The sequence below is a fragment of the Dermacentor albipictus genome, chromosome 2 (genome assembly GCF_038994185.2).
Source record: "Dermacentor albipictus isolate Rhodes 1998 colony chromosome 2, USDA_Dalb.pri_finalv2, whole genome shotgun sequence".
Classification (NCBI taxonomy): domain Eukaryota; kingdom Metazoa; phylum Arthropoda; class Arachnida; order Ixodida; family Ixodidae; genus Dermacentor; species Dermacentor albipictus.
In genome coordinates this window covers 88,923,596-89,067,774 of record NC_091822.1, presented here as the reverse complement: position 1 = coordinate 89,067,774, position 144,179 = coordinate 88,923,596, and the positions used below count along the sequence as shown (strand labels likewise).

At 44.8% G+C, this 144,179-nt stretch overlaps 2 protein-coding genes across 3 annotated transcripts; one reads left to right on the top strand and one right to left on the bottom strand.

Annotated features, from left to right (window-relative positions):
• Nucleotides 1-43,089: 43,089 nt before the first annotated feature.
• On the bottom strand, nucleotides 43,090-62,145 carry LOC135900955 (glutathione S-transferase 1-1-like). The gene is made up of 6 exons (XM_065430583.1): nucleotides 62,007-62,145; nucleotides 52,475-52,714; nucleotides 50,866-50,924; nucleotides 50,023-50,164; nucleotides 47,200-47,367; nucleotides 43,090-43,375 (listed from the first exon to the last, which is right to left on the bottom strand). The coding sequence occupies exons 2-6, from the start codon at nucleotides 52,613-52,615 to the stop codon at nucleotides 43,217-43,219; spliced, it is 669 nt and encodes a 222-aa protein (XP_065286655.1). The 5' UTR covers nucleotides 52,616-52,714; nucleotides 62,007-62,145; the 3' UTR covers nucleotides 43,090-43,216.
• Nucleotides 62,146-62,291: 146 nt separating this feature from the next.
• LOC139055993 (uncharacterized) lies at nucleotides 62,292-130,272 on the top strand. Of its 2 annotated transcripts, XM_070533725.1 has the most exons (5): nucleotides 62,292-62,479; nucleotides 103,006-103,084; nucleotides 109,924-110,048; nucleotides 115,433-115,532; nucleotides 130,044-130,272. In XM_070533725.1, the coding sequence occupies exons 1-5, from the start codon at nucleotides 62,464-62,466 to the stop codon at nucleotides 130,168-130,170; spliced, it is 447 nt and encodes a 148-aa protein (XP_070389826.1). In that variant the 5' UTR covers nucleotides 62,292-62,463; the 3' UTR covers nucleotides 130,171-130,272. The 2 variants fall into 2 exon arrangements, with proteins under 2 accessions (XP_070389826.1, XP_070389827.1); XM_070533726.1 differs by lacking the exon at nucleotides 109,924-110,048.
• Nucleotides 130,273-144,179: the final 13,907 nt, after the last annotated feature.

The following is a 144,179-nucleotide window of genomic DNA, read 5'->3' as shown; positions in this document are numbered from 1 at the left end:
CACGGCAACGAATTCTATCGCGACAAAGTCAAGATGCTCGTCAATACAACATACGCTATCGAGACGTCACATACAACCCGGGAGATCTCGTATGGGTTTGGACCCCTATACGTCAACGAGGCCGCTAAAAAAAAAATATTATTGCGCCGATCTTTGGCCTCTACATAGTTTCGCATCGTCCAAGTCCTGTCAACTACGAAGTTATGCCAGCCGAATCTTCGCTCCACTCCCGTAGACCATGTTCCTCTGACATTGTTCACGTTATCCGGATGAAGTCCACCCACTCGCGCTGAATCTCATCTCTCATCCACAAACTTTGTGGTGCGGCACCTGTCGTCATATCGGTTGTCTTTCTCATTTCTTTTATTTTCTCCTTGTGGCATTTAACATCTCCCCGACTATTTTCTTCTTATTTTTTTTTTTTGGGGGGGGGGGGTGCTAACTTTCATCTAGTCGCATGGAGTAGTACCTCCTCTTTTTTTCTTTTTTTTTGGACGGAAGTGTAATGGCACGCACTGGTTACCCTAGGAGCCGAGGATGAAGAAGTGTGCGCGGTAGCTGCTGCAGAAAACGAACAGTAAATGGCCGTTCGCTTGGAACTGACTGCTTGCCTTTTCCTCTCGCGACAATGTGTAGCGATGACATTACACGCGCTTCCTGTCTACATAGTTAAGTTCGCAAAAAAGAAAAATGTGCGAAATAAGTTTTGAGCATGGCCTTTTTCTTCAACGCGGTTGTTTATTCAGGCAACCTATTCAACAAAACTAGCAAGGGCAGTAATTTAATAAATTGAAATTTTCAATCTACAGTCGGATATATCGATCGCCGTTTGCAGGGTGTCCCAAGGAATTGTACGAACATTTTAAAGGTGCCGCGTAGCTGGATGGAACAATGGTAATGTTGTTTGCCGCCACTTGGTGCAAATCGGACATTTTTTGTATTTAGTCTAATTACATCGTTAATTATTGTTAAATAATTCCAATATCAAAGTTACAAGAATAGTGCATTATCTGTCATTTCCAGAAAAAAATTTCGGCTAACTGCTCCGAGTTGGCTTATACAAATGACAAATGATCCACTCGTCTACCTGTAACTTCTGGTGTCGCTGTCCGTCCGCTTCTTTTCAATTTATATTAACGATTTACCCCTAAACGTATATTGCATGATCCGGATATTCGCCGATCAATCCGTGATTTACCGTGAACTTACTGATGCTAAAGACGAAAGCACCTTAAAACACAATCTTAACAAGCGCAGTCGTGGTGTTAACATTGGCGGATGACTCTTAATAAGAACAAATGTAAACTTATATCTTTTACCCACCGCAGTACAGAAGCAAACCTTCCCATAGAATCTGTAGAATAATAGAAGTACTTAGGCGTCACACTTTCTCAGGATCTCTCTAGTGGCACGCATATTCCCAACATACTTTCATCAGCTAACAAAACTTTCGCTTCATAATACGACACTCGCGTGACGGCCCACAGAAGGTACCGTCTACCTTTCAAATTCCTAATCACACCGAAAGTTGAATACGCATCACCCATCTGAATCCCAGATCAAATCTGTCTGGTTAACGCAACTCGAGTCATTTCAAAACCGTGGGGTTGCATACATCCATTCATGCTAGTCATATGACGCAAGCGTAACACCTTAAAGAGCGCAGTCTGCTCTACACTCCCTTGTACGCAGCCGCGCTACAGCCAGTATTTGCCTCTTTCAAGAGCTTTTGTACAGTTCCTTAAATGTGGAGTCATATATCACACCACCAGCACGCACATCGCTACGAACTGGGCACCCACTACAAGACTTATGGCCACGCTCCTATAGAACTACTCTTTCTTGGTCTTTTTCTCGCACAGAATCAGAACGATAAGCCCTTCCCCACGATGTTTCTGCAATTATTGCCCGGCGTCGTTCTTGGAATATATGTCTTTATTGGCTAAAAAATGATCTGTTCGTTCACGCGTCATGTGTATTTGTACATCAGCTCTTAATAGGCACTGTATATATATATATATATATATATATATATATATATATATATATATATATATATATATATATATATAATGTAAGGATAGCTGATTCGATTGCCTCAAGTACTTGCGTAGTCGGATAAGATGCCCGGAAAATCTGTCTGGAGAAAAATTAGTGCCCGTCCACTCTGTGAAGACGGATAACCAGCGAAGCTGTAGTGGATGGCTATACGGACACTTATATTCATTTAGAAGGTCATTGCTAATTGATGGAACTCGTCTTTATTTTGTCCTACATATATATATATATATAGATATATATATATATATTTCGGTGACGCGTTGAATATCCGGACCCGGCAGTGAAACATGTCAAAGAATAGAAGTTACGTAGAAGAAATATACCACGATTTTACTGACATAGCGGCCGGGAACCGGCTTTCATTCAGACCACATCAATCGATTAAGCACAATTAAATCATTAATTCAGCAATTGAAGAGAAAGAATGGCCCCGCACAAGGCACTACTGCTAATCAAGTCAATCATGTCACCTCCACCGCATGTCACATGGGTGCCGCAGTGCTACAGTTTACTTGCCGAGCCACGAGTCCCTCGTTAAAAAATCGAGGGGGGGCCAGGCCCCAACCGGGCCTCTGACTTTAGGCACCGATAACGAGCCGTCGCACACTTCTCTTATGAAAAGAGAGTGCCCCGCAGGGAGCTTATACATGGAAACTATCAAGAGATAGCGAGCCTACATAGGCATTCACGCATATATGCAGGCATCCTAGCAAGAGCGGCTAGCTCGCGCCACCTGCTGTTACCCAGTAAAACTACGACGGCTGAAATTCAGTGAGACGTCGATGTGTGGCGAGCGTGTCGCTGGCTAGAGGCGGGCAAAATTGCGCACTCAGCTGCTGTGAACCGGCTCAGCTCACTGAAATGAACCGGTTCATTTGAATGGCTTACCATGTCACTTAAATCTGTAAACTGTGTGATGCTTAGCCTGGTTATCTGGCTTTGAAAAAAATAATATCTCACTGAAGTATTCTCACCCAACGTGAGCGAAGCATGGCTTCCTGCCTAAACAAACCGCCGTTAGCGTTGGCGGAACCATGACTGTCTTGTTCTGTAATAAGAGCGACTCAAATGATCCGGCTCGCGACTGAGTGACCAATCTCTACCACTTGCTGGTTAGAGTGGCGCGGCGCCGTCAAGTTCAAAGCTATGTCGCCACTACAATTTGTTGCAGGCCGAGCGAAGAATACTGAAACTATGTTTTTGGGTCGGGATTATGTAAACATAGAGTAATTTGATTTTTTTTTTGCTTTTCTATTTCGTGTTCATCAGTTGTCTGTGCTCCGCTCTGCCTATACGTTATCACCACGACTGGCCGGTCGGGAGTGGCGGATGATGCGAGAAAGACATAGAATAGAGAACACGCAATTCTATAACACTGCATCTGTACCAATTAGCGTTTGTTTTATGATGTGACGTGGTTGGAATGCGTGCGGGGTGAGCCCTTACGCTAAGCGCGAAGTAGTCAGTCGGTAGGTAAATGTTTAAACACAAAAGGGACGAGTTGAGCCCTTAGACTTGTGCTTAGTTCGTAGAAGGGGATGCGGAGATACGATCGAATATTGAAAAACTTCACAGCAGTGAAATCGCTGAAAAATTTTGTTGTGCGTCTCATTCCTTTCTTTCGTGGAAGGAATAATAGGGACGTGTCTTATTCGCTATGCACATGACGTTATCATCGTATACCTTTCAAGTGCTTTCATAATAAACTAATGTGCTTGATTTTGCATGCTTATCTCACTGAAATCGACATAAAAAGATGAATTAGGCCAGGCAAGACGCGGTAGAGAAAGTTTAACGGTGTCTGCCCAATTTTTAGTTCTATCCCTCTACTCTCTCGTTTTAGGTCAATCGCCGGTGGCGGCTTCCACTTGGTCCACAAAGAAGCGACAGCACCCATACCGACTACACCGGAAGACCAATTTTGTGGGAATGCGAGTGCGAGTGGTAGCGAGGAGTTCGCGAGGAAAGCGGGTGACGTAAGTTGACGGGACTCGCATAGTGTTGAGTGCGTGGTCTCATTAGGAGAGCTTATCTTTATGCTTTTGAAAATCATTATAAAACTGTTACAGCGCAACAAGGAAAAGAAGAAACAAGCCCAGCTGGCTAGAAGAAGAAACAGAGGGCTGACTTGCAACTGTCTTTATTGTCAAAGTGCACGAAATATATGGCCACAAGAAACCATCAAGCAATGTCGTTACAATACGTCACGAAACGTAAAGGCGAAAGAAGGCTGCACCATCCCAAGTCACAGAACATACGCATTTCTCTCATGCACAGTTAAACTGATCAATAATTCTTACTTCCTGTGAAGACAGGCACAAATGTGGTGCGCCAACACAGGTGCAGCTATCCCTTGCTATGAACACGGCTTCAAAAATCTCCCTCGTAAGTTGAAATCGCTAATCTTTGAGAGCTTCACACCGATAAAAATTCGGCTTATATGCACAATCGTGACAGTGAATTCCTTTATGTCCCTGAATAGATAGAAAGAAAGAAAGAAAGAAAGAAAGAAAGAAAGAAAGAAAGAAAGAAAGAAAGAAAGAAAGAGAGATGTTTATTTTTTTTTCAGATTATTATACACAAGTAACAACCACTTGTGGGACTTGTATCCGAAGGTTCATTGAAGGTTCGACAAAAGATGGGAAAGGAAATCCTGGCACAGCAGGAATAAAAATAGAGCAAGAGTAATTGTATACACAAAGTTGTTGATTGTCAATTCACAAGTCAACTAAAACTAAGTGAATACATCAGAGTAACAAAGAACAGTGTAACGGGCACAGTCCAAATACAGGAGAATACATATCTCAATGTAAGGCCGTGTACTATGATGTCCATTTCTTTTACGCATCCCACAAAAAGTTGCAAGCAATATGGATTAGTATAGAACTGGTTGATAAAGTATACAATTTTTGAAATTTGATGCGTACATAATGAGTAAAACGAGATCAATATGACATTTCAGTGCATAACAAGACAACACAGTCGCGTCATACTAATCACATAGAATAGGCAGAAAATAGTCTAAAAAATATAATTTTTCTTGCTTTGTACAGATCTATAAAGAAATTTGTGATTTACTCTGTCTTTAACAAAGAAAGAAAATATTGGTTCAGTGCATTCGGGAAGTTCGAGGAATTAATGACTCCCGCTGGGAGTCCGTTCCAGGTTTCAATGCCTGTGAACTGTAGCATACGCTCTCCGTATATATTGCTACACGGTGCGAGACGGGCGGATGGAATGCACCTTTCTGCGAAAGCGCCGCTGATCTCGCCTACGTCTATCGTCGATCAAGGCCTTCTCCGCAATGCAAGTGCCGTTTTTGGCAAGCCATCGTTCCATCTACACGTGGACACTGTCTACCGCGCACCCACCTGGAGCACCCTGACGTCACTAAGATATCGGCATGACGGATTCTTGGGTATAAAAGAAGCTGCATCAGTGACGGCCTTCAGTGGACTCGGCGACTCGGTGGCACGGCCGTGACAATGTTGGCTCACGTACCTTTGTACATGCAGGTTAGTGATAAGAAATATGTATTTCGTAGCGATTACCTTTGTCTGGTCGTGCTGCCGTGTCCACATACTATTGTCAGTTGTATCGGCGAATGTTTCTCTTTGGCAGGGATGTTGTTGTCGTTATCAGGGGATGTTGAAAAAAATCGTGAGCCTACTAACACTGAAATGATCAAGGAACTTCTTCATACGCAGAAAGGGATTTTGGGTCAACTTTCTGAAATCCAGGAAAAACAGGCCTCTTCTGAAGCAAAGTTGCTTCAAATGAATACCAGGCTTTCTTCCATAGAAGAAAGTTTGAAGGAATTCGACGTTGTTAATAAGAGACTATCTAAAGTTGAGGATTATCTGCATGTACATGACCGGAATTTAGATGCTCTCAACCGAAAGGTTGATCAACTTGAAAACAGGTCCAGGCGAAATAACTTGATAATAAGAGGAATTAGTGAGGGCGCACGGGAAACTGATATTTTGTTGAAAAAAGTGAACGGTGATGTGTTTAGCGGCATTTTGAAGCTGAACATCAATTCAGTTGAAAGAATCCATCGCCTAGGTAAAAAGATTGGAGGTAGAGACCGTCCCATAATCATGAGGGTGGCTGATTTCAGAGACAAATCTAAAATTTTGCGTCATTTCTCTATGCTTAAGGGTACGAATATAAGCATCAGTGAGGATTATTTGAAAAGGATTGTTGAAGTACGGAAATGTCTATGGGTTTCTACACAGGAGGAAAGGTCAAAGGGAGCAAAAGTTCTACTATATGACAAAATAAAAGTCAATAATGTCCTTTATGCGTGGAATGAAATCACTAAAGAGCGCTATGAGTGTCAAGCACGCCCTCAGGATGACCCTGCTTGAATTTTGGAAAGCGATTCTTTCAGGATACTGAATGTGAATGCAAGAAGCATACTAAATAAGGACAAGGATATCGAAGCTATGATTTTAGTGCATGATCCGGATATTACAATGATTACTGAGACATGGCATCATAAAGGTATATTAGATGGCGAGGTAACTCCGAAGTCTTATGTAATGGTAAGGAAGGACCGGGATGGTAGAGGTGGTGGAGTTGCGTTAATGATTCGCGATAACATTGACTTTATTATACTTCCTATCCCTGCTGATATTGAGGCAGTTTGGATTAAGATAATTTGTAAGAATCGTTCAGTCCACATAGGCGGTATATATAGGCCACCAAATTCACCAGTCCAGGTTCTTTCTTCTCTCCGGCACTTTATGGAGTGCAATATGCAACAAGGAGACAATATTATACTTTTGGGTGATTTCCACCTACCTGCAATAAACTGGAATGCTTACTCTCCTGGAGCTACAGAAATTTTGAATTACAATGAGCTTCTTGGTCTTGTTTTTTGTTTTGGTTTAAACCAAGTTTGGCCGACTATGCTAGAATCAGTGCTCGTTCTTCGTCTATCCTTGATCTTGTTTTCGTGTCTAATCACCTGTTGTCTTTACTAATAGACTCTGAGACCAGTGATGGCATCTCTGACCATAAACTTGTAGTACTGCCTTTGAGCCTTTCCGCCAATACTGTAAAACATCCCCGCAAAAATGTCGTGTTAAACTTTGCTAGAGCTGATGATGTTGGGGTTCTAGAATTACTAGAGGACTCTTATGAGAGATTGTCTGAACTGTATATGCGTAATCAGGGTCCTGATTGTCTGTCGGAGTACTTTGCTAATTTGGTCATGTCTCCTATAAAACTGTATATACTTAAGCGTTTAAAGAAAACTATCAATAGAAGCCCTTGGATAACTAGAGAAATAATACACTTAAAGAGGCTAATAAAACGAAAACGTAAGAATTGTAAAAAGAATCCTAGCTCTCAGACTCGTTCCACAATTCAATGTCTTGGAAGGAATCTTAATATACTTGTGAAAGAATCCAAACAAAGGTTCATTGGCATCCCAATCCCAAAATTTCTAAAAGAAGCACCGGGTAAATTTTGGAGATATATGAATCCGCCATCGAATGTTCGCTCAACGACACAATCTAATGAGCATCCTTCTTCCGAGAGTTTCAATGATTATTTTGCATCTGTGTTCACTGAAGACAACGGGATTATGCCGAGTATTGAAACTCCATCTGACAGGCCGCCTATTGCTGACGTTGAAATTTCTGAACAAGGTGTGCTCAACCTTTTGTTTCATTTGAACATAAAGAAAAACCCGGGACCCGATGGCATACCTAACGAGTTTCTTTATCGCTATGCCGAATGGAATTCTAAATATCTTGCATTAATTTTTCGATCTTCACTTCACAGTGGTTTTTTACCAAAGGTATGGAAGCAAGCTAATGTGATTCCTGTCCTCAAAAGCAGCGGCGCTGATAATTTAGCAAATTATCGCCCTATATCAATCACTAGTACTTGTTCAAAGATGCTTGATAATAATAATAATATTTGGGGTTTTACGTGCCAAAACCACTTTCTGATTATGAGGCACGCCGTAGTGGAGGACTCCGGAAATTTTGACCACCTGGGGTTCTTTAACGTGCACCTAAATATAAGCACACGGGTGTTTTCGCATTTCGCCCCCATCGAAATGCGGCCGCCGTGGCCGGGATTCGATCCCGCGACCTCGTGCTCAGCAGCCCAACACCATAGCCACTGAGCAACCACGGCGGGTAAGATGCTTGAACATATCGCCTCGAAACATCTGTTAACTTATATTAATGAATATAATTTGTTATCTATCCACCAACATGGCTTTCGTCAAGGCCTATCCACAACATCTCAGCTCATAGAATTAGCTCATGATCTTTCAGAAACTATTAACTCTCGGGGACAGACGGATATGATCTTCATGGAATTTGCGAAGGCATTTGATGAAGTGTCTCACCATAAACTACTAAGGAAAATTGATGTTATGTTCAAAAATGCTGCTATTACTCAATGGTTTTCATCCTATTTTCTTTCTCGTGAGCAATATGTCGAAATTAGTAATACAAGGTCTCAGATTTCATGCGTTAAGTCGGGAGTTCCCCAAGGCAGTGTTTTGGGCCCCCTTTTATTCCTCTTATTTGTATATGACCTCCCGAATGAAATAGACGTTTCCATCAGGCTCTTTGCAGATGACTGCATTATATACAATAAAATTGATGCGGTAGGAGAACAGGCTAAATTACAAGCAAATTTACAGAAAATAATGAAATGGCGTGATGAATGGCTAAGGGTGCTAAATCCGTTAAAAACTGTAGTTATGACAGTCTCTAGAAAGTTAAATTTCTTAAACTACTCTTATTTTATTAATAATCATGAACTGATAAGAGTTGATCAGCATAAGAATCTTAGCATGATTTTCACAAGTGATCTTCGCTGGAACCACCGTATAGATTATGTGTGTGCCAAGGCCAACAAGTCACTAGGGTGTCTGAGGCGCAATTTGCCATTCGTAACTCAAGAAACAAAACTTCTTGCCTATAAAACATTAATTAGACCTATAATTGAATATGCTAAGGTGGTCTGGGACCCTTACACTGCTATAAATATATCAAAAATTGAACGAATACAGCGTCTGGCAGTCAGATTTATATTCAATAAATATCGGCGGACGGACTCCCCTTCTCAACTTTGTGTACAGGCAGACCTACCGACATTGCAGGCTAGATCTAAATATGAAAGACTTAAATATATTTACCTAATCATTCATCATCATGTTCATATAAGGCATACAAACTTTTTTGAAATTCTATCTGGTGAAACCACTAGACATCGTCATTCAATGTTTATTCGTCCCTCTGTTATACACACCGATTGTTTCATGTACAGCTTTTTTAGGCATTTGTTAAGTAGTTTGTTTTAAGTAGTTCCAAAATTTGTGTAGTCATCCGTGGACAGATAGGCTGATTATAAGAACTTCGAGTATATGTAATGCTACACTCATTTATCAAATGGCTAATTAGGTTGGAAAACTGTATGTGTACATTGTCATTGCACACTGGTTCAAGGTCGGCCTCAAGGATTTTATCCCTAAACTTCCTATAATCTAATACAGTTATGAGCATCCCGTCATCCTTGTTATTTAGACTTTGGCTGTTAAATTCCGTGAAGATAGGCAAATGGTCTGAAAGAGGTAGACTGTACACACCGTTATCAATTCCAGACTCGATGTTTGTCAATGCATGATCTATTAAAGTAGCCGTAGTGCTTGTTACACGCGTCGGTTGACATATTAAATTTCGGAAATTGAATGATTTAAAGAGGTAAGAATAATCCTTGTGTATTGGATTAAGTGCATCAATGTTCACGTCACCAACGGATACAACCTGCGTAGCTTGGCAGTTTCGTATGCAAAATAAAATTGATCCCATTTTATCGAGAAAACTGTCAAGGCTCGCGTTGGGAGGTCGATAGAATACGCCTACAGTATAACCGTTTTGTATTTTCACAAACAGTACTTCAATGTCACAATATGGCTAGCTGCACAGTGCAGTCATGTTTTTTTAGACTTTCATTAACGCAGGGACCAGTTTGGGCTTTTTATTTCATCCCATATGACATTAGAATTGAAAAAGAACCCAGTTGCTATGAATTCACTCGCCTTAGCCAAGGATTTGTTATGTGTGCAGGTGGCTGGCTTACTAGTGAAGCCATTTATTGCAGTGTCATACATACGAAATTTTGGCAAAGTCAGAAATTCACCTCTAGAATACACAGCAGAACAATTAACAGAATATTTAGGAGAGGCAGGAGTGACGTCAGAAAAAGGTGATGTTATATACCCGTTACATACGCCAAGAAGATGGCACCGTGGCATGGCGCCCCGTGAGAAGTCTAATTTTGCAATTCCGCTATGACCGACCAATTCCAGAGCCGAGTGCTTCTTAGCTTCGCTACTCATCCAGTCGAGGAATATCTGGGGCCAGCCACACGCTGCTACAACCGCCAGATATTTGGTCAATTAGGGAAAAACTGCCGAGGAAGAAGGCGCTGCAAAATACGTGCACAAGACGACCCTCACAAATACTGCAAGTTTATAGGACAACCTAAGTACGCTAATTACAATGGGCCCCACACTGCATCATTTTCTGGATGCCCCGGAACAAAGCGGACACTCTTCAATATCAGCAAGACATTATCAATGGTCGCACACAACAGCGCGTTGCACCGGAACCAAACATGAATGTGATGAACCCAGCGCAACCACCTCGGTCACAAGTGCCTAAGGATCATGACATTCCTGTGCTATATGTAAAGGTCGCAAGGGGACCACAACACCGAAAGCAATGTTTTGGGATATCGCCAAGCCAGCATCATGCTCGACAAGAAGCGCAGGAGTGATCTCGTTAGAAGAGCAACCAGATGACGAACATACCACAGAATACAAGCCCATCGAAACCAGTAGGTGTGACGAAACAGAAGAACTTCGCTGCGTCTATTGCTGAACTAGCCATAACAATGGTCTTATGTGCTTTAAAAGTCCTACTAGCCGCGATTGTACAGGCTAGTAACCTCTCGCAGGTCAAGGCCGTATTGCCTATGGAACAAGCGATAATGCAAAACGCTACTTCAGACACTGAGCAGGCGGGACATGAATAATTGTTATGAAAATGTTGCCATATATTAGTGAGCCTATTTTAGAAAACTGGTGGCTAGGTTCTCCTTTCCAGTGCAATGTATTGCAGAGGCCGGCGTAGGCAACGCTGTTAGACTAGCTAACTACGTTGTTTATACGTCATCTCGATCTTCAGGACTCAGCAGAGCGATGATGTGTGTTCAGAGATACCAGCCGTCAGCATTATTAAGTGCCGCGGTGTCAGACATCCCAGAACACGCAGCATGTGAAGTTTGGTTTGGGCGAGCAAATATCCTTTTAGTCAGTGTTTATCTACAACCTTCTAGAAATATTCCACTTTCCGCATTGGCGGTACTCTTTCAGACATACATAAAAAATGTAAGCTATGCAGAGATTTGAATGCACAGCATGTCATGTGGGGAAGCGCCTGTGCTAGGACCGCCGTGGAAATGAACTACAAAATGCGATTCAGAAGAGTGGTCTGTGTTTGTTGAATCACGGCTCAGTGACGTTCCTACGAGGTTTTAATCACTCCACCTCCCTGGACCTGACGCTTTGCATCAAAAATGTTGTATGTGGAGCAACATGGAGAATAGGTATTGAAAGAAAGTGTAGTGATCATTTCCCAGTTGTAATAAACATCCTGGAGTATTATCTTGTACTTATTGGTGCTCTGCAAAGCTAGCAAATGGGCAAGCATTTCGATATCACATTACAATTCCAGCTGATGTGGTCAGTGATACAGAGTCTCTTATCGCTTAGAAAAAGCAAATTAAGCCTTTGTTCGAAGATTTTTAAGGTTCCTGAAGATTACGCTGGTATAGAATGAATACGAAAGGCTCATAGCTATACGCCTCAGAGGTGAAAGAAAGTACTGACGCACAGGCCTTACTGAACATTACCGAGAATGTCGAAAGATGTATGATCGTATGGGACGGCAGTTGGAGCGCCTAGATACAAATCGCTGGCAGGAATTTCGTACTTCACTGACTCCTTTTACAAATGAATCAATATTGTGGAATGTTCTTCGCTTTTTCAATGTGCCAGTGACGCACCAACAACCATCTGGAGCTGAAGCTTTTGGCTGCAAAGTACCGGAAACGACTGTTGCAAAGGGCTTCTGTCAGATTATTAAACGCCCAAGTGCAGCAGTAAACACACCTGAACACAATAACTCTGTCGAAGAAGTGAAAGCATAGATAAAATTTTGTCTAAATTGCCGTCATCGTAACCTAGATGAGGCGTTTTCATTAGAAGAATTAAAGAACGCACTTGTATTGTGCCTCCAGAGGACAGCAGCTGGACCTGGCGAGGTCACATATGCTGCCCTCAAAAACCTGGGTTCTGTGGCCTCACAAACTTTGGCAAAATAACTGAGTAATGCGGGGATACCGAAATGTCTTCCTCCTTTCTGGAAAATTGCACGAGTGGTTCCGATAATAAAGCCGGGTAAACACCTTTATCGCTAGATTGTTTCCACGCTGTCATTCGGACAAGTGGCCCATGTAAACTTGTGGAAAAGATAATAAACACTAGGATTCATCGTACTACCCTAAAATATGGTGGTCTTCCGAAAGCACCGAGTACGATGGCTGCTATTTTAGATCGTACCAGATACGTAGATGATCAGAGAAGCGGTGGAAAATTCAACATCGCAGGGCTTCAGACATCAACAGGGCATTCGACACAGTCAAACACACTCACCTACTACAAGGGTTAATTCAGTAGGGCATAGTTGACCGAAGACTGAGATGGATAGCACATTTCTTAAGAGACAGAAAAATCTTTATTGAAACTGCTGATGGCAAAATCACAGAGCAAAAAGTGAATCAAGGCGTTCGGTAAGGTAGTGTGTTTAACCCATTTCTACTTGCCTTTGTTATGGCTTAATTATCCGATAACCTGCCTGATATCTTGAATTATTCACCAGATGTAGACTGCTTCTGCATATGGGCATCTGAATCGAGTAATCTAACCATGCAGCAAGAACTACAAGCTGGCCTAACAATAATGATTTTTTTTAAAGCAGAGGTCTGATCATTTCACATGAGAAAACTGCTTTACTTTGAATGAATGAATATTTGATGTTTAATGGCGCAAGAGCTAGGGTGATGCTGTACTTTCATTTACAAGGAAATGCCGCGAAATATTCCAGCTTATGCTAGACTCTCGGCGTCTGCAACTTGTGCGACAACACAAGTTCTTCTGTAATATCACAGACAGGTGGCTTTTATGGCATCCCCAAATAGAAGCATTAGAGGAGTAAGCCAACCCCTAATCAACATTATTCGTTGATTTGCTGGAGTGAGGTTCGGTAGTTCAGCCTCTTTATAATTAAGCATTCACTCGGTGATCATTAGGTAAAGAATAGCTCATCTGTTGCTGTGCTATGTGGAATATCCTGCAATCTAGAGGAAACAATACAGATCACCGGCCAGAGGTTTTCGCATATGTCTGGGTGTTCTGACTCCATATGCCAGTACTTTGGTAATTGCAGAGCCCTCGCAAACCAACTTCTCCTGGACTAACATTTGCGGAAACGTGCCACTTTTTTCATTTCGGAACACAACACGCTAATATTCCACTACGCCAAAAACCTTTAGGATATAACCGCTGCACGCGTGCATGAAGATATACTGCGGTGCAAAGCTTACGGCCTCCTTACGAATACTGGCCTTCTTGCGCAACTCATCCCGAATGACGATTTGCAATACAAGAAACAGTAACTTCAATTCCTAGAGTAGGTAGTGATATGCGATATGCCAGTAGTTGCGATAAAGCAATTAAATTTACCACATCTTCACATTAAGTACGTAGGTCGCATTCACGTGTATACCAGTAGATCATGCTGGAAACCAAGCTCTACATCTAGGTTTTATATATCTACGAAGCAAGAGAAAAGAGCTTATAAGTTTTGCCAAATTACGATGTCCACACCAGCAGAACCTGAAGCAGTAATTTCTGCTTTACGTTATATATCTCAGGAGTCAGAACCTTGTAGCATACTACTACGAGCCACAATAGCCCGGCCACAAAAGACTTCGAGGACACGCCAAGCAAGCTGACGGTGCGCGAGCAGTGGAATCGGCGAAAGCGCACTCGGTGTATAAATGGTGGACACCAGGCACTAGCGTCTGTCTGGCTTTTCTTCAGCCACAAATACGTAACCCTGACGTCGCGTCATCGCTCTCAGCTCCAGGGGCCTCAGCTGCTTCACTGGGCCTACCGCAGCAAGAAGCTGGAGCTCCGCTGTCTTTGCAGTCAGCCTCCTCTCCAGTCTTTCATGGCCTCAGATTCGGCAGATCAAGTACTGCCGTCAACGTTACTGTCGTGCGATCCCAAGGTCTCCGCTCTCAAGCTTGCACAATTCTGGTCGCCGGACTCGGAAGTTTGGTTCCTCAGGACCGAATCTTTGTTCCGTCGACACCACCTAGTTCGCAGTTGACTATCTTCGACCATGTTGTTAGAGCGCTTCCGGCTTGTACTGCTGCGATTGTTCGCGATGTTCTGCGCTCCCTGCCCATCGACCACCCCTGTGACATCGTTAAGGTGATGCTCATCCAGCGTATCACTAAAACGGAGTGGCAATGATTTCAGCAACTTCTTATATTGGAGAGAGGGAGAAAAAAAAACTTTATTTTCATGTTGGGTTCAACCCAGAGCCTCGCTTGCGGCATTCTTCAGTGCAGCACTGATAAACGCCGCAAGGTACCGTCGTTCGTCCGCGCTGGCTGCTTCTGTGGGCCACTCGGCATGGGGTTTAGGGGAAAGATTTGTAGGGGCAGGAAGGGGAGATGGGGGTGTCTTGTGGGATCTCGGTGACCGCAAAACTAACGACGTATTGCGTCGCATGCGAGTCTTGACTGTAGACGTGGCTCTTTCAAACGACAGCACCCTTCTCTGGGAACTTTTCCTGCAGCACCTTCCACCGCAGGTGCGTATGATCCTAACCACGTCTTCAACCTCGACGCTTGAATATCTGACTCAGTTGCCCCACAAGATTATGGATATCGGTTTCCCCTCCGTGGCCACAGTTCATCGCCTTCCTGACCCTGCTCCCCACTGTGAAGCCGCTGGCGACAGCTATGCACGTCTCCTAGAAGCTAATGAGGAGCTTACAGGGCAAGTAGCCCGATTGACAGCTGAGATCGCTGCCATCCAAACACGCCGATCGCGTTCACGTCACGACCTGGCCGCCTCAGCCACGGTCACTCTGGAAGCCGTTCTGCTCCTCGCGTTACGCTTTTCTGGTACCACCGTCACTATGGCTCTTGCGCAAAGCAGTGCCGCCAGTCCTGCTTCTCGGCGGGAAAGGGATGGGCCGAACACTGGCGGGGATGACTGTTCCAGGCCCTAGATACACTAACCTTTTTTACATCCACAACGGCGTCACCAAAGTCCGCTATCTCGTCGAAGCTGGAGCCCAGACTGGCGTCATTACTACTGCGTTGGCTGAGCGCCGCCACTCTCCCCACTTGCCTCTTCCCACCGCGGTCAACGGATCGACCATCCGGGACTATGGAGGTCCGGGTGGTCCTGCATGGTAGGTGGTTCTGATGGTAGAGACGGTCCTGGGTCAGTACCGATGTTCATAGAAACTGTTGGTCACTGAACATGAGGGAGTAGGTAGCTATTTTTTGCTGGGTGAATTTCTTTGCTGAATGACTTACAAGCCTCATTGCTGTGCCTAAATGAACTCAGCTTAAGAAAAGCAAACAGCACATTGACCTGCGAAGTCAGGCACGTACCCAGGATTTTTTTTCGGGGGGGCCCACCACCTCCATCATCATCATCATCATCATCATCATCATCATCATCATCATCATCATCATCATCATCATCATCATCCTGTTTTATGTCCACTGCAGTACGAAGGCCTCTCCCTGCGATCTCCATTTACCCCTGTTCTGCGCCAACCGATTCCAACTAGCGCCCGCGAATTTCCTAATTTCATCGCTCCACTTAGTGTTTTGTCGTCCTCGATTGCGTTTTCCTTCTCTTGGTACCCATTCTGTAACCCTAATGGTCCAACCATTATCTAACCGGCGCACTTCATGACCTGCCCAGCTACATTTTGTCCTCTTGATGTCAATTAGAATATCGTGTATACCCGTTCGCTCTCTGATCCAAACCGCTCTCTTTCTCTCTCTTAACGTTATGCCTAGCAATCTTCGTTCGATCGCTCTTTGCGCGGTCCTTAACTCATTCTCAAGTCTCTGCCCCATATGTCAGCACTGGCAAAATGCACTGATTGCACACCTTACTTTTCAATAATAATGGTAAGCTTCCAGTCAGGAGCTGGCAATGTCGGACGTATGCGATCCAACCTATTTTTATTCTTTTGTGGATTTCGTTCTCATGATCAGGCTTCCCTGTGATTAATTGACCTAGGTAAACGTACTCCTTCACAGTCTCTAGTGGCTGACTGGCGATCCTGATCTCTTGTTCCTTTGCCCGGCTATTTATCATTATCGTCATCTTCTGCATAATAATATTCAACCCCACTCTTACACTCTCTCTGTTAAGGTTTCCAATCATTTGTTGTAACTCGTCTGCATTGTTGTTGAATAGAACAATGTCATCAGCAAACCGAAGGTTGCTGAGATATTTGCCGTCGATCTTTACTCCTAAGCCTTCCCTGTTTATAGCTTGACTTCTTCTAAGCACGCAGTGAATAGCTTTGGAGAAATTGTGTCTCCCTGTCTGACCCATTTCCCTGCAGGTATCTCCCTGCTTTTCTTGTGTAGAATTAAGGTAGCTGTAGAACCTCTGTATATATTTTTACGCGAAGGACGAGCCAGTAAGACGAGAAACTATTTACAGATTATATTTACAACAATGGTTGCAGCGCTGACCGGTTAGATTCACAGCGCGAGCCCAGTTCGTTCTTCCTCCTCTTTTCTGGAGTGATGGCGCCCTAGCACCTCGTTCAAACAAACAAATACCAAACGCATGTAGCAATATTTTTCAAGCTTTTTACGTAAGCGTTCTGTAGTCCTTGATTACATAGTGCCTCTAGACTGCTGGTATCTCTACTGAATCATATGCATTTTCGTAATCTATATAAGCCACATAGAGAGGCTTATTGTACTCTGCAGATTTCGCGATAACCTAATCGATGACATGGATGTGATCCATTGTAAGGCATCTCTTCCTGAAGCCAGCCTGTTCCCTCGGTTGACAAAATCCAGTGTTGCCCTTATTCCATTGGACATTATTTTGGTAAATATCTTATATAACACTGGGAGCAAGCTAATGGTGTTATAATTTTTGAATTCTTTAACGTCTCCTTTTTTGTGGATTAGTATAATGTCTGCATTCTTCCAGTTTTCTGGGACCCTTGCAGTCGATATACACTTCGTATAAAGAGCCGCCAGTTTTCTAAGCAATATGTCTCCTCCAGGTTTGATTAAACGGACTGTTATTCCACCTTCTCCTCCCGCTCTTCATCGTTCCATGTCTTGCAGGGCCCTTCTGACTTCACCGCTAGTTATAGGAGAGTTTCCGTATCCTGTTCATTACTGTTTCTAAGTGAGGTATCGGGACTCCTCTGGGTACTGTATACAGGTCAGCTTAGAATTTTTCCGCTGCTTTTACTGTATCTTCGATATTATCCGTCTTATCCGATATGATATTATCCGTCTTATCTTTTAGTGCATACATCATGGTTTGTCCTATGCCAGGTTTCTTTTTTACTGATGTCAGGCCACGTTCATTTTTTTACGGCGTCTTCAGTCTTTCACATGTTATAGTTTCGAATATCAGTTATTTTCGCCTTGTGGATCAGTTTGACAGTTCCGCGAATTGCGTAACGCTCTGCGGCCGCCAGTCCCATAAAAACGCGTAGAGCGCAGGACTCTGCGATTCTAGACGTACTGCGCTCACCGAGAAAGGTTAGAAAAACACCCACATAAGCACAGCAGAGAAGTGGCTACGTGAGGCGGTTCGACCGATAACTGTAGAAGCGTCATTCAAAGCAAGTAATTATTCTCCACTTCCGGTGGCGTTTTCTCTACTTCCTTTTTAAACAAAAAGATGTTGATCCATAAATATTCTCATAAGCAACGGTTAACATTTTTATTATTCGCTTTTGCTTGCAGTTTGGTTGTTGCGCGTTGGCTCTCTGCCTTAGTAGTTCGCTTGATTTCTCAACTCCTTGCGATTTTTGTTTCCGGTTTCCAATGTTGCACGAAAAGTGCGATACAATTAAGGAAAAACAGACGAGGTAACTGGCGACAGTCATCTTGCTTATGGGTTTAAGGGTTATTGCAGGGTTTCATGATGGACGCTCTTTCACATCGTTTTATTTCCCACCTTATTTAACCCATATCACGTGTATATGGTTCCGGGCATCGGCCAGTCGCGGCGAGCCGTAACTCAAGGAAATAATGAAGCAAAGGGAAAAGTTAAACGCAATTGGTGTTTTCTCCGGCCGCATCTCGTTCCATGAGAGTACATACCAGCTGAGTAACAGCCGCATCCCTCTCCTGGTCCCAGGATCAGCCTAAACAAAGAAGGTTGAACTAACAAAAGCAACAGCTATGCGCGTGACGGTTGAATAGATGGTGACAACTGAGCGCATCTCGAGTTAATCGCGCGGGTGCGGGATCTATGAGAAAACTGTCCTTCACATTACAAGAAATGCCGATAACTACCGCCATCTAAAAGGAGTGAAAAAGGCAGCATAAGGCTGACCGATGAACAGCTGCCAAGTCTCAACATTAATCTGGCGGCGCTTTAGGAATGTGTGAGGAGTGGTGGCGTGGGTGGGGAGGGGGGGGGGTATGCCACTTGATTTCGGGGGGGGGGGAGGGGCCCGGGCCCCCCCGGCACTCCCCCCTGGGTACGTGCCTGCCTCACGCATGTAGCAATATTTTCCTAGCTTTTTACTTAAGCGTTCTGTACTAATTGATTACGTAGTGCCTCTACGATTGCTGGTATCTCTACTAAATCAAATGCCTTTTCGTAATCTATATAAGCCACATAGAGAGGCTTATTGTACTCTGCAGATTTCGCGATATTTATTTATTTATTTATTTATTTATTTATTTATTTATTTATTTATTTATTTATTTATTATACCCTCAGGGCCAAAGGCATTACAGAGGGGAGTTGGTAATACAGGTTACAAAGACAATAAATACAATACAGTGAATTTTGTTAGGACATAATTTCAACATTCTCCAAAACAAACAAAGGTTGTTAGTGCATCACGAAATCGTTGATTATCCTCAATGGCTGCAATATCGGGAGGGAGGCGGTTCCATTCGACAGATGTCTGGGGAAGGTATGATTGAAAACAAGCTTTAGTTTTGCATTTTTGGATGCCAACCTTGTGCCGATGATCAGTGCGATTGGAGATGTATTCCGGTGGTGTAATAAGATCGTCATGTAGCGTGACGTGATGATATACCTTGTGAAATAGAGTGAGGCGACTGATTTTCCGACGGGATTTTAAAGATGGGAGAGAAAGGTTAGTTTTCATGGCTGTGATCCTATAACCTGGTTGATGACACGGATGTGATCCATTGTAACGTATCTCTTCCTGAAGCCAGCCTGTTCCCTTGGTTGACAAAATCCAGTGTTAACCTTATTCTATTGGAGATTATTTTGGTAAATATTTTATATAATACTGGGAGCAAGGGAATGGTCCCATAATTGTTCAATTCTTTAACATCTCCTTTTTTTGTGGATTAGCATAATGTCTGCATTCTTCCAGTTTTCTGGGACCCTTGCAGTCGATAGACACTTCGTATAAAGAGCCGCCAGTTTTCCAAGCATTATGTCTCCTCCATCTTTGATTAAATCGACTGTTATTGAGGCTGCACTTCGCAGCCCGGACATGGATGGACAATTCTGGGTGGTCCAGCAGGCTCACGATGTGGCCGTGAGGCTTGGCCTTCCGGTCCCGACGTGGGAGCGGCCCGCTTAGTGATTAATTATCACTACTTGCAGGACCAAATAAAGTTTTCCTTCCTTCCTTCCTTCCACCTTATCCTGCCGCTCTTCATCGTTTCATGTCTTGCAGGGCCCTTCTGACCTCATCGCTAGTTATAGGAGAGTTTCTGTATCCTATTCATTACTGTTTCTAAGTGAACTATCGTGACTCCTCTGGCTACTGTATACATGTCAGCTTAGAATTTTTCCGCCGCTTTTACTATATCTTCGAGATAGCTGATGACATTATCCTTCTTATCTTTTAGTGCAAACATCATGGTTTGCCCTATTCCAGGTTTCTTTTTTACTGATTTCAGGCTGCGGTCATTTTTTACGGCTTCTTCAGTCTTTCTCATGTTATAGTTTCGAATATCAGTTATTTTCGCCTTGTTGATCAGTTTTGACAGTTCCGCGAATTGCGTAACGCTGTGCGGCCGCCAGTCCCATACTACCGCGTAGAGCGCAGGACTCTGCTATTCTAGACGTACTGCGCTCACTGCGAAAGGTTAGAAAAACACCCACATAAGCACAGCAGAGAAGTGGCTACGTGAGGTGGTTCGACCGATAACTGTAGAAGCGTATTCAAAACAAGTAATCGTTCTCCACTTCCGGCGGCCTTTTCTCTACTTCCTTTTTAAATAAAAAGATGTTGACCCATAAATATTCTCATAAACAACGGTTAACTTTTTTATTATTCGCTTTTGCTTGCAGTTTGGTTGTTGCCTTGGCTCTCCCTTAGTAGATCGCTTAATTTCTCAACTCCTTGCGATATTTGTTTCCAGTTGCCAATTTTGCACGAAAAGTGCTATACAGTTAGGGAAAAACAGACGAGGTAACGGGCGACAGTCATCTTGCTTATGGGTTTAAGGGTTATTGCAGGGTTTGATGATGCACGCTCTTTCACTATATTTTATTTCCCACCTTATCTAACCCATATCACGTGTATATGGTTCCGGGCATCTGCCAGCGTCGGGGTGAGCCGTAACTCAAGAAAACAATGAAGCAAAGGGATAAGTTAAATGCAATTGACGTTTTCTCCGGCCGCAAGTCGTTCCATGAGAGTACAGACCAGCTGAGTAACAGCCGCATCCTTCTCATGGTCCCAGGATCAGCCTAAACAAAGAAGGTTGAACTAACAAAAACAACAGCTATGCGCGTGATAGTTGAATAGATGGTGACAACTGAACGCATCTCGAGTTAATCGCGCGGGTGCGGAATCTACGAGAAAACTGTCCTTCACATTACAAGAGATGCCGATAACTACCATCATCTAAAAGGAGTGAAAAAGGCAGCTGACCGATGAACAGCTGCGAAGCCTCAACATTGATCTGGCGGCGCTTTAGGAATGTGTGAGGAGTGGTGGCATGGGTGGGGGGGGGGGGGGGGGGTATGCCACTTGATTTCGGGGTGGGCCCGGGCCCCCCCGGGCCGCCCCCTGGGTACGTGCCTGTGCGAAGTACAGAAGACATAAGTCATAGCGAAATACCTAGAGCACGACATAAGTTTCCAATGGATTTCAAGTCACGGTGAATTGATAACAAATTTAATAACTGATCACATGGCACGTTCCGCACATCAGGAGAATCAATTATCTCTACTTCCTCTAGCTGCTAGTGATGCGGATGCCTATTGGACAAGCTATGTAGTACATCGTCCATATTAACTTGGTTCATAAATGATGCGCAGAACTCTCAATTATATGTTGTTGACCCTGAAATAATATTCAATATACCATTTAAAATTAGCCGATATGTTGAAACAACAGTTCATAGGCTTCGGCTGGGCATTGCTTATGCTAAAAGTTTCCTATTTAGGGTAAGAAAACTAACAGTGCAACAAGCTGATCTGAAGAGGCTGAAGGGGACATATACCACCTTCTTCTACATTTTAAAAATATTATAGTTCCCCCTGAGAATGTTTTAGAAAAACGAAATAGCTTGGATAGATGGCCACTATCCTTAGGAAAAAATTTAGGTACATGCCCAACAGAAAAACATCAATTCACTGATGCGCGTGCCTTAGTACACTTTTTGAATGAATGAACATTATCACAAAAGTACGAAATCGTAATAGTTATTGCTCGCATTGTTATTAGTAACAGGAACCTTTAGATACATGTATATTTTGTCTTCGTGTTTATGTAGCATTTGTATTTGTTGTATTTAGAGTGCAGCATTTAAGAGGGACCTAATTCGCAAATTCCGAACATTTTCTGGGTGAACATTTTGCTTTTGCGAACACTTACGCTGTTTGAACTCATGTGTTGCGTGTGAGCGCTTCGGTTTCCTTAGTACTTATGCCATGTGAACTCTTCTGCTGGAGCGAGCATTTATTTATATCGCAGGGCTAACCCTTAGTAGGTAAAAGTTCGTTGACATGCTTGTTAGTCCTATTTTGTGATTGTTCACGCCTTTCCGACGATAACTATCATGTAAAAAAATAGGAGTGGCCGGCGCCACACCTAGGCACCAAGCTCCCCTTAAATACATTTAGGGAAAAAAAAAGTAACAAGTCTTCATCAGTTTAGCCGTGCTTGACCGAAGTGTGCATGCTCGATGACTTATGATGCTTTAGTGATGTTTTAGTTGTACCGTTTTCTGACGTATGGTGACCACATTGCTTGATGCTTTTTTGGGGCTATATATGTCGTGCAATCTGCTAATAAAGACAGTTGGAAATCAGCGCTTTTTTCCTCCTTCTAGCCATCTCGGCTTGTTTCTTTCTTTCCTTGTGGCACTGTACCAATTCTATAACACAATACCAACTCTCCTAGTCCTCAACACTAGTGGTTTCAAAACAAATGCCTGGTTTGTTCATCGGTGGCGCCGGCTATATTTCTATTTACTGGCTTCGTCTGTATGTTCACAGTAGGTTCGAAGAAGCAAAAGTAAATGTGAGAACTGTGAGATTGCAATGCCAGCTTAGCCAGAAAGCAAGAAAAAAGTGTTTATTACGCAAAAATGAACATAAATAAAGAGAAATAAGTGGAATTGTGTCGACCCTCCCATGACCCGGGACCAGTTCGGGGCATTGGAAAGGTGCGTGCCCTGACCAGCTCAAGAAGTTGCACTTAGTTCAATGTTCAGGCCTATCGGAGTAGTCCGCTCTGTAAGAAGTGGTAAGGAGTACCACGCATTTAGGAGGAGCGCTGCTGATTTGTAGCACCAAGCAGTGATTCGCATGGTGCGAGAACCTCCAACAGATTCTTTCTCGAAGAGTTATAGAGAGGTTTGGTATAAAGCATGAGACGCGCGACGCTTTGTCCACGTTCGCGAAAGTCGCGGTTCACACTCGTCCTCTACAATCCTTCCTTCGTTCCTTCTACGAAGGCAGGAAGGCGCGCAACAGGCTGTGCCACTTGATTACCAGGAATGGTTTTCAATCTGGCCAACTCGGGCCAAAACACCACCGACGGTTCTCTACCGTCTTCCGTCATCAAGCTTTGTAGCGCAATACCCAGTTTTTTTTTCTGAATCTGGAAACATGCGACGCGGTCATGACTCCGATGATGAAGGCTGGTGCATTAGGGTCTTAAATATCGTCCGCACGATGCGTATTGTGGTCGTTCACAATCACAGACATTCTCTAAAACTTGCGCTAGACCTATTCAAAGGCAGGCGTATCAAAGGTGTGTGGAAGGCTAGTGCCCACTAACTCAGGTAGGTCCCCTCAATACCTTTATTTGTGAAATTATTGAAATATAATTTAGATACGAAATCAATGAAAGGAACGTTTGATTAAGCAACTTTGCTCGCCTCCACGTGGGTTCACTGTGGCGTCGTGGAGCTCATCCAAATTTCAACCACTCGTCGGTACGTACCGTTCGAGTCCGCTTATGCAAGTGCGACTTTTACCTTCGAAACGACAAGCTTAAGTAACGCTTCCGGGCTCGTATTAACGGGCAGCGTGAACGACGATAACAAACAAGGAACCATACATGACAGACGCTGAACTTCAACTGCATTCTGTACACATAAAACACCTTACACAGACATAGAAGCAACTTCTTGGCTGTCTGTTGATCAACATGGTCTTCACGAACACATATTGTTCCTTAGGACATAGAGATGAAGATGGCATAGGGGTAACCAATGATACCGCAACTAGGCTTGCTTCATAAGCGTCAATTGAAGTAGGAGGTAAGGCGCCAAGGCAACCAGTACGTAAGCTCACCCAAGTAACAAAGGACCTAATACAGATACGAGAAAGCATGAAAGTAGCTCAAGAGGTCGCATACATTTTGTGGAATGGTTAAATATTATCAGCAAGGGCAAAGTAAGGGATATTGGAAATTATTACGTGGGAAAGACCGAGGAAGCAATGAAAAATGCACGCAGGGTAATATCATAAGCTTTTTTCAACACATAGCAAAACAAGCGGAACAATTATACACTGACCAGTGTAGTACCCAGCAGACCAGCCATGGTGCTTCCACTCGAAGTAGTAATGAACAGGTTGCAGAGGCTCCTTCTATAACATGAACTTATAAAGGGCCTTGCTTGCCATGAAATGGGGAAAAGCGGCAGCAGAAGATGAAATAACAGATGATTTAATCGAAGTTCGAACAGACAATATGGTTGAAAAGCTTTCGGCCCTTTATACAAAAAATTCACGTCTTCAAGGATTTCAGAGACCTGGAAGAATTCCAACATTATACTTATCAATAAAAAAAGATAGGTTAAGAATTGACAACTATTAGGCCCATTACCTTACTTGCTATATTGTGCGATATATTCTTCGACATATTTTACATTAGAATAACGTTAGCACTTCAGCCAATGAAGATAGCAGGCTGGCTTCAGGAAGGGATACTCTACAATTGATAACTTCCATGTCATCAATCAGGGAATCGATAAATCTGCAGAGCACAATCAAGCTCTATATATTGCCGTCATAGATTATGAAAAGGCATTCTATTTAGTAGGATACGAGCAGTCATAGAGGCACTATGTAATCTGGGACTGCAGGAGGCTTGCGTAAATATCTTGCAAAATGTCTACAAAAATTCCTCACCTACATTGGTTCTCCATCAGAAAAGAAAATCCCTCCAATGCTATTCACTGCATGCTTGGATAAAGTATTCAAGCTATTAAACTGGAGAAGGTTTGGGAGTGAGGATCAACGTTGAATATATCGGCAACTTTAGGTTTGCAGATAACGTTGTCTTTTTCAGCAACACTGGGGATGAGTTACAACAAATGATTGAGGACGTTAACAGGGAGATTATAAGAGCGGGGTTCAAGAATAATATGCAGGGGACAAAGATAATGATCAATAGGCTAGCAAGGGAACAAGACTTCAGGCAAGCCAGTCAGCCTCTAGAGTCGGGATGTGCGCCCAAGGACGACAGAATACTACATAAGCTGACGAAATTGGGAAATTCCCAGGCGTCAGTTGGAACACGTTTGCGGAGGACAGGGGTAATTGGAGAGCGTAGGTAGAAGCCTTCGTCCTGAAGTGGACATAAAAGCAGGCTGACGATGATTGCTTTCAACGCCGCAATCGCAAAGAGCTCGCCACGTGACAAATATGGCGATAAGCAGACCGTGAGACTATTGTTTTTTGACTGCCCGTGCTTCAGCCTGCCTAAGAAAAAGCCCTGAACCACGCTAGAGTGACCGGGCAATGACCACAGCGTGTGAAAAGTAATCCTAGAACAGTGCTCCTGATGATGATAGCTTAAAAGATTTTAAACTCCTGGCTCCACATTCTGAGGAAAAGGGGACTGACTGAAACACTTATTTGCCGCACTCTGCACCGCGTTTATGTAAGCTTGTTTTCATTATTATATGTTGGGCCCAACGTTACTAGACTAGCTTCAGTTGTAAAACTCTCCGTCCGCGCGCTTACACCCGCTATCGCCACTTCTGTGACAGCCGCCAGATGGGAGCGCCGTTCCATCGAGCTCCACTGCAGACGCCTCGCCGCAGCCTTGCGCTCGTGCGGACGGGCAGTTTGCACGTGTTTCACGCTCGCTGGCGTCATCCTTTGTGCGAATTAGTGATGCCATGAGAAAGCAGTATCCACCTACAGCAATAAGATTTATCGGGCCAGTTGGTTCCCACTGAAAGAAGGGTAAACTGCACGAAAGGAAGAAACGCATATAGCGAAGCGCAGGAGCTGCGTTTCTTAATGTGTGTTTCTTCCTGTCGTCTTAACGTTTCGCGCTGTCCAGGCTCAGGAGCCTGAAGATCTGACCAAAGTGCGTGATGTGGGCTGCTCTTCATCCCCGCCAAAGCTTCTCACCACGCCAAAGAAGCGATACAAAAAGAAAGATGAGGTCAGTCTTTGAACACACAAGCCACAAAAAAAAATAAAGAAATCGTCGGCTCTTCCACTCCGTGAAGGCGGTTAACCAGCGAAGCTGAAACGTGCGGCCCCTGTGTTTATCACTGAGTTAATCCCGAGGGCTCATTAAGGTATTTCTCAATTATAAGGTTACACACACGATCGGCTGTGACGGAGAGAACGACGTCACTTACGGTATGCCCGCAGTCCGCCGTTGTCGCTTGCGTTCGATGTCTCGAGTTTGCTTGGCGGCGTGGTTGCGCACCTTCGCCCGCTATTTGGCGCTTATGATTCTTCGAAATTGAAGTTCTTCAAATTAAACCTGCCCGTTACGTAAGACAATGAGTGGCTCATACTTCCTCAAGCAATGGCTCATACCCCCGTAAACATGGCCTCCCCATTACGACGACAGAAGTGAAATTCTGCGCTGGGGTGATGAACGGCAACGCAGCCAGCTGTGGAAGACGACGATGAACGCGGGCGCAGTGGCACGAGCGCGTGCCGTGGATTTCGCAGAGAGTTCCCGCTCGGCACGAGGAATCGCTTTGTTCCACGCCGAGCGAAGCGTCGCATTGCTGGGAGCACAGAAAAAGTGGCGCGCCGAACGGTCGACATCGTTCCGATAGCCACCTATGCAGCCAGGTACGCAGAATGCCGGCATCGTCTGCTGATATTCTTAACAAACTCGGCGAAGGCTACAGTTTCGCGGATGACATGCTTGCTGAAATTCGCCGATCAATAACGAACCACAGTATACGCCAACGCTGCACCACGTGCTTAGTCCGGCCCGCCTGCGTAGCCGGCTAATGGTGCGGTCGGCATAATGTCTGCGGTCGTTACACGCGTGGTAGCGCAGCGAACTGGGATGAGGTGACGTCATCAGCCTCTTGTATGACTTCAGTAGTAATACAGAAGATGGTATATTATTGCAACGTTAATTAGTATACATGTAATGTGAACTAAAGTCAATTGAGGTGAATTATAGCGAGGTAAAGTGAAATAAAGTTAGCACAAGTTAGATTAAGGTTACTTAAAGGGCCACTAAAGGCAAACAATAAGTCTATGCTGACTGTTTAAATAATACTCGAGAAACATCTAAGCGTTTCTTTCGTGTTGAGAAAAGACTTAGTTTACGTAAAAATTACATCTGATCGGCCCGAAAGCCTTTACCGCAATTCAAATCTCCCGCCACCAAACCGGAAAGGGGTGGCGATGCATACGCCAACCCCGCTCTTTGCTGCCGTCGGTGAGGAAAATGAAGCCCGACAGATGGCGGTAGGTTTTTCGCACAAAGTGCAAACGCGCGGCTATGGAGAACGCAAGCCAAGACAGACCGGTGGATTTGCCGCGACAGCTGCTTTTGGTCAGGGGGCGCGCTTCATTCGGGCACAGCACGACATCACATAGAAGTGGAATCCCCTGCTAGTTACAGTTTGTGCGAGTTTCGCAAGCCAGCAAAACCAGCGCTGCACTACGCGATAGCGAAACTAAAGAAGCGAGAAAGCGCATGGGGCGCACATTCCGGCGAACACGAAACCTATCGGCTGCCCGCGTCGTTGTCAAAGATGTCAGGTTCTTTTTTTTTTTCTTTTAATGAAGTAGAACTGGACAAGTAGCGTTTCTTTCGTCTTGTAATGCAATTATGTTTTTATAACGAATGGTTCAGCACTAGTGACACTTTTAAAAGAGTCCCTTCATCATTCGGCATGTACTTGAATGTCCCGTGTGAATGTCTATTCGTGTTCGGCATTTCCTTTAAGAGCAGGATTACTAAGGCTCTGTTCGCGATAACATGGAAACCTCAGAGCCTCTGGAGCAGCCAGCTGTGACTTCAGTTTTACATAAATATTAATATTTGCCTTTAATGTCCCTCTAACGAGGAGTAACGTGAATTAAGGTAGAGTGAATGAAGGTGAATTAAAGTGCATTAGGGGGAAATAAATGGACTCAGTTCTATTATGGTGGAATAAATTTGCACTAATTAGAGCAAAGTGAGTTAAGGTAGAGTTGTGAAATGAGAGCAAGATGAAATAAAGTGATGTGAAGTGAATTAATGTGAAAAAACGTGCATAAAGGTAACCTAAAGTGCATTCAAGGGGATTAAAGTGGATTAAGTGCAAGAAACCAAATCACCTAGGGATACTTATGCAAATCTCAAGTTTTCACTTTGCTACGGCGCAACGATATTATCGTTGGAATTTTTTTAATATTGTCCATATAATCACAATACAGTTATAACCCACTAACGAAGTTGATGTTTTGCTTAAGTCTAACGCAGGATCATATCAAAATTTTACTCAGCGACGCTCGCACTCGCGGTCCAATCGGAGTGAGTGTGAGTGAGTCGGCTCATAAGTTTTCTTAGCGACCTGCGTCATACCTGCTCCCAATTACCCTTAGCCCTTAGCACTTTCGTTTGCAAGGTCGTGGTGGAAAGAACTACAAGTGCATATATAAGTACATGCGTATATACCAAAATAAATGCACCAACAAAAACTTACCTTTATTGCATCTGAAAGATCTGGACGCTGCTCCTTCCCCGTGGCTGTGACAATGCTCCGCAAGAAGTGAATAAAAGAGGCAATGCGCACATTGAGACCTCCATCAGTCTGCCTTCAAACTTCACTTCCACTGGCACAGTATCCCTAGTTAACCCTCGGCTACAGCGCCCTCCCGGTTTAGCCGGGCGCCCGCACTGCATTGCAGTTTTTTTCAGCTGCGAGGTGCGGTGATTGGGACGGCCAGAGAAAAACCAGCCGGTGCACGCAAATCCAGGATACCATGACGCTACGCCCACGTGGACTTCCCGGCAGTGCCACTACATAGCGCACTCCGTCCAAAAAGAAGCGCTGGAAAGGAGTCTGGCCGCCAGATGACGCATTGCTCACCGTTCGCACGCACCCGCTCGCAATGCATTTTGAGGCGACCCGCATGCCTCGCGGCGCCGGTGCTAGATGACACAGAGCTAAACGCCAAAGAGCCTCATACATAGCTAGTTCCGACGCACTTGCTGCGGTATCTTATCGGCTATAGTGTTGCAGTGTTAAGCAAGAGGTTGCGGTATCGAATCGTGGCCACGGCGGCCGTACTTTGATGGGGCGAAATGCAAAACGTCGGTGTGTCGTATATTGGGGGCAGGTTAAATATCCCCACGTAGTTAGTCGCAATTAGTCGGCAGTCCCCCGTTACGCCGTGCCTCATAACCAAATCGTGATTGTCGCATGTAAACCGACAGAATTCTTGCATTATAATCTGTAGTAATTTGTAATTTTTTTTCTTCAGAGGCGTCTATATCTATATCTATATATATATATATATATATATATATATATATATATATATATATATATATATATATATATATAGTAAGGAAGATAACGAACGTGCGCACTGGGTCAGCAGCACCGGCAGCATCAAGCGCGCAGCAGAAGCTCGAGCTCGGGAACAGCTCGGTGCATCGTAGAACCGGTGGTCGCTACGAACCCTAATAAATCTCCCTTACAAGTGGTGGAGCCGTGCTGGGTAACGTTCCACTCTACCATCCTGGAACTCCGTTCTCGGACGCTACCCTCTGCCATGCCGGACGCCGATCAGCAGACTCTTCCACCGCCACCCGTCCCTTGCCCTGGCACCGTTCGCCAACGGGAGCCTCCCATCTTCAGCGGAACCGACGACAACGACGTTGAGGCGTGGCTGTCATTCTACGAGTGGGTGAGCGTTCATGACAAATGGAATGACTCAGATAAACTGGCTTACGTGTCATTCTATCTCGCGGGCGTGGCCAGTCTCTGGTTCAGAAATCATGAGAGGGATATCCGAACGTGGTCGGCGTTCAGGACTTCGATTACAGAAGTATTTGACCGACCCGCCGTCAGGAAACTCCGAGCCGAGCAGCGTTTGCGTACACGCGCACAGGACACGGGTGAGACATTCACCAGCTATATAGAAGACATTCTAGATTTGTGCAGGCGCGCGAACGGTGCCATGACGGAAGCGGAAAAGATTAAGCACGTCATGAAGGGAATCGATGATGACGCGTTCCAGATGTTTCTGGCCAAGGACCCACGCACTGTTGGCGACGTCATCAGCTTGTGCCAGAGCTATGATGAGTTGCGTAAGCAGCGAGCTCTGACAAGGCGACATCACACACCTAATGCGACGTCACTCTGCAGTCTGACCACCGGCCCAGAACAAGCCTCCCTGATAACCCAAATCAAGGATTTCGTCCGCGAAGAAGTAGCACGACAGCCATCTCTGGTGTCCGTTACTCAGGAGTCTGCCAGCACTTTGCCGTCTCACCTCCGTAACGTGATCCATGAAGAGGTCGCGGAAGCGCTGCCGGCTGTTCACCAGCAAGATGTCGTGACTACGCCACTCACTTACGCTACGGTTGCTGCAATGGCCCCTAGAACTGTGCCCGTGCGTCGCTTCCAGCAGCCGGTTCACCGCCCTTCCCCTACCGTCCCCTAGACCACCACTGCCGTCACTAACCCGTGGCGTACACCTGACAAGCGCCCTATGTGCTTCGCCTGTAGGTATCCAGGTCATGTCGCCAGGTTCTGCCGCCGCCGATCGCAGGCGTTCGATGGCAATCGCCGCGCGCCCTATGTGCTGCCTGATTCAAATGCGCCTTACCATTCGACCCATCACCAGCTTGCTCCCAGACTGATCGCCGTCCTCGCTTCGAACGCGTCCGGTCACCCTCCCCACGTCGCCGATCGCTTTCCCCCATGCGTCGACGGCCCGTCTCTAACGAAGAGGGAGACTAGACGACGCAGTTCCTGAGGCAAGAACTGCGCAAGTGTCGACATGCCGAAGTCCTCCTCCTTTACCTGCAAATGTCATTGATGTGTTTATCGGAGATGTCACTACAGTCGCCCTCATCGATACCGGTGCCGCTATTTCAGTTATGGATGCAAGATTTTGCCGTTCGCTTCGTAAAGTGACGACGTCTCTGTCTGGATTGTCGCTCCGAACGGCGAGTGCTCAGCCCATTCGCCCTGCCGCTGCTTGTACTGCCCGTGTGACCATACAGGACGTTTTGTACGCGATTGAATTCATAGTTCTTTCATCGTGCTCCCACGCCGTTATACTAGGATGGGATTTTCTCTCACGCCACAATTCCATCATCAATTGCGCTCGGGCTGAGATTGAACTGTTCCACCTTGGTGACCTGGCCTCCGTCGATGCTCATCTTGCCGCTAAAATTGTCGTGAAAGAAGACACCTGCATTCCTCCGTGCTCTTCAGCTTTCGTACCAGTCTTCTGTAGTATCATATCCGACGGGACGGTCTTCTTTATGCCCTCTCATCACTTTGTTACGCGAAAAGCGCTTCCTTTGCCCTTTGCAGCTCTTGACCTTGCCGCCGGTGTCAGCACGATGCCCATTTACAATCATCTTTCATCGCCACTATCACTGCTCCGCCGCGAATGCCTTGGTTACGTCGAGTCGGTCGATTCAACACGAATTGTCTCCGTCCTCGACGAAGTGCCTTCTGCTGCCGTCCATGAACTGAGAGTGCCCTCTCCGTACCCGACATAACATGGACTGGTGTGTTCAGCCCATTCATCGCCGAAGACCTGACTCATTCGCAACGATCTCAACTTCTCGCACTCCTTCAGCACTTCCGCCGTTCTTTCGACGTTGCGCAACCATCTCTTGGCCGTGCATCGACGGTCGAGCATTACATCGACACTGGCTCTCACTCACCGCTGCGACAAAGACCATATCGCGTGTCTGCTACGGAACGTCGCGTCATTGCAGACCAGGTCGATGACATGCTCCGGCGAGGTGTCATTCGACCTTCCCAAAACCCATGGGCCTCTCCCGTGGTCCTCGTCACAAAAAAAAAGACGGTTCCATCCACTTCTGTGTTGATTTTCGACGATTGAATAACATCACGCTGAAGGACGTCTACTCATTACCACGCATCGATGATGCTCTGGACTGTTTACAGGGAGCCGAGTTCTTTTCTTCGCTGGATTTGCGGTCAGGCTACTGGCAGGTTCCGATGGCAGAGGCCGATCGCCCGAAAACTGCCTTTGTTACACCAGACGACTTGTATGAATTCACCGTCATGCCTTTCGGACTTTGCAACGCCCCTGCTATGTTCGAAAGAATGATGGATAATGTTCTACGTGGCCTCAAATGGAAAATCTGTCTTTGCTATATTGACGACATTGTGGTGTTCACCCCTGAATTCGCAACGCACCTGCTCCGCCTCCAGCACGTACTCACTTGCTTGACCAACGCCGGGTTGCAACTTAACCTGAAGAAGTGTAGATTTGCTCTTCGTCAGCTCACAATTTTAGGCCATGTCGTGTCAAAGGAGGGCATTCGCCCCGATCCCGAGAAGCTAAGTGCTGTTACTGCGTTCCCAAAACCTACCACTATGAAACAGCTACACAGTTTTATCCGCCTCTGCTCTTACTTCCGACGATTCGTTCGAAACTTTGCGTCAATTATATCGCCTCTCACGCAGATTCTTGGTGGCGCTAGAGATCTCTCATCATGGTCTCCAGCGTGTGACAACGCCTTCGCAACCTTGCGCCGTCTTCTCACGACGCCACCCATTCTTCGCCATTTTGACCCTCAAGCGCCAACCGAAATCCATACCGATGCAAGGGGTGTAGACTTTAGTGCTGTGTTGGCATAGGGTCAACCTGGCCACACAGAATACCTCATCGCATACGCGAGTCGCACGTTAACCAATGCGGAAACAAATTACAGCCTTACAGAAAAGGAGTGTTTGGCTATTGTGTGGGTGCTTGGCAAGTTTCGCCCATATTTAAACGGCCGATCGCTTGACTTAGTGACCGACCACCACGCACTATGTTGGCTGTCGACGCTCAAAAATCCATCCGGCCACCTTGCCCGCTGGGCATTGCGAATCCGAGAATATGACATCCGCGTGGTTTACCGTTCCGGGCGAAAGCACTCCGACCCTGACGCGCTATCCCGATCACCGCTTCCCCCGATGGCCAGTCACGACTCTTCCGGCGAGAGCACATTATCCTCTCTGGACGTTGACACTATCGCTGCTGCACAGCGTAATGATCCCTGGACTGCATCTCTGCTCGACCTTCTCTCGGATACGTCGAAAGTTCCAGCGTCACGTACGCTTCGGCGCCAAGTGCCTCATTTTGCGATTCGCGACCAGCTACTATATCGACGCAACTATGCCCCAGAGGGACGCACCTGGTTACTCGTCATTCCGAGAACCTTGCGATCAGAGCTCTGCTCCTCGTTCCACGTCAACCCTCAGTGTGGCCACGCGGGACTCTTCAAAACCTACGAAAGACTTCGACACCGCTATTACTGGCGGGGAATGTACAATTTGTTCGAACATTCGTCCGCTCTTGTCGTGAGTGCTAACGCCGTAAAGCGCCACCGCACAACTCCGCCGGTGAACTCCAGCCTTTGCAATGCCCATCCGGATCCTTTGATCGCGTGGGCATAGACCTCTACGGGCCACTTCCGTTGACTCTTACCAGCAACAGGTGGATAATCGTGGCGGTAGACCACTTATCCCGTTATGCGGAGACCGCTGCTCTACCAAATGCTACAGCGCAGGAAGTCGCCAATTTCATACTTCACCGTTTTCTCTTTCGTCATGGCGGTCCACGTCAACTTTTAATCGACAGAGGCCGCGCCTTCCTATCTGAAGTCATCGAACAACTGCTTGCTGAATGCGCTATTGTGCATCGTAAATCCACTGCTTATCACCCACAGACAAACGGTATCACGGAACGCTTTAATCGAACTCTTGGTGAACCCGCCGTGGTTGCTCAGTGGCTATGGTGTTGGGCTGCTGAGCACGAGGTCGCGGGATCGAATCCCGGCCACGGCGGCCGCATTTCGATGGGGGTGAAATGCGAAAACACCCGTGTGCTTAGATTTAGGTGCACGTTAAAGAACCCCAGGTGGTCAAAATTTCCGGAGTCCTCCACTACGGCGTGCCTCATAATCAGAAAGTGGTTTTGGCACGTAAAACCCCAAATATTATTATATAACTCTTGGTGACATGCTCGCCATGTATGTTTTACCTGATCACTCTAATTGGGACCTCGCTATTCCGTTTGTCACCTATGCATACAACACCGCGACTCAGGCCACTACCGGATTCTCATCCTTTTACCTGCTTTACGGCCGTCATCCTTCGCACACAATCGACACCATTCTGCCCTACCTGCCAGACCCATCCGAATGCCTGCCGATCTCGGAAGCCGCCAGACACGCCGAGGAATGTCGCCAGCTGGCCCGTCGATTCACCTCCGACGACCAGAACCGTCAAAAAGCCGTTCACGATGCCCAGAACTCGACTCCCACTTTTCTCCCGGGCGCTCTCATCTGGTTGTTAGTACCACACCGCACGCCTGGGCTAGCTTCCAAACCTCTTCCGAAGTACGATGGGCCATACCGCGTTCTCGAGAGAATATCACCCGTGAATTACCTGATTGAGCCGCTAACGCCGCCGTCCGACATGCGACGTCGTAGCCGCGAAGTCGTTCATATTCAGCGTCTCAAGCCGTATCACCATTCTACCGCGCTTCCAGAAAACTAAGTCGCCAGGATGGCTCCTTTATTTCCGCGGGGCCATTGTAAGGAAGATAACGAACGTGCGCACTGGGTCAGCAGCAGCACCGAGCAGTTCCCGTGCTCAAGCACGGGAACTGCTCGGTGCATCGTAGAACCGGCGGTCGCTACGAACCCTAATAAATCTCCTTTACAATGCATATAGTTGTAGGCGATAAAGACTGTATTTTCGACAAAGCAACTTCTGGTTCCCGTGAAGCGAGCTTGCTTTCACAATGGTGGCTTTGGCTTTTCCTGGGCGATGCCATTATATTGTGCACCATTACCCACTCCGTTAAGTCTGTTTTTTTTCGGTTTCCATACAAATGTAGGGCCCCATAGGTTGTTCCACAATGCTGTCTTATGAGCCCGCATTGCATGTGCCGGAGCAAGGTCAGCGCATGACAACGCTCCGCTATGATGCCCACGAGGATCGCGATGATGACACTTAAGATGCACACTAAAACATCCCATGCTGAACCTCACGCTAAGTTGTAAGTTTGTACATTATGCGCAAGTAAATGAGGCATGTATCACGTTTCAAGCACCACGTGACCGAAAATAATTGTGACGTTCCTTCATGTAAGCGCAACAAGAATGCGTGCCATATTTCGCTCTTCTGCGGGTGTGAACGAGCCGCGCCCGCGTATGAAACGCAAATCACATGCTTAACATTCCGCCGAGCACGCCCGCGGAACTTTTCCATCACGCATGTACAAATTCTAACAGGAAAGCCGTCATACCGTGTGTTTCAGCGAACACTTTCATAAATTATTAAAGATTTCCTGTGGCAGATGGCACAATTCTACTTCATGGGCTCGTCGACTCGAAGAGGCGGACATTGCTTGCACAAAAAATTTAAATTCATAGTCACCTAATGGCATTATTCCTAATGGGCAGCTTTGAAACCTAAAAACAAGAGTGTTTAAAAAAAATGAGTGCGTTATTTTGCCGTATAAGTAACTGCGATTATTGATTTATTGTACAGACACAGGCTCCATAGATGTTATTCAAGGCTGGGCTGATAAGGACCCTCAACCAGTAGCCATGGCATGAAAAGCCAAAATCGCAACAGAGGTGCACATTGTACGGATTCCCGTGAAGAAAACGCAATCACAGCCTCGTGTGAAACCAACCGGTCAGTCACTTAAGTTGCGTTTCATGTCACGTTATACCTAAGAAGGCAACTTCTGGAAGTACTTAAGCAAACGTTGTGACTGAAGGTTCTCTTCGCTCTGTTGCCATGATCTATATTTATCGATATGTTCATAATTATTTTATAGATTTTATTATTCTTTTTTTTTAATTATGAATCAGTTATAAGTTATCAAGCCAAGGACAGATAACCAGATATCGTGGGTGCAAAGAAGATTAAAGAATTAAGCCGCAGCGGCTTAAAATATTTTATCTCTGTAAGTTTTGTTTTTCGTCATCAACGTGTCATTGTATACTGTTCTCGGGGAATGACTACTATGAATAAAAAGGTTTATCTAAGGAAGAAATATTTTTTGTAATATTTGTGCGGCTGCTTATAGTATTCACCTGCCTTAGGATAAGCCGTGCATGAAAACTAATTTGATCAGGCATCTTTGGTCAACAATCAGAAAAATAGTGCAACAACGTGAGGATTCGAATGAGGAAAATGCTCTCTTACGTCCATAACCTGCGCACAGCGCCGCAGACTAGGCTTGAGATGGTATTCATTCTTTTGCGCAAGGAAATACCGATGGGCTTGTTTACGTTTTACATTCCTTGGCGTCGTTGAAGTATGCTACGGCTTAGCAAAGTCACTTCTTACTAGATTAGTTTCCCTGTCACCGGCAGGAGTGTCGTGCGCAGTCTATTTGCTTCATATTCAGCTTCTACTTCGCCGGCCCGCTGCTGTCATTGCGACCTGGTCTGTCGCAATCTTCGGTGAAGCAAAAGTTAAAGAAGAGACTGCGAATAGCTTGGTGAGCGAATATCGCTTTGGAGAAGCGACCCAAGCCGACAAGGGCCGCTGTACCCTTCCGCGCATGCAGAGAAGGGGGAGGGGGAAAGTAGGAGTCGGATTAGATCTGGTCAGCTCACACTAGGCACCCACCTCAATTACAAAAGGACACAACGGGCATCCTCTTGTAGAATGTCCGCGACACAACGCACACACACAACGCTTAGCATGTAGTTTAGTGGCATTTGACTGCATGCCCTTCAGCCTCAAGAAGTTCAAAGGTCCTTGGCCAACATACTTGTTTGAAAGACGAGCGTTACTGACCCTTCAAAGCTTTCTGGAAGCGAGCAGTATTTTTGGAAACTATCGAGTAGAGTGTTTGAATGTCATATTCGAATTCCATGGGGTTTTTTTTCTGGACCCGATTTTGGCCAATTGAGTACCTGGTTTTATGTACCTTCCAATAAACCTAATCCGTGCTTTCGTAAGTGCCCTGATTTCAGTCTCTAGTTATGTGAGCGGACTTTACGTTCACTTTAGTGCACATATGTCGATGGACTTTGTGTTGCTGTTTCTGAGTTTACTTTCAGTTTCATCGTGGAAGTAGTGGACTTATGTGGCTGGACTTTGTGTTTTTATAATTTGGAGTTGACTTTCAGTTTTAGTGTGGTACTAGCGTGCTTATGTGACTGGAATTCGTGTAATTATGATTTGAATCTTTTTTACTGTGATTTTAACACCTATGTGAAAAGGAGTAGCGGGTGCCAATTGAAGGCGGCATAATCTCTTAAATACCATATAGTAATAATAATGGCAACTATGGGCCACATTTGTGTAAAAAGCTATTAAAATGTTAAGAGCGGTGTAGGTACGTATCATACGTTTAACTACACAATCCTTTGTCGCGAATTCCACGCCATGTTTGATTTACGAGTAGTTCAAGTAATTTCAAAGTTCGCCACGATGGTCAGAAAAAACTGGCTGCTTTGTTTCTAGACACTAGTCCATGATAGTAGATCAACAAAGCGCAGACTGTGAGAAACAGTGCAGTAATGCGCTTGAAATGTGACACCAAAATTTCTTCACCTGTGCTGCTTCCGCCACAAGGCCACAAACTTCACTACCACTCCCATCATTCAAAGAATGAAATTCCCGCGACGACGAATGCAGGGACAGAGATCCCTGTACTGTGTGAATCATCGAAGTTGCAAATCAAACTCATGAGCTACCCCCCCCCCCTTCTCTCTCTCTTAATGTATTTGTTATTACATAACTTCACATAGAGCCGCGAATGGACTGGGCTGCCCTGCTGCAAGACGCTTTTTTGAATGTTTGTTGAGTTACCTCCAGCTGAAGTTTACATTGTGCTTTGAATACTGTTACTCCGCAGCAAAACTGTTCCCTTCAGCTGCCACATTTTCCACGAAACTGGAAGTCGGTTTCCTAAAGCACTTATAGCAAATCCTCCCACCCCTATATTTAACTTCTCGTGGTAACTTCTTGTCAACTGATTCTTTTTCTAATTTCCTACTGTTGAAAGATTCTTGCTATTTTGACAGCATACTCGACTACAAAGCGCTGTCCATCTTACTTTATGCAGGAAGGGCGCGTGGACATTATTTATGTTCCCACTTAAGTTTCCCTTCATCGAACGCATGATGATTGGCGAATTCTGACGTGACCATGATCATTTGGGAGTCGTTGCCACTTTAGGTGCGAAATGTTCACGTCCAAGATTCCTCTCACGGTTCGTCTTCCTTTTTTTCTCCAAATGTATGTTTAATATTCTTAAACTGAAATACGTCGTGAGTATTCCAGTCGTTAAACACTTCAGCCTCCGCACAGCATTAACGTAGTTGATTTACCCGCAAAGCCTTTTATGTATTGTGGATGAGAGTCCCATCCTATCGAATCGCGACCAATGGCGGCACTATTGTGCACCCTCGTCCCTACCGCTTCTCCTTAGCCGAGCACCAAATCGTGGAGGAGAACGTCACCGACATGCTCTAAAGGTACATCATACGCTACTCCCCAAGTTCTTGATAATCATCCGTCGTTTTAGTAGAAAAAGAAAGATCGATCGGCAGGCTTTTGTGTTGACTACCACGCGCTAAATAGGATCACGCGCAAGTATGTCTATCCGATGCCGCGTATCGATGACACGCTGGATTCTTTGCAAGGGGCGCAGTGTTTCTCCAGCCTAGGTCTTCGTTCCGGCTATTGGCACAATCCATTGCACGAGGCTGGCCAAAAAAAAAAGACCGCGTTTTCTTCTTCTGATGGCCTTTAGAGTTGAACGTAATGCCTTTAGACTTATGCAATGCTCCCGCCACAATTGAAGCAATGATTGATACTGTCCTTCGCGGCTTAAAGTGGGAAACTTGGATGTGCTATCACGACGACATTGTCGCCTTTTCGTCGACTTTCCCTGAGCATTTACAGCGCCTCGACAAGGTGCTCACGTGCCTTGGAAATGTTGGTGTTCGATTAAACACCAAAAAATGCCGCTGCGCCAGCATAACGATTACAGTTCTTTGTCATCCTGTTAACAAATGCGGCATTCAACTTGGTCCAGATAAGACTCCCGCACTGCTCAACTTTTCACCTACTTCGTACAAAAGAACTTCGTAACTTCCTCGGTCTTGCCTCATACTTCCGACACTTAATCCAGAAATTTACTACTATTGCGGCGCCTCTCGATGGTGTTCTTTCCAGTGCCAGTTCCTTCCGGTGCCGCGATCACCGCGAAACCCCTTTTCAGGAACTTTTTCTGGGCTACGGTCAACATCCAGCCTCAGCCTGCTATGTTTCTTCTCTGGTCCTGTCAACACTTCGCCATTCATAGGGGACCAGTTTGTGTGCTGTCTTTAACAACATTGCCACCATGCGAGCGAAAGAGTCCGTAAGAGTCGGCATAATGCCACTCACCCTGTCGTTTTCTACCGCTCTAGCGACAATGTAGCGCTTTCGACCCCTGTGCGAATGCTTGCATGGTTTATTTGACAAGCTCCAGCTTCGGTACATTGGCCCCTACAAAAACAAAGGCCTCCCCAGTGAACTACTGCGTTACACCTGTTGATACACCGAGTGACCGGCCTTGTCACGGGGCAGCAATCGTGCATGTTTGCCGCCTCAAGCCCTTCCATTGGCGTTCAACGCTAGCTTAACTTGCGGCCAGGCCGCCCGCATCTGTCTAGGGGCGCAATTGGCGTGAGCAATTTATTATGAACGGTACCTACCTGTGCGCTAGCACGTGCGCATATATATATATATATATATATATATATATATATATATATATATATATTAGGGTTGTGAGAATATTCGAAATTTCGAATACGAATTGAATATTTTCCTTATTCGAAGCGTATTCGATTCGAGAAATGCATATTCGGAAATTTCCGTATATTCGAAGAGGGCCGAATAACGATAGAAACGACGAATATTCTGACAGACGGAATAATTGAGCAAGTAACGAATTATATGCTTGCTCCGCATTCTCCTCAGAACATGTTTATTCACAGAGAACTTCACATGACCGTCTCTTTATTTGTATGCTCTGTTTCAGTCTATCTGCATGACGCACGTGAGACACGATCAGCTTCAGTTTCTTTTTACGAAGCTGTATTCCATGGCTCTTTCATAACAATATATGACGTCCTTTAAGGCTCTGTAAATATATGTAATAAAATATGTATCCCAAAAGTCTTACCTGGACAATCTTTAGATGTTTGGAAATTACAAAGAAAAAATATGACCGAGGAGAACGTTGCATCGCCATCGACGACTCCCGTCTAGCGTTCCCGCTTTTCTCACGTAAGCGCCGGCTCTTTGCTACCTGCTATGCTGCGTCTCCGTGAGACAAACGCAAAACACGCTAACTTGGCCACTGCGCTGTTTGCAACTATCTCAGTGCTGATACAGCCCTCGATCAGGTGTGTTCTCCAAGAATGGCATCAACTGCACATGAGGAGCCACCGAGCAAGCAAGAAAAGAAAGCCGGAAGAAGTCTCCTTTGGCGGCACTACAGAAAGCTCTCACCGCCGACAGCTCGGTGCAAGTCGTGTGATCATGCTCTTAAAATGCCAACGGGAATGACCACTACCGTTCAAAATCACATGAAACAGCACCCTTTGTTGATGGAAGAGTACAAAAAAGAGGCTGTCGCAAACGCTTCGTTGAAGAATCAACCGACACTGGACGATATACTTCAGCAGAGACAGCATTCATTGTCTCAGAAGAAAGAAAACACACTTCACCAGAACGTGGCAGCCATTCATTTCTTCACCATTTCTGCCACATCAGTTCAAAGCACTGGTCGAAGCAGCTGTACAGTCGTGCTGCAGTCAGCCATCGGAAACAAAATTGTCACGTGTGCTCATCACGCGCATTACAATGACACAAGAGCAAAGGTACGGCACGAGCCTCGAAAAGCACGGAACAAACACTCTCGCTATTCTTAGTGATATCTGGACGTCGCGTGCCAACGAGGGTTTTGTAAGCCTCTCGCGTCATTTTCCTGCGGTTAAGTTCGACTTGAAAAGTTCACTTTGAACACGCGACATATGCCGGAGTCGCGCGGCTGTGAACATAGCTGTGTCATTGGAGCAGCTATTCACCGACTGGGAGATACCAATCGACTGCGTTAAGCACATCGGGACGAACAGCGGCCGATATATCCGAGCGTCTGCCAGGAGACCGCCTTGGCTCCAGCGAGCCTGCTTTGCGCACACTCTGCACCTAGTGATCAGCAATGAAATGTCGTGTACTCCGGCACTCAACAGACTCTGCAAGAAGGCGAAAGCGATCGCAGTGCATTACAAGCATAGCCACAGTGCACAGAAAAGACTGAACGATCTGCAGAGGTAGCTTAACAAAGATGTGCTCTATGTTGTGCAGGATGTTCACACAAGATGGAACAGTCAAGACCCTGTGCTGTCAAGGCTCCTTGAGCTCTAGGAGTCCATCAGACTTGAGCTCACCCTTTCGGACACGAGCTTAGATAACTTTAACTCTGCAAAGTGAAGAGATGCAGTGGAGTTTTTGGAGGCAATGAAGACCTTATTTGACTCAACTGTGATCTTAGGTGCTCGTAAGTACCCCTCATTGTCCTGTCAAATTCCAATGATTTTTGGGACGCTGCAGTGCCTCGAAGATTGTAAAGGCAACTCAGCGTTCGCTAACAATCTCGCAAAATGTGTCAAGACTTGTTTTGCTGAGTGCGAATTTGATGAAGTGGCGAATCTGGCCATGTTTCTTCATCCACGCTTTAAGGACACAGTTTATCAGGCATCTGGCTTGATGATCTGGCTGAAAGACATCGTAACAAGGGAGCCCCACGCAGCTGGCGTAGAGCCCAGCGAGGACACTGCCATGCCAGCGTTGAGTTCGTGTCCGCTGGTGGTATCCGCTGTATGGAAAGCTTTCGACGGTCTAATGATGAACAAGAACAACGCACATTTGGTATCTGCCTCTGAAAGAGAAGTTACAGACTAAGCGGAAAAGCATCTTCTCGAAAGGGGCAAGGATCCTTTGAGTGGTGGCAGTCCATTGGTCGCTTCACGTACCCGCTTTTAAGTACACTCGCCCAGAAGTACTTCGCTATCGCTGCCACTTCAATTCCAAGTGAAAGTCTTTTCTACCGTTTGAAATGTTGTCACAGTGCATATAGAGCGTTTACTTTATGAACATGTTGAGCAGTTAGTTTTCCTTCATGATAATCACTAAAACGTGCGTTACTTAATTGGGAGCTTTACCTGTCATTACCTGAGCGCATTAACTGTAATGAGTGTCTTTTTAACCAGCAGTTGAACTAAGCCTGGTAATATGCAATATTATTTTTAACAAGGGTTATAAAGCTATTGTTACCACATTTTGCAACTTTTTAATGCTACATACATATTCGATATTCGATTCGATATTCGATGACAGTTTTTTGCTTTATTCGTATTCGATTCGTATTCGAAAATTTATATATTCGCGCGCCCCTAATATATATATGTGTGCGCGTGTGTGCGTGCGTGTGCGCGTGTGTGCGCGCGTGTGCGCGTGTGTGTGTGTTCGCATTTGTTTATTTGAGAGTAAACAATAGTTGGGAAACAGCACTCTGTCTGCAGCGCTCATCTACTCTTTCTGATTGGGAATTTCCGCACTGGCTCATTGTCACTCATTGCAACCTTCGTATTTCTCTTTCTGCAAGAATGAGCAAATGCTTCTTATTCAATCCGACATCCGACGGTCATTGTTCGCAAATATTCTTGAAACACACCTATTTATTATGCTTCATATGTGCACGTTCGGTTTGCAATCATGTACAGGTAATAAAGGCGAAATCATCTTGTGGAAACACTGCCATTCACTTCCAGGCGCTTTGGGGCTGTCAGTGGGGGCTCTTGCCGCTCTTAGCCCGCGCCACCATGTCTCGGATGCGTTGTAGGGCTTCGGAAGCCACCTCCTCGTACTCGGGCAAGGCCTTCTTGAAACGCTGGTAGTACTCCTTGAGCTGGGGGAACTTGTCCAGGCCCTCGTACTCTGAGCCCTGTGGAGGAACGCAAATCGTTGTCGTGAGTTTTAAACGTAGACTGCGACGGCTGTTTGGGGATAACCATTCTCAGCACTTTGCAAAAATAAGCCAGTTCTCTGGTTACCACAGCGACCATGAAAAACAAAACAGAAACCGTATGCGTTCAACACCATTAGCAAGAGCCCTGTGTGTACGAGCGCTGTATACCATCGAACAGAGGCGAATTAGTGAGTCGCACGCAATTTTAGTCCTCAGTTTTTTTGCGTAAGGAAACTCAATGCGGTCCACTTGTGTGGAATTGGTAGTGGCGGATGCCCATCATTCATTAAGCTGAATACTTATTGCCTGGATTAGGTCTCCATGCACTTTGAATGAGGTCACAATGGCCATGTCTCCAATGAGGTGCTCCTCTAGAGGTGATGTCACGCACAAGTGGAGACGTTCTGTTGATTGACCAATTGAAATTGCGGCCTCAGCTTTGGTTTGTTATTGAAAGTTCAGTCAGATGATCGTGATTATATAGTCCGGACATATGATGCATCTTCCTTTGCATTGTAGACGAAATCTACGCTTAATTGTATCACCGATAGAAAAGAAGGGTGTTTCCGGTACGACAAAATGATTTCAAGTGGTTGTTATATCAGCTATACCTTTCTTGACGTGTAGCGACAAGGGTAAATATTGCATGCGTATTGAATGCATATTATCCATATTGCATATGAAATTAATGTAATGTGAACGAACACTTGAATAAATCACCACAAGTATCTATATTTTAAATCTAGGACAAACACACAGAACACCGACAGTATTTGAAAGTGGCACTGGCTTCGCATAAGAAAGTTCTTTTCCTGAAAAAGGAAAGGTACAATCACTTCCGTTTAGAAGCATTACACTGCTCCTGATCAAAACGTCCACACGCGGAAATGCAGCGAATAATTCAGCGCCACCGCATACGACGCTCCAGGGTACTGGGCTGATTTCTCCATATTCGGCGGACAGACACGGTTTTCTAGAAGCCCCGCGGGTAGCAGCGGCTTTGTCACGCAAAGAAATCAACGATGATGACAAAAGTAAATAAGGCCTCCGCTCGCGATTGGACGGCATGCAGTTTTTTTTGTATTTTTTTGCCTTCCTCCTTGATCATAACTTGACGACGGGTCCACGGCATTGTGTTTTTGCCTGGTAGTTTAGTGCCGGCTTTTCTCTGCCACTGGAGCCGGGCACAGAACAAGAAAAAAAAAGAAACTGTGCTGTTGAGTTTATATTTTCAGTGCGTCCAGATTCCTGTATTAACGAATATTGTGCCAAACAGAGACGCAAACATTGCCCCCGTATAACAGATCAGGCAGCCGATGCTTATGAAACGCGGGTGATCTTGCTTGGATTCCGCTTGAAGAAATGATATAGCTTAGGCCATGCAAGGGTCGTTTTGGTTTAGTGCAGTTTCGCTGCTTGCCGTCTAACATACAGTGACACGAGATAATTCTAACAAAGTTGACCCTTTATGGAAGTTGTGATTATTTATCTTTTATTCCTAGCTGAAGACAAACATTTCGATCGTCCTTAACAACCTATTTGCAGACAAATAGCCTGACCGGAAATATTACGGGAGAAAACGCTTTGCGTCGCACCAAAAAAATAATTACAAAAATATGTATATATTTTCAGGTTTAACGAACCCAAATATAACGCGAAGCGCATTTTGAGACTAAAAATTTAAAAACAGAGAACTCGTGTTGCATCTTCTGAAATACGGGCGTTTTTGTGGACTTAGAAAGTTCGGAATAATTTTACGCCAAGCGATACCTAAGGCTGAAATACGCATGAAGGTTAGGACCAAGACTAACAATTGGGGGGGGGGGGGGAAGCAAGGTATCCGGTGTTCAAATACCTGGATAAGATGTGCGACCGCCATCTGCAGTAATACACCGATAGCTGTGTTGACAACGATAATGAAGCTAATGGAGTGCGTTACGCGATCCCGGTGCTCAATGTCACACTGGCTGCGAAATTTGATCATGTCACGGCTTCTATAGCATGGGAAAGTGTCACCATTCAATGAGCCTTGCGGAAACTGTAGCTCGACCAGCCACAGAATGCTGTTCTGTTTAAAAAGAGCAAGGCTGCGCTGCTACTAATACAGCTTGGGTTTCCCTTTACAACTATAGCCATTGTAGGTTGCATGCTATAAATAATTGCAAAACATTGGTTTTACCATTCTTTTCCAGAGGCTTTTAGGTGTTGGCATAGCACGTAGCTACCCGGCTGAAAGTATTGCAATTCAGGCCAACGAAAAAGGCTCCTCAGGAAACAGAGTCATGAAGCGGGTAAATTAAGTTGCTGCTGTCTAGGGCCGTCTCCGCCGGAGGGACTTCAGAGATCGGAAGTAGCTTTCATTTATGGCACCCGCACAGCGTAAGCGCGAACTCCAGCTTGGCGCTGCGTGCATTGTCAAGCTCTTGGTGATATTGTCCAGTGCAAACTGGAGTGCCCGGAATTTGACGCAGAATGATAGAATGTTGTTAGATGGATTGAAGCGGGGCAAGAGGAGTCCGTATACAAGCGAAATTAAGTCACATTTTGTTGTAATAAGGACACTGGATATTCAAGAGAGACAGGTGCTTTGACTGCTTCTATGTTCTTTGGAGATAGAGGGCTTGAGTGTCAGCGGCGACGCGTTGCTTCACGTGGAGCGGATGACGCGCAATTCGTTCCGCTACCTGGCAAGTTATTTGTGCTACCAAGTGCTACTATGTTACTTAGTTGTGAAGTGATCGCCTTGCGACGATACCATGCTTGATCAGTGGCACTCAGGGCAGAGTACTTGCAGCCAACTTCTGCGAAGGGAAGTCGTCTGCAGCAAGCAACAGTCTCTCTCCTACAGTGCCGGAACGTTGGATACTGCGCATGCAGAGCATTGTTTTTTCGAGTCACACAAGGTGACACTAAAACGTGCGTCCTTTTGTCATTTTTTTCTTGCAGCACCCATCACGTGACATAAAATCCGGCTTTCTTGCGCTTGAGTTACAGAGCACTCTGATCCGCTATGTTGCGCAATCGAGGAAGGGTTGGTCGTATCGTTGGTTTCTGGTTCCTCAAATTATGAGGGAAAGATGCGTTTTTATTTTTGTTTTGCGCCACAAGGTCATGCTTGAAGCATTTGATTTCTACTTTTTACAGGATGTGTAGTTAAGAAAATATCTCGTTATCACAGAAGCAAGCTGCTACGGTGACGTCGACTCTTGTCTCCTTTTTCGGCAACTAGAAGTACTGATAAAGATTATTTGACTGTTACCAAGTGTGTCATTGAAATAGAGGAAAAAGAAACGCAGCCTTGATGCAAAATTGAAAATAAATTGCTCTAAGCGGTAGTATTATATGCTCACAATACTCGCAAGCCAGCTAAAGTAAGCATAGCAGGATATTGCACGTGCTACAAAAATTACGAACAGGTGTTCCTCACTAGAAATCGTTTGTTACGAAGCCGCTTTAAAACGCGAGCTGGGCTGCACTACTGAGCGCGAACAAAAAGGTAATCCAAAGGGTCTGGGATGACGTTATTCACGAGGTTTCATCTGTTCTACTTATTCTCTATGCAACACTATTAGCAGCACTCCTATAGAGAAAGTGGGAAGCCAACTAGCAATAGTATTCTGAAGAGTACATTACACCCATGAGATTAAAGTAAAGAAGGAAAAAATAAGAAATGGAAGCCGCGATGCATCACATCACATACGGAAATTCAAGACCTGTAGTTGACAATGACTCCAGGTCTACTTTTCAAACCTGTTAAACTTTTCTGAACGAATTGCAAGAAAGCGCAACGCCCCACCCACCTCAATCGCTACTCCCAGAGTGCAGGCAAGTCCGATGTCCGGCAGGGTCACGTGGTCGCCGCAGAGGAACTTTTTGTCTCCCAGCAGCGTGACGGTGGTGGCCAGGGCCTTATCGTACGCCTCCTTCAGGTCGGCGGTCGGTTCCTGACCCTTGAACCACTTTGGCCGCTGCGGCGATCAGACAAGGAGGAAACCGACAGTGAGTGAAAGAAAACCAAAACCAGAGAAATCAGATAACGGGCCTTCTTGCAGTTCTCGTTGCTGGTGTAGCCGTTTGGAACGTCGTCGAGGTACTAAACGCGCTTTATTTAGACACGACCGGCGCACGCTTCTACCTTATCTCTGGGCCCTCTCCTGCGGAGCCAACGTCCGACACAGATGTTGAAAACGCGTCTATGGCTAGCGAACAAATATTTTCTTTAGGCTTTTGTTGAACCTGCTGGATTGAAGCTATCGCGGGATTTCTTTGTACCACTCGTACACTAGAGATTTATAGCTCAGTGAGCCAGCATGCCCAGTGGGTCAGCGTACGCGCCACTGCGAATGTATGTGAAAGTGGATGGGGAAATGGCGCCGCAGTAAACGAATTGGTAGAGCATCGCACGCAAAATGCGAAGGTTGTTGGATCGTTCACCACCTGCACCAAGTTGTTTTCTCAGCCACTTTCATTTCCGCTCATATCGCGTTTCTTTATTTCATTTATTAAGCAAGAGTAATTTCCCCTATGTTGTGCTTGGTGTGTTTGTTGGCTTCGTATGATATGACGAGCATGATTATATATATATATATATATATATATATATATATATATATATATTTAAGTGGTCCACTCTGCCACTCTACTTCTGTAGGAAGTGGATGTCTAACCATGGCATGTTCTTCATTCATTCGATGTTCGAACATATTCAAAGGTGAAGTGACGCTTCTGTTCGCGGAATGCAATGGTACCCGCTTCAATCAACCATTGTGCCCTCAGGAGAATTTTTGGTATTCACAATCATTCGCAAAGAACAGTTGCAGGTTGCAATGCTTGACTACCAAGTCGTTGCGCAAAGACTCTCGGTCTACGCGGAAAGGGCCACAGCGCACACACAAATAGATTAAACCGGCGTCTTTTACATATAGGATGCAGCAGTCAAGCGCTTGCATTTTCCACTACAGTTGCCCGGTACCGCCAGTTCCCTTTACTTACACAGTCAATGAGCTGGCAATCATTGCGACTCAAAAGCACAGTGCAAGAACCGCGCTCGTGTTTTTTAATGTTCTCAACATGACTTCTGTTCACGCGCCCATTGTAATTCCGGCTCTTCAAAAACGCTCGCACTGTTCTAGCAACAAAAACATTAAAAAACGGGACTCTGAATGAGTTTCTTGACCTTTAACGGTTCTGAGAAAATGTGCTCGAGTCGGTCGACCTCAGCGCGCTTGTTTCTATACGCGTCGCAAGGAAAAGGAGACTGCATCCAGCTGTGTGCGCCATTTCTCATACGCTTCACTCTGCACCCCCCTCTCCTGTCTCCGCAAGAACATAATAAAAAGAAAGAAAGGGAAGGCAGTGATATTGAGGAGCTGGCGGACAAAATTCTACCGCTGCTCGCTAAGATTTTATTGACGTCGACGTGGTTTTTCTACAGAAGAAATAACTTTGACGACACGCTTTACCTGTTTCTCGCCCAAAACACTTCCCCAATCAGAGCTCAAGGCAAGGCTTAAAAGAAGGCAATCGCGTACACACCATCAACTCCACGCAAAAGTGATAGGCAAGTGGTTCTTTATGAACAAATTAAACTTTTGCAATGTGTTCTGGAAGGACGACCAGCAACTTGTTAATGTTAGTTCATTCCCACGCTTTGCCCCCGTCTACCTTCGCATTCGCAGAAATAGTGTCTACACCGCCAAATAAAGAAAAATCTAGGAGTGTTAGCGCTTTTTCGTTACATGTAATAAATGATGAGAAATTACCATTGCAGTTCTGTTCGAACGGGGACCTTTTCTGCGTTACACGAATACTTAAATAACCATTCCTTAAGCACATGCCAACCGGGTCACTAAAAGCATGTGGGAGGCTGAACGAACGCGGGAGTTGGAATTCGCGCGGCTCTGTTGCAAGCAGCTGTCCGCAGTGCAGCGAATTCCTGTATGTCCGATGACCCGGCCGTAACTTCATCAAGAGCTTTCTTTAAAAGAGCTAGAACTTGAAGGCTAAAACTATAGGGCCAGAATATAAGTTATGCATACTGATGAAAGGAAAATAGTGAGAAAGACAGAACTGGTTCGATAAAGAATAAATGTAGTTATTTGGGCGTGGTGCTGGGGAGGATGTATCACAGCGTTCCTGCGACTGATGATTATGAAACATCGTGGATGTCTTTAAAGGCTAGCACGTTGAGCGTTAATCAGGTCCGGGTACGCAAAAAAAAAAATAAAAAAGAAACGAGACCGTACCAGAGTTCTTCGTTTTTCGCACTGTTGCTCATACAAATTATCCTCCAATATATATGCTCCTTTTTGAAGGCCAAGCTTCCCGCCTATTCGAACGGTAAAGTACAGGACACAAAACGTGTCACTAGAAATAAGGAGCACCGACTCTTATAATATGTTCTACAGCGAAATAAGGCACCAACACACTGACCAACGATATCTCTGAGCGCCAGTTTTTTGGAGATATTCGTGTTTGTCTCCGGAGCCGTGTTCAGTCCCTTCTTTTGAAGGTTCGCACCGTATGAAAGGCAGTTCTTTTCCGCAAAAAGTTAGCTTCTTAAGACCCCAATGGTGTCTCTGCCAAACCTTCTATCAAGCCGAAAGAGCCAACCGAGCACTCACGAAATAGGCCATCTGCGCTGGCAACATTGTGCCGGACTCGAAGAACAGCATCCTGTTGACGGTCGCTCGCTTCTGCACGTCCTTCGGGTACAGCGAGGATTCCGGTGCGTACTTCTCCACCAAATACATGCCAATGGCACGGCTGAAAAAGTCAAACATCGGAAACTATATTATAGGTTGAAGATATCTCATATGTTGTCATTAAAAAAATAGTTTTGTGTTTTTATACAAGCAAGTTGATAGGAAAAGTAAAAATGCTGACTAAATTGTCATCGCAGGCCACCTGGGTCAAGGGGAATGCGCACAACTGTTATGACCCAACTGCCCCGTGAGTCGAGAAAAAGCGGTATTAACGCCAAAGTTGTCCATCATTAAACATCTGTGTGGTCGAACCAGTTTCTTTTCTCCATGTTAGGAATAATGTTCGGCTACATAATCTACGTTACACGGAGTCCCCGTTCACTAAGCGCTCGGCCTCGTCTCTTCTGTGTCCGCTCTGCCCGGCTTCGCGCTCCAACACTTTACGTTATAGAAAAGCAACTAGGCCTAACCCCCCCCCCCTTTCTATAAAATGGAATCTCTAGGACACTCGCTCAGCCTCCCCAACCCAGATTACCGCTCTCTCTCAACCCTACATATATATATATATATATATATATATATATATATATATATATATATATATATATATATATATATATATATATATAGTCTGATGAACAATGATGGTATTAATGTGTTGCTTCGTAACAAAGAGGATGTGTTACGCACAGCTTCTGTGCGTAACAGTTGGCGAAATTTGCAATCGTCCGAAATGCGAAAAGTAGCGACTTCACAGCTTACCTTTCCCACAGAATAAAACCATTGTCGTTGAGTGTGGGGACGGTGTGCTGGGGGTTCAACTGAAACAGAACGAAAGTATTTTGTTAATAAAGGTTTGCTATGTGGCCGATGTTAATCGCTCGAAGCCTCCTGCTAATATTATGAGGCTTCAATGAGAGCAAACGCCAATTTAATTTCGATTTCAAAATGCAGTGTAGAGAAAATTTGTCGGCTAGCCATAACGATTGAGATTATCAAGAATGAAGCCTAGCAAACTAGCTTTGAAAAATATTCTTAAGCTTTCGTTGTGACTTGGGTACTATAACTCTATTACTGAATAAAGCCCACTGTACGCATCACTTGCGACGGGTTCAAGCGGAGAAGGAAGAGAAAGAATCAACGCGAGCATGCCTATTTTTTATGTGGCAAATGTAAATTTTTACAAACCAGTAAGTGCACCCCAAGTTTCAAAGGCTAAATTTCCCGGCGAGGGGATTATACACCATCTTATTTAGTAGGAATGGATGCGCGCTTGAAGAAAGTGAGGCCAGACAACGCCTACAAATTGTTATTGGGGCAAACACGCAGCAATATCGACTCCGATATAATCGCTGCCAAACGCGAACAGCGATGTATGCAAGTTACGCAATGATTGATACGCAAACGAATGCTGCCCGAAATGTTTCGAGAGATTTCTTTTCAGTACTTGTATTTGTGAGTACATGCGCAAAACATCGATCGTTGCAAAATATGCAAAGCATTGATGTCCAACATAAAATGGGCCCAAAACAGAGCAGTTGTGTTGGCACCGAAAAGACGAAGAGCCTTCGCGGCTTTGCTTAAGCTCAGTGTAGTCGAGAGTGCGCAACAGCTAAATTTTCTGAAAGCGATAAAGACATCGAGGAACTTGCTTAAAATGCAATATTATTTGCACAAATTGTTTGGTGTGTTTCCCCCACTTCTTTCTGCAATGCCTCCGGGGCCTGAAAGTAAATAAATAAATAAATAAATAAATAAATAAATAAATAAATAAATAAATAAACCGTTGGTCGAATCGGACATACTCGACTTTTGTTCTCGAAGCACCAACGATAGTAAATAATGTGGCGTATATAGCTGCCCGTTGGAAGCAGTCTAATAACAGCCCGAGGCTTTTATTTGTTGAAAATAATATATTTCCTGACATACTGTTTACTGGTTCTAGAGAAGATTGCAATATATTTTCAGTCGAACTATGTCTTTGCAGATTGTACAACTTGTTCTAACTAAAGTTCAGAAAATGCGGTTATTTGCATTTCTGTTATTTGGTCGCACGCTATACCACACGTTGCTGTTATCGATGGTACCGGCCAATCCGCACGAAGGTCACAAATCTTCATCGGCCCATCGTATCCCATATTATAGTGGCTATAGTTTGATCTTGTCACTATTTGTCTCTCTTGTCGCTCGCAGTAATCGGCAAATAGCGCCACGCAAGCGCCATAACAATGGTTTGATTATTTGACGAACACTTCGCATTATCATGGCGAAAATTCGCTAGCATCTCCCCCATATTCATTTTTCCTCGAAGGCTACACCACACGCCGACTGCATATCACAGGCTGCAGCATACCGATTTGAATTGGCTTACCTTGACAAATTCAGGGTTCAGCTGCTCCTTGGCCATGAGGTTAATGTCGTGCAACGTGAGCTCGACGCCCACCTTCTTGGCCACGACCCTGACGAACGTGCAGGGCGGGCTCCCCGTGGTGTTGTACAGTTCCACAGCCATCGTTTTCTTCGCTACGGTTCTTCGCTGTCGCGCTCTGTGTGCTTGCCTCGTACAGTCTCCCCGCGGTTTCCTTTCTAATGCCGGCGGCCCGTGGAGCCGCTGCAATATATAGTAACTTCCTTATCACCACGTTCGTTCTTGCTTGCGTGTTGGCTTTGGTTCGCGATAGGAGGAACTGCACTTTGTTCAGGTTGTACTTTTTTTTCTCGCCGTCCGATAAAGGGCGACGCCTACCTCGTCTGTTAGGTTTGCGTGTAAGTGCGAGTGTGAGTAACGTTTCCGCCGCCCAGTAACGCTCCCCTTCTATCTTGAGCGTTGAAGAGCCGATAAAGCCAAGAAGAATGAGAAATGAACGTGGCACGGCGTCAATAGTCACGAGTGCATAGAGTCACATTGGGGTAGGTTCTGGAAGTTTCCTTTGTTTCAGTCAAGCGCAGACAACGTCAATGAGATAACAACGTTATGATAGTGAGCCACCGGTCGCGTGATCGGTAACTAACAACTGCAATAACCCAGAGCCCGTAGCAGAGCATACCGTGGCTCAGCTATTGTTGGACTTGTAGAGTAGTTTGACAAAACAAGTCTAGAGTTTCGCCCTAAGAATGCAAGAGGCAGATATGGGGACAGTGTCCGCATGCACTGGCAGTCGTATGATTTTATAAAGACAGCCATAACTACACATATGCAATAAGTTTGTCATGGTGGCATACGCATATCATTGAGCTTCTCCGTTGCACAGTCTGTTTATTTTATTTATTTATTTATTTTACCTTCAAGGCCCGAAGGCGTTACAGAAGGGAGTGGAACCGAATGCAGCGCATGTGCAGATAACAGAGTATAATAATAAAAAAATTAAAAAGCGCGGATTAACAAAAGTATTCTTCAATAGTAGTTCTCAAAGCAGATGTATCTGTTACGTTAAAAATTGAGGCCCGCAGACGATTCCATTCAGTGGTAGTTTTAGGAATAAATGAACAAGAAGATAGGTTTGGTGCGACAGTGTGGAACTCTCAAATTATGGCGATGGTCAGTATTAGATTATATATATGCAGGTTCGGACAAAAGCTCACTTTTTTATTCCAGATTGCAGTGATAAATTTTGTGCATCCGTGATAAGCATACTAGCTTCCTACGGGATGAGAGGAGAGGGAGGTTTAAAGTAGCCTTCATAGAAGTTACGCTTCATGTCCGAGAATAGTAGGCAAGAATGAAACGTGCGCTACCATTTTGTATAGATTTTATTGCATTTGTTAAGTAATCTAAGTCAGGGGGTCAGACAGAAGAGGCATATTCAAGCTTAGGACGTATTAATGTTTTGTACAGGAGTAGCTTTACGTTACATTTAGAGTTCAGAGCACATTTGTTGCTTTCGATTTGTTGAACTAAATTTATTACCAGTCTCTAGTCTGGAGGCAGCGACAACCAAGAATGCTAAAAAAAAAACGAGCAGACCTACCTTGATTACGGAACGACTATAAAGGAAACGTGCTCAGACAATCCGGCCAGTTTCAACTTTTTTTTTACCAGCTCTATACTAGAACCCCTGAAACAGCAACGTATTCAACGTTGCGCGAGGAACACCTGACTAGGCATATCCTGAGCTGAATTGCGAACGTACTATCTTGCAGTGAGCACTTCTATTCCATCAGTGTCCGAACCACTGAATTCATTTACCGATACTTCGACATCAACAGCGCCCCTTTCTTCTTTTATCTTAGGCACACTTGTACTTGCAAGGTTGGCTTAGTATTGATAAGTTTTCCTGGAAGGATGCAAGTGTAGGCATTGCTTCTTCTTTTCTCTAGAACATTTTGCTGCGTCCACTGGCACGGGAGTGGCGTGTTATCTACTACAGGGGTGAATCTGAAATCTTGGAACAGCATCGACTCCCGTGAGAACCGACACCCTCTCTGTAATCACTGTAAGAGATGATGTTATTTCCTTTTTGCACCAGAATATCGTACAACACTGCGTACGATGAGTGCGATCGTGAGGAGATCCTTTAACAGGTTCAGTGTGACTGCCCCTGCTACAGCGTACATGGGCATATACCGCATGCGGCTGCGCTGCATAACATTTATCACATACCACTGCTGGAACAAACCATTTTGCAATGGAGGCCTCACGAGCCATTTCAGCAAAGGACGTCGAAGTCACTGCTACAATTCCAAAAGAAAGCCAGCCTGCGCGGACGACTTTAACATTAAGCGAAAATTCATTGATCTGCACTCGATGCTGGGCTAGGGTAGCGTGCAGTGTTCGCGATCGGCTCTGATCGTTTGTATGTACTGTGTCTCTCTTCACTTTGTCATTTCTATTTCCCGCTCTTTCATCGCGAACTGTAAAGTTAATTATTCTGTGGGGTATTTCATGCCATAGCCACGATCGTATCATGAAGCACGCCGTAATGGGGGGCTGCAGACTAATTTTGACCGGCTACGGTACTGTAACGTGCCCCTAACTCAGGGTAAACGAGAGTTCGTTCTTGCATTCCGCGCGCACCGGTAGAAAGGGGCCGCAGTGGCCAGGAATGAACCCGTGACCGCAATCAATAGCATCGCAACGTCAAAGCCACTGTAGCAAACCGGATTTTCGGTACGGGATACTTCCCTGCTTTTATCTTTTCTTCCGTCTCTGTGTCTTATCATCGCTACTTTCTGATAGTATAAAAAAGTAGCGTAAATTTGGTTACTGGAGTACTTTGGAAACTGGCCAGGTATAGGCGACAGGTTGAGTAGCGTCAAGTAACACCTCTAGCCGCCAGACAATAGTGTCAGCGACAAAACAGTTTGACCACTCGGATTCATCAAGTAATGTTGAAAAGCTAATCATGAAGCAGATACTTAGTACAAGAGCCTGCAGTGTAGTATGCTTAATTTTATAGTTCTGTCACATGGCAGCACCTAAGGCGACGCGAGCGCACGAAGAAAAATTTCTGCAGAGGCTGAATACTGTTACAAGTGCCTGAGGGAAATGCGTCCTCTTGATGGAGTGCGGCGGGAGAAAAAGATTTGTTCAGATCAGTGGCTTGGTGCAAAATTTTTGCACAACTCACCAGAGATTTTTCAAGGCTTTCCAAACGCAATAAGCGTCTCTTGAACCTGGTGGGAACAGCACACGACAGCAGTGCACTTTTGAGTGAATTGTTTTAAAGCACTCATGACCTTCTCCGTAAATTAAGTTTGCAGTGGAGTAAAACATGCTTCTACAGACTTGTAAAGTGGTGCTTCGCAGTTCTGAATAATGACAGCGTACTAACAGAGCTGGTAGGTTAGACAAAGAGCCATTCTTCAAGTTAAGGGTTGATCACTATGTCTTTATCACCATTCTTTAGGTAATGTGTAAACACGTTCTGACTTCTATTCATAGTTGTCTGCTGCTAATTATATCTTCTTTCTCTACCTTCTTTTTAGACATTCTGTGTTTGGTGTGTATTGTTTGCCTAAACTGAAAGGTGCAGTGGCCGTCAAACATGATGCCTACCTTTCCTAAGGGTGTGTCTAACAAGAAAAAAATTGTTGTCCGAAAATCTGTGGAGCTATTGCCTCTACGTTTATGGCGTTCAATGTATAGGACAGTTGCACAAGCTTGAGCGAGGGATGACAGAAAATGCACTTTTTGGGAATCATTAATTATATGTAAGGACAAGCGCTTCCGGCAGTGGCCAACATCTCCTTCGCTTCAACATATGATGAAAAGAAAAGAAACTCCGAAAAATGTAAAGCCGTAACTGCAAAAGAATATCGCTTAAGGCGCATACCTTCTTCACAATTGTCCATTAATCGCGAAATTTATTTTACCTATCTTTATTATACGAAGACCCCAGCCACTGTACCAGGCCACCCACCAAGCTTTCGTTGTGTTAAGTAGAGCAATACATGGATGGTGACTACATTCACACTCTGTGAAAGAAAAGCAATGATGGGGGTCGAGGGCGAAATGGTTCTCAGGCTCGGGCGAGTCGAATATTCAGCACATTGTGCCGCATTGACGCAGGTGCACGGTTAAAGCGTTAGGGGGCCGGTTTTATGGCACCTAATGACACCTGGAAAAGTGGCAAGCGGATATGTTTTCTGCCGCCAGTTAAAACACACAAGAAAGGAAGACACGTAGAAGACAACACGTGCCGCTTGTATGTTTCTTCCTTTTGCGTGTGTTTTAACTTGCGGCAGAAATCATGTCCTTTAGCAAGCACCAACTACGCCAACAAGCAGTTCCACTGGCCAGACAAGATGCAGGCAATATTTTCGTGAAGCCAGAATCCCGTATATGCCAAGTACCTATACAACGCAATACGTAAAGACATAAAAACTTGCAGTAGAAAAAAAGAACGCGTAATTATATGTTACAATATGTATTCATTATACCTAGCCGCACATACCGGTATTTGCACGATTCCTCCACCCCTCTTATTGTAACGCGCAGTTAAATTATCCCCAACATATCCAGGCAAATACCTTCGTGGCTATTCTACCGCGTACATCAAGTAACGAAACCTGAGTCGACGCGTACCGTGATGAAACAATTTTGTGGAACATATAAAGGCACACAGACAGGCACACAGCTCAATAGTAGCGACTAGTCGCTATAGGAGTCCGGCAACAGTTACCAACCACAGAAAGTTCCATCAATATTAAAAAACTGGAACGTGTACAGCATAAGGTAATTAGGTTTTTTTTTTTTCAATTCATATTCATACGGCCGTGCGTCTCTTGGCGAGCTCGTAAGGCGCAGTGCATTACCCCCCGTGACTGTGCGCAATCGTATCTGCCGACTGAAGTTCCCCTTTCAACTTGTAAATGGCCATTATAAGGTTAACACTTCCAAGTTCTTCACTTATTCGTCAGGTTATAACACGAGACGAAGGCATGCTCTATCAATAGCCCCCTTGAACACACGAAATTTCATTTCATTTCATTTATTTGTTGTTTGAAACATACAGCTGTCTCAGGCACTGCCGCAAAAGGCAGTATTTTTGCCTGACAAAGGCTGCAGCACCCAAAGCATGTTGACACTCTGCAGCAAACAACAGCACAACAAGTGTTACAATTTTCAATATATGATAACATGTCAAAACAATAAAGAATTGGAATCTTAATCAGAACATGTTAAAAAAAGGAAAACAAAACAATAACATTGAGGTGTATAAGGAAGTTATACAATAAAGCAGCGAAGAAAATACGTTTTAACAGATTTCTTGAACTTCAATCTTGACTTCGAGGTTTGTAATTGTTCCAGGATTGTGGGATTATTGTTTAGTAACGTCAAAATTTGAATATGTAATGCCTGTTTCCCGTAGTTCGTACAAGTAAGCGGTATAGAGATTGGGTCATGTCTCAGATCATACGGAGTTTCTTTGGTGGCGAAGGTCTGATTAAACTGTATGTGATCAGCTCGACGGAGACGGAACGCCTCGAGCGATAGTTTATGCAAGAACAGGTGGTCTATATGGAGTATGCCAAGCTTATCAAAAAACGGTTTAGTATGAACAAGAACAGGTAGGTTACAAACTGCCCTTACGGCTCTTTTTTTGCAGCCTATATAGTGACATAAGGTTAGTTTTGGTAGCAGTTCCCCGGACCAGAAGGGAATAGTGTAGACGAGAGTGTATTAATGTGTTATACAGCTGTTTCTTTCAATTCATTGGAATAAGATGCTCTAACATGTTAATCATTCCCGTCGATGTAGGAATGTCGGCTCTGACGGTCTCTACATGAACGGACCAATACAGGTTTTCGTTAACCATACGCCATAATATTTTACGCACTTCGTATTTTTTATAATGCGCCCCCCAAACTTTAACTCGCAGTGGCCCATCAGCTGCTTTCCTTTAGGTCTAAATATGACATACTTTGTTTTTTCGCAGTTCAGTTCAATTTTATTTGAATTTAGCCAGCAGTTCCGGTCCCTCATCCATCTATTGGCAGCGTCAAATGCTTCTTGAATGTTATGATCAGAAAATAAAACGGTGGTGTCATCTGCATACAAAGCTATGCACGGTGTGTTTGGGATGTTAACAATATCATTAATATTGAGAAGAAACAGAGTTGGGGTTAGGATTGAGCCCTGAGGAACTCCGCAGTTTAAATGAAGAAGTAGGGACTTACAATCTTTTAGGCAAACAAACTGCTTATGGGAGCTGAAATAGTTCTTAATTAAAGCATAGGCTACACCTGTTATGCCCTACCAGGGTAACGTTCGAAGCAAAATATCGTGAATAATATAGTCAAAAGCCTTATGGAAATCCAAAAACACTCCAATAGTGTAAGTTTGCTTTTTCAAATTTCTTAATTAAGCGGTCTTTCGGATCCAAAAGCGCTTGCTCAATATATTTTTGTTTCTGAAACCCGAATTGTGCTGGTACTATTGCTTTGTTTTTTGTCAAGTGCCCAACTATTCTTCTGTTTAAAATGCGTTCAGGGATTTCAGAAAAGATAGAAAGGACAAAGATGGGTCTGAAATTATTGAGGTTATCTAACGCACACCCCTTATGCAGTGCCACTGCTCTCGCAATTTTCATGAGCACGGAAAATTCACCAGTCGATAAGACGAGGTTGCAGATATGCGAAAGCGGGTGACATATTACTTGCGCTACATTCTTTATAGGCTTTGTACCCGCCACGGTTGCTCAGTGGCTATGGTGCTGGGCTGCTGAGCACAAGGTCGCGGGACGCATTCCGGCCACGGTGGCCGCATTTTGATGGGCGCTAAATGCGAGAACACCCGTGTGCTTAGATTTAGGTGCACATCAAAGAACCCCAGGTGATCGAAATTTCCGGGGTCCTCCACTACGGCGTTCCTCGTAATCAGAAAGTGGTTTTGGCACGTAAAACCCCATAATTTATTTTTTTTGTGGGCTTTGTACTTATTTCGTCCGCTCCGCATGCGCAGTTATTCTTTAGTGTAGATATGACGTCTGTTATCTCGGCTGGGCTTGTTGGGTACAAGAATATAGTGGGCATATCAGAACATATTTTGTATGCTTCACATCTGCCTACAGGAGCATCGCTACACTGCGCAGCAGAAACCTGGAAATGCGACTTAAATTTGTTGGCTAGGTATTCCCCTGATAATGTTATCCCGTCGATAACTATTGACTGTGGACAGTTCGCTTTCTTGTCCGTCATTGATTCTTGAAATCTTCTGCAAGCAGTGAAGGATTGTTTGCAGCCCCAGTAAACTTATTCTGATAGCACTCGCGTTTACCCTTCTTCATTTTGGAGTTTGTTTTATTTCGAAGCTGCTTGTAGGCTTGCAGGACGTGTGGATCTTTCGATTTAATGAATGTTTCAAATGACTTTTTACGGCGTTCAATTTCTTTATATAGTTCGTAGGAGACCCAAGGCTTTCTCATCTTCCGGGGCGTTTTGCGCGTTTCTAGTGGGAAACAAGTGTCGTAAATTTCTTACTAATACTAAAGACTACTTACTAAAAACTTACTGTAAGCCTGGTCAACATTTTGTTCTCTCTCTATTACACTCCAATCGGTGTTAGTTACAAGCTCCTGGAACATCGTGATGTTATTGTCACTTATTTTTCTAATTGCTCTAGTTTCTTTACCATTCTGCGAAACACTACGATGGTTATAGCGCGGTATAATGCAAAAGATTGGTAAGTGGTCACTGATGCCGCTAGATAATATACCTGAGACCATTTCATCACTTAAGTGGTTCGTTATACACTAGTCTAACAGTGTACTTGTTTCGACATTAATTCTTCTTGGCGCCTCGATTAAATTCCGACACCCATAAGAGTGAATAAAATCTAGTAGATCATATTTGTGAGAGTTCTTATGAAGGTGGTCAATAGTAAAGTCACCAATGAGTAACACTGGCACTTTCAACAAGCTGTGCTCCAGGATGATTTCAACAGTTTGCAAAAAATATTCACACTACCCGCAGGTGGACGGTACAGGACAGGAAGAAGCAGGCCGCCACATCCAACCACAAGTGATTCGCAATCATCGTTAACCATACTGTACTCTTTAAACTCGTACAATACGTCATTGCGAAAATAGAGTGCAACGCCACCACCTCTTCATTTACATCACAAAATAGACACACAGCTGTAACCTTCAAGTTCGGGAATAAAATTATTAGAACTCAACCGGGTTTCTGTAAAGGCCAAGACAGATACTATAGTGTAGAGGGTCAAGAAGCATGTTATCCTCGACAAAGTTGTTCCTGAGGCTTCTAGCATTCATGTGAAAAACTGAGAAGCATTGCTTGTTATAAGCATAGCTGCCCACATCTACTCGTAACGTTGCTTGACTATAGTATTGGTTCTCTCTTTGGCGAAGTAGTTCAGCCATATTACATCAGCGTTAGTGACATTGTCAGCTTCTATTCTATCTTGGACAAGTCATCCTCTGATTGAATTCTAATTGCGCGATCCCCATGACGTTTCCTGACCAACAGCTTTCCTTCCTTTGTCCATGTAAACATGTAATACTTCTCGATGGCCTTTGCTTTCATTAGCCAAAATAGTCTCTTGTTCGTAGCTGTAAGCTTCTCAAGCAAACCCACAGTTGATTTCTTCTCCCTCAAGACAGCTCCCTTTTTGAGCCATTCTTCCTTAGTAATTCGAGACGGAAACCTCACTAGTATCGGCTGTATCTTTCCTTGTTTCGCTGGAAGTCTATGATCAGCATCGAGTTCCCTTGTAGTGACAGGCTGCAGACCGAGTTCACTAGCAAGGATGTTAACCTTGCTGAGCAAGTCCCCATTCTCGGTGAATCTTATGCCATGTATTTCCATATTGTGTCGTCGTTCATACTGCTCAAGTTGATTAAGGTCTTTTCTGAGTTTTTTTTTTTTTTTTGCTTCTACAATGTCTCCTGACGCTTCAATGGCGGCTACTCTTTTCTCTAACGTGCCAATTTTGTTTTCCTGAGCTGTCATCTTATCCAGTAGCGTATCATACTTCTTGGAAACAAGTGTCTCCAAGGACTCGATGCCATCCACAGTGGCCTTCAGATTAAGTAACAACTCTAGAGTTTTCTTTATTGCATTTACTTCAAGCAGCTTTTGATTTATGGCAGCTAGCTCATTGAATACATCAGTGATAGTGCGTGCATCTGCTGAGCTGTCAGGATCAATCGTTGCTTTAGGTTTGCAGGCTTTACAGTTCCTTTATTTCCCTTTTTCGAGTCATGGTTATTTCGTCCTCCCCCGAACAACTTCCTAAGTCATATTTGCAAACAGAACTCACGCATAAAATTCAAGGCGCATCGTCGGGAAATGATAGGCTACATGAAGCACACAGAGCAGTATCGGCTATTGCAGAAAAGTTCTACATATGCAGCAAGGACAGTCGCGGCAGCAGCAGCAGCAGCAGCAGGAGGTGATATCAAGTAGCGGTAGAGGAAGCTCAAGTTGTGGTGCATACTGACCTGCGTTTACAGGAAGAATTGCCCGGTTAGGAATGTAGCCACAGGACTAGCGCCACGCCACTGCTGCCACAGAGTGCAAACGCAGTCGGTCTTCAGTTGACGTGGCTTCATGCACTGGTTCCCGAGTGGCAGCTGCTCCGCAGACAGGCGATGCACTTCACAGCAGGTACGTACGGCGCACCAGTAGATAGTGCCGCCCAACCGCAGGCACCGCGTAGGCAATCAAGGCACGTGGCAGTGATGCGATTCAGCTTGCAGAAGGCCAAAAAAAACTGTATGCCTGGCAGAGAAGCGCAAACGTAGGGACCTGCGTTACCAGGAAGAATTTGCCGATGAGGAATGTAGCCACAGGACTGGCGCCACGCCGCTGTTGACGCCGAATTCAAACGCAGTCGCTCTTCGGTTGACGTGGCTTCATACACTGGTTTCCGGGCGGCAGCTGCTCCACAGACTGGCGATGCACTTCACAGCAGGTGCGTACGGCGCACTAGTAGATAGTGCCGCCCAACCACAGGCACCGCGTAGGCAGTCAATGCACGTGGCAGTGATCCGATTCAGCTTGCAAAAGGCAAAAAAAGAAAAACTTGTTCAATTATTATTTTCTCCTAGGACAATAACAGAGTGGAATAAACTTAATTCTGAGATTGTTACCCAGAATTTCTTATCAATATTTCAAAAATGCTTGCAAATGTTATGGATTTGTGTGCGTTATTTGCTTGTATGTTTTTATGTATTGTTCACCAATGTCCAGAAAATGCCTACATATCTGATGAATTTTGTATGAGTTTACATGCCCCCGTACATATTTGTATGTATACCCACCCGGCTCGCAGTATCGCAGTATCTATAGATCGCAGTGTCAAAATAAATTTTAAAAAAATCTAATGCATGATAAATGCCATAAGTGATGCATGAGAAATGCCACAAACCAAGGCAGAAAAAAATTCGTTCGATGACAGTGGGGCTAGCTGCCTTGCATTGAGCTTTTATTAGTAAGAATTGGTCTGGTTTTTTATTTTGAGTAGAAGTAGAATTTATTATGATTGTAAAGCGCAGGCACATTTGAACGCACCTTTCATTCAAAAAAGGATGCGTTAGGATAGTGCAAGTACGCTACTAACAGCGCTCAATCTGGCGTTTCGTGCTCTTCCTTCCCAAGTCTTTATTTCCCTATTTTGGCGCAACAATGTATTCTTTAGATCCCAACCAACTCACCCAGCAACATGTTCTACTCTACTAAGAGTGGCTTAACCAATGTAAGATAATATGTTTTAAAATGAATCTGTTCCTACTAGGCAGACTCGCAGTTATGGAAGAGCTAGTAATTAGTCAGAAAAAATAAACGAATTCAACATACATATGTTAATGGAAGATGGAACAATTGAGGGATGAGTAAATAAACACGAGAACACAACATCCCGAGTAGGAAAATAAAACTTTGAGTGCATTGACATAGAGAGCGGGTACTGCTATAATGTCCAAAGACATTAGAAATGGCCAAGAAATAGACGGAAAAAAGGGGCATAGGCAGCCCGCAGGCGCTGTTTATTTCTCGGGTCTTCTTTTAACTCGTCTTTTGCAGCTTCACCCTTCCTAATACCGAACCAACTAGCCCAAGATATCATCCTGCTTAAAATACATACAACGGAGCGTCAGTACGGACACAGGATGCTATGCACACACACTCCTGTTGCAAGGAAAGTTGAAAGGGCTATGAGAAAATATTGTTCCACAATGAAATAAATCATTTTTTTTAAGAAAGAGGGAGGGGGGAAGTGCGGGGGGGGGGGGGGCGTCGCACGCACCTAATATTTTGTTACGGAGCTCTCGAAAAGGCGACGATGCGCGAGTCAGTGAGGAGCAATTTAGAGGTGGGGTGGAACGTTGTGTGGAAGAAGCTAGTTTTAGCACATATGTAAGCAGCGTGTCGGTACATTTATGGGATACGCTTCCTAAGGACATCGTGGCAGTCAGTAGAGGACCGGGGTCTGGACGACGATTGTCCCTGAACGGTATTGAGTACCACCAACTGCAAATGCGACTACTGCGGCGACAATTCAAGCATAATGGCTGGTAATCGGGGGTCCATCGCTGTACCATGCTGCGAGAACGTGGCCGGAACCAGGGGTACTGGAGGTGGGAGCGTTCAACGGGTGTGAAACTGGCGACGTCCTCCACACACTCGCCGGCTTGCTGACAGCGCTACTAATATTAGGGCATTTTGATTCATCTCCACTAACACAATCGCGAGGACGCTAGCGGCCACGTCCTGGTACTTTCCTCGCCCAGCAGAAGCAAAACACGAGCGTGTCACCGCTCACGCCCGCCGCCCTTTCGACCAGCGAATGCGAACGCCTCGGTCTGGCTTGACCAGTGGCTGACCTTACGTATTTGGCGGCCAGACTTGTACACGTTACAAAAATAATATAGCCGATTACAATTACAAGTACTTCACTTAAGTGTTGTAATTGATTACAATAAACCATTACAACCCCACAAATACAAATGAGCAAGTACGGAACCGTAATCGATTACTTTTACGTTGATTTGCTTAGAACGTTTTTAAATATGCCACAAACACAGAAAATCCCGCCTCTTTGAGTGCACCTTCTGCAGCCGTTGTTTATCTTCCGTTACATTTGCTTATAAAACATTCCTCACTCACCTTCCCCCGTTTAGTGATGAGAACGTCGGCAGTGACAATGAAAACTCGCTCAATGTGTTCGCTGAAGAGAAGCGTTGTAATGAAGAAGCACCTTGCGCAAATTCACTGCGCATTTTGGGTGCTGCAGGGCTGCGCTGCCGCCGTATGAGGCCTCTGTGAAGCGCAGCCCTCCATTGTTCTAGAGAAGGCCCTCCCATAGATCCAATGAAAAGCAGCAAACATATATCGTATGTAATTTCCGTGGAAAAGGCGTCCAATGTGGCCATTCCTATTGCGCTGTAGCAGTGCCGGTTCAATTTGTCGGCCAAGATCTGGTGAAGCGTTATGATCACGAATCACATGCATAGCGACCACTCTTTTTGAGCATGCCCATCCGTGAGGCTGCTGCATGGACGTAGTTATGCTGCGGTTTATTCAAGTTATATGTTCTCATTGAGCAGCTTCGCCTACTATAGTCCGTCTCAGCAGTAAAGTAACTGGTTAGAGGCAATTGATTGCTGATAAGAATAACGGAATTTCTGTGAGGGTTAATGAGTAAAAACCGTATTTGATCAAACAAAAACTAAAATATTTTTACTGATTACCCGTAATAATTACATGTATTTTATAAAGTACAAGTCTGTTGGACGCCCATTTTTTATCGTTACCATACACTACCCTCTTCCTGCTATCGTTAATTAGAGACGCGACTGGCCATCTTGATCGCTGGGCACTAAGACTCCAGGAGTATTCTTTTGTTGGGATGTACAAGTCCAGCAGCTTACATCGGGAACACGACTGCCAGTCGCGGGACCCCGTCGATAATAAATAGGTATAAATAATTAATGATACATAAACGCATAAGTAAATACCATACTAAATTTTATGTGCCGGATGTCGACGCACATAGTTAACGTGCAGTGAAAGGACTACTCTTTGCGGTCGACCATCAGGAGCTTGATTACTGGCAACTAGACTCCTTGTCTTCAAATTTAGTGCTGCAAGACGACATTTTTTTATCTACGCAACGTCAGCTCAGATAAGCTGAATTTCCTGCTCGTTATCTCTCGTAATCTTCGTTCTGCTGTTCACCCGGAGCCCCACGACGCAACCACTGCCGGACATGGTTGTACAAACCTGACCTCCGACATAGCGCGACATTGCTTCTTCTAGCCTGGTCAGAAGAAAATACGTGCGATGTTCTGTCGCGGTTGTGACCTCTGGCAGCGGAACCTTTCTTGTGCGTTCGCGGGAAACAAGCGGATAGCTGAAACTACAGACTATGGAACGCGCCTCGTTATCACACTTGCCCTTCGAACAACCTGGGCTACACTTGCCGTAGATTTCTAACCTCCGGTCTTGATTCTACACTATGGCACCCTCCGGCAGCTGCTGACCGATCATGGCCGCTACTACCTCTCACAAGTTGTCGAAGAGATCCTTCGTTAATTCTCTACCAATCGCAAGGTGACAAGAACCTGTCACCCACAATCTAACGAACTGACCGAGCGCCTGCGTGGCATTCTTACAAAAAGGTTTTCGATATTTGTTTGGTTCGACCATTGTGGTTCGGACAACCAATTACTTTACGTCACATTTGCGTACAATTCTTCACGTCATCAGAGTGCCATTTTGTTCTACTTCTACCTTTTGTTTGGTGGACACCCTTATCTGCCTTTTGAAGCCCTACGTCTTTCAGTGTCGCCATATACGACGGATTACGCCACGAGTCCACAGTTCAGGCTCCTCTAGCGCGTCAAGTCGCTTACGATGGATCTAAAGCGCCTCAATACACCTTCTACGACGGCCGCCACCAGAACCTTGAATTCACTGCGGAACTCTTGTTCTTCTGTGGTCTCCAAGTCACCGTGCTTGCCAGTCCATAAAAACTGCTGTCAGCTTACGGCGAACCTTGCCACATCTGGCAAAGGCTATAAGGCGTAGACTATGAAATTGCCCCTTTTTCAAGATTCCCTGTAGCCTGCACAGCTGCAACCTGATTTTCTACATGCGTACCATTTGAAACTATGCTATTGGGTTTCTTCACTAAAACTCTTGCAAGCGCCGAGATGGCCCTTTAGCTGCCCGACGGTTATGTCGCGGATCTCCTTTGGAAGAACGAACATGCACGAGACAAACAGAAAGAAGATGCGGGACAGATAACATTGCTGAAGCTGTTAGTCCTCCAATTCGCCTGTCTGGCCCTGCGCATTTATATGTAAATATAATGCATATACCTTTGTGGCCGTAACAATATTTTAACGCTTATACCCTTGCCTGGACGTCATTTTTTACCAGCTTGTTTTTCATGACTGGTTTTCTGATGCTAACAGCGCGATGTCATTTTGAAGTACGACGTGGAGATCGAGTCAACGGAAGTTTTTGCCACCTCTGGTGCTTTAATTTGTACCTGTGCACTATGTACGCTATATGTGGGAGTTTTTGCAGTGCACTTGCATAGAAATGCGACTGCAGCAGCTATAATTTGATCCCATGCTGTCGGGCTTAGCAGCGCCAAGCCGAAGTCTATGCGCCACCATGGCGGGCTCATTTTGATGTGCTGACAGTGTTGTTATATATATATATATATATATGTCACAACACTTATACGCATTCCGATCTGGATTCCAATTTCCTGTAATTTGTACTTTAAGTGACTGCAGATTGTGGTACTCACAGAGCCTATGGGGTTGTTCGTTTTCACCTGTCTACTTCTTGATCGTTTTTTCCGGTGACCTCTTATCGCCTGTTAACAAAAGTTCAACGTTGCCTCTGGGCGCAAGGCGCGCCTGCATGTATCAGAACAATCACGATTCTTGTTGTCGATTATTGTTGTCTCTGCTCTCACTTAACATTTCGTGAGACGAGAGTATTGTCGGACATTCTAGAACTTTTGCAAGCACCAGCGATTGCTTTAGAACATCCGATGAGCCAAATATTATTAGCCGACGTGTCTGTCGGGTCTGACCCGAAAATCAGATTTCGACATTCGACAAGTGGGCTCGGCGCTATCATCATGCTCTCTGTTGCGGTGTTTCCTTGACACAGGCTCGCCCAACAAACAGTTAGTTTCATGAGAGGCATTATGCCACTGTGTTTGTTCACTCTCACTGCAACGTTACAGTATTCACTAGACGTATGTCTGTGAAACTGGGAATATCAATTTAAATATGATTGGGACGAAACGTGACGTTACCTGCATTCTTTGTGCCCAAAACTCAGGTTTTGCCTCGCAATACTTCCTTGGTCGGCAATGACCTTATTAGAGATATAGACAACATTCACGCATGATGAGCAAAAAACGCATTAGTATCAGTGCCGGGAAGGCAACAAATATAACATTTAATTCGCCTGTATTATGAATTAACATTTCTTCCTGGAAAATGGCCAATAAAGGATGCCTAGTTCGTACTTCTTTAGACAAAAGTGCTTCGTGTTATTTATAAAATAAAAGTTCCTGACATGGAGATATCAAATTGCATCAGCACACTCATTCGCCCTTTTATGTTCATTCATTTTTCATGCGTATAAAACGAACATGATCTGACTTTTAAACTTAAATCATTCTTTTTTTATCGTTTTCTACAATGCGCTGCACTTCGACATTATTCTCTCGTTATTTGGACACAGAACACTCGCCGCCTTCAATGTGCACGTACCTGTTTGTGAACCTTCCAAGAGGACAACGACGCGCAGGTGAAATGAGGCAAAAGAAATGCAGAAAAAGTTCACCGCGCGAGGTGGCTACGTGCGGCTGGCGTAAGAGAAGAACAGGAAATGACGAGAAGCGACGTTACAGTTAAAACAGCGGTCCCTCATTATTCAAGACAAAAACGCGATCTTAGCTTCTCATTCCTCGGGCACAAGTTCGCCTAAGTTACCATAATTTTTTTTCAAAGTAGATACCTTTATACACAACTGTATATCTTACTTGAAATACTCGTTGGATAATATAATTATTTTTGCCATCTAGCACATCTTGCACAGCTACAAGAAGGAGTTTTAAGGCTGATGACCTTTTAGCAATATTCATCACATTCGACAGCCATTTCTCGTAAGGTAAGCCTTCTACGACTGCGGCAATCTTTTTAGGCATAAACTGTTACTCATCATGTTTCGGCTCAATCATATTTAAATTCTTATTCACAGTTTCACTGACATTAGCCTAGTGACTACCGTAACGCTGAGGTGAAGGTAAACAACCGCAGTGGCACAACGCATGTCATAAAACTAACTTGTTATTGGGCGAACCTGTGTGAAGCGAAGAAAGCAACAGTCAGCACATTGATAGCGGCAAGCCCACTCGTCGATTGTCGAAATCTGATTTTCAGGTCAGACTCGTCAGACTCGCCGGCTATTAATACTTGGCTCATCAGATGTTCTAAAATAATCGCTGGTGCTCGCAAATGTTCAGTATAACAATATTGATGTTACGCATGCTATCTGATTTCATAAGGTTCGGTGAGAACATAGACAACAGACAGAATCGTCTACAAGAATCGAGAATCTTCTGATACATACAAGCGCGTGTTGCGCCCGTGGACAAAATTCAACATCCGTTAGCCGATGATAAGCGGTCGCAGGAAAAAGATAAACAAGCAGATGTGTCAAAACAAACAACCATATAGGTTCTCTAAGTACCACAATCTACTCTCGCTTCCAGGACCAATAGCTGGAAATTTGGAGCCAGATCGCAATGCATATAGGTTGCGAACTCGCCATCTTCTGATTTTTCATCATTTAGCATGGCGCATAATCTCAGCTAAAACACGGCAGCTTGCGGTCTACAGGGCTCGGAGACTGCACGGAAGTGCCGAAATAAGGAAAATGTGAGAGCTGAACGACGTTCCAGTTATTGAGTCCATGGGGCACGGCGTCCTGTGGTGTACCTAATATGGAGCGCGTTAGAACATTGAACTCAATTCCCGAAGACGTCTTTTTGTTGTTTCATAATATGGGTCGTACGAACGAAGTGAATTGGTCACACTGGAGGCAATGCAAAGTACACTAAACAAAAAACCAAAGAGGGCTAAGAGGCAAGAAATATAAACATAAGAGCATTATGCAACTAAACCGAACAAAATTCTGAGAAGGCGTAATCATAAAAAATTGGAAAAGAGTAAAGAAGCGCATGGTCGCTGCTCCAGCAGCGTAATCTACCGTATGCGTCCATAAATTATTAAATAGCGTTTATAATCAACCAGTGGATCGTTCATACTTGATGGTCACCAAAGGAAAATTAGATTAATGTGGTTATTGTTAAGCGCAGATTAACAGTCGGAAATACGAGAAACATTTTACGGAGAGAACTGGTGCCAGCAGAGGAAGAAAGAGTCAGTGGTTTCTGGTTCATTGCAAAAACAGTAAATGTTAGTTATAGATAAACGAGACATATGCAGATAAAACTTTAGGCAGGGAACTCTACAACCAAAATTTGATATCCTCTCCTAGCTTTATCATGGAAGGCATTTGGCCGTGCTGCACGGGAATTCCTGGTGGTGAAAATACTCACAGGAAATTATGGATTATTCTTCATAATTTTGGGATAAAACGTATTTAAATCGGACTCATATTATAAAAGCAAAGTTAGGAAGAACACTTAAACTCGACCATTTTGTGACCACAACGTGACCTTGTGAGCAGACTCAATTAGGATGATTCCACTCTTTCCGGGGACCCAGAAAAAGCGGACTTCGCATAGATTAGACAGCCCAGCTGTTGAAGGTATGCTGGTAGGTGTGATCTCTTATTAGAAGAGTAGTGCGTATACACCGAACGCCCATCACTAAAATTAGTACTTTATATTGCTGAGGACCCATTTCTGTAATACGTCTGAATGTTCTGTATAGTTCGGGAGTTAATTTTTATACATATAAAAAGATAGTTATTAGTCATATAAGTTACACGATTGAAACAGATTATGTTTAATGAATAGGGGACCAGAGGGTAATAGGCTGGGGTGTTCATTAAAGATCCCAAAGAGTCTTAGTTCCTTTTTTTGGAGCGGCTCCAGTTTGTTATAGTTGGTGGCGTTGTAGTACCCCATACATAAGTGCAATATGAAAGCCGCGAGTAAAAATTAGCATAATATATTGCATTCTTTAGACTAATTGGAAATGATATCCAAAGTCTGTAGAGGCAACCAACTGCCTTGCCTAATTCAATCGTGCGCTTATTAACGTACATGTTCCAAGACATTATTTCTTCGAACCGAACCCCAAAATGTTTTTGAGATGCAATGCACTGCAGGGCCATGCCTTGAAAGTTCAGGGTGACTTCGAAGTCACTTTGTTTGTTGAGAGGTTTCAAAATAATATAATTAATTTTTTTCATAATTAAGGTTAATATGTTTGAGTTCAACCACTGTTCAAGGTTAATTAGGTAATTGTTTATCGTTGTGTTTAGGTGGGGTGAAGCTGGTGCGGAAGAGAAAATATTAGTATCATCAGCATACATGACCAGTTTGGGAGAATTAGGCGCTTCACATAAGTCATTGATGTAAAGTATAAACAATCAGGGCTCTAGAATTGACCGCTGAGGTACTCCGTGTTTTACCACAGTAGTCGGAGATGAGAAGCCTTCGACTTTCACATACTGTTTACTATTGTAGAGATAGTTCTTTATGTGATCATGGGCGACACCACGTATACCGTAGCCATGCAGTTTTGACAGCAGAATAGTAGGATTTACACAATCAAATGCTTTCCTTCAATCAATGAACAGTCCCACAGTAAAAAGTCTGTTTTCAATGTTGCTAAGAATTTCATTCTTGATTAGTAGTAACGCCATTTCAGTGGATTTACCTTTCTGGAAGCCGTATTTGGAATCAATCACAACGCAGTATTTAGTGAAAAAGCTTTTGAGCCGTCTATTAATGTAATTCTCAAAAACTTTGGACAATGTGGGCAGAACAGATACCGGTCGCTACTTTGCTATATCACTGATTGTTCCACCTTTGCGAACAGGAATTATACGTGCCAGTTTAAGGTCAGAGGAAAAGATGCCAGTCTCTAACCCTTGAATAATTATGAATGTCAATGGTAAGGCTATAATAGATGCCCCATGCTTAATATTAGCAGTGTTCAGGCCATCCAACCCGGCGGCGATGTTGTTTGTAATTCTGGAAATGAAATTTGTGACTTCTTGTGCAGTAACTAGAGAAAGAATAATTGAATTGGCCAGTTTTGTACGTTTAAGCAGTGGCGTTTTAGTGCAATCACTATGGCTATGCGGAGACACGTTGTCGCCAAAACTGGGAAAAAATTCATTCATTTCTGTTAGTGCGTCTTCATCCGTCTTGCCTGCAATATTATTGCAATATAATATTGCAAAGCTGCAATATTATTTGAGCAGTGAACCTTAGAGATATTAGACAAATGATTGATTTCCTGCCTTACTTTTATTGGACTGTTGTATATTTTTGCAGACAGGGACGGATAGAAGATCTTTGGCTTTTTTAAATCAGCGTTTAATTTATTGCGATATGATTTGAATTCTGTGAGCAAGGCAGCATCACTTAATTCAACGAAGTTATGGTACATTTTGTTTCTGGCTTTTATTCTCTTAGGCAAGTTATTTGTAATCCAATGCTTGCGTATTCGTTTGCTTCGTTTGGTGTTATGTGTCATAGGAAAATGTATTTCGTAACAGGCTATGACTTCGCTGAGAAAGATACGGTAGGCCTGATCGGGATCACTTTCGGTGTAAACATTGTTGCATGCTATCAGTTCAGTATCCGAATAAAAATTATTGAGCGAAGCGGAGCTCATGTCGCGATAACTTAGGTTGTTACTTATGTGATTTTTGGGAGCTACTGGTATAAACGTGAAAATCTGGAGATGATCACTGATATCAAGGGAGAAAACACCTAAGTACTGGTCGCAAGGAAGGCTGGCGATACAGATATCAACAAGTGTGGCGTTAGTTCCAGTAATACGAGTAGGTAACGTAATCAGATTTGCGCAGGCAAAAATACGAAGGATGTTTTGAAAATGTTCACTGGATGCGTCACCACTGAGCGTATTGATGTTCCCATCACCCATTACTAAAAAAAAGATGTGCGCATTGAGTGTAGACTAGGAAGCAAAGTTTCCAATACTGAATGAATTCGGACTTAAGTCCTAATTGTGGCCTTTAAACTGCTGCAATAACATCATTCGTAATTCTTACTAATAGACACCCTACTTTAGCTCTAATACAAGTTAATTCATCAACATCACCAGCAATACAATTTTTGATGTACAGAAATATACCTCCACCATGGTTAGCGGACCGTCTAATTCCGTGATAATTATATCCTGGCATTTTTGGCGGGTTATCGATTGCAGAAAGCCAGGATTCTGGGAACAATATGCCATTGAATTTTATCGATAGGCTATCGAAATACAGGCGTAGGCTGTTCATGTTAATTTTAATGCTACGATTGTTTAAATGGAATGCACTGAAATAAGTAGACGCAATCAACTGTGTTGATGTTTTCAATGTTAAAATATTTACATCCTGCCATGGCAGCCATAACCCTGTTCGGGTTTACACTAAAAACAAAAGGTATATCAACGCCAACCTTAACGTTGCATTTTATCCAGATCTTCTCAGCAGATAATCTTTAGCGTGTCTGATAATTCTGATTTCCTTGCAGAACTTTTTCCGCCATGCGTCCAAAACTTCCATCCTACTTCTCGTTTTTTTTTGTTTGTTTTGCAGTTGTGACTCCCAGTAGCTGCTTGCCCTGCCTTGTTAGGTGCTCGTTGACATATGTAGGACCAGTTGTCCTAAAGGCTATTACTGTCGTACACAGGCATGCCTTCTTTGCCTTGGCCAGCATGGCATGTCGCCTGTTCCGCCGCACAAAACGTACCACAATCTACTTTACGCAAGTCTTATTTGTTCCAACTCTGTGGCAAATGCCAATGTCATCACGCGCCAATGGCTCTCCCACGGCTACACGAATCTTTTAGATAGTGCCAAAAGGCTCTCTCTCATCAGGCACACCTTTAATTTCAAGGTTATTCGCCCAAGAGTCCTGCTCCAATTCTTCAATTTTCTTCTGTAGTTGTTTATTTTGCGCAGCTAGTCTTTCGTTGCTGTTCCGCGTTGCGGCAGGCCCTTCACGCAAGTATTCACTTCCAAGGTGAACGCATTGACAGTGTCACAGCTTTCACTGCAACGTTCCACACTCTGTTTGAAGGAGCTAAGCCCAGCACGGATTTCACGTTTGAAATTCTCGAATGCCTTACCCAGATTCCTCCCGCTTGCCATGACAAAATATTCAAGGGAAACACTATCACTCCTGTTTGGCATCAGTGCATGCAGCAACAATGGCAGAACTTAAAAATGTAATCCGAATCTTACCTATACAGAAAAAGGACTGATGAGAGTTGTAGAAACCGTACGCACTGCTGCCAAATTGAAGGAAATATGGAGGGCAGTCAGTATATATAGGCAGCGTCCAGTAGCTTGGTGGGTCACAGCGCAGGCGCGGGGACGTCGACGTACACCAGCTGATCCTAGGGAATAGCAGTGCAGAGACAGCCAACGAAAACAGCGTCTGTCCTCGTCAGCTAACTGCCTTCCTTGCGCAGTTTCACTCACGCAAAAGCCGATGCATTGCGCCGAGCAAGAGTGCATCTGTGCAGAAAAATGACTGATGAGTGTTGTAGAAACCGTACGCACTGCTGCCAAAAGTGTTTGTAACGTCCCGTTTTGAGGAATCGCATTGTCCTCGGCAGTGCTAAGCGCGTGTACTTATGACCGAGAATGCCACATTACTCCTAAGTGCGGGTAAGCAGCGCCTGATCCGCTTGTGGGTCGTGTCTTGCCGTTTCCCGAATGTCTCATGAAGTTTTGGTGTCTGCGCACTCACGTTTAGTTTTACCTCGCGATGCCACTGAATTTGCCTTGCAACCTTCAAATTCACACATACTCAAATCTTCCGCAACTCGCTTTTTAGCGCAGTTTCCACCAGCGCATGTAATATCTTGAGCTAGCAAATGAACTTCGCGTACGGTAAAGCCAAGAAAAACTTGAAAAAATATTCTTCCAAAATATTTTTAACTGAGGAATGAAATATAAATGAGGGTTAACCTTAAAGTGCACTTCATCACTCTACATATTAGAAAAAGAATAAATGTTGAAGAAAATACAACTTGCCGCGATTAGAAGGCAGTCTCACAACGTGCGCTTGACGCACACGGTGCTCTTCCAATTAGGCTATCCCAGCATGTGCATCTTTTCATATGCACAATGTATGCACAGGATGCATCGCGTGAAATCTGTGCGCTCGGCAGCGATTTGCGGCAATCGGTCCTCTCCTCCAGATTCACACGTTTTCCCTATATTTGAAATGAACACGCTATTAGGAATTGTCCGTGTACGTAATAATTCTTAGTAAAAAAAAACACACCCATCCATTTCATGTTGTCGGCTCCTTCACTTGCTACGTTACACTTTCGCTCAGTCTCATTGGAAATCTAGTGAGAATTCCATGGACAGTCGACTGCAGTTGCCGAGTACACTGGATGTGCTGTGAGAGCGTGCAAATTTCACAGGCATCCGTAAATTGCGAACCATCTCTCAACGCTCTTCGCACGCACTGCTGTAATGCTAAAAGTCGTGCACTCACATCTACTGCGCTAATTTGATTACACTGATGGTTGTGGTTGAGTGGGTATAGCGATCACTGGCTTGATTCTCGGCCAAGACCTTTCCCCTCTAATGGTGGGGCAATGAGGAGGTCTTGCACCTTCACTTAAATTTAGGTGAGGGTTCAAAAAATCTTTGTTGTCGAAATTGGTCCATCGCCATGCACTATCAAACCCGATCTCTCCACCTCCTCGTTCCTTGTATTGTTTTAGGACATTAAAGCCGGTCAGCCCGTCACTAAACCGGTGCGCAAAGAAATGAACAGCAGGTACTTTCTTGTTGCAAATTGTTCGTCTTGGAGAGACTGATGTAAAAAAATATATCGGTCGCTGCACTTAAATTTAGCAGCAAAGATTGGTACATAAAGGTAAAACATAGAGGTTTACTACATAGAGCTAATAATAAAGTTAATGATAGTAAAGACGGACTAAAGACATTCATTAAAAAATTCACAACATATGCTTTACGGCATTCAAGCTTTGGTGAAGGAATGCACCTGTGGCTAGCATGCATTAAAAGTCCTAGCGTGATTTATATTGAACTTAGTTCAGAAATCACAGGAATGTATATACAACAGCACACGTAACAGATAATTATCTAGCCCTGTGCAGGCTTAGAAATCCTTTAACTACAACTGCTTCAACTACAACTACGAGTACAGCCTGACTGTGTCCCTACCGATGTTCAGATTGAGTTATCTCGCTATTACCCCAGGTACATGTCTCGCCAGTCTGAGAAAAAAAAGAACGTTATCTTTCAATTCTGTGTGTGCTGACACAGGCAATGAGTCTCTCCGAAGATAACACTCGCGTGCTGCTTCACACAATAGAATGGCCGGGGTGTACGAACTTGTGTTATCAGCAGCGTTGAATGTAAGCCTGCGAGCCAGACGACAAATATTGAAGCACGTCTTGCCACGTGGAACGTTGTTGGCGTAGAAACAAAATACAATTCCTTCGTATATTAAAATACATAGCCTGCCTAATTTCTCAGCCTACGTGTAACCACAAATATAGGGATATACACATGGTCATCAAACAATATCGTTATTGTGAAAGTCCAAATTTTCTACCAGGACGTTTTAATCCCATTGCTGCGTTTTCCACAAGATGTTCCCCTTCTCGCCCATTTTACTGCACAAAGACTGCAAGATCAGGGCTCTACAACACCATCGAATGACTTTGTCAGCTTAAGAAAGGCCTCTGTTCACTTAAGCAGGCGCAGCAGACACCAATTATATTTGCATTTCCTCGCGTGCTTTAGAATCAATGCGAGAACAAAGTACTCGTTCGCCGATAACAGACAAAGTAGATAACTAAAGTAATCCACGGAACGAAATTCGGCAGAACCCGTCTCACGATGACTGTCGACGCTAATGCATCTCGTTTTGAATCAATTTAGGGACGCAACATATTGTCGCCATCGAAACGAAGTATCTATGAGGCGTGTACTGCAGCGGGACTCCTCTTTCGTGCTTGCCTAAAAACACTTCGTGACGCATAGCAGCGACGCCATGAAGCCTGGGCATGGCCTCCGAAATGCATTACGCGCCGGTGAGTGTGAACTATGACAAAAGCTTCATAGGGCAACTGGGATCCTTTCTTGCGCTTCTTTTTGGACAGGCTGTGCCATCTAGGGGTGATACGAAGAAGTTCGCGCTTGGCCTCCGAGATGAGAAGCGTGACGTGCCGGTGCATGCGAGCGCTAAAAGTCGTTCGCTCAATTGCCGCATACCACGTGGCCCTTACTCAGTGACCCACGTTGCAGCTGGTTTCCTTGAAGAACAGTACACGCCAATTACACTCGTGGAGCAACCTGCTCAAGCGTAGGGTTGCGGTCCTTGAGGAACCTTTTCCGACCTGGCCTTGATTTCGCTCAGCGTTAAAGAAATTTAGGAATATTTTTGTCACTGTCGAGCGGCACGTTTCTCCCACTGGCACGTGCTTACTTACGTGAAGTGGCATCACAGACGTTCATTAAAGAGCGGCACACACATACTGGTACATACGCAGGAACCCAAACTGGCATCAAAGAGGTTCGTTGAATAGGAGCACATATGCAAACATTCCCACATACACCACTTGGTCTGATTGTTAACTGAGAATCCTGTTCCCTCAGCGTAGCAGCCCTATGCGCCACCCATTCGACCATGGATTACCCAGTCACCCAGATAGGCGCGAGAACAATTAGATACAAAAACACGTACGCATGAACATACAAAAATAGATAGCTAGCGCGCCCCCGGACAGTCTGTGAAGTACCCTAAGGAAGCTAATGCATTAAAACATCAACGTCAAACTAAAAAAAAATATATGGATGCATCAGCCAAATAATTTGCTCAGTTCTGCGATGCGACTGCAGAGACAAATTTCAGGGAAGCGCAGGCCTTTGCGCATTCATGAAGTTGCTTACTGTTTGATATGGAGGTGGAAACACGACACTAACGTATCTACAAATTGCTCTTGGCATTATGTTTCGCAAGTGGAAACCACGAAGGATAGATTTTTATTCAGCATTATAGTGCCAATTATATACATATATAGTCTGCATAAACCATGTGGCTTGTGCGGACTTGTGGTTTCTATATCATTGTTTCTGGTTGTGGTTTCTATACATTCATAATATTTCCTTTTCAGCCACGGCTAGACATTTTGCCGTTTCCGTTATTGTGTTACCAGCAGAATTAAGAAGGTGATGAAACCACCGACGAACTGTAAGGCCGCGTTATAGCGATCACGCAAAACACCAAACTTAAGCTAGAAAATGTGTCAAGTCTGAAACATCGACAAAGAGAATTTTTCCCACGTACTCTTTAGTTTTCTTTCATTTGCGTCTTGCATTAGGCATCAATCAGTTTCGGCATGCTAAAAAAAAAGACGACAGCTGAATGCAGTAGGCCTCTTAATCCGTCGTGACATTACCAAGGACTCGGCGAAGTACAGAAACGAATGCCGAAAGTGGTTCGCGGTCGTCTGTCGGTGAATAAATTTTTGTTACAGTATAACCAGGGCCGTGTACCCGCCAGCACACAAACTGCATAACAAGCGACAAGAAGTAGCTTGGAGACGACTTCAGACGAACACCTGCCCCAACCCCGTAGCCTATCACTACTACTACCCGGACCAATACCCTAATACATGTAAGCATTGTAAGCAAAAAGCGGATCTATTCCATATTATGTGGTCGTGCCCAGCCGAAAATGACACAAATCACGAAGTAAGTAATACTGAGCAGTGGCAGGCCGTGTTGCTCAGCTCCGACCCTGACCTGCAGGCCGTCATCGAGAGAGCTGAAGAAGCCGCCCGGGCCCAGGGGCTCGTGGCTACCTAGCAAGGTCATCCGTCAATGCCTTGTTTTCAAATATAGTCTTTACTCACTCACTCACTCACTGTTACAATTTATTCCTTTTTTTTAATCCCTATGTGAAAAGGAGTAGCCGGTGCCAATTAAAGGCTAGACCATTTAAATATCCTAGAATAATAAAAAGATACGACGAGTTCTTGCATGAGTGCTTCGTCGCTGGAATAAATGATAACCTCGCCGCAAAAAAAAAAGAAAGGAAATTCTAGATCATCACAAGCAGGGCAGGCAGGTTGATCGGCTTTCGCATAGGGCAGAGAGATCGGAACAAAGAGATACTTGTGAAACTGATCCGAAGTTGTAAACCTCTGCCCTAATAGAAATCGCGCGCTGATGGCTCCTCCATCGGGGGCAGCACTGTCTGCTCTAATAAAAAAACTTTTTTTTTCTTCATCTCATTTGTGCATGTCTATGCATACTGAACTAAAGGAAGCCTCGTAAAATGAAAGTGCTATGTCCTTACAGGGAATTTAAAGCGTCGTGACCGTTTGGTTGGCTCATTGCAAAAGTGGTGCATGAAGCAATTCGGGCTGCTGAGAAACACTGCGACATTTCCCCTTGTTGCCCGCGAAATCAAACTCAGGGCTACACTATATAGCCTAAGAGAGTTTCACTTTTTAAAAGCATGGACAATCTTAATTAAGTGCCAATTTAATGAGATGGCGCACTGTGCATGGGAACATATTGCGTGCATAATTCTGGTTCACGCTCTTATCCTTGCTTGAAAATCATTTGTCTCTGTTTCTTACCAGTCATAAACAAGCCAAACATTTTACACCTTTGTGGGTATATGAAAGGCATTTGGTTGTCTCACGCCCTACACCTTCACGTTTAAGTGATAAGAAAAAATTGATGGTCGGAACCAATTATTGTATCCTCTTTACTGGCATTTTCTGGATGTAAACATGATTACAGATGGGACAGAGAGCTCGAAAAGTGCAATAAATTGTTCTATGCGATCGCTGTAAAATTCTGCTCCCAGATATTTCTATGCATCCAAGGCTGTCACAATTTATAACACAGTTTTGAAACACGCCCTTTTTTCAGAAGCTTGTTGTTGTTCGCTATCAAAATTTTTAAGCCGTTATGGTAGGGCTGTTACCCATAGGAGAAGGCCACGCTCCTAGAGGAGCAAAATTAGTCGGGTGTAATTGTGCTTCGGAAATACACGGGGTCATTTAAAAGATGGCGCATATGTTATCTTGGAAAATCGTATCATATGCTTAGATTTACGCGTAATCAGGCAATGTCGCTAGCCATAGTCAGGGCACCATTCAGAGAAAAGTTCCTTTTGTGCCGGATAACTTGGAACTACACCTACACCAAACGCTGCACACTCAGAAAAACACACCCACTAGGGTAGTTTTGATAGCAAAGTACCCTTTCTGCACCCTTAGTTCTACTGAAAAGTTTGAAAATCTGTGTGCTCGTTAGCGGAACACCTTTAGAGCACCCTCTCATTAGTTTCAGGGTGTGGAAATAGTGTTGTATGCGAAAGACCTTAGAGAATTCAAGAGACTTCTGGCACTTCCACATTTCAAGCAACCAAAAAGCCGTGCACGTTTCTTTCCCAGCACTCTTCCCCAAGCCGTCCTCGGAGCACAGAGCACGTAATATGACCACAGTGCAGTGCACAGGCCTGCCTTCCTGCTACTTCGTGCATATGGCGTCCAGTGCACAGAAATGGAGAGACAGGGCCCGCGAACGGCGATTTCTTTTATTTGCTTTCGTATCTTTTGCTTTTCGCCAAAAATCCTCTTTAAATTGTTTCACCACGGTGTTGTTGCAGGCAGGGTGTCCCAGCTAATTTTAGCCAGAGTTTGAAAATATGCAGATGGCGCGAAATTGGAGAGAACAAAAATAATGTTGCTTGCCGTCACTTGGAGATACTCGAACTATTCTTTCATTATGCCTAAATATATAATTAGTCCTATTTTATTAATCAACTTCTCAAATATTATAGTTAGATGAAAAGTGTCAATGAGAAAATTGTAGAGCGTTATGAAAAGCTCCCAATAAGCTTTCTGTTTCTCAAAACGTGCTACATAAAAGTGTTTTCCGAGAGTGAAAGAAGCCCACGAATGCACGCAAAATTGTGGCGCGACTGGAAGCTTGAAGCACTCCATATTATTTAGACCGCCTCTCCCCAATCCTGTCTTTCAAATTTTACGGACAGTTTTGCCTAAATTGTTTCACCTTCATGCTAGATTATATAAACTGGAGAGCGTGATGGCTGTCTATCATACCAGCTAGAGGAGCCACTGCTTAATCTTTCTCTACGGACGTGTCGGCGGAGTGGTCTAGAAGTAACACTTCCAACTGGCAAAGTGTAGGTCTTGCAGTTTGGATTTGGTTTGTGTTCGTGTTTATTCAATCGACCAGTAAAAAGTTACCTAGGGGACTAGCGTAAAGGATTAGAAAGGCTAACTTAGTGCTTGTCCCCTAACCCCTTTCCCCCCGATTACACATATCTCTTCATAGAATAAACGAAAACAAAATTTGTACTAAGGTCAGAAAAGAAGTGACACATGACGTCTAGATGCAAGAAGCAAACCAATTAGGTCTGAAATATATACAAATCGTTTACATATGAAAACCCCATAGAAATGAGAATAGCAGCATACACAACTTTGGACTGGAAAGAAAGCTCAAAATGGGAAAGCGAACGCCACCTATGCATGACAGAAGAAGCAGTGAACATGGTGTGATGATATCTTTGGGTAGTTTGTACATACGTGCGCATTTTCTTTAGATAAACATCACTAGAAGCACTTACATCAAATACTATGATTATCGAAGGATGTTGCTTTAGGAAGTGTGTAGTATGATATGTAAATTGGTTGTGTGCCTTAGTTAGCACGAAGCGTATCCTTTTCGCATATGTGTTGCTAATACTCGCTTCGATTCTTGAACCGGACTAGCTGAAAAAAATTGCTCAACTTTAACTTGGCAGTATACAACCCATGCGAATTTTTCGTACCTGATATTATTAATTAGCAGTAGTTCATGTGTCGTAAAATGTGTCTGTGTACGTCAGCGAAGCGACACTGCAGGTATCAAAAGGCAAGCTATTACTTTATTAGTCGTATTTATATAATGTTTGTGTGTGTCATGGTCGTCCATTAAAGATGGCAATAATGAAGGTGTGAAGGTATTGTTGTGCAGCAAGTTTGTGTTTTAACCACACCGCCCATAAGCTTGAGAGAAGATCCTCCGTTGGTAATACGTACATGTGGACAGATCAGTGTAAGTATTCGTGAAAGAAAACCCGCAGAAATCTATGCGAGGTAACACGGTCATTAGGTTGTCCCTCGAAACTAGTTTGGTTTTTTTTCAAGCTGTCTTATTGAGGAGGCGAAATATACTATAATTTGTTTTCTTAGAGTTTATCTGTAACCTATTTGCCCTGAGCTACGTACATAAATTTTCGTACCATCGATAAGGCGGCGACAGAAAACATCAAAACCTAGTCCATGAAGAAGTACATTGGTATCGTGAGCATAGAAAATAATGTCATGTGTTTGTAATGTGTTAGATACGCTGTTAATATACAGAATGAATAGTAGAGGGCCAAGGATGAAACCTTGTGTAGCTACACGTGTAAATCCACCCATGGTGTACTTGGCATTGTCGATGTTAATGTGCTGTAAACTATTTTCCAAGTAGTTCTTCACGGTGTCTATAGCTGTTTTACTAACCCCGTACCTGGATATCTTGAGCAATGAATGTCATGTCTTACACAATCGGATATCTCTAATGTGTAAAATGAAGAGATAACCCTATTATAATTAACTTCTGTTCGAAGTTGTCCATCATGTCAAGTACGGCCATTTCTGTAGATTTGAAAATTGTATCGACTTTTTTCGACAATGTGCTCTTGATGAAAAAATCGTAAGTCGGAAATTATTTGCTACCTCCATAAATTTGGTAAATATCGCTAATACAGAGATTGTTCTGTATTTACCATGCTCGTTTGATCAGTTCCTTTGAATATGGCTGACTCTATTGCGAGCTTAATCAAGTTGAACAGGGAACGTTCCACAGCGTTCCACACAGGGGGGGGGGGGGCAGGGGAGGGGATGCAGCGTCATGATACACTGTGATACTGTTGCCAAGTCATTGTAGCATCCGTCGACCTCTGTCAAGCCTTTCTTCTGGCTTTTTGTCTACGCACCCAACAAATGTGAGAAATCGGTAGACAAATTATATGGGCGATTGCTTTGCGAACTTATGGCTCTAGTTCGCCTGCACCGCAAGCACTATTAAATTTTGCTTTTCCTGTAGACTATGTATGCCGGGCGGCCACATAAATATTTGCGAATCTTTAATATGACAAGTCTAAGACGTACAGCTGACACTGCTGATCAATGAAGAAGCGCAAACACCAGCGTTCAGAATGTGATCATTCAAGGTACCTAGAGCAAGTGCCTATGTGGGGTGCACCATAAATTACTTCTCAAAAGTAAAACTGCTTTCTCGTTCTTCTGTCGTAGTTCATTTACGGAGTTACAAAATTTCTTATAATCATGAGAAACACTATAGTCGGATAGAACTCAAGTCTGCAGTGAAGCCCCGCCCGCGCCCTCATAACCACCAACCACTGTTCCTCCGCGAGGCTGGAAATAGTTCGCGCTTCAAACTTTCCCAGTTACCTAAATAAAGCGTCAACACAAAAATAAAGTGATAAGCGCGTAATTTTGTGCGTTTTCACTCGTTTATTATAGTTGAACGGATAGAGCCTAATTCTTTATTAAACTGAAATAAAACGCTCGCTTCGCTGCAACTATTTATTGTCGAGTATCACTTCAGTTAGCACTGAAGTTCCGTGAGTAAAACAGGGTCAGCAGTGAAATCAAATGTACGGCGGACTTTTGAAGTGTCAAACACTCAGACTCCATACACGTTTTCATGTCTGCTGCACACCTCATCACTTTCGCCGGTGAAAAGATTCTTCAAGAACAGCAGACGCTCCGGAGGTATCAAGTACAACGTCATATTTAGATGGTCGCATGACGATGATCTTGTTTGCTTCTATGATTGGCTGGCGGAGTTAAAATTCCGCTCGGTCCTTGTGCCTTGGTAGCCAACTGGTGTTTTTTTTTAAGTTCTATCCTACTATAGTAGGCTTTTTTCCACAAAACAAATTGAGTGTGCTTTTAATATTGGATGCTAGTTTGTCTCTCTTTTTATTACTCGGCTAGCTGGACTGGGTTCTTAGTTTTCGAAAATAATTGAAGTAATTCATTCCGGTTTCTTTATTCTCTGCAACATGCAGGGATCTATTCATGGCTTTATAGATTTGTTTATGCCTTTTCAGCCCTTCTGGGGGGAATGCAGTGCCATATAGTTCTTTGAAAATTTATCAGAATTTAGTATTGGGAAGTAGCAGGATTCATTATCTGGAGAAGGGGGACATTACGGAAATATTGTAAGTGTCCTCACCGACTACCTCAACAAGGCGATGTTTTGTGCATTTATTTTCTTTTAATGGAACCAGTGATTGTTGTGATGCCCTGGTGATGTAGGGTGTAAAACAACAAATAAAGGCAACCGATCACTCAGTTCAGATGTTAACACTCCTGCGTGAGATTTGTCAATTTGGTATATTGGAAAACATAAATACCGCAAACTTTCACATATGATCGTTACGCTTCTCGGCACGTCAATTATACTTTGATAACCAAGAGGAAGAAAACAAAACAAATTTCAAGTTGCTTTTGTACACGGGATTTCTTTGGTAGCCGGGTAAGGTTAACATCGCCAATAACTATGACGGGCGGGAGAACACGTAAGCAGTATTCCAAAACGCGTTCCAAGAATTCAAAAAAATTGTTACAGCACTAAACAGAGGTCTCTAAAAAACTGCCATCATGGCGGTGAGACACATCACCACTAGACGCTCGTGGACAGCACCAATTATTGAGTATTCTTGGATAATTTCTTAGGTAAATTAATTTTTGCCGTGCATAGCTACGCCTCCTACAGTTGTAGAGATGTACAAAGAAAACCGCACGGCAGGGCAGTCATTCGAAAGGGATGTCTCAATGAACTGTCAATTGATGCTCATTCAATGAATGAATGAACGAAGTGGCAGTCCAACGTGTCTAGAAAAAAATTAACGCGGTCTGTTTCTCAATGTTCGAACCTCAGAACGAAGCAAACTGCTTACCGCCGCGCATGGCTCTTAGAAACCTAAAAGAAGCAGAATTATGAGAGGTATTTGAACAGAAGCAGAGATGTGCCAATTAGGCACAAGGATGTATATAGCAGTGAAGTTCGTGAAACTATTTTACGTGCTGTCTTTATTCTGAGGACTCGGTCAGGTTGGCTGCACTGCACAAGAAAGCTGCCTTGTTCGGCCCAAGAAAACTGGTATTTCATTTCCCTAGCATTTATTTTCATAGGCCAGAACAACCTTTCCTGGTAGCAGTCAAGTTTTTGTGGATGAAAACCTTTGATTATAATATTATTCGTGCTACTATCAGTGCAGGCCTGGCCTCGCGAGTCAAGTGGGCTGAAAAGCCCACTATGCTAGTCGCTGGCTTATCGGTCTGGTCGCTGCCTGTTGATATTGAAGCCTGTGGGCGGTTTCAATATCTGTTTCAGATAGGCGCGGTAGCACGAGGTCGTCAGCGAAAAGATTCAGCTTTTCTATCACTTTTTGATTAGTTTGGCTAAATCGTGGATTCTCAGAATAGGACCTTTGTAATTTTGATTGAAGTGGCTGGCTTCTTGCTTAAGAATTTGTGCTTGTTGTTTATTTGTGTGTGCCTCGTGGTTTTCCACCCGCTTCGTTGAACTGTTCATGCCAGCACTCAGTCGCTTCATTTCGGCAAGCGCTCTATCATACTTGCTTGAAATTTCCTGCGCTGAGTTGTCTATGCCGCCCAATTTGGCAGAACTGCCTTCTACGGCGTCAACTTGGGCATTCATTGCAAGTATCAGGGACAGCGTCCTTTATTTCAGCTATTTAGTTTGCAAGGTGTGATTCCGTGTTTCATAATTTTCGTTTCAGTGCTTTCGCCGCTTCAAGTTTTGGACGTTTTACAAGTGGCAGCCTTTCATGAGCATATGGCCACTACAGATTTTTTAAAATATATTTTCAGTCCCTGCCTAATATGCACCTACATGTACCCGTACGAGCTTTCTCAGCAAGAAAAAATGTTGTGTCCCCCCAGACTCGTGACAATAAATACCAGGGTGAGCACTGACAACCATAAAATCAATTAACATATTTTCAGCACCACACATAGGTAATCATAAACCTGAAAAATGGAAGACGGTTTTTTAGCAGCAGATTGCGTGCTACGCGGTTTTATATTTGGCGTTAAGATATCAGGTTTTAACGTAATAAATAAGAAGAGTGATCCGACAATGTTTATACAAGGCCAGAAACTACCTCGAGTAATAGAATACAAATGCCTTGGTGTATGGATAAAGGAAGGAAATATGTATTTTGAAACATAAAAAAATGGTAACGGGGAAGACACACGTTTTCATAATGAAAAACAGGGCGCTAAGGGGATACAATAGGTACGAGGTGCTCCGGGGTATGTAGAAAGGTGTAATGGTTCCAAGACTTTAATTTTGAAATGAAGCTGTTTGCTTGAAGTCAGAGGCAGATGAGAACTCGATAGCAACCGAAGGTCAGTGGGACGCCTTGTATATGGTGCTCACGTGAAGGCTACAAATGAAGCTGTACACGGTGATATGGGTTGGATGAGCGAGGAAGTGAGGTAAGCTCAGTGCAAAAATTAATTTCGAAGAGGGACCCAGGATATGAATAATAGTAAATGAGCTGCCACAGTGTTCAGGTACTTTCACAGAAACACATGGTTTCACAGTTGAGGAAAAGGACTAGGAAGCTTGCCAGCAAGCATACGATCCGTATACTAAGCAACATGGCAATAAAGAACGTCAAAGCGAAAGTCAGAGATGTCGACACAATATCCTGGGTGGCGGCAATGGAAAAGAAACGGGCTATTAGCAACTACCTAAGTGGTAAGAACGCAATCAGTAAAGAAACAATTCATGATAGCTTAAAGACAAGCCCTTTTCTTTCCGACTCCAGGTCAGGGTGGCTTATGACACGTAGTTATAAAGTGAGGTACACCAAGGTAGAAGCATTTACTTTGTGGGGAAAAGCTACGGAAACAATGGAACATGTTTTCTTAGAATGTGAAGATGCCTACGCAGCTGTCGGTTTAGGCTCCTCTGGCCTCCTTGAAGTCACTGGGTTCAGGAATAACCGGGGAAGGTAAACAGCTCCGCAATAGAGAATAGTAAAATGAGATTGGAGGCTTGGTGGTAGAAAAGTAGGGAGATTATAAATGAAGGCGCGAAAAAACAAACTTTCCAATATTGATACAAAAAGTTTCATGCTTGGAATTCTTTATGCTGTTTCTTTTTTTAAATATAGGTCGGGCATTAGGCGAAATAAGAAAACGAGCTTGGTGGCGCAACCCACAACCTCATTTCAAATGCGATGCTAACAGCATCCCTCCTTACATGCATCCTTCTTCGCTATATTATTACGTCCGTAAACAATTGAAACACTAGGGCAATAGAATAAAATATATCGCCATAAAAAAAGAAAATGTAGCCAGAGTTTTTGCAGCGCACTTATTGGGGTAAATTGGAGAAAATACTAGTTCACTCAAACACCCATTTCAAAGGTGTAAAGATGGTAGCCACAGACACAAGAAAACACACTTAAGGGGGAATTTTCTCTAGTGTGTTGTGCGACCTGATACAACAATACACTGCAGTGATCTAGGGTCCAAGGGCGCATACATTTAGCCTTCCAGTTACTTGAAGAAGTGTTTTGGCATTGCAAACATGAGCCAGATGAGTGGAAATTGTAAACTGCCTTACAGTTTTGTTACTCTAAAATTTTCGAGCCTTTGACTGTTCCATTAAGTTTTTCATTTTATCTGGGGTGCACGTTTCCGGCAAACAAATACCTTGCTGCACTTTACCGTGTTTCTCCTCGTACATATACATGGCGTTTGGACAGCAACAACTGCACGGGCAAGTTATTTATTATCATTCTGTGTAGTTTATTCTCATTCTGTGTAGTTTATTCCCAGCTGTGCAGCACACTACACAGCTCCACTGCGCTGTGTACTGCAGCGAAACTCCTCTCTGTGGCTTCCCCATGAATGTTCTGCGCGATCTAGAGGCACCGCAGCGAATCCTTGCCTGTCGAGTCCAAGATGCATTGGACGTAGGTAGATAAATAGATATAGATACATGTGGCGGCATGAAATACGAATGGTATGGCTGTAAAAATGGGAAGATCGAACATTAAATAGAAAGTCTAGCCCTATATAAATAATTTTCGTACAAGGAAGTGTTTCTTCGACAGCCCAACGTTCCGAGTCCCTGCTACTCGCGCTAGCGGTCGGCGTGATCAAAGCAAAAAAAAAATAAAAAATCTGAATTTTATGTGCCGACACCACGATCACATTATGAAACACGCTCTAGTGGGTTACGCCCAATTCATTTCGACCACCTGGGGTTCTTTAGCGTGCACGCAATGCATGGTCCACGGGCCTTCGTGCATTTCGGCCCCATAAAAATGTAGCCGCCGCGGCCGAGATTTTATTGCACGACCTCGTCTTCGCTGCGCAACGCGAAAATCAATATGGAACCACGGTGCGTTGTCGGCGTGAAAAGGACACGGTTACAGTGGTGATGGTCATCCGTGGACGAAACGTAAGCGAGTAACGTTTTCTGAATACCCGCCCTGGATGCTGCGAAAGTAAGTTTTGCAGTAGCTTCCACGTCGATCGTGTCTGGCGGAAAGTACTTTCTATGCACTTAAAGCTCTCCTCTTCTCCCTATGGAAACCACGGTAAATGTGGTAACTTACGAGCAATTGCTTACAGGGGATCACGTGGAACTTTAAGAGGAAGAGGAATAGGTTCTTTAATGAAAACTGAACAAGTTTTCGCAGCGGCACGTTAAGCATATGTGACTCCCGGTGAAAGATGTCAAATACTAATGTACGCACAGAACATATGGCAGACGCGTAGCATACTCGCAACTCGGAACACGCGGAAATAATCTATCGCGTTCAGGGTAACAAAAATGGAGCCCATTGTATTATCTTAACGAAAAAAAAATTGGCGTTTTAGGTGCCAAAGCCACGACATGATAGTGAGGCACGCTATAGTGGGGGACTGGGGATTAATTGGGACAGCGTGGGTTTCTTTAACGTGCACCTATGTCTAAGAACACGAGCATTCTTCTATTTCTTCCCCATTAAAATGCGGCCTCCTCGGCCGGAAGCGAACGAGCGACCTCGAGGTTGCAGCGTGATACCGCATCCACCGAGCTAAGCGGTTGCTTTGTATGCCTCTTGTCGCTCGTTGAGGTCAGTGTCTCAGGAAATTAAAAAGTGGCTTCGTAGTGAGGGACACATCCTCCAGGAAGACGTCGTAAATCAAGGTGCGATCCCTCATTGGAAACTCAGAGCAAACATTGTAGAACGGTCCTTAGGAATATCGACACCTTCAGTAACACATTAGGTGGTCTATGTCCTTTCGCTCCTTGCACTCGGGGCACACAGACTTGTCGAGGCATACCTTCAGAAGTACCGTCTGAACTACAGCTCTTCGTTGAGCTTCATGCCAGATAATGGACACATCAAACAGATCGTAAATTACGTTGGTCGTCCGCCTTCTGTTCAGTATTTGTTTCGCCTGTTCAGTTTTTTTACTGATTCGCTAACCTGACCCTTGGCCCACTCGCCGGGTAGCTTATTCCGCCCGTATGGCACGTGCATCAAGAATACGCATGCGAGAGACATTGACGTCACGACCAACTACGCCTCGTCGATTCGGACGCAAGAGGATGTGATTGTTCCGCAATGCGTAGAGACACATAAAGGCAACAAGTTACATCGAGCAAAGAACGAAAACATCGATAACAACCGCCTCGCCCCTTGTCGTTTTCTTTTCTCTCATTTGAATAGCGCCCGCGCCACGCCCCCATTCGCGAACAGAGCGGGGGCCCTGAGCCGTAGGGCGCCTGGAGAAAAAATCATTAGCGCTCTCGCAAGTTATCACAGAGCGCCCTCGACTTCCAGGTCGAGCTATGTCGCTCGCCTCAGTCGCGTACGGCGTGGGATTTCGAATGCCTCAAGAGGACTGCACGCGAGCGCTCTAGATATCGCGGCGCTGCGAAAGGCGCGCAGCGTATGCACACCGACTCTCGTTTCGAGCAAACACGATGGTCCCCTTGTGCTCCCTTAGGTTCTTATGGCAGCCTTGACAGACTGCACACACTCGTGCCGTCTGTAGGCTGTATGTCTTTCGAGAACTCCGTTCACTTCGTTCTGGAGGCGACTCTTACGTGCTACTGCAGCGTTACAGAATATTTGTGCGTCTACCATGGTAATGAAATCGGCTTGAAGCAGACGGGAATGAGAATGATCGACGATGGAATTCTAAGCACGGCGGTGGAGTTCGTTCCGTTAAAAATAAGGCTCGTTGTAGTTCATTCTGTTGACTGCAAAGAACGCACCAAGAGGCCTTGACACAAGAAAGGCCTGCGATTGGTTCTTACCCTAAACACTTAAAATGCACCGTGTTTAAGCGTATGGCACCAAACGCTGCTTTTGTTTTGTACATGAGGTAATTTATTTATTTATTTATTTATTTATTTATCTATTTATTTATCTATTTATTTATTTAGTTAGTTAGTTAGTTAGTTAGTTATTCCAAATAGCTGCAGTGCCCGAAGGAACTATTGCAAAGGAGGGAGGCGGAGGATAGATAACTTAGCCAAAATCTAGTAAAAAAAACTGCATCGTATGACAAGCAAGTAGTAAATGAAGGCAACTGCACTCAATTATACATCTGATAACAAGGCCCGAAACATTGGTTCACATCGGCACTCGAGAATTTGTTTGGACAACCGGTTGCATTCAGGAATTGTAAGTCGAAAAGATGTGCGTTGATAAGTGTTGGTTTTATAGGTAATTTTTCCTATTTTGCATCCGTGATCAAGTCTATTCAACATGAAATACGGTGGAAGCAAATAAATATCTTTGTGAATTTTTATTTTACCGTGATAAATTTTATACAGCATTTCTAAATGAAAGTTCCTTCGGCAAGTACATTAAAGCTCCCATCTCAAAGTAAGTTTAATGTTTCAGTAACATTACTGCGGAAGTTATAATCTCTTGATACGAATCACGTGGCACAGTTTTGTAGACGTTCAAGCAGGTCGGTTAAATATAAAGTTCCCGGGCTCCAAACAACCTAAGCCTACTCCAATATAGGCTGAACATAAGTTAAATATAGAAGCTTTTCAACTTTTAGTGGTGCCGTTTTAAAATTTCGTCTTAAGTTATCCAGCATTCCACAAGCTCTAGAGAAACATGCTCAACGTGCTTATACCATGTGAGGGTGGAAGAAAAGTAAACTCCAGGGCATTTGTAATCAGATACTCTAGATAGTTGGACATAATTTAATGCATATTCGGCGAGGAAAGAATGATGCCTGCGCGTGAAAGAGATAATCTGACACTTTATTGAATTTAAGTACATCTTTCACTTGAAACACTATTGTTCGATGTGGTCCAAGTTTCTCTGCAAATGAAACGAATCTGAACAATTGTTTACATCGCGGTAGACAACAAAATCATCTGCATACAAACGTATTTCGGAAGTCACATCATTCACAACGTCATTAATATACACTAGAAAGAGCAGGGGCCCTAGAACTGACCGCTGAGGCACTCCCGAAGATACATCAGCGAGATTTCTGGCGAGTTTTCCACAAAGGTCATTATCTCTTTTACATCAAATACATAAGCACTTTCTTTGGAAAAAATGTTGCCTTAGACAAGTCAATTACTTCTTGGTATTTCACCTACTCATTGGTGAGCGAATTCAGTTAGACACGCTGACATTTCATAAAGGCTGAGTTTTAATAATTAAGTAGGATTCAACGACAAAATGTTCAATAAATTGTGTTTTCTTCATCGAAACATGATATATGCAGTGGCATAGCGGCCATATTGCGTAACAATATTTTTCGATGTAATTATTGATTGTGTATTTCCTCGTTTGCTCACAGAAAGTTGCGGGTTATCTTTCTTTAGAATGAAATATTTTTTCGTCGGTGAGGCGAAATTAAAAAATGAATATGATCAAAGGAACAGCTGCTTATCAAATACAGCCGTAGAATATTGGCTTTCAGCAAGTTGGTGGAAAATGGGGGGTAATAAGAAACTCAAGAAATAAGGTCAGGAAACCAAATTTCAGATTCAGACGAGAGCCATACGCGGAACTAATAATTAATCATGGTAATATCACTGTACAATGATCGACTTTATGCAACAAATACATGTAGCGTGAGAGCATTAGTGAGCACTGTCAAAAGGCACTCTTTGCGCTGTGGAATAGTAAAGATACAATCTTAGACATCCTTGTTCTGGGAAGGGAAAAGTTGATGAAGTGCAGTACATTATAACTCTCACTAAAAAGAGGACACCTACAGCGTACTGCACCAGATAAAACAACACAACAAGGGAATCAAGTTCAGGAGTAGAAAACCACAAAAAAGGAGTAATAAATGGTTTTAAAATATTAGGGTTGTTAGGCTGGTTGACCGAAAAGCAGACTCCATTTTATACCAACACATTAAAGCAACTTGCCAAGCTCTCATCAATTTTGAACATTCCTGGTGCGGTCCGAGCAAAGAAAAATCGAACACCTCCTTTCCCCTTCGTCTCGTTAGTGTGTACTGAATCATTACAAGGCTTCGGGGGGGACTGTTAAGCTTGTTTTACATGTTTCGATTCTCGTCGCCCGTATTCATTTAAAACATGCCTTGAGCACACACCTTTTCTTAGATTCGCATGCAATTTATTACCGATGGTTTACTTTTAGACACAGCACACAAGCAGTCAACCAGTTGGAACAGCCGACAACGACAAACAACGTAACCTGTTATTTATATAATAGTAAGTCTCATCGACTTTGCTGTTGTAGATTTCACTTGATCAACAACCTGTCTTTGTATGAACGTGCTCGAAGCAAGCACACCTCCTGCACTGTTTTACCATGAACAAAATTCCAATGGAAGGTGAAACATTTCGCCAACAGAATTTTTTCGGAAGACTTCTTGCAAAATTGCAAAACAGTCCCACATTCGTAAAGTTTACGAGAATTGCATGAGAGTTGGAAGGTGCACTTCATTGTATGTGCGCGCAGGCGGTGTTTCTGTTTGAATAACGATCTTAATTAATATCGCTTGTTGGGCTGCACTTGTCGGGTGCTCATCTTGTTGACTATGTTCTTCTGCGCTGAGTTCATGCATGGATGCATTCCATGTAGCAGAACTTTCTACCTTACTGCAGTTCTGTATAGCGTGCCTAGTTATATTTGCCTAGTTCTAAAAAATTCACCCATGCCCAAGACTGAGGTGCCGCAGAGACTAAGCAACAACAACACACTGTAGTCGCACGCTACACCAACCAACGACTAAAATCAACGCAGCACAGACTGCGCTACACAGGAGGTGGAACTAATCCTGTACAGAGACCGGAAGTGTATGCATATCACAAAAACCATCGCAACGCAGAACAGATTACAGAACATCACCAGAACAAGGTGAACGGCTGACATGAGGAGCAACGAGGAGAATTATTGTTCGTATTCACAAAAAATTATTACGCTGGAATTGTTCGTAAGTGGGCATTCCAGCCAATGCCGATGCTGGGCCTATTATAAGCGAAGTTTGAGGTTCGACGATGGAACGCAAACGTGGCCCCCACCCACATTTGCGTAATACAGATACAGTAAGCCGGCCTATAAAAATTAAGTAGAAGCTTAGGGTTATGAATTCTTAAACGAACTAAACATAGTGCACACACATCAACGAGGACTGAGACGACACCACCATACAGAACATACAACTTCATTGGAAAGAAACGGAATATAACTACCCATGTTTATGACAAGGGTGTGAATAGTGCATGTAAAGAAATTGTAATCAGTGTTCAAAATCTGATGCAAGGAAATTCAGCTTTGTAGATTCGTCTAATACCATCTGATAATGGAATTATTTCCAGCAATAGGAAATGTATCTGAACTTGAAGCCTATTCTAGAATTGATATAAATTACGCCTCTCGTAAACACGCCGAGGGACACGCAATGAGTGTGTTAGCCACGTTCGCGCCAGGCGTATATTAGATCAAGCATGGACTTCAAGTGAAGATGCATTGCTGAATGCGGGTACACGTTTCTTAGGTGAAGCTTAGAACTCTGATAGCAAATTGTCAGGCTGTTAAAGTGTGCAACGTACATTCTTTTCATAAACCCGCGTGCATGAGATTTCACTGTTCTCAAAAAGTTGCCCTAAATTCAGCAGTGTGGTTTCGTTTCTGCCTCGGCCTCTATTGTTGCGTCTGTCGTTTGTCGTTTGGCGAAAATTACTACCACTGTATGTCGACAGACGCAGATGTGCCAGGGATCGCACTTCGTGTTCTGCGTAATAAAACATCAATCCCTTCATAAAGCTTGTAAATATTATGTCATTTCACAGGTATCTCTTAATCGAATAGTGCCTGGTTTTCAATTGTTCCTTTGAATTTAAGTTTCGCCTACTCCAAGCTTGCTGCCCGAGTTATGTAACACAAGGGAACATAGACGCATAGAATGCATTAAAACATGTGCCCTACTTTTCTCTGCACAACGCTCTTCTCGTAATCTCTCCCTCCACAAGCAATATTTCATCCTTGTATGAGTGGCGTATTGCACAAACATTCATATGTCGGCAAACTTAACACAACTCGCTTAAACTAACAAAACATATTTCGTGCTAAAGGCTCACTTGGACTGAGACGCATTCAATTATACCCGGCAAAGCTCACGCAGGCTGACTCTGCCAAAATTCTGTTCAGCCGAGCTCATTCGCATTCAGACTCGCCGAAATTCTACTCGGTCAAGATAGGTTTGAACATGAATCACCAAAATACTACTTTTACTCAACCGAGCTCATTCGAACCGTTCCTAAGCAAAATTTGGCTCAGCCAGGCTCACATGAACTCAACCTCACGGATCGGTCCGAGGGAGCTGACTCATGGTGAGTTCGCCATCATATCATACAATGCATGCTATTGCATTTGTGACCTCTGCTGTGCAAAAAGCAAAATTGCTTGAGAGTGCGTGTTGCAGGGAACAAATGCAAGGACGCTCATATACATCGGAGTTAGTTTTACAACATTTAATTCACGGTTGCATGAAATCTTCACCTCATGTCGGTCCCAAAAACTGCACTTGATCTGCAATATATTTTTTTCCCTTTTTTTGCTGTGATATTGCTGGCGATTGTGGTTAGTTACTTTGTCGCAAGATTTTGGGAATTTCAACGCGAAGTTGACTAAATGACTTTGTTGAAGCGTATTAAAGAATGCGCAGGTCTCTGCAACTACAAAGACCAGACAATGATACAAATACATGCACCCAACTGGACGGAAACGAATGCTGGATGCGCGTACTTGTATTCAGGCACACATTTATTGACTGCTTGTCCCCTGGCACTCTTTGGCACCATAAAACACCACATATTTATTTTTACATATTTATCAACCCGGCAAAGCCTCATAGGTAGTCATACCAGAGAGGGCAATTTAATTATATGCACCAAATATGCACAATCCGCGTAGAGATGCTTAACACTTGTCACTTCACAGTGAAATTAGGTATTCACTTAAAAATTCAGCGCAATACTTACAATGAACATCAAATCACACATATCACTTCGCACTTTAAAATTAAATTGATAACACCTCTAAATACGCCACAGCAGCATTTCCAAAGTCGGTGACATCTTTTAAGACAAGAATGACGTTTGGCAGTTTGCTGCACATTTTTATCACATTCTAGAAGAGTGAATATCTAAATTTATCATTATTAGCTCGGTGCGGTTGCTCGACGTAGTCGTGGTTAGTGTGCGGGTTTCTTTTGCGTGGATCGTGTAGATATTTGAGCTTATCACTCTTAATTTGATCCTATGATATCGACATCATGACATATCATGATCATCATCATAGTATTGCGCACTCCAAAGCATACTTGAACTGCAAAGGGTGTTTTAATTACAAAATCCGCATATTATTTGCTCCAATTAAAGACAGTTGAACGCTGTCATAAAGCACTGCTTGTTTTAATTATATCTGAAAATTATGCGACCTGTGCCACAAATTCTGGCAGCAAGCAACCCTGGGCATAACGCCAGCTCCTACTTTGAAATCACAATCGTGTGAACTGAGCCCCCTAAATATCGCATTGTGATGCCTACGACCGCACAGAAATTTTTCTTTTCTTGTTTGCTGCAGTCGTAGCGTCTGAATCAGGCTTTACGCTTCGAAAGATAATGACAATAAGCATGCTTCTCTTTAACTGTTTTCACTTGTCTTTACAGACATTCGTAGTTATGTGCCACTCGATAACTGAAATTTATAAAGGCGCGCTGACTAAACGCAACCGGCTTGTTGCATTTTCAGTCGGTATAAAGTTTGTATAATATTTAGTCCTATGACAGCTCACACGTGAAGGTTCGCAAAGAAGCGGCCGGAAGGTATCACTTAGTAAACGTTAGTGGAGAGTAGTGTTCTGTGTAGCCGTTTTCTCGGCGGCTATGTCCGAGGAGCCACATGCTATCCGTAAGGGCGAATAGACGTGGCGTTTGATGGCCTTCGGTTCTATGCTTATTAATTGGAGTCACAGTTATTAAAGAACAATGTGAGTTTTTAAAATGTTGTTGAATGAATTCTATGTACCATATTAAACGTACGATTGTTGAACAATCGTACGTTTAAAATTGTACGCAAAATTCAGTGAACAACATCAATATGTTTATATTTATGCATATATCTTGAACAGGCTCAGCCCGCGTCTGTTCAATATGACCCTTATTGGCGCTTTGCCGACATAATCCCTGAAAAAGCACGCATCAGTATCAGCACGCCTCAGACATCTAACACGAATATATGGCCAAAGAGAATGGCTCCTCTGTTACTGTGTACACAAACAAATTCGTGTCGTCGCATGCCGCAGCTGCGGCATGTGAGGATACCAACTGCACATCGTGCTTGCACGATGCTTGCTTGCTCGTGCTTGCACATCGTGTCATTAGAAGGCTTCGTCTGCATTACAATACTACACCAGTATCCACTGAGCTAGTTGCAATCAGAGAGGCTGTCCTATATATTTCGCGGCAGACTCCTCAAGTATGGATAGTATTCAGCCATGCCAACTCGGCTCTGCTGCTACTTAGAGCTGTTGTGAAAAAAATTTCTTACTGACTGTTGGCTCTTGAAACTGCTGAGCTGTACCCTCTAGCGGAAACCAACGACCATCGCATTGAATTGCAATGGATTCCCAGTCAATCTGGCGTACATGGGAATGAACTCACCAATGCTGAAGGAATGCGCGCATTGGAAGAATGGAAGCCACCGCTTGCCATTCCTTTTTCAAGATTGTACGACAGCTGCCTTAGCTCAAGCATATACTAAAAGCGAAACGAAACCACCGGCACAAACTTGTAAATCGTCACCAACGCCTGCAGGGACTGGACCCTAACATAGAGATTAGGCTAGAACCGAACATTGAGCGCAGCTGTTCGAGTATTCTGCATGGATTTAGTTTGAGGGTTTTCCGTTTAGGTGCGGGTGCGTTCACCTAATGCGACGCACCGAGTCTCCCGACTAGGATTCATGCCATGCGCATGAGGCTATGCGGGGGAATCATTTTAGGGTTTTGCAGAATTTTTAAACATCACCTGCAACGGATAGCACAATTATTGTCGTTGTACTGGATTGTTCGAAGCGGTAGACATTACTAGCACGAGAAATCAAAACATACGTGTTCAATTATAAAGAAAAATTCACTAAATAATGCCTAATATATTCATTACTGCACATATTACAATTTACGAATTGTAGCCGGTGAGCTTGCAAGACGTATCTACTTGAAAAGTATCTCAAGGATGACAGCAGTTCCTACATCTTACCAGAAGTTTGGGACAGAAAGCACGGGCATTCATTTTACTTTTGTGTTTCTATACATAAAAGCGAGTTTTGTGAAATAGAATAGGGGGAAGAACAATTAATTGTACGGGAAGTTTCAGGGCACATACCTGGAAACTGGTGTCGTTCTGGAAACTAATCCTATGCCGATACGCCTTACAAACTCGCCAGCTACCATTTGTAAATTGCAAATCATGCATTAGAGTTGTTAATTTAGGAACTTAATTGGTGATTTTTCAATTTATTGAGTATGCGTTTCGATTTCTCCTGCATGCAATGTCCGGCTTTCTGAATAATCCTACTCATTGGCTAGAATTATGTTTTTTGCAAGCGGCGATTTTTAATATTACGGTAAACATGAAAATGAACCCCCCGTAGGTCATGTGCTGTATGACTGCTGTCAGTACGAGGAAGACTGGCAAAAGGGACTAATGATCTAAGGTGCTTCGGCAGGCCATTGTTGCAGGAGGACGTCATTTTATGCTTTTGGCGTGACGTTAATTCTGGTTTTTACGTCATTTAGGCCTCACTTCCCTTTTTAAGCAGTACGGGTCAGGTCTCTAGACTTTCAGTAGACCTAATTGTTGGTTATAGGTTTGCATATTAGTTCTGTCATCATCATCACCCATCATACTTTCCTGCTTCTACTATCCCTCTGTACCTTAGCGCAGTGCCGAGTAGCTGACAAGAGGATTGTGCCTCAGGTTGAGCTCTGCATTTTGTATAATTACCGTTTCTCTCTGTCTGCCTCTCTGTTTTACTCCTCACTATGCCGTTTCTAGTCTCTCGAAGAATTTCGCGGTTTTCTAAAGTACATCTTAGTGAAAAGGCTTGTTTCTCTTGTTATCATCGAACAACCGGTAATACAATATTCATGTAAAGACGGAGCGTATCGCTCTTCAAGCGCATATAATGGTACCTGTGTCATTTGCTTTTGTATTGCCCTGCTTTTGGTACAATGAAACTACCTGCATCCACTGCTCGCCTTCGGTGTTGCGGTGAACGATCGTCCGTTTCCTCCCCACGTGGGCGGTCCTTCGCGATTACGGCCTACTTCTCCCGTCTTAATTACACTGATGGCGCTGGCTTTTGGATAGCTTGTCACTGCGTTTTCATCGCATCACAGCGGTCGTCAATTTCCCGGGAGGTGTCCCCCCATAAAATAATGCTGTACGATACGCCCTAACGATCCTCGTTTTGAGTGCTACGCGGAACTACCCGGAAAGTTGATCAACAACATGATTACACGTCTGTAGCTTTCGATATCGACCTATTTGCATTTATTATCACTCTGGCTTGGTTTCTGATCGATGATGACAGCATAATTTTTGTCTTTCTAGCCCCATCATAATGAGTCCCCCTCCCCCCCCCCCCAAAAAAAAACAGAAAGAAGTATACAGCTGCCTTCAGTAAAACTTTACGAAGATCGTAGCTGGCCCTCTCCATTCTGTGCACTACCACACCGCCTACTCACGTGACTGACGTGTCACGCCGCATATCAGCATTTAGGCACGTGTTGAAGCTGGTAAAAACTACCTGCTCTTAACATACAGTTACTGCGCTCGGTCTTGCCGCCGTCTTAATTTTAAACTAAAGTTAGTCTTTTGCAGTACTCCTACGGTTTGTACACCCACCCTGGTACGTCAGTGGCTATGGCGAAGCGCTGCTGAGCACTTGGTCCTGGGTTCATTCGCGGCCCTGGCGGCGGCGTTCTGGAGGGGGTGGCATGCAAAAACATTCGTGTACCTTGGTTTCAGTGGGCGTTAAAAGAACCCAGGTGGTGACACTTAATCTGGAGGTACTCTCTACTTGGTGATCCTCATAACCCAATAGGCAGGTTTGAGAGGTTAAAGCACACTATTATTTAAAATTACGCGTCGACTATGCAATCCCGAGTGCATTCCAGAGAACCGCAGGTTGTTCACCTTCGTTGCTTTTATCTCTTATCTCTTCCACATAGCGCCCTTTGACTTCTTCATCTTGGTTGCTTATTTAAAACTGGCCTGTATTTCAGAGCACAGCTCGCCACGCAGCTGCGATAAAAAGACGTTAGGTCTATGTTACAAATAAGCTCATTCAGAATAGTGACAACATGCTGCTGCCGTCGCTTGGAGCGCCAGTCTCGAACTCGGGGAGGTCTATGCTGGAGTCAAGCTGACGTTATTGTGTATTCTGATTTGTCATTGTATTGCGTTTCTTCATTACAGCTTCGTTTAGTATTACCAATACAGAAATTTAATGACAATAATGTTGTGCTTATATAAGCACTGCACTATTAAAGAGACTGTCGCATTCGGTACTATACCTAGTGTCACGCCATTGGCTACGTTAGTATAACTCTAGTTCGCAATGACAGAGTTATTAATATTACTGACTAGATATGGTTGTCGCTCTTAGTAATGCGTCACAGGCTACCAATTCCTAACTCAGCTCCACGGGATTGAAATTTTCTAGTTTATGCCACGTGTATCAGACCCACTCTGGATTACATTTACGATATGTGCAGCAGAGGCAAGGATCTTTGTACCAAGTGGTGCGAACTGCATTTGGAATTGGTAACCTGTGTCCCGTTACTAACAGTCGATACCTTGTTTAGTTAGTACTGGTATTAACTTTATTGTTACCAACTGCAATTATGATCAGATCACAAATGGCGTGACCCCAGGTATAAAGTACTACGATAACTTTTTAAGGGTGTATCGCACGAATCAAGCCACGGACTACCTGAAACACGCAACACTGCATCAATGAGCACGTAGTGAGCTTTCTGAGCAGCTACAATGCATCAGAAAATGAAACAAAGTTGTCGAGAGACAAAAAAGAAAATTAAGATGGCGTGTGCCTCAGCTGACGAGTTTCGTGTAAGAGAATCGCGCATCCGCTTGAGGTCAGCTCTGTGCACCGCCACGTACCTGGTAGCTGGACCATTTCACTCAGACACGTATGGTTGTGTACCCAATGCGTTGATGATATTTCGTTTAATCACGTGTCTGAGCGGAGGAGTAGCCAGTGACTCTAAACGGTTCCAAGATGTCCTTACACAAATTATTCAGCAAAAAATCAAAGACCACAGACATATTGCAGCCGTACTTGGCCACATGACAAAGAGCTTTGACGAAAAATGACCGAACTGTAAAAATAGTCGTCGCACATATTATTCTCCACACAACCGCCGTGCTCGCTTAGCGGCTGTGGTGTTGCGCTGCTAAGCACGATGTCGCGGGATAAACGTCCGGCCGTGGCGACCGCATTTCGATGGGGCCGAAGTGAAAAATAACTTGAGGCGCCCGTGTACTGTGCATTGCGGGCACGTTAAAGATCCTCAGATGGTCAAACTTAATCCGGAGTCCCGCACTACGGTGTGGTTGTGGCACGTAAAACCCCAGAACTCATTAATTCACTCATTCTTATACAACGCAGTGCTCATGGTGGATGAATAGCGCAGAAATTGAGACCTGCACTGGGAAAAGAACTAACTCACGCGATGTTCCGACGTACGCGGTTTGGGCCGTTCAGTTTTTCTTTTTTTTTTGTCGGCGTCCTAATTTGAGCGCATTTTTTTTTTCTGCTGCGAATTCATGCGGTGTCTTTCAGCTTTAAGCATTATTGAAAGAAGTCCTATCACTGTAGACGTTACTGTCACATAATAGGATGCTCAGGCTGTGTTTGCGACGCTTTGATATGTCCATTAAATCCCTTCGATTCATATTCATAAAATCAGTGAGAATGTCGGTGCAGCCTTCAGTATAGCCAAGATTGGCATTCTGTTGTAGAGTTCGTAAAAATTCTTTTTTCTGCACGCTCCGATGCTACCACTGAATAATAAATATCATTAAAACTTGTCCTCACCTGTTGAGACTGCACGATTTTTTCCAGGATTTTGTTAGGATGTACTTAAAGGTCTGATCGAGTAGCCTAATTTCCAGTGACATTTATATGTCTGCCCTAAGTAAATTAAGCCACGATGTCGCGTTCAAGTAAATGGAGAAATTTGTGCAGTCACTGCATCTTTCAGGTAAGCATATTTTCTATTTTCGTTTTGATGAGGGAAGTAAATTGGATCCATTGAATACATGCAGAAAATTACCTCTTGTGGCTTCTCGCTATAGCTGCATATAATAGAAAACCACGCATAAGACGACGAAAACCGCAGTACACTGTACGCAATCAAGTGCTACTGAAGAAGATTACCAGCGCAAAAACAACATTTCAATGTGCAAAGCATTTTACCTAAGGAACAACTCGTGAGTACACAATGGATATAACGTTTTTGTTATTTCTAACATTTCCTCAAGGTCGGCAAGTTTTGTCAACAAATCGCGCATGGCCGGACCTAGCGGGGATATGATAATTCATGGCCTTACTTTTACTCGCTGTAGACCTCCTCGTTCCATTTTCCAGGAATGCTGTAAAATGTATCAGGTAATTCCCGAATTCATCTCATGACATAGCGTCGAGGTCTTGTTTTAATCTCAGTAGGAGGCCATGGCTGCTTATGGCTTTAAGCTTCCATTGCGATTCGTTACACTTAAGGAACCTTAAGTACTGTTGTACCTAAGGTTCTTTCAGTGTAAGTAATCGTGATTCAAGTAGCCACAATATGTTGCGGTTACCTGAATCGATGAAGCCTCGATCACACCTATTCTCATGTGCAGGCCTAGACACGATTCAAGACGGTTTCAATGGAGGCAAGACAATATGCAATGAAACAACTTTGTCGGCAAAAGAGGCTGCTGCGAGCTGCTTCAGCGCATTTCAGATCATAGTTTTGGACGAAGGTAACATGCAAATGTGGAGGACCTCGTAATTCCCTAACAAAGCACTGAAGTGGTGAGTCACGCTATATTAAAGAGTCGTATAACGACATCTTAGGGCAGCGTAACCACCCGAACATTGTGTTACTGCAATTTGCATTTATCACCCGCTCACGCGCGGAAGGACTATCACAAGTGCGAGAGCAGTTGACACTTGGCAGGCCTCGTAACGGGAAAGCTGAAGAACGCTTATCCGACGAAGTCCCGTTTAAATATGTGGTGCCGGACGGCTCAAGCTGCAAGTTGCCCTGCTATCCGACATCGTGGTCTCTGCGGCAATCATCCTTCCATTGTGTAGGCGCGAGGTTTGCATGCATAATGCGGCGTTGAGCGAAACGTGGACTCCATATTTCTCTTCTGAAATCAACTGCATATGGAGTAATCATATCTCGTCGGCAAATGCAACTCGACTGTCATTTATATCCTGAATGGAAAACTTTATCAAGTGCTTTTCTCGGTAACCAAGGTTTCTTTTTCTTTTTTTATTTGCAGATGATGGAAGCACCCGAACGAGTTCGATGATTCAGGAAAGAAGAAAAGAAAGTCGCGACTGCCAGGAAACCGGGAAACGGTGAGCGGATGTTTCCGTCTTTGTATTCGTTACAACGAGTACCGACAATCTCGGAAATGATAGGAAACGTTCCAAAGACGGCGACTGCAACCGCGCTGAAGGCCTTGCGTGGCTCTTTACGCAGTCGACGCGACTGATTTCAGCGCATACCAGAGCCCGCTCGAAGATCCTCGAAGTCTGCTATCGCGTTTCCCGGCAGCTCGAAGGCCTCGCGAATCGCTTACTATTGGTAGGTGACTATCGTGATACCCCACATTGAAAAGACGACGACGACGGCGAAAAAGACAAGAGTCAGGCAAGGGCGTTTGAGAGGGGAGTCGGCGAGGCATTTTATCGCGGCTGTTAGCTTTGTCAGCTCTCCCTGCTGCACACTCTCCTTTGCGTTTGTTCGAACGAGGCCGATTTCCACACTTGCGTCTCACTTAACGAGATGGGATGCGTTGTCTCAACAGCCTTCCCGGTAGCGACAGCCGTCTCGGCTCTTTTGTCTATGCATAGTCGCGATTGTATCAGTCTTCTAGAGCTACTCGGGAATCTGTTATTCTTTTTTTTTCTTCCCCACTCTGGCCTTTACCTCACATTTCTATCTCTTGGCCATGTTTCGAGTGGTTTCCTTGAAGTAAAAAAAAGCAATTTGAATGGCAAATGTAGCCGGAACCAGGCACTAACTGCACGCTCCTTAAATGCGGTCAGATAACAGTTCTCCTACTTCTCTGCGTCTAAGAGTTTAAGCAAGCACGTGCAAGTCTCGTCGAAGTTTTTTTAGTCCCACCCATATCAGTTGCCGACAGCATTTCGGAAAGGATAACAGGCTAAATAATGCATCCAAACGCTCGCCGATAATATAAATATCTAGGATACGTATTACTGAGCCTTCGAAAAGTTTTAACTGGGATTAACAACCGTTCCTTGATTCTAGATAGCCCACAGCGGCAGACAAAGTGCTCCACCATGGTGCTCGACAAAATGATGAGCTAAAAAAGAAGAGAACGGTAAGATGGTTAAGGAGTCGCGGCTCCGGTTTGCTGTGTTGCGTGGTGAGATGCGGGCTTTGTGCGTTTCTCGTAAGCTACAATCTCTGTCGAGAAACACAAAGAGGAGTCAGTGCCACATTTAAAGTTGCTCAGTCAGGAGGAGGAGGAGGAGGAAAAACTTTATTCTGGTCCTGTACAAGGTGTTGCCACCTGCCTGGCTAGTTCCATGTTGGGACCGGGAGGTCAAGCCTCCTAGCCCTATCACGGGCGTACTGGACAGCCAGGACTTGAGGGATATGATCAGGAGATCTGATCATTCCTAAAAACCGATTCCGGGAAATGCCAGGGCCGAGCGACCCACACTCCCAGAGCAAATGTTCAAGCGTGCATATCTCCTTTTTGCATGCTTTGCATATAATATTCATGTCTGCAATGTTATACCATGTCTTTATTTGTGCAGGTGAATAATAAGACTGTCTGTAATTGTCTAAGTGTAACTGCTTGTGCTCTGTTTAGCCTATAGTGAGGGGGTGGAAACTCCCTCCTTCCCATGTAGTAATGTTTTGTAATTTCATTGTATGTAATGAGCGTATCTCTATGTAAGTTCTCCAATCCAGCAGAATCAAAACCATATGTAAAAGCGGCCCGGTCTGTAAGGTCGCGGGCGACGCTGTTGGCCGATTCATTTGGATTGACGGGAATGCCATCAAGTGAACCAAGGTGCGCCGGGAACCAATAAATGTAACGTGTAACATTTGTTTGCCTTTTGTTAATTATTCTCGCAGCCTGCGGGGCAATCTTTCCCCTATTGAAAGCTCTAATAGCCGTTTTCGAGTCAGTCATCTTGGCTCAAATTATAGCAATGCCACGCTTATATGCAGCTTTTCCACCACCACACTGTAGTCGCATTTCTGAAAAGAGATAAGTCTAGAAAAAGCGTGCTACCTAATTCGGAAAGAAGCGTGAGGTTTTATCCGTTATCTTGCTTCTCTTTTCCTCGCGGATCCTATGCAGCGTGGGACACGGTGAATGGCAAGTCAGCCTGCAACAAAAAGAGCCCGCCCACCGCTCCTCGTATCTGCGAGGCGACGCAAACCGGGCGAGTACACACAGAAGCTGGAATGCTGTTTTCGGAGACCTTGTTTCCAAAGTGCTCCGACGCTTGCGGCCACGCTCCTTCTCGCCACTCGAGCACGAATCTCGAACTCTCTGCATGGCGACGATCTTTCGACAGTCTGCCGAGGAGAAACAATGGCACCCACTCGCGAGCCGAGATCAGAGGTGCTCGAATCGGATGGCTACGCTGAGCGTGTTTCTTCTCGGCGGCTCGAATTGTGTGGGCTGCGCTCCCCGGCTGTGATTTTCCCCCGCGTCAGTTGTCAAGTTCGGGGGTTCTGTCTTCGCCGTAAGCGTCTTTTGTTTGGCTTTCGCCTTCTTGTCTACTCGTGACCCCTCGTCACCCGGAGCAGCCTTGACCAGACATCTGGCTTGCCTTCCGTGCGTGGCGTCGAGTATCGTTCACCTGCTGTTGTTGCTCCCTGTTTTTGCACTGCCGGATGGTAGATCTTTGCTTTGTTGAAGCGCTTATGAGAAATGGGCATTCTGCTCAAGCTTTAGCGAAAGTTTGCTGCGAGGTGCCAAAAGGCCTAGACGTTTGGCCATTCATTGAGCTGTGAATAAAAACTTCATGGTTGCTTACTAATAAATATCATTATAAGTAGCGCTCTCATATTCTTCAAGTTCTTCCACTGTTTGGGGAAATCATTCAATCTTTTTCCTTGTGCGAACTAGCGTATCAGATGTCATGCGCAGCGTGGTAAAAATCACTGCCTTCAATTAAGCACAAGTAATTTCACCTATGTTGTCCTTGGTGTCAGTGTTTGTTGGCTTCTTATGATATGACTAATGAAAATCGGGCCGCTCGGTTAACCACGTTTCTTCTCGTTTATTACATAACGAGGGTATCGAATCCGGCAACATTGATGCCTTCAGGTAGCATATGTGGGTATATTCTCCAGTTGCCTTCACCCAAAAATATCACGTTCTCTTAACGCCTGCGGCAAAAAGGACGTTCCACGTCCACCGCCAAGGTCTGTGAGTTGTGACGCTGGCTAACGCTCCCAGTGTGATGCTAGGACACATAAATACCTAAGAAAGTGGATGGAAAAACGGCGCCGCGGTAGCTAAATTGGTAGAGCATCGCCCGTGAAATGCGAAGGTTGTGAGTTCTGTTCCCAACTGCGGCAAGTTGTTTTTTCATCGTCTTTAATTTCCATTCATTGATCGCTTCTTTGTTCATTTATTAAGCACAAGTAATTTCCCTTATCTTGTCCTTGGTGTCAGTGCTTGTTGTCTTCTTTTGATTCGATTCCGTTTGTGGCTCACGGCGTCGATATACTGTCAAAGTTATTGTTAAAGTAGGTAAAGTTAAAGTCAAAGTGACTAGTTATTGGACAAGAATTTTCACCACCAGCAAGCTTAGGAAACTCAGGTGGACATACGTCTCTTAGAGAAAAAAAAATCCCAGCTAATGACGCCGCTGCCTTGGCGCGAATTGTTTGAAACATACACACAATGAATTCCCATTTTCCTCCGGTAAATTGCGTAGTAGGCGCAACCAATTCTGCCGACCAATCACCTAATTATTTATTGACAATTAGCTGAACAATTTATTGGATTCGCTCGCATATTTTCTTGTGGCAGCTGCTATTTCCTCATCTACACTCATTTGTATACTCCGTCGTGCGAGTCCTTCATACGCAGTGTGTGTGAAACGGTTTTCTATCATTGCCAGAAGCATAACAAAAGGTATATCGATGTGAAAGCTAACAAAATTTGTTTAGGCTTTTCTTAAGTATGGACTCGAACCTTAAAGAGTATTTTGTAATGCCAGAAAGCCTGCAAATATTTGCAAATATCGTTGGCGGAGTGGGCAGGCGCCAAGTAAGGTTGTGTAGATTATTCTCAGGGGATATAATGGTCTCCACGTAATCTCATTCAGAGATCGTGATCGCTGCAGAGACTAGAAAGTGCGAATGAATTAATTTGCAAATTTTTGAAGGGAAGGGGGGGGGGCGGGTTAGGCGTTTGGTCTGAGCTGATACTCTTCTTAGCGAATACTCCACCCCCATGATTTCCAAGTTCCTTGCTCTCAGCAAATTATATTTTTGTTTCGTTTATGTTATTTGAGGACAATAAAATTGGACCTGACTGAACGTCAAAGCTGTGCTCCGAGGCAAATATGCATGCTGTAGCTCAGCTTTTGCCGCACTTCTGCTAACAATACGTGGAAGATAATTGTCTTGCATTCCTTTGGGGAAGAGAAGTTTCGAAGTAAGGAATTCAATGTGAGAAGCATGGCGTAGTTAAGGGACAGCACGGGGACGTTGCCATAAATGGGTGCCGAATGCGGATGGCTTCAGTGTTACGAAAATATGCGCTTTCTCGAAAAGCGCCGATTCATTTCAGAAATTCCATCAGTGCGCACCAGCGTGACCCTTGCGAAGATGTCACTCATTGAGATGTATTCCTTGTATGCAAGGGGGCGAAATATCACGCTATGTTCAGTTTTAGAGCGCACAGCTTTGCGTGCCTTTTTTGTACGCTTTCGTGTGTCTTTTGTGGTCGGACTAGGCAAGGAAACCGTACGTACGTACGCATCCTAAAAAGTGGATGGGAAAACAGACGTACGTACGGAAGTCCGTCCGTCCGTCCGTCCGTCCGTCCGTTCGTTCGTTCGTTCGTTCGTTCGTTCGTTCGTTCGTTCGTTCGTTCGTTCGTTCGTTCGTTCGTTCGTTCGTTCATTCGTTCGTTCGTTCGTTCGTTCTTTCGTCCATCCGTCCGTCCGTCCATCCGCTCGTTCGTTCGTTCGTTCGTTCGTCCGTCCGTCCGTCCGTCCGTCCGTCCGTCCATCCGTTCGTTCGTTCGTCCATCCGTCCGTCCGTCCGTCCATCCGTCCGTCCGTTCGTCCGTCCGACCGTCCGTTCGTCCGTTCGTTCGTTCGTCCGTCCGTCCGTTCGTTCGTTAGTTCGCCCGTCCGTCCGTCCGTTCGTTCGTTCGTTCGTTCGTTCGTTCGTTCGTTCGTTCGTTCGTTCGTTCGTTCGTTCGTTCGTTCGTTCGTTCGTTCGTTCGTCCGTCCGTCCGTCCGTCCATCCGTTCGTTCGTTCGTTCGTTCGTCCGTCCGTCCGTCCGTCCGTCCGTCCGTCCGTCCGTCCATTCGTTCGTTCGTTCGTCCGTCCGTCCGTCCGTCCGTCCGTCTGTCCGTCCTTTCGTCCGTACGTTCGTTCGTTCGTTCGTTCGCTCGTTCGTTCGTTCGCTCACTCACTCGTTCGTTCGTTCGTTCGTTCGTTCGTCCGTCCGTCCGTCCGTCCGTCCGTCCGTCCGTTCGTTCGTTCGTTCGTTCATTCGTTCGTTCGTTCGTTCGTTCGTTCGTTCGTTCGTTCGTTCGTTCGTTCGTTCGTTCGTTCGTTCGTTCGTTCGTTCGTTCGTTCGCTCGCTCGCTCGCTCGCTCGCTCGTTCGTTCGTTCGTTCGTTCGTTCGTTCGTTCGTTCGTTCGTTCGTTCGTTCGTTCGTTCGTTCGTTCGTTCGTTCGTTCGTTTGTCCGTCCATCCGACCGTCCGTCCGTCCATCCGTTCGTTCGTTCGTTCGTTCGTTCGTTCGTTCGTTCGCTCGCTCGCTCGTTCGTTCGTTCGTTCGTTCGTTCGTTCGCTCGCTCGTTCGTTCGTTCGTTCGTTCGTTCGTTCGTTCGTTCGTTCGTTCGTTCGTTCGTTCGTTCGTTCGTTCGTTCGTTCGTTCGTTCGTTCGTTCGTTCGTTCGTTCGTTCGTTCGTTCGTTCGTTCGTTCGTTCGTTCGTTCGTTCGTTCGTTCGTTCGTTACCATCGATGGTTTCCGCATACTTTTATTTGTCATACAGCACCAAGCCGTTATGACCTCGTCGTCTGCCTCTCTATGCATAATATCACGTAACATCACGCTAACGCTACGTTTTGATGTGAATATATTTGGAGGAGTTATTCGTGTCTCATGCATATGATACGCCGAAGATTATTTTCATGGTAGTCATCAAAGTTTTCATTTACGGCTGCGTAGAAACGGGGCAGACACCGATAGTCACCTAGCCTGCTTGAATTAATCTTGCTTTTAAATACATATACTGCAGTCTAGCATTTTGCCTAGCTCTCGTTGACCTTCCCTCTCGTCAGCAAAATCTCTTTCTCTCTATTGCACATTTACCTGTGCGTTTGATGACTCCGGTTTCATCTGCTTCTTTCATGCATTTTTCCCCACCAATGCTCTCAATATCTCTTACTTCTCTCGGACCGCTTGGGAGGTAATGCTTCCATCCGCTTTGAATCGCGGTGCTTGTGCTAGATGGACGTTACTTACAGTTCTGGTAACGGATGACTCCACTTGGATGAATGGATAGATCGATGGATATCATGAGAGACCTCGTTGAACCGGAGTAGCGGTGGATTCGAATTAGCACGTCCCTTGTACTCTTTTTGTCTACGCCTATTTTCTGTATTATGTGCAACGGTTCGTGTTCAAAAGTCGTTTATTCCGAAAGAAATCTATTGCACTAAAATCTATCTTTTAGGATCCCTGCTTACGGATAAGCGAAACCACCTATTCGTCGACGAATTTGTGCAGTCGTATTTCCTCAACAGTACAAAGGAAATTTCAAGCAAGGAGAAGTCTTCAGCATTACTTCTGTAAACACTCGGTGGGTCGTCGATCGGACTAGAATTTCTGCAACAAGCGATGCGGTAGAAGGTAGTGGACTTGCTCAGCGCTCTCATTCATTCAGGGCCGGAGACTCTGTGAGCGCAGCCAGTTGGATTTTTCTTTTTCTTTTTTCCTGGACAGATCAAATAAAATCCAATCACGGCATGACGTTATACCGTCAGGAAACCTCACGGTGGGTTGTGAGGGACGCCGTAGCGGAGGGCTCCACGTCATTTTTTACCACCTGTTGGGTTCCTTACTTGCAGGTGAATCGAACTTCACGAGCGTTTTCGCTTTCCAATTCGAATGGAATGCTGCAGCAGCAGGCGGGAGTTGAACCCACGACCTTGTGCGCAGAAGTAGGATGCCATACATTCGCAGATACAGTGACACGTATATTGCTCCTTAGAGGGTCTTGGTGAAGGACTAGTTGGTAAATACTCAGTATAGTAAGTGTAATGCGTATGCGCATACCACCTATAAACATCTTGTGGTTACTTACGAAATGAACAGTTTAGAGTAACGCCTCTCCCCGGTTCATTTCATTGCTTTCGTATCCTGCGTGTGTGTGCGCTTTTTTTTTTTGTCATGCTCGCTAACTCAGGAAAATGTTTTCAGCTTTATATTATATTTTTTTCATGGATAGCTTGTCAAATATAAGTTTCCTTCATATTTATTGGAACGAGAAATTAGCACGTCGCCTGCATCTAAAACCAGCTATATTGTCCTGTATTCATATCCCAACTGAATAAAATTTCAAGAGCGAGCACGCACTGCTCTTGTTTCCTATCCTGTGTCCTGCTCCGTCGCGCTCCTCTCACTTATACGTGCCTAACGACAGCAAACGTACGCGACACATGTAGCGACAACAAGCTTCCTTTAATTTCTCTCAAATTTTATTCATTCACTTTGTATGCTCAGAGTGCTTATCGTTTCTGTATTATTCGTAAAGAAAATACACGAGATCTATGCTGAGCCCGTTTCATCACCGTATACCGCTAATACGGAATATGCAAACGCTTGCGGCATTCCAACAGCGACTTCGAAGCAGAAATGCAAGAGGTGTCCACGTTAACGTACAAGATTCTTAAGTGGTCGTGTACGTCAGAGAGTGAGTGAGTGAGTGAATCAACTTTATTTTGTCCACTATAGACGTAAGCAAACTCCACGCCACCTGGCTAGGCCCAGAAGAAAAAAAAAGCACATGTTTTCAGCCCTTGGAAACAATATCAAATAATCACGCACGCCGTAATGTAGAGCTATATCTAGGCGCTATTACGGCTGCATGGGTTTACGGCTATTCAGTAGGATGGGGTAGAGCTAGCTGGATTATCGTTTCGCGGCAGCACACGCGGAGCGTGTTACAAAGTTACGCAGCTCCGGCTCCACCCCGTTACGAGCAGCGAGCTGATAATCTAGGAACAATGAGACCTCCGCGTGTTCCGCATGGCAAAAAGAGCTTCACGGTCAGGCGCAGACGTTCATACGACTGTATGAGCAAAATGATAAAGCTTGCGGTATAGTGGTAGGATGGTAGGCGGTGTTGCAGCCGCTTTCCTTTGTACAAGGCGCATCAATTTACCTGGGCTCCTCCAGAGAAAGGTCTCCGCGTCCCACCGTCCTGCGGTGCCCTCTAATCCGCGCGTCTTCGAGGAAAACGGAAGCTTACAGCAGTCTTGTCACGTTTACCACTACGCGTGCATAGCGTCTTCCTCGTGTGCGGTAGCGCTCCTTTAAGTTCACGCGCGTTACGAAACCGGCGAGGAAGCGCTCTTAGCTTTTCCGAGAATAATTGCAGCAGCGCTTCTGAAACAAGGCGCGCCCCATTTTCCGGCGTGCAAAGAAGAAAAAACTAATGTGCGCGCGTCCACTGCCGACGGCGCTTTAACAACATCCGGATAGTTAACTTGCAACACGTGAACGAGCGCTTCGCTACGAAGTAGTTGCTTCTCGGCAAGGGGCGCAAGCGTAAATGAGGCCCCCTGTTGAAAGCATAACGGCACCTACAGGCATCGCAGGTTCGTTTCACGTTGGGCGCGAATTGCGTGCCCCATTATCACTCCGCCGTTGTCTTCTCACGCGGATTTCAGCGTCTCGGCCTTGAGTTCGAAGCGGCACCTCCCCCCTTCGGTGTTCCGAGCCGCGATGCGTGAGCGGAAATTCTAAGCCGAGGCAACGGAGAGTCGTTCCTCTCTCGCGTCGCAGTGACACTTTTCCGTGAAAGAGGAAAGCAGGCGTGGTCCGGGACGAGCGCGAAGGGAATATTTGAGAATGGGCGAGGCCGAACGTGCGCGGTGCGTTCCTATACGGCGTACCTGTATCACCGTTTTGACTGCCGGAAGCCACAAAGAAACAAACGAGAAGCCGTGTTTCGTTGTGCTCGAGTCTCGATGGAGAGATGAGGCAAACCGGTTTGCAGTCTCGCATTTTACACGAAAGACGACCGCTGGAAGAAATATGCTTCCCGCTCGCGCGACGTTAGTGGCATGATTGGTAAGGCGTAGTTACATGCAAGAAGTACGTTGGAAAAACCTCGTGCCAAAGTTAACGCACGTGGCCGCTATAGCGCTTAACAGAGCATGAGCATCATCCTTAATGCGGACATTTACTCAAACTTTCTCCACCTTTCTTTGGCATTCGATATCTTGAAATGACCTAATACTGTCATCTGACAGTTCCTGTATGGCTACGAAAAGCCACAATTATACGTTAATTTCTACTCTGCTGTTTCCAGAGCAGTACAGTCAAAAATAGATTTCTAAAATATCGTGATTAGTTACAAACGATCAGTGTCACTGCCGCAAAGCCATTCAAATGTCGCTACGTGAATACTTACGTCTTCGTGTAGGCATCTAAGAACGGGAAGGGCCTTCCCGCTGCTGCTATACCTAAATCGTCGTTCTACCTATACGTCGTCGTTCTGCTATACCTATACCTGTCGTTCACTAGCTCATTCACGACAGCACTCACCCAACACTCATGTGAAACTCTCTCCGGGAGCTTTTGAAGTATTCGCATGTAACGATAAAATAAAATAGTACACGTGGAACTGCAGAGACTTATTTTCAATGAGCGATTACTGAATGGAATGAAGTAATTGTCAGTGTTCAACACTGCACTGCTCAAAAGAACTGCTGAGAGACCAGCGCGCAACAATGCTGAATAATGAACGACAATACAAGAAGCTGCGGTTCACTTTCCGAATGAGGCAATGGCCATATTAGAGAAAAATCTATGTGCTATCGGCATTTCAATGGTCGTTGAACGGCGCGTGGTGACAGATTTCCCTCTAATTTCAGTGGGAAGATTTATTCATATATATACTGCCACTCACCGAACACACACACAATTCCTGCTTGTCGCGTACTATGTATACAAATCCGCGCGTCGTTTTACGGTGACGCATGGTACAGCCCAGTCTTGAAATTATAATACAAGTCTTGCCAACAAGCTGACTACAGCCAGTACTGCGGTATGACTTTTTATTCTATTGAGAGCTGCCGGAGCGGCAATGAACAGCGCGTCGTTTTTGCTCCAGTAGCTTAACCGTCTAGTTTCGCCTTGTCCGAGTGGAGGCCGGAGTTGCAGGGAGGGGTTTAGTTGATGCAGTCGTGTAAGTCGTAATTTGGCGAGTTCCACTCGGTCAGTGTGAGACTGCGTGCCAAGTGTCGAAGCTGCCTAGCGGCTTCGACACTTGGTTAGGAGTTGCGTTCACAAAGGCATACTCTACATTGATTGGAGTGACTGACAGTGGAGCATGCGAGGTCTGTGGCACGGAAGAAAACATCGACCACCTGCTGTGCCACTGTCCGCGATACACCCCTGAGAGACGAGAACTTGCGAAAGCTTTTCAAAAACTGGACAGTCGGCCGCTTTCTGTGCAGGTGCTTCTGGAACACCGCCCCCATCGCCCGTCGGCCCAAAAAGCGGTGAAGGCACTTTTGTGCTTCTTAAGGACGACGGGCTTGTGCGACCATTTGTGACTCTAATCGCAATTTCTATCAGGCCACATACGTCAGCGAACTCACTGCAATTTCCTTCTTTCCTTCCCTCCGCTCTCTCCCTGTTATCTTTGTTTTCCCCCTTTCCCGTTCCCCCGGTGTAGGGTAGCCAACCGGACGTGATTCTGGTTAACCTCCCTACCTTCTTCTTATCTCTATCCCTCCCCTTCGCCTTGTCCTTTCTACTGTGTAGCCGCCTTTTCTTTCGCTCAGAGAGCCGCAACATGCACGTGTAATCGCACTTGCTATCCTTATGCGGTGCACCCACGCGAATTAAATCTACAGCGCTGCGATGCGTCGATTTCTTCTTAAGGAATTTTTACCTAACACAACATATTCCTTTAGTGATCCAATATTAGTGAATGTGGTGCAAAAGGCTGAATTCCAAAAGCGCTACAGAGAACAAAGACAAAACTGCATCTTACGGCCATATAGGCACAAGACGCACAATCGAGTTTCGCCAATCGGTCACTGACGACTGTACACTATATACCTAAAACTAGTACCATGGAACAAAAAATATAAGTGTTCTTTTGTTTTCTACCAGGCAACAAAGTTGCACCCACCTAGAAAGGCACACTGACGAGGCTGCGCGAATTAAAGCGTCGCCGCGGTCCAGTGACGTTGCTGCAGCTCGAAATTGATTTCGACTAGCGCGGGTGTGTTGTTCCTGGACGTCGGCTCGGGTACATCGACGATACGTGGACGTTCTCTGCCTTCCCCCGAGGCATCGAAACGCGGCCGGCGCGGTAAACCCGGGAAATCGAGTTCATCGCCAGGCGACATGCTTTTTGAACTCATTATAACAGCATGTCGTCGTTCGCTGAGGGCCAAACGGCGGGTTGCGAGCGAGCAAGAACGGCAAGCCAGTAATTATGGGAGAGATGTCTTCTTCTTCACCGCGCTATTACGCCCCCGGGCTGCTTAAAGCAGGGCGGCCTGCGTCCATGTGGGTTTAAGCTCGACGGGGCTTCCTCGTCATTATGAGTTGACTTAAAAACCTGGAGACGAAAACAAGGATTTGGTGGCTCGCGGCGTTTGTTTCTCTCGGCATGGAACTAACGGCTCAAGCCACGCAAGCGTTCGTAGCGTACCCGCATAGAAGGGGCCCGGCGCGCCGCGCTAGTGGCAATTGGGGCCACACCGTTTCGTCCCCTCTGCTGCTTTCTCTCAATCTCTCTTTTTATTATTTTCTTCCTTCGGAATCCCCTCAAGCGGCGCAACCAGCCTGCAGATTTCTTGAGCTGGCGAAGGGTTTTGGGAAGGGTCGGGCGAGTGCATAGTGCACTGGCTTCTGCAGGCAAGCCGCTTCTTTGTACGCGTCCACGAGGCGTACCGTGCCGCATACGACCAGACACACGAGGTGGGCTGTGTGCGTGTGTGTGTGTAGCTTCGGCCCGGCGGCGGCACGTGGTGGCGCCTTGTTAGCGGGAGCGGGCCGGTCGTCCAGTCTGCTTCTCTCCGGTAATCGCGCCTTCGCCGTGAACAAAAGAGCCGGCACGCGGTCGCCGTTTAACCGGACGACCTTGTGTGGCTCCTGCCCCGCGCTTTTGTTTTGCCGCTCCGCTTTACGTCGTTCCTGTTGTTTCCGTAGCAGCACCGGCACTGGACAGTTTATTTTTCTCTTTTTTTCCGTCTTCCGTGTGCAGGAACCACGGAGCACGAAGAAGTCGGCGTACACGGCAGCTTACTGTTGCGTACAGTATACCGTGTTGCTCTGGAAACAGCACCGTTACTGCCGACAGACATGTACGTTTCGTTCAAATATTTCACCTCTTGGCGGGATGTACCACTAGTAGTAGTAGTAATTTGTTGTTTATTTATATACATAGACAAATAAATAAAGGAAAACAATAACAAGGTAGGCACCACGTTTGTAACTGCGGATCTTGACGCTTCTGCAGAACTTACGCACAAAGTACATAACCCGAAATTGGAAGTCATAGAGCATTGTGCGATGGCTGGCTACACAAGCATTGTTCCTGAAAACCCTACTTTAGCTAGCTTGTTAATGTGGTCCTGTTACGAAGCTGTTGCGACACACGGTGCGACGAAACAAGCACACATTGAGAATTGCATGAATACACGTCGTAATTGAAGGGTTTCCGCGAGACACGCCTACACGCACGCACACACAAACACACACGCAAGTATCCAGTGTCAAAACACGCCCGCTGACATCGGGTACACGTGAAAGGATTGAGTTGGCGCGTGAGGAATCGAAGCTTATTGCGAACGCACTCCCCGACAGGTAATATTACGTTAGCCCTTACCTCTTTCACCAGAGTGTATGAACGCACGGCGTTAGGTGACATGGTCGGTTGTTCTCTTTCTCGGCTTCGTCGATACTGTACGCGGAAAATGCGTGCAAATTAGCCAACGAACACGGACGTTCAAGTTCTTCCAAAGTTAGTGTGGTGAAACCGAGAGTCATGCACTCTGCACGTGGTGCATAAAGCGGCGGCATTACCTTCATGAACTTCACGAATAAGTGAACAGGCTGACGTTTTGTCAATGGTATTTCATTATTGCATACATAAGCAAGAAATGGCGGAACCGCAACTTGGATCTTGCTGGCGGTTATTTCTTGGAGCACAGTCTCTAAAATGAGTGTGCTTAACAGTCGTGAAGGGTGTTGCTTAACTACGCTGATAAAAGAAACACAAGGAATGGCTGTTTAGACGAAGCATTGAGATGGCTCGCTGATAAGCATAACTTGTTTACAATGCACGAAAAGTTCGTTCGTCCTGTCGTGATTCGTACCTCTTGTTTTTTATAAAACCTTGGCCTGGGTGTTCTTGGTTATAGTATTATTTTTTAGAGTTAGCCTCCAACTATTCCACGAAAAATATTTTAGGCAGTACTCTGTGACTGCAAATGGTTAAATTCGACAAGGAGAATAAATGTAAAGCATCGATCTCACCGTACATTCATAATATTTTTGTCCTGTTATGGCTGCGAGTCTCTATCTCGCTTAAAGGTAAATAGTAGATTAATCACTGACGTAGATGGGTAAAGTTGGTTCCATTGAAAAATTAAGACTTTTTTTTTTTTGCTCTAAGGGGGTTCTGTACATGCATATAGCATACCCCGAAGGATATATCGTACAATCGCAGATTGCATCCCACTATAAAATGGCGTGATCGCAATGCGCCATGCAATGAAATCTTGTAAAAAGGTTTTAATCTGCATTACACGCAGCTGGCAGACACATACCGAGGGGAAATAAGTGATCGCGCAAGCGCGAACTGAAGTGAACAAACGAAGCTTATTTTCTAGTCACAAACAAGAGGCTTACGTGTAGTGTAGAGAAGCACGCTTTATTAACATGTGTCTTTGTGAAAGGGAATGCTTTGTTCGCAATACAGACTCAAGTTGTTCTTGTTTTTACACTCACCGAAATAATCATTTTATTGTTTATGCATTAAAATAAACAATCTGTATGGAGAGAGATTGCACAATAGTAGGGCTACTAACCAATATCTATGGATGAAGTCCAACGCCAGAAATCGTCAGTACTTTGACAGCGAAGCTGTTTATGGCTAGGGTTCGGTCTATTTTTCGTGTCCATGCGTCAACAATAAAAAAGATAAGTGTAGGACAATCCCGGAGATAGCGCAATACCACGCTGACTTGCAGCGGAGGGGAAACAGGTTTCGAGCACTCCTCCCTAAAAACAATACCAATAAATAATAATAAAGAATAAATAAATAACAATCGATTGTTTCAAGTCAATATCTATACCTTAAATGATATTGCACGACATAAAAACCGACACGGACGTGAGACAAGACGACACACCAAGCGCAAACTTTCAACTAAGTTTATTGTGCCACTGCGTCATTTTATACATGGCAGGCAACGTAGATCGCGCATGCGCTTACAAGGAAATGAAGTGCGAATTCATGTAACATGGTTACGTGTCATGTGATGCCGCGTCCAAGTAACTTAATTCTTTTTCTGTGAGAGCCAGAGACGGGAAGCTAACACACGCATCACCCAATTTCGCGATCATCTGCGCTTCAGATATCTCACGGATGAGCTGCGTACTGCCACGGGAAACAATCGTGCATTGATCCTCAAGAGGCTTGCAGCCATGATCGCGACAGTGGATCGCGATCAAACCACTCATGAAATGCCGGTAGATAGGTGTCTTCGTTTTCTTGATCTTCGCCTGAACTTTCAGGACAGCCACACGTGTTGGTCGTATGAGCCGCGAGCCAACAAACCTCTTCTGCCGTACACGTCCGCACATTCTAAGCTTGGTAAGCGGGCCATTATCAGTTTGTGCTTTAAGAATGCCCTTAGCAAGTCTTGCTGTCATGTTGTGTACGTGGGCTTAGAAGCGCAAACCTTACGGTTGTCCTCGGCTGGATATCCTAGGGTGTTGCTAGTGTCTGTCGCGGAACGCATCTTAAGAGAAGCGCGATCCAGTACGCAGAAGTCAGTCGCCGATGCCCCTCCTGGCATACGCCCTAAAGTAAGTGTCATACCTTACATGCACGGGATATCCCACAACTTGAAAAAGATTGCCCAAAGGGCGAATGTAAGAGTTGTTTTTTCTGCTCCCGACAAGCTCGGCAGGCTTTGCGGGCTGACGGATCCAAATGCCGTCCCTTCCGATAAGTGCAGAAAGCAACACCGAAAAATGTTTGTCGAGTGTGTACACCGGATGACGTACAACCTCCCGCTTTCATGTAGGAAGAAATATATCGGACAAACTGGGCGTTGCCTCAATGATCGGCTCCGCGAACACAACAACAATGTAAAAAAACGGCTCTGGTGGTTTCTTGGTGATCCACTGTCGCGATCATGGCTGCAAGTCTCTTGAGGATCAATGCACGATTGTATCCCGTGGCAGTACGCAGCTCATCCGTGAGATATCTGAAGCGCAGATGATCGCGAAATTGGGTGATGCGTGTGTTAGCTTCCCGTCTCTGGCTCTCACAGAAAAAGAATTAAGTTACTTGGACGCGGCATCACATGACACGTAACCATGTGACATGAATTCGCACTTCATTTTCTTGTAAACGCATGCGCGATCTACGTTGCCTGCCATGTATAAAATGACGCAGTGGCACAATAAACTTAGTTGAAAGCTTACGCTTGGTGTGTCGTCTTGTCTCACGTCCGTGTCGGTTTTTATGTCGCGCAATATCATTTAAGCAATGGATTACCAACTTGCCCGGAATGCTGCTCTCAATATCTATACCGTAATTCTTTGTTAACAGCACATGGACTCACGAGCAGGAGGCGTCGCCTTATATGCCAAGGACAAAATGCATGTACTTGCGTACACCCTTGTCTCGCAAGAAAACAATGCCATGGACTGCGGGGTGTCTGTGCCATGCAAACATGAGACCGAATTGTGATATGCAATGTGTATGGATCTCCACGCACACGCAAGTGCGATATTGAGTTGTTAATGGTCATGCACTCTGCACAGGTTAGCCGTGATGACACTACCATCGTTGGAAACTTCAATTTCGACACTTCAAAACCAGACAAAAAATGGTTCACTCAGTTTGTGCTAGAAGAGTTTGGTTGCAAGTGCCACACCAAGCCAAGTCACTCAACTACTAATCAACGGTCGTGTACAGATTTATCTTCGGTGAAACTGCGACTACGATTACCAAATGACGAAAAAAAATCACATGTCATCTTGCCTAACCCTGTGTGATGTGCTACAAATTCGCTGCTGATCCATTTTCACCGACTGCAATGGCTCCTCAATTTTTTCACTCGAGCCGCGATTCAATACACTGAGCCACACTCCCGGCTATGGCCTCATGCTCGCAGGGCGTACTATAAGTTACTATAAGTTGTTACTATACTATACGATAGTATAATACTTACTTATAATAATATAGCATATCCTTACATATATTATTTATAATAATTGCATTTGATACTTACTATACTTACGACACTATGAGGTTTTTCAGGGTTAAAACGCGTTCAGACCAAAGTGCAGTACTCCACTGGCACTTTGTATCAACCGTGCTAGAGTCAGCGTGGCCGTGACACTGTATGTAGAACTTGTAGCGCGAAAAGTAAAATCCGCAGCCCCGCCGTTGCCGGGTGTCGTGGAAGCTGGCGTGCTCAGTGTACTCGCGCTGCGGCGACGGCACGCACGCGACACGTGACGTATTAGTCCCATTCGATCTACGTCTGCACCGCCTCTATCGCTCCAATTCCACGAGGATTGTTCCTGTGTGCTGGAACGCGGAAGGGCTTCTTTCCTTCTTTCCCGTGTTTCAGACGTACCGGTGGGCTAGCGTTTTCTGTGGCGTTTTCAGCGTCGTCTTTCACCGAAGATGCCTTGCGCAAAGGGTCTTCCTCGCCGAGACGCTATCGACGCGACTCGCCTGGCCGGGCACGTACGCAACGGATAAAACAACGGGACATCGCTCCAAGGCAAAGAGAAAGAAAGCAAGAACGATGCCGAAACGAGAAAAAAAAGAAAATGCAAGGTCTCGAGATAAAGTCCGCAGGCGGCATCCGCGCCAGTTTCGTGCTCCGCGCCTTCCCCGCGGAACGGTCGAGAGCAGCCAGCTGGGGTGCGATATACAGAAGTAGAAGTAAAGAAACAAAAAGAAAGGAAGAACGAATTCGTTTAAGGCAGTAAGTGTGGCTGCGTCTGCTGCTTCCCCGTCAGAAGGCTTACGGAGGCCCTTGCGGCGGCCAGCATCGTGAAGTCCAGCTTCTTTCTTCCCGCGAATGTTCACTTTCCCTGGCACCGCCGTCTACGGGGCCTTGGCACGCAACGACAACGCGTCCGCGTAGAGGAATGCGGCTCGGTCCGATGTGGAAGGGAAATGCTAAACGGGGACCACGTGGTGCTGCTTTCAATATGCGTACGAGTTGGAGCGACGCCCACGTGTTCTGCTGAAAGGAAGTACCAGCGTGACCAGGAAGGCCAAATCTTTTTACATCAAGCCAAGCTTCCTGTTTGCTATTCATTCTTAACTATACTTAACTCTCGAAGGTGACCTTCTGCGGTATCCCAGCGGTTATGGTGTTGCACTGCGGAGCGCGAGGTCCCAGGTGCGATATCAGCCGCGGCACGTGCCGCATTTCGATGGAGGAGAAATGCGAAAGCTCTCTTTCACTTAGATATATACCTGCATTTCAATGGAGTCCGGGTGGATAAAACTAATCCGGAGTCTCCCGCTACGGCGCGCATCATAATCAGATCGTGCTTTTGGTGCGTAAAATGGTAGTGCTTATTACTCTTTTCTGGAACGCCCGCAGAAATGCGACGGACGACGTAGAGGAGCGCATAAGTGGAATCGAGGACTGCCGGCGCAGATTTACTGATGACAGCATTTGTGCGTATCGTGGGTGCGCGCTCACGCATGCAACAAAGTGTTACGTTTCCTCGAACATTGTTTAAGAATACAATCAGCAGTGTGCCGATTCGTCATCTCCCCAGATGTCCCTCCAATCTACTCTGCACACCCTCACGCGCATATTTGAGTGGGACTTTTGTCAATTCTGACCCCTCCCGCATTGCGTTGTAGTAGCGGTCGACCATTTTCTGAACACCATATTTCCCGATACTCGTGCTGGAACCGGTATGTGTCAGAGCACATTTTTCCCACTGCGGCGGGTTGAAACAAAAGCGACAATCAAGCGATGATGAGTAATTTTATCTTGAGGATCTGAGTAAAACACAAACACACGCGCACTCTGGAATTACAGAAGCGATGCGAAATGCCCGAGACTCGCCACCGGATTTGCACTGTGTTCCTCAGGATGCGTTTCAGCTTGTTCAACGCCAAAAAATGAGCACGACGAGGCCCTTACGGGCACTTATCTCTGCTCGCTTTTCGTCGCGAGTCCCTCGCTGGTCGCTCAGATGTCTTTCACGCTCTGTTTTCACTTTCTGCTGCTCCCTGTTTGGGCTACTACCTTTATAGTACACGTGATACTCTGTAACAGTACCGCTTACTGCTCTTGTTTAATATTCACAATAACAGTTGAAGAACGGTAAGGTATGCTATATCACAGCCAGCTATTCCAACACCTGATTGCATCCCGGATCTTGAAAGTTTGGATCCGGCCTCCGTACATATCGGAACCAAACCATGCACGTATATTAAGACCAGAATATGTGGGATTTCAGACCGGAGCCCTATATTTCACACAAGATTCTCCGAATATACAAGCAGTACGAGTTTGTTTCCGCCCAGCACAAAGAAGTTTTAAATGATTGTTTTTGTCATTGAAGAGGCGGACATATCCGTGCGAGTGGCCCATATCCACGTGCGAGTGGCCCAGTGGCCGGTATCCATTCACCGATGTTGACTTGAAAAAGTTTCATTGAAAATTTGGTCATGCCCAGGAACTCAAGATGGAATCAACGAAATTCAGTAAAGTGCTGCACATATGCGGTGACCCAAGCTGGGGTCAAGGAGCTTCACTGAAAGCGGCAGACACCCATTACACCCTAACATTACACATGTTAACGCCGAAGGCGTCAAACGCCATGCGGCACACACCCAGTGGCTTACACCCAGGGACCCAAGTTGGTGCACATAGTTTCATTGAAGAGCAGCACATATCTAGTGTGTCGCATATCCGGTAACCCAACTTGGCATAAACAGGTTCGTCGAAGAATGGCCCATATTCTGTGTGACATACCCAGTGACCCAGGTTGGTCCGACGGTTGCATTTGGAACACAATTACCTCAGTGATCTTCCTATTCAACAATGGACGACCGAGTGGCCTAAGTTGGCGGGAAAGAAACCGCGGACAAACATACCACAAAGTAATGAAAGTTTCCAAAAAATTCGAATCGCTATGAAAATTGCGAGGCGATAAACACTGCTTCTAGAGGGTGGAACCTGCAAAAACTCTCTATTCTGAGAAGTCATGTACAAACACTTTCAGCGCGTTTATAGCAGCCTCGAGCACTAAAGAGGTCTTAAAGCGCTGTTTTTAGAAAACAGATAGCAATACCCAGTGACAAGCCCGAATTAAGGTGGGGAAATGGACGCTCCCCGCCGAAGCCACGTGTGCGGATAATATACTATAAGAATTTTCGCAATCAATCTCGCAACGAACCTCAGCGCTTCAAACTACGAAGTGATGTCTTATAGTGACCAGTACACATGTGTCTACATGATTTTACAATTTCAACAAAAATATTGCTATCAGTATAAGCAGGGCAGCCAAAAGCTCTGTGTTAACGTTAATAAATAGCCTACGTGGTCTTCCGTTATGCTCCGATGCTTCAAACCAAATGCTTGAAATTCGCTATCTTAATAATTCTATTTATATATGAATACTGCAATCACTTTTAGAGATTTTAGTAGGATGTAATTGAGTTACAGATACGTGATCTTTAGATGAAGTTTAACTAGAAAATATATGCAACAAAAACATACTGCACATAAAATTCTTCAAATGGCAACGCAATAAGCACATTCAATGTTGGTTTGCCTTCAACTTGTATTCGCTTTCTCTGACTGGTTTCCCCATGAAAAAAATGTTTATTCAATACGCACATTCAGATGAGAATCGGCTTTTGGTTTTTTTCACGTTGTTACACCTATACATTGTCGATCTTTCGCAATATTCGTCGTATACTCAACTGCGGCCTTTGCTGTTACAGTTGCATCCGCAACTAAAATGGACAACCTTTCCAATGTGATCTTATTCACACTTCCTAACGACTGCGGAATCATTTAAGAGCGTCCACTATCGTTTTTTTTTTCCACGCGGTGGATCGTTCTTGTACTGCATGTCATGAATATATTTGTTTTGTTTGAATCTCGTGTAAACACAACGAATTCCTACGTCTAAGAAATTGCTGTTGGTACCACAGGTGTTTTTTCTGTACATTAGTCTTCGTGCTTTTCATTCCCATCCACCTATGAGCAATCAGACTTATGGCTTCTAAGGATCTTCAAGTAACTAGCTAACTAACCAAATAGATACATGGTCTTGTCGCAAACTTCAGCTTCTACAGCTGCATGCAAGAATCTCTCGTAAAATAAACGTAATTCTTTTTTTTTCAGAATTAGTATATTTGGGCGTACAAAGCATTCAGGGTAATGTTAGGAAGTAAGTACACAATTCTTCAAGGTGACTGCACAAGGCTTGTAGGCAATAGTAAATCTAATAGAGGGGAGGGCGATTATTCGAGTTTTAGCCTAGTAATCTAATAACGCTGCTTTCAAACGTAATATACACTACAAGAATTTTTGATTACAGATAAATGTGCCTGCTGGTGCCTTATTGGCTTGTTGCTGTCTATGGGAAAACTAGCAAATATGGCAGTTTCTTGTACGCTTGGCGCGCCCCAAGGAATAAATCGACTACCTTTGTAGAAATACTTGTCTGCTTCAGGCGTATGGTTTTTATCATCATTCACTTTTTTCTGTAGAGCAAACACTCGCTGAAAAACTGTTCGGCAACTAAGGAAAATGACATAAGGTGATTGTTATTCCATCGATCAATGTTGGAAAGCAATGGGCAAATTTACTGAATAACTTTTTTTTTTGTTCTATAGTGGTCGTGAAGTTTTTAACGATTCTGGGGCTGAATTCAGAAAGCTTTTAAAACCAAGGTTGCTTTGCCTAGGCATTCGAACTGCCGGCTACTGAAGATGCTGGCTGCTGTATTGTCGATTGCGTGGGTCGCCCTTAAAGTAATCTAGTCAATGCGCCGCTTTTGTCGTACCATTGTCACCCCTGCTGGCTGCTGCGTAGTCTTGAAAGATTGACTGGTGCCGGACAACGTGCAAACAAAAGGCTGACATAGTACAAATTGAGGCGGCCTATGGTGGCAGGTGATGTTTGTAAGTACTCACGGGAAATCTAACACAAACACGCCGTCGTTGTCATACCATCGTGGAGGTTCCGTTATTTTAATTTTACCGTCTCTAGGTCATAGCCATCTTTCCGCCGTCTTTACTCTGTCGCTGTAACTGCGTCGTCATATCGTCATCATCACGCCGCCATCTTACAGCCATCGTCGTCACACCGTCACTGGCATTCCGTCTTCATCAGTCCTTCGTCCTCATTCTATCGTCATCATGCTATTTCCCTCATTGCGTCCCGGACAAAGGGTTCTCTTCCTGCCGTCGTGTTCATTCCATCGTCATCATATTCTATACTACTGTAATAATTTTAGCATGGTCATCCCATTGTCGCCATGCTGTCTTCGCGATTTCAGCCCCGTCGTTTCCTTTGTCTCACCGTCGTTGCCATCCCATCAGCATCACATTGCTGTCGCGCCGCTGTGGTAACACTATCGTCGTCACTCCAGCGTGGTCATACCGTGGTCATGATGCCGTGGTTGTCATATCACCGTTGTCACCACTTTATCGCCCTCATTCCTTCATCGTCATACGTGCACGTTTAAGCACATGAACACGTTTGAGCGCGACAAGCTTATGTTGAGTGAGGTGGTTGCCAGTGAAAACGTGTCCGATCGGGTCCTCTTATGTTTGCTTGTAAATCGCTGCTAAGCAGAAACAGCGTCCTTCACAAACACCGACGAACGCTTTTGCTTAAATCGGTTCTCAAAGCGTGTTGACTCTGCAGATTTTTTTGCGCGTCTGAGCTCAATGCCATTAGCCGGCTGTTCCCACTAATGCATCCAGCATCAGAATGTTCTAAAGTTCCTTAGGGAGAATTCTAACGCTTAAGAGCTTTCGTAGGTCCTTAGTTTATAGCAGCAACTTGAGTTTTAAACTTACGTTCTGCGTAAGTTCTTTCTCTTCCTGCGACTGGCATCCCGAAGGGTGCTACAGGATTACTTCGTTACGACCACTGTTCTGCGCAATTTATGTTGGTCTGTCCCCAATTTGCCATAGCTTGAACGCTCCTCACGGGCGTGCAACGTACACTTGAATGGTGATGACTCATCGCGTCTTCCTTATTATAAAGACGCCCTGTGCAACAGATTGCAAAGACTAAGGAAGAGTAAGCCCATTTTTTAACCTTCTTCCTCTCATCTCTGTCGAAGTTGTGATTTCTCGCATTCCATACGGCTAGAAAACTATGCCGTTCGCAAACCGCTACATGGAGACGTTGCTTTCCATTCCATTTCCGTCACAGCAGCACTGTTGTTTCTTTTTTCTAAACTTCTTCACTCCCGCTTTTAATGCATGAGAATGGTAGGCCGTTGCAACCTTCGTTTTCTGTTTTTCAACGGTTTCGGCGTTCCTCCTCACGCGAAGGCACTTTTTATTGCAAGTGCGTGTCTAGCTCTATTTCGCTTGCCTCCCACGAAGCGTTGTAGACTTCATACCTGTGAATCTCGCACTTTTTGTAGCCGCTGTTCATGTACTACAATCGTCAACAGCACGAACAAAAAAAAGCACCAAAAGCGTATGGCTAAGCGACCGCACAAGCGGTCGTCTGCTGAGGAACAATGGCTGCAGGGAAGCGCAAAGTGGAACGCAATGTGAAGATGCGTTCTTTTCCAGCGCCGCAGTTTCAAAAGACTCTGCAGTCCCCCACGGTGCAGCTGAGTGGTGGTAGCCATGTGAGAAGTACACGAAATAGGCTTGGCGTACTCACTGTTGTTGCCATTATTCGGTAAAGACGTGTCTCGTAGCCACCAATGGGGAATTGGCCCAGAAATGGACAGATTATTCAAACTTGCAGCTGAAAATAAATTTTCAACACTGACATCTCGTATTCCATAAGGTAAGGTATTCATCTCGTATTCATAAGGTATTCCATCCCGCGTAATGTCTCGTCATCTCATCGTGGTCTGCCCGTGCTTCCGTGATGTGTGGAACTAGCGGAAGCTACACAGCTCTCCCATTTCGCGATTAGAGATCGCCATTTCGCCTACTAGCCATTGACATTCGAATGGTGTCTCCCCTTGCACTCCTTCTGACGCTCCACGAGGATTGACTGTGGGATACAGGCCTGAGACCACGTGGCACATAAGTTCCGTACCGTTCGCCCACTTCTACGTCTCCCACGTCTCCGTTTAAGTCGCCCCGTCATATACGTATTGGTTTCGGGGGGACACCAGGCCATCTGAGTGGCTATACACAACGAACGGCGCATGTGAGAAGTCGTGCTCGCGCGGTCCTGGAAGAGAAGTCGCGCACGCCGACCGCAAGAGTGCTTCCCGCTTCCTCGTGCAGCGTGGACGAACAAAAGCTTCGCCGGCCGCAGTGGTCGTGGGAACAACAAGCGGACGACTTCGGCGACGACCGCCCTCGCCTTATGCGCGCGCGTAGCGCCGGGCCGTTGAACGGCACTCGCCCCGCATGGAAGCCGCGCCAATTGAAAATTGCCGCCGCCTTTAGCCGGGGTGCGATAACGAGGGCGGCTGTCGGCCGCTGGTTTTCCTCTGGCTTGGACACGCTGCTCGGAATCGATCCGCGCCGACGTCCTGTCCAACCGAGAACGTCAGAAAGAAAAGAAAGAGAGAGAGAAAGAGAAGCAGGGTGAGGATAGGCGCACTGTTTTAGTTTCGCGTCATTTCAATCCGCGAACGGTTTCTCGCTGCTCCGTTTTTGTCGCCTTGAATAGGAAGCAGTATTCTTGAAGAGATATCCGAATTTAGGCATTTCAGAGCCGGAGGCGCTAATACGTTTTCACGTCAGGCATTTCGCGATTGTTCTTTATTATATTTTTTTATCAGCGTTCGAAGGGAACGAGGAAACGAAGTAATCCTAGATTTGCTTTCTTGCGTAGTGACTATAGCTAGGAGATTGAGATATTTATCCGATGCAATACGTAATTCGGTCTTTCTGTGTCGCATCTGTGGCTGATCATGAGAGTCGTTAGTAGGCCGTTGGCGCACCACCGGAAACGCTGAGCCGAGATCTGTACTAGATGACGTAGCAAGCTTCGTGGCGATGAGTCTATATTTAGATTTCTAGAGAAATAAGAAGAACAGTGTCGAGTGACTTGAGTACCGTAAGAGTCAAAGTAGATTGTTGGTCTAATTACGTGCTACGCACACTTTTCGGACCGCTTGTGCTTTGCTTCGGAAAATTGTTTTATGTGTCGGTATCATTATAAGCAACGCTTCCTGGTTGAATCGACAGGCTTTGTATTCACACATATTCAGTGGATTTATCTTCTTTGCTGAAATTGATTCCGGCTAGCTTCCTGTTTCACCACCGCTCAAGTGCCAAGCATTCAGAAGCCGCGCAGGAAATGTGATGTGGAGCGACGAGTGAAGTGGTGGTTTTAATTCGTTGCTGAATACATGGAAGCAGTGAAGCATTTGACTCAGACATATAGTTCGCTTGTCATCTTATGCCTGCTGCATGTGTCCCCATTCTGAAAATACCTCTTTATCTTTGCTTTATTGGACATCTAACTTTGTCTTACGTGATTCCTCAATTTATGAGCCATCAGCAGATGCAAATATGCATCCATGGCTTTGAGATATTAAGACTGCCATCTACTAGCTACTGAAGATAGAAGATGCGCGACTTTTCTTCTTATTTAGTCTTCTTAATTCTATTTAGCCCTATCATACCACTGTTCTTGAGGTTGCAAAAATAAACAAAAAACAAACAGACTAACTAACTAACCCTAGAAGAAATATGGGTTAGCTTTCTAAATTAGTAGAATTAGTAGAAACGGCTGGACATTTGGCCAACTTGTAGAATATTTCGTAGCTTCGTCAAGAACAATATCAGGTGCTGAAAGCTAGAAGAAATTATATCTAAATAATACCGCTTCGAACACATATATCGCAATGACACGCAATCTATTAGTAGCATAAAGATCGCACGAATTACGTATTCAAATCTCAGTTCTCATTCCATCGACACGCTTGATGCCTGAAGGATCAAGTGCGTATTTAAACGTGTAAATCTTAATTAGCTGCCGTCTATGACACCAGATTTAAATAAAACTTCGCAAAGAAAAGCTACATTCGGAAGCAGTTGCATAGCTGTTTCTCGACAATATGAATTTATTTTAACTTCTCTTAACCTGCTCATACCACCGATGGCCTTGAAAAATACGCGTCGTCTGGCCCAATGGCCCAACAGATGATTTATTTAATTTACGTTGCATATGCTGCATCAGGGGCCTTCCGATATGTTTCGCTCTAACGCTTGTGTTCATGATTTGTCGGAGTGTCAAGCACGAGATGGTAATCAGTTGTACCTACATGCACAGCTTTCAATAATAAACACTAAAGTAAAGTGTCAGATAACTTTTTTTTAACAGTTATGCTGGAGTAATCATGACTACACGCCAACAGGATAGGATAGGGCAGGGGAAGACCATATACATCAATGAAATGCAAATATCAAATGCATATTTTTACCTGATAAGTTGAAGACATTGCAAAAAATCTTGGGCTGGGGTGCGTTTGGCAGGCATTCTCAGATCATGAACAGCAGGTTGCCATTATCCCTCAAGAGAAAAGTGTATAATAGCTCTGTCTTACCAGTACTCACCTATGGGGCAGAAACCTGGAGGCTTACGAAAAGGGTTCTACTCAAATTGAGGACGACGCTACGAGCTATGGAAAGAAGATTGATAGGTGTAACGTTAAGGGATAAGAAAAGAGCAGATTGGGTGAGGGAACAAACGCGAGTTAATGACATCTTAGTTGAAATCAAGAAAAAGAAATGGGCATGGGCAGGACATGTAATGAGGAGGGAAGATAACCGATGGTCATTAAGGGTTACGGACTGGATCCCAAGGGAAGGGAAGCGCATCAGGGGGCGGCAGAAAGTTAGGTGGGCGGATGAGATTAAGAAGTTTGCAGGGGCGGCATGGCCACAATTAGCACATGACCGGGGTTGTTGGAGAAATATGGGAGAGGCCTTTGCCCTGCAGTGGGCGTGACCAGGCTGATGATGATGATGATTGCAAAAAATCAAATTGCACAATACGTAATCCTGTATTATTCACCACTGAATTCGGAGGAGTGCTAATGAAAATGATGCAGCCGAGCTTTGAATTTTGCTATTTGGTAAAAAGTTTGAATCAGCAATAACTACGAAGTACTCGAAATATTCGTAAAAAGAACTCTGCGTTCATATTAGAAGTTACTTCACGATGAAAAATAATTGTTCCCATAACTTTGTTGTGCTGAAAACGGAAAGTAATCTGGAGCAAATTTAGGCTTTTCAATCACTCAGGGGATTAGGACTTTCGAAAAGCTGTACCGAGTGCCCTTTCCTATACCTGTCCTCCCATGTTCGCTCTGAAAACCTATTGACATTTCACATTTAGGAAACATAAACAAATTTTGCTTCGTTCTTCTCTGATTGCGACCGGAATATTATTCTGTGTCTTCTTTTGCAGGTACCGTATGATTCCCACCACAATAACAGCGGCAACTACATTCCGGTCTCTGCAGAGAACTTCGCGCAATAGAGAAAGTGGTCCCACATTCACGCCTAAATCTGCCTCTCAACGCGGTGCGGCCTGACCCGAAAAATTTTGATATGGGCGTAATTATCATAAAATAATTATGTGTGGCCTTGAAGCTTAGCCTTGAGACGATTCTGTTGACTTATCTTGATAAGGCAAAAAAAAAAGAACATTATCCAAGGATAATCACTGTCGGGCATCAATGACTCAAGTTCGGTACATTTATGCATGAAGTGGCTTTACTTCTACTTTGAGGCTGAAGAGGCAAGATGGGACATCTGGAACTCAGACATAGCGCTGCAACGTAATGGGTCCTATCCTAAATCTCCACTTCAGCCTTCAGCAATTTAGCAAATTGGCGATGATTTGGCTCACGTAATCTAACGCAACTTGCAGCCGAAACAATAGGATTTAAATCACGAGTTTGTCCATGCGTGTGGCACATAATTACTCCTCGCTTATTAGGCATGCACTGCAGGGTGCAGGAAAAACGGGCTGCGGAAGCCCGCGAGCTTCAGCGACTTTAGTAATTGGCCTGTTTCTATTTTTTCAGCTCCTTGTTGCATAACAGGATATGTTTTCTAGTTCCTTGGAAAAGTGTTCCATTGTCGTCATTCCGTGGATGTTATGCAGTCAAGTCATAACGCGGGCGCCTCACCTGCCAGTAAACGCCCATACGCGCAGGTTACCATTAATTGTTCTACTATGAGAGGTGGGCCCGCGGAAAGTCCTCTAGGCACCAGGTTTGGCATGCGGATCGAGGTTTAAATGCGTTTGATATAGAACAAAGAAAAGATGAGTTCTTTCTTTTTTTATATTAGACCAGCAGCGCACCCAAAGCCTTTGTATGTTAAAACATATAAATGAAGATCCGTAGTCCCAGTAACTGTTTCAATATCTTCCACAAAATTCTTGAAGGAGGATGCTGTCGCGTACCTCCTTACAAGTACCGGCATTAATTCCAACATGCGCTGTCTGCCGAAATACAGCGACATGCCCACGATGTTCCAAACAACACGACACGGACACTTGCCATGCAACAGAGCTCAAGTGCCCTAATTGTCAAGGCCCACACGTCGCATCCTCAAAAGACTGTCCACGCCTAAAGAAAGAGCAGAAAATCTTGCGGAAAATGGCCAGAGACGGATCATCACACAGAGATGCTTCTGCGGCGATAAGGCGACACCACTCTCGGAAACGAAAGTCTACGACATCCTCTTTCGGTTCAAGGGAAAAGTCTCGTCCGGCAACGCCACCTCCTGTTCCATCTGTCTCCAGCAACAGCACGAATGTCAACGATAAAAGCGGCCCTGCTATTCCTGCTTCATCAAGTGAGGTTTGGCCAGCACTGCCGAAGACATGCCACGCGCCAGTGCCACAGCGCATGACTCGCCGCTTAACGTCAAATGTCACTTCAGTTGACCAAGTGCGAGACAAGGATTCCCAGGTGATTGCTATGCTCAAATCCCTCACGAATGTCATGCGTCTACTACTGTCAAACATGGACACTCCGGCTGCTCGTAGCGCACTGCAAGTGCTGGACGCGCTGACTCCAGTACTTGAAAGCATCGCATAGCACCATGGCCCGCCCCTCGCTGCCCTTCCACAAGGAAGCCAAGAAAGCATCTTTACTGCAGTGGAATGCCCGTGGTATCAAATCGAGAATTTCAGATTTCAGACACTACGTTTTCGAAAACCCATTTCCCATACTTGTGATTTGCGAACCGAACGTGCAGAATGTTATACGCATTTCTGGCTATGAGGCATTCATGTCCTCTACCTGTGGTGATGTAAGCAAGGTAATCGTATATATTAGATGTGATCTGACATACGTGTTGCACCCAGTCCCGCCGCACGACGACAACCAGTACGTTTGTTTAATTGTGAAAACGAACAAGTTTACGTTCACACTCGTTGCTGTTTACCTTGCTCCTTCACGCGGATTCGACTCTAAACGACTGCACGACGTGCTATCAGCGACACCCCACCCTACGATTCTCACCGGAGATTTTATTGCTCACCATCCGCTTTGGGGGAGCTTGAAGATGGACTCCAGGGGAAGGAGACTAGCATCCTTTGCCACACAGCACGACCTTCACTGCCTCAATGATGGTAGCCCAACATATTTACGCGGGCTTACATACAGCAGCTGCCTAGACTTGACCCTGGTTTCTCGGCGTCTTGAAAGAAACGTGCAATGGTTTCCAGACATCGAATCCCGTGGAAGCGACCACATTCCGACGTACCTGAAGATCAAGGGACTATTTAAATGCCCCTCCACGACACTCCGGAGAATTGACTGGTCGGCGTTTCGGTCGCACATGGAGGAAGTATGTCAGCGAGGGAACCATTCAAGTCTGGAAACCGAAATTCAAAAAGCCATGCAAGATACTACGCGTGCTTTTCAGCCTTTCCCGAAATACGAAGAATTTGAAGCCGAACTGCAGCGACTACGAGCAGTTCGCCGGCGGGCTGAAAGAAGATACAGGAGAACCAAATCCATCCATGATCTCAGAGAGGCAAGGCGGATGCAAAAGAAGATTCAACGCCGCATTGACGCACTTCAATCTCAAAGATGGAAACGTTTCTGCGAGTCGTTGGATCCACGTCAGCGATTATCTCAGATATGGAGAACTGTGCGTGGACTTCGTGTATCACCGCAACAGCGTGTTACTTTTAAGTCCCTCGCTTTACAACAAGGTCGCAGCGAATTAGACGTTGCCGAAGAATTTTGCTCAAGACTTGCCAGCTCGCAGCCTCAACGCGCCCTTACACCATGTGCCACTCCTGTGCCACGGGACTCCCGCATGGATGTAATGTTTTCGGTGGAGGAGCTTGAAGCGGCACTAGCGACTTGCAGGCGCTCTTCGTCACCTGGGCCGGACGGCGTTACCTATGCGGCGCTCGCCAATCTTGGGCAGAATGCACGCCTCATGCTGCTAAACCTTTACAATGAGTCTTGGCGCAACGGTTTGGTTCCACGTGAATGGAAATGCAGCCGCTTGGTTCCACTTCTCAAACCTGGTAAATCACCGTTAAACTTGTCATCGTACCGCCCCATCGCTCTGGCCAGCTGCATAGGGAAAATAATGGAACGAATGATTTTGACGCGCCTGGAATGGTACCTGGAAAGTTACAACGTGTACCCAGATGCTATGGCTGGCTTCCGGCGTGGGCGCTCATCCATAGATAATGTCATCGATTTGGTCGCGTATGTTCAACATCAAAAACGGATGAAACGACTCACTGCGGCATTATTCCTTGACATAAAAGGCGCCTATGACAATGTAGCACATTATGCCATTATAGAGGCTCTGATTAAAGCAGGAATCGGTGGCCGCACTTTTCAGTGGCTGTGCAGTTATTTGACTGACAGGCATTTCTTCGTGATGACCGAAGAAGGCGCCACGACTCAACACCAAACGTTCTGTGGAGTACCGCAAGGCGGAGTGTTGAGCCCGACGCTATTCAACCTAGTGCTCGTTGGCCTAGTCAGATGCTTGCCCAACACAGTTCAAGTATCAATCTATGCCGACGACATCTGCATTTGGGCGTCTGCTGTAACCCGACTGCAGGTACGAGCACGGCTACAAAAGGCAGCTACCTTAACATCACTGTACTTGCGAAAACAGAACTTAGAGCTGTCTTCAGAGAAATGCTGCCTTGTTTCTTTCACTCGGAAGGAAATGAAGCGTTATTCTGTAAGTGTCAACGGCCAAGCAGTTGCACATGCACGTAAACACCGCTTTTTAGGGGTAATTATCGACCGCGACCTATCATGGAGCCCGCACGTTTCGTACCTAAAGAAGAGGTTGCTGACAATAATACATCTCCTCAAGTTTCTCGGCGGAAAGTCATGGGGCACATCGGTGCGATCAATGCTGCAGCTTTATAACGCCTTGTTCCTCGGCTTCGCAAGATACAGCCTCCCTGTGCTTGGAAACACCTGCAAAACAAACCTGCGTGTACTCCAGGGACTACAAGCTCAAGCCCTAAGGACGTGTCTCGGCCTTCCGAGGTGTGCGTCTACAGCGGCAACGATTGTCATAGCTCGAGATCACCCAATAACAACGTACTTGGTAACCGACGCTCTCAGAGCGCATATTCGCCACGTTGCCCGACTACCTTCTCACCACCTTGCCGCTCTACCCGCAGAAAGGCCACACGCAGCTATCAGTCGTATGATTGTTGCCAATCGCACCTCATTGCCAATGAACTACATGCCTGCAGCAAGACCATCCACACCTTTATGGTGCCTGCACAGACCTGAAGTACGCCTCACCATCCCAGGAATCACTAAAAAGGCTAACATGCCGTCGTTTGCCCTGAAGCAGACCACATTACAACTTATACATGAGGTGCACAGCGGCCGCGTACACGTTTACATCGATGGCTCAGTCACATCTGCAAGTTCAGCTGCTGCTGTGGTGATACCAACAAGATCCATCGAAATACAGCTAAAAACGTCGCATGTATCATCAACGACAGCTGCTGAACTGGTAGCCTTGCGTGCGGCTCTCCATTTCATTCAGGAGGAACCACCGCATGCATGGTCAGTCTTCTGTGATTCCAAGGCAGCCCTACAGAGTGTACTCTCAGCACTGCGCCATGGATCACATGAACAGCTCGTCGCAGAGATCAGAGAAGTACACCATCGCATAGTTGACGAAGGACACGATATCATATATCAGTGGTTGCCTAGTCACTGTGGCATACACGGCAATGATCGAGCAGACGCAGCTGCCCGATCTGCCCATGACGGCGTCAGGTGCGTTGCCATTCCTCTTTCGAGAGCCGACGCAGCGAAAAAACTTGCCGTACTGGCAAACGACCTGACATTAGCTCAGTGGAATTCATCCGATTTCAGAAGTGCACGACTTCATACCCTGGACCCTACTTTACAACTCCGTATTCCGCCCGAACTTCCACGACGCGACTGTACACTTCTAGTTCGTCTATGGCTTGGAGTAGCATTTTCAAATGCGTACTCCTTTCTTATCGGAATGTCCGACAACCCACTTTGTGACTTCTGCGGGTGCAATGAAACAATCGCGCACCTTCTTTGTGAGTGCTCTCGTTTCAACCCGCAAAGAGCAGTCCTCTCAGCCACCCTAGACAAACTGGACAAGCGCCCACTGTCAGAAAACAAGGTCCTTGGACACTGGCCTACGCGAACATCAGCGCGATCGGCTATGAAGGCACTGCTGCGGTATTTAAAAGACACTGGACTTTCTGACAGATTGTGACTTCACTGTGTGACTCAGGATTGTACGGTGCACTGCATCACAGTAGGAACGCCTTGCGGGCTGCGTGACAGTGCCCACAGAAACAGTTTGTGTGTACGTGCGTGTGTGTGTAGTTTCTTTTTTTTTAATCCTTCTCCCTCTCACCTATCGCTTCCCCTTTCCCCTCCCCCAGTACAGGGTAGCCAACCGGAGATAATCTCTGGTTAACCTCCCTGTCTTTCCTTTGCCTTTCTCTCTCTCTCTCTCAATTCCAACATATTTGTGTAGCTTTCATTGACAGAATTGCTCGTGGTTAGTTGAATACTTATTTGAGGTGATAGCTTCCTTGTGCGTATTTAGAATTCCTTCCTGTACGGTGTTTGGAAGAAATTTGATTGTTCGCATTTGAATATAGCTCCAAATTTGCATTTTTATCATCGTATTTTTTTACATGCTAACGTAGACTGAAGACTTGAAAAAATATCAGCAATTTCGCGTAGCAGGAAGCAAGAACTATCTGTATGTTGTTTTTATATAGACGTAATTCAATTAACCGCTAATTGAATATGTGCAAAACATGCCGCATTAGACATGTCACAAGCCCATGTGGTAAGTATTTATCACCTTGATGAGTGCATGCATGAAATATTTTCATTGACATGAAGGACATGATCCAACTACTTGGTGCCACATGACCTCAATTTATTGTACAAAAAGGCGCAAAAGCCACGACTTCCAGCTTCCCTTTTTCATTCTGCAGCATATCTGACACTCGTCAACGAAAAAAATTGCCTAAACCAAGAAGACCTTGTACAAGCTTTTCAAAACCGAACTTCCACAGTAGCACTAAATTTTTTTACATACTGCACTTCATTTTTTTAAATATTTACTACAGGACATCTTGTTTGTTGTTACTTCCATTGTCAATAGGCAGATAGGTGCTATTTCTTTTAAAAAGAAATATTGGTAGGAAGTTTACGGCATTCACGTACTTCCCCTTGTTCCAATTCTCTTTGGTTTTCTTTTGTCTTGTTAAGTTTAGTCACTTAACAATTGCGAAGGAATTTCCCACTCCCAAATTTATGCGCAGTTTTCTGAGCGCGTTCAGCCATGCATAAAACCAAATATTTGCATGAAGATTCACTCGTACCACACGTTATATTTAGCTGTGAAATCCAGCTGTAGTTTAGCGACATACGCAGCTTCGAGTACACCAGGGCCCGGCTTCACAAAAAGATATTGCACTTGAACTGTTAGGAAGAGAAGATGCCCTACACTAACGAGGTCGTGCATATATTTATCAAAAGCGCGGCCGGCTGCTGCCAAGAAAGCATATGCTAAAGGAAATCTTTGTGAATTCTGCTTCTACTTCATTTATGGTATCCCCAAGTTCCAGGATAAACAGTGTCTTATCGGGTTCTTTCAGCTTCCCTGAATGTACAAGTCGGTCCCCTAATGATATGAATATCAAAAGCCTAATTTACGCATTGGTCAAGTGTATCGACACTCTATACCCTGGTTTCGATACTTTTCTTGAGAAAAGACGCTGCGACACACGCTTGCCGTTTCCATGCGATGCTTCTGGACTGACACAAGTCATCAGTACGGACCCCTATACCAAATTCATCCATTGTTTGAATTTACGTGCCACGAGGCTTCAATATACAAGACCTATCATGCCTGCACCGTATCAAACTCAACGTGGCTCACACGAGCTACTTCAAATGCAAGATTCAACTGACGGACTCGCCAATGTGCTGTGAATGAAACTTCGCTCAAGACCCCCTACTTGTGTGCGACTGCTGCCAATAGGCGACAGCGAGACAGTTTTTGAGGCGGCACTACACCTACAACTGAACTCGAGCTTGGAACTGCGCACATTCTCGGCTCACGGCAAAGCTCTACTTGCGCGTTACGCGCCGCGAAGGCGCTTCTGACGATCTTGGTGCCCACGAGCCGCAACGAAACTTTGTAAATATTTCTATAATATATATATATATATATATATATATATATATATATATATATATATATATATATATATATATATCTGTGTGTGTGTGTGTGTGTGTGTGTGTGTGTGTGTGTGTGTGTGTGTGTGTGCGCACGCTGTTAAGTGTTTATCATTGTATATACCATAACCATCACCCAGCACCTGGAGTAGCATGTCAAGCGAACAGCCAGACTAACATCTCCAGCATATCATCAAGTCACAGTGCAGCCCCAGCAACTTTCTTTGTCTGAGTTTTCGGACGTGACAGTGAAACTGCGCGTTTCCTAGTGCTTCACTCCTTTTATTAAGATGTCGGGGTGCATTTCTTCATTGACCGAAGACTGGGCATTCCGCCAGGGAGCAAATCTGTTTTTTTGATACATCGCAGCCAAATAAGAAAAAAAAATTTGAGGGAGAGTTTTTTTATGGTGCAGGGTCATTGATTTGCACATTGACTCTCAGTCGCGCAGCCTTTCAGCACGTTGTAATGTGATCTACCACACAAAATGAGTAAATCCGCTAGTTTTACATCACGACGTTCATCACTTTACCGGGGTCTCTAAGCAGTAGCGGTCAATGGTCCCAATTTGCACATCGGACTGGTTCTGTTCTTTTGCCTCTTCAGATACCGTCGGGCACGAAGGGGACGTACAAAGAGCAGAGATGTTGCTAAATTCTATATGGCACTCATTATCACCGCTACGACCTCACAAGTACGACTTGTCATTGAAGGGGCAATCGGTCGCGTTTGGGCGTACACGGATACTTTCAATGCCCCCATTGTTTTTAGCGTGCAACGAGAAAGAAGGTATGTCCATTGTTTCGGGCACAAAAAGTAAAAAAAAAAGAAAAAAAGACGGCGCTTTGTTTTTTTGTTTTCTTTTTACTTTAGTGGTCGTTTCGGTAGGCGCCGTCCGAAAGGCGTGGGCGGTCCCGCCCTGCGATCGACCATTGTTTTAAAGTACAGGTGGCATGCAGCGGCGTTTCGCACGCCCAGCGCAACGCGAACGCCCTTTTCTGATAAGACATTTTAGATGTACCGAAACGTCGAGGGGGCTCAAAATAGAATCTCACTATGTTGCCGCCCTCGAGCCTGCGTTAGGTGCAGCAATGGCTGGAGAAGTGAATGTGTTGTCGTCTACTAAGAGTGCCGGAATGTGTGTCCGCCGACCGTACTACTGCAACGACCCTTGAGGGTTTTCGCCCTTAAACCCCAAGTATAACGAAAGTAATTAACGCTGATGTTAGGTTACTTATTATCATATGCGGTCACACTTTACTATAGTGTCATTATCATATACAGTTCACTGCTAAAGGTAACACGGCCACTTGCTGCTCTTAATGCTTTGGCGACACTCTCGCTGCAAATACCGACTGAAGCATTGTCGATGACTTCAGGCATGAGTAGACAGGTGCCATCGCTGTAGCGATCATGAGCCGTTTACAGCGAAGCCAGGTGGTCCCATACTTGCCAGAGGAAGGGCTCACACTCCCTCTGAAATGTGCTCTGCCCTAATACATTCCCTTTAACCTTTGTTGTAGCTATGTACTGTTGAATCACTGTTGACTCCTGGTGACGCGAGAGAGATCTGCTTAACACAAGTTCTCCAAGCCCACTGAAACACTTTCATAAACCATGAAAAATCGCATATAGCCATCTTGTGCAGTGATGACCCCGTTTTCTCTTAGCTTCCAGGCTAGTTAGGATGGTCAGTTTACCTTTCATTGCACCACCGCATTAAACGTTTGACGCAATAACGTTTGACCACTCTGCATAGGCCGGAAGTAGTCGTATTACCTGCACTGCCACGATGCTGCTCTTGGAATCTATAAATTAAATTTCAGTGAAACCACTGCGGACAGAACCTAGACCGCAGCACTGTGAAAATGTTCTTCTTCAACTTCCATGATGGAGGCAGAATGCAGGAATAAAAAAAAACGAGCAAGGTATGAGAAATGTGCAGAGATGTATGCCAGTTCATAGTAAACAAGCAGATGACATGTAGTTCTTCCGCAGTAAATACTGTACAAACAAGTCAGGTTTGCCTTTTGCGGCTGATGCTTCAAGGTCTACGATTATGTTGCGAAAATTTTGAATGCACAAGGCTCGCCAAGTTAAACTATTAGTATCTTTATGGAAGAGTGTATGCTAGCTGCGCAAACGCTGTTCGTACAAGGACTGTATACGCTTTGGTGGCAACGATTTTCGCAAGCATGAAGAGTTAGATTATGCGTAATTAAGAAACATTTCTTAATCACACATTTCAAATTGACCACTATGGTATCTGTTTTTATTAAAACTGCAAGACAGTCGCATTCGAAAACAACTCGATTTCATTTGCCACGTCTAAAGCGTCGATGTTTCGAGATACTCATCAAACGTAATGTTCAGTAGGTTGCAGAAATATATAAATACCAGGTTATGAAACTGAAACCGCGGATTATAAGATTTTCGAAACGCAACTGAACCGAAAACTGTAAAAAAAGATATATAGTTTAGCGTAAAGCAGAAGTAAACTGGGACTTTATGATAGTGTTTCTTTACCCTTCCGACACGAAACCGAAAAGAAAAATAGAACGGCTTTCGGTTCAGGTTCACCACATTCTTAGGAGCTTTTCATGCCTATCTTGCCTGCACATGGGGCTCAACCATGTTAACTCATTTGTGAAGGCACAGAAGCCTGCTGGCATTTAAGAAATACAAGTATAAACAGCTTCATCGGGCGAGGACGAAGTGGTGCACGATGAGCTTTTCCTCCTCTCTGGCTTGTGGGCGCCGACGCGGCACTGCTTGAAGGTGTTGTGGTCACGTTCTGCGTAACGATTTGGAGATGTTTTACGTTGTCCTCCGCGAAATTTACCTGATATTGGTTCGAGGTCGTGGAAGAACCCCTGTGTAGCCTTTCGGTGTTGCGGTAACTAAAGTATGCGGAAATATTCGTTGGTTGCTCAAACATGCAAAGTGCATCATTAGCCGCGGTGTGTGTGTGTGTGTGTGTGTGTGTGTGTGTGTGTGTGTGTGTGTGTGTGTGTGTGTGTGTGTGTGTGTGTGTGTGTGTGTTGTGAAGTATTTTTGTCTGTGCTGGTTTTCATTAGGCGAAGAACAGCGGCGTCTCAGAAATACGAGCTTTAATCGGAAAATCGTCTCAATATCTCACCACTTTACGTAAGAACTAAAACATAGGAGTGCTTGTGTATGGCCAACCTAATGCAACCCCGAAACATCTAAGTGTCAGTCGTCATAAAATATCTGCGTCAGCCACCGGCATCGCTTTCGTGCATTTGAAGTCAAGCAGATTTGAAATCGCTATCTACAATCACTATCAATATCTACGCTAGCCTCTTGTATGTGGCTGAAGGCGTTGCTCAACACAGCGATATATGTGTTTGGTAAACCAGCGTGGTACATACGTCGTGTGCTTCAGCATTGCCTTTTGGCTCTGTGAAGCAGTAATACCCAAAGGGCTCCGTATAAAAAGAATCAGACGGCTATTTGAAAGGACACAATTTCCCTGAGTCGGGTGAATGCGTCGCAGACTGGAGAACGAAGACAGAGAAGCAAAAAAAAAAGATTTTATGTCGTGTTCCGACAAAAGGAAAGCGCGCACTGGCTAACACCGCAATAAGACCTCGCATGGTCATGCCGCATGCTTAGACCATGCTCTATATAGAACGAACGGATCTCTAGCCCAGCATCTACCACTGCTTCGGACGCTCGCGCATTCGACGTATGGTCGCCCAACAGCTCGACAAGTTGGATACACACTGTACTGTATGCTGTATTTAGTAAGCAAGATTACTCAAGATTAGTAAGCAGGAGGCAGGCCATCGCCTCGCGACAACTCCAGACGAAAACCTTCCCTAATCCATTCCGTCTGAAACGTATCTTCCCAGGTAAGCATCAGGACGACACGTGAAAATTGTGCCAGGAAGGACCAGCAACACTCAAACACAGGCTCTGGGAGTGCAATGTAGTTATAGGAGCGACGGCAGTTACTCCGGAGACCCTGTCATCGAGGTGGGCCGCCGCACTGCGCAGCTCAGACCTCGGAATCCAGACGTGGGCAGTCCAGCAAGCCCGTGAGGCGGCGTTGAGGCAGGGCCTTGACTTTCCTCCGTGGGAGACCTGAGCCGAGGTCGCGTTAAACCTTGCCGGACGTACAAGAAAGGTGTGTCCATCCATCCAAGAGGTAATTGCGTAATGTACTTACATAAAAGAATTAGAACTCTTGTCGGGGTACGCAGGAAAACTTATTCCGCGGCAGAGCCGTACTCATACTGTTAGAATCGTCTTATGTTTCGTAAATATATGTACTCTTTGCTTCTAAACCGGAGCTTCGAATTACAGTGAGATCGCTACCACACGATCACATTCGTGAAATGGATATTCAGAATTACATGCAGCTGATCTCTGAGGCTAATTGCAGGTTCAAACAGGCACGCACTAATGCCATTGGTGCTCCGTCCGCCTCAACGTCAGCAGCAATTCTGGCCATGCCGACCTAAATCATTTCTGTGTGTCTCACAGAACTTTTAGTATGGCGCTCAAGCACGAAAATAACCACCAGAAACTGCTACCGAGCCTGTACCGCGCATTAGAACATGGAGAACTTGCCGAAGCCAGCCTGCTGACTGCCCATGTATGGAACCACCACCTGCGCAATGTGGCAGCACCCATGAAGAAACGGTATACGTATATCGCTTTCGAGCGCGTCACCCTCGCGATCTACGCATGGTATAGTAATGCGCTCGTTACGTTTGATACTTGTTACCGCCAAACAGTTCACTGCTGGTGTGGGATTTGTATAGAATGTCCCACTGTGACGTTAGCCGAGGTATTCGATGAAAAAAAAGTGATTACAAGAGCGCGGTGCACGATATAATTATCACATCTATGGCGTTTGGTCGTCAGACATCTGACGACCCAATACAATATTGGTCTGACAATTTTATCTTGCGTGGTGTTCTTTTAAGTCATTGTTTTTCTTCGATGACCTTGCCTAACGTTAGCTGAAACACAGGGTATAGTGTAATCCCTCATAGAAAGAAGTTTTTTGACAGGTGTTACAAAACCGTGCCGAAAACGCATGCATGCTGCCCTTTATTGTGTTAAGGGCTGCGTGCAAATGCGCTGGCGGGACTGTGTTCTGAGCGAGGCGGCGAGCGTTGCTCTTTAGCCGACTTGCTTCACACTAAATGAAACGGAAAAACAAAATGACGCACACATCGGGGACCTCCCTTTGCACCACTTGCGGGCGAACAACACTGAAAATGCTATTGCACAATCACTACGCTTCGAATATTGAGCACGACAGTGGGACTAAGATGCGACAGCGACAGTGGGACTAAGATGCGACAGTCGTATTGACGTACTCCTCCCTTTGAGCATTATTTCCCTAAGCACAACGCTGCTGTACCCTAGAGCTGTTTTCAGTGTGAGCGCAAAATATATAAAAAATGGGGACAGTGTGTGTAACAAAAATCTTTAAAAGCAGCAATTTCTGACGGTGAGCAAATGATTCTGGTAATTTGACCCTTGGTATTGTTTGACAAGATAAAGCGCTGAAATAATATGGACATTTCTTAATGGGTCCATTGACGAATATTTTAAAAATACCTTGGTATTTGGTATTTCATCTCTAATACTTTCTTGGAGGAGCCTACTTAGGGAAGGTAGTGACTGCGGATCTGGATCATGAGACTGAAATAATCAAAAGAATAAGAACGGGCTTGGGTGCGTTTGGCAGGCATTCTCAGATCATGAACAGCAGGTTGTCATTATCCTTCCAAAGAAAAGTGCATAATAGCTCTGTCTTACCAGTACTCACGTCCGGGGCAAAAACCTGGAGGCTTACGAACAGGGTTCTACTTAAATTGAGGACGACGCAACGAGCTATGGAAAGATGAATGATGGGTGTAACGTTAAAGGATAAGAAAAGAGTAGATTGGGTGAGGGAACAAACGCGATTTCATGACATCTTAGTTGAAATCAAGAAAAAGGAATGGGGCATGGGCAGGACATGTAATGAGGAGGGAAGATAACCGATCGTCATTATGGGTTACGGACTGGATTCCAAGGGAAGGAAAGCGTATCAGGGGGCGGCAAAAAGTTAGGTGGGCGGATGAGATTCAGAAGTTTGCAGGGACAGCATGGCCAGATCTAGTACGTGACCGGAGTAGTTGGAGAAATATGGGAGAGGCCTTTGCCCCCGCAGTGGACGTAACCAGGCTGATGATGATGATGATGATGATCACTTTCTTCGAGTATCTTGTACCAGTCCGGGTCCAGCAATGCAGCCTGCGTGTGAGACCATAAGAAGGCGTATGTAGATGGCGTCGGTGATGCATCAACACTATAAACATGCAAGCGTCTTTTTTGCAAGCTCAGATTGTCATATATCAGTGAAGAACGTGTTTTGTGTTTGTTTTTTGCATTTCCGTGCAGCTAAGAAGCATCGTGAAATATCTGTCCAAAATAAGTTCGCGCTGTTTTCCTGCTTAGTATTAAGTTGGGCAAACGAACCAAAATTGCTTAAAACCAGGGGCGCTATAACGTAACACTGATCCAAACTTTTCTATTCTAATTCTGCAGTCATCCGTAGGCGATTGTTCAAAAATTCTTTTTTTTTTGACCGCTCCCACTTCGCCTCTTTGTCATGCACGCCACGAAAGCTGCGATAACTTACAATCTTACATGACGTGAACACACTGATTATGCATGATTTGACCAAACAAAAGTAAAGGAATTATTTCTGATTTGTTGCCTATTTGCCATTAACCCTCTGCTATTGGTCAAAAGGTTTCAGGCTGCACCCACTCCACCTGTCTGTCACTCCAAGTCACAAAACG

Bases quoted from the DNA above. Each gene is read 5' to 3' on its own strand.
- LOC135900955 (XM_065430583.1), bottom strand. From the start codon at position 52,615: ATGGCTGTGGAACTGTACAACACCACGGGGAGCCCGCCCTGCACGTTC. The intron at 47,368-50,022 runs GTGAGTGCTCGG...TGATCGCCGCAG, and splicing joins CAGCGCAGATGGCCTATTTC to CGGCCAAAGTGGTTCAAGGG. The intron at 43,376-47,199 runs GTGGGTGGGGCG...GTTCCTCCACAG, and splicing joins CTCTGGGAGTAGCGATTGAG to GGCTCAGAGTACGAGGGCCT.
- LOC139055993 (XM_070533725.1), top strand. The intron at 103,085-109,923 runs GTGAGCGGATGT...TTTCCTGGACAG, and splicing joins TGCCAGGAAACCGGGAAACG to ATCAAATAAAATCCAATCAC. The intron at 110,049-115,432 runs GTGAATCGAACT...TTCCGTGTGCAG, and splicing joins GTTGGGTTCCTTACTTGCAG to GAACCACGGAGCACGAAGAA.